This window comes from Dipodomys merriami, unplaced genomic scaffold, assembly GCF_024711535.1.
Source record: "Dipodomys merriami isolate MVZ:Mamm:240054 unplaced genomic scaffold, mDipMer1.0.p SCAF_4, whole genome shotgun sequence".
NCBI classification, from domain to species: domain Eukaryota; kingdom Metazoa; phylum Chordata; class Mammalia; order Rodentia; family Heteromyidae; genus Dipodomys; species Dipodomys merriami.
Window position 1 is genome coordinate 85,846,908 of NW_027205603.1, and position 144,179 is coordinate 85,991,086.

General features: G+C 44.5%; 2 protein-coding genes across 16 annotated transcripts in view; both read right to left on the bottom strand.

Moving 5' to 3' along the window:
- Positions 1–5,194: 5,194 nt before the first annotated feature.
- On the bottom strand, positions 5,195–118,382 carry Cyrib (CYFIP related Rac1 interactor B). Of its 8 annotated transcripts, none has more exons than XM_069991401.1 (13): positions 118,253–118,382; positions 93,293–93,345; positions 42,496–42,534; positions 30,140–30,222; positions 22,659–22,780; positions 17,215–17,320; positions 14,512–14,648; positions 13,553–13,630; positions 11,008–11,124; positions 10,180–10,259; positions 9,899–10,025; positions 8,425–8,495; positions 5,195–5,936 (listed from the first exon to the last, which is right to left on the bottom strand). In XM_069991401.1, the coding sequence occupies exons 4-13, from the start codon at positions 30,210–30,212 to the stop codon at positions 5,873–5,875; spliced, it is 975 nt and encodes a 324-aa protein (XP_069847502.1). In that variant the 5' UTR covers positions 30,213–30,222; positions 42,496–42,534; positions 93,293–93,345; positions 118,253–118,382; the 3' UTR covers positions 5,195–5,872. The 8 variants fall into 8 exon arrangements, with proteins under 8 accessions (XP_069847502.1, XP_069847499.1, XP_069847506.1 ...); XM_069991398.1 differs by lacking the exon at positions 30,140–30,222 and adding an exon at positions 29,176–29,258 and having other exon boundaries at positions 118,253–118,379; XM_069991405.1 differs by lacking the exon at positions 30,140–30,222 and adding an exon at positions 64,836–64,875 and having other exon boundaries at positions 118,253–118,351.
- A 7,611-nt stretch (positions 118,383–125,993) lies between these two features.
- The window catches only part of Asap1 (ArfGAP with SH3 domain, ankyrin repeat and PH domain 1), a 299,332-nt gene continuing 281,146 nt past the window's right edge, over positions 125,994–144,179 (bottom strand). For all 8 annotated transcript variants that reach the window (XM_069991415.1, XM_069991412.1, XM_069991407.1 and 5 more), the window contains 5 exons: positions 139,497–139,569; positions 137,326–137,384; positions 134,113–134,612; positions 132,033–132,155; positions 125,994–128,518 (listed from right to left, as the gene is read on the bottom strand). In XM_069991415.1, coding sequence (XP_069847516.1) covers positions 128,444–128,518; positions 132,033–132,155; positions 134,113–134,612; positions 137,326–137,384; positions 139,497–139,569 — 830 coding nt within the window. In that variant the 3' untranslated portion in view covers positions 125,994–128,443. The remainder of the gene's footprint in view (positions 128,519–132,032; positions 132,156–134,112; positions 134,613–137,325; positions 137,385–139,496; positions 139,570–144,179) is intronic.

The window sequence follows — 144,179 nt, forward strand, 5'->3', positions numbered from 1 at the left end:
GGCATGCGTGTCAGGGAATCAGGGCTAGGCGGTGTGCGTGTCAGGGAATCGATAGGCGGTATGCGTGTCAGTGAATCAGCGACAGGCGGTGTGCGTGTCAGGGAATCAGGGCTAGGCGGTACGCCTGTCAGTAAATCATGCTCTGCAAACCTGGATCTGCAAGTGTTCAGCAAGGGAATCTTGCCGCCCTTTTTACCACAGCCTGGAGAACTCGGCCGTGGAAAGAGAAGCACCACCACACTTGTACAGCACGTGAGCACCTTCCGGCTGGCTCAGCCTTGTGGGGTTTAAGGACACAGACTCGCTCACGCTCTGCTGTCTTCCTCGTGTGATGCATCCAGTCAATCAGGTCTGCTTTGTGCCTGGCTCATAGGCCCAGAGACCTCAGAGTGCAGTGCAGTGGGGCCACCCCCAGCAACTCAGAAGGAAGCCGTTGTTTACGCATGTCTTAAAGGTCATGAGAGCCACACATGACCTCCAGCCAGGTCAGGTTGTTGCCCTAAAGCATCCCCAGCACCCACCACCATCCTTCTAAAGTGAGGAGGCCTTGAGTCTGGCCAGCCCCTTCCCTCATCCTCCTTATTCTACTGTCCACTGAACTTTCTTAAAGTTCAGCAAGAATCTGTGAGAGAATGGACAAAGTGACCATGAAAGTCTTCTCCCCAGTGGTGCGGATGGTCTGTCTGTCATCTGAGATACTCAGGAGGCTCTGAGACCTGAAGGATTGTTGGTCATAGTTTAAAAACAGCTCAGGCAAAGTCTGCAAGATTCCATCTCCAATTAACCAGCAAAAATGTTGGCCTGGAGGCATGGCTTAAATGGTGGAGTACCAATGTAAGTTAGAAAGCCAAGCAAGAGCATAGCACCCTGAGTTCAAGCCATGGTACTGGCACACGCTCACATGCACGCGCACACACACACACACACACACACAGAGTGTTCTCTCTTGTGGTTTGGAAAACATATTAATAAAGTTCATCCAGTACAGTACATGTTGTCTATTTTTCAGTTCAACTTTTAAAAGTAACTTTTAGCTAAAATTAGAAGTGATCATAATTTTAACCAAAAATACACTAATAAGTCAACCTCATTCTCAGTTCATCATCACCTAAGGTGGAGGAAAATAATACAATATGGAACAAGGCTCAGAAGCCAATAGACAGGGGGGAGCCCTGGCTCTCTTAGCAGCTGTGTGACCTTAGGCATCTCCTACCCTCCCGAGCCTCTGATCTACAGAACAGGAACAATCTTACCTCCGTGTGTTTGAATGGCGAGCACAGGCGCCTCCTGCCTGTCCACGCTCAGGCAGGCCCAGCCTGCAGCTCTTGCCAGTGGGAGGAGTGGGGCCACTTTTAGAGACAGTAGGATGGGGCCTGGGGAACGCAGTCATCACGGGGGGGGGCTACAGCCAGCACACTGGTGTCCTTCCCCTGCACTGGCATCCCGGTTGCTGGTCCTCCATGCCCCTCTCCTGGCCTGGCAAGGGCTCACTGACCCACCCATGCCCCGAAGGGGGGCACCTCTGATCCTGGTAACCTCCCAGCCTTGGGAAGCTGCCTCATCCTTGCTTCCCATCACCTTCCACCTGCCCAGGAGCTCAGGCCAGAGCTAGGCCTAGACTCTGCCCCCGACACCCGCCTCCAATCAGTGGCCGGGAAGCCTGTAGGTCCTGCCTTCACAATACATCTCACGGCAGCCATGGCAACCACCTGTGGTCACCTCCTGCCTCCATGACAACTGCTTAACTGGCCTCCATTTGTCTTTCCAGTCTGTTCTGGGACGATTGCGTTCCTCCTTGGCTGAGCTCTAATGCCTTAGAGACAGCTGGTCCATCTCCACCTAGGGAAGAAGGCTGTGATCTGACCCGACCTCCTGTCCGCCGTGCCCCAACCAGCCTCCAGTGGCTCTGGTACAGTGCTCTCCATGCTGTGGGCTGCTTTCCCAGACTCCTCCCTGCCAACACCTGCGTCCCCTCCTTCCTGTCTTGGCTTGCACATTTTAACAAGATGGACACTTGTCCACCCTGTTAAACTCTCAGGCCACCTGAACTCCAGAGAACTCGAGAGTGGTACTAAGCAGTACAGCAAACAGATGACCCGGCTTCTTACTGGACCGCAATCTAGCAGGCAGGGGAAGCAAGTGCTAAATAAAAATCACACAAACACTCTGTCAATTCTAACTGTGATGGCTGTACTCAAGAGACAGCCTCAGGTCGGGAGCCTCAGCGCCTCATGCCCTAGGACTCTGCTGTTGTCCAGCAAACTGGTAAGACATGCCTCAAGCAGCAGTGTTGCCTAGGGGAAGCTCCAGGCCCTGAGTTCAAACCCCAGTACCACTTCCTCTACCCAAAACAGCAACAGATTGTGGTTGCTTTGTGCAACTTAAAATGCTTTGTGCAACTTAAAGAGCGCTGGTGGCTCTTATCATAATTCTGCTGATCCTCAGGAGGCTGAGGACTTCAGTTCAAAGCCAGCCCAGGGAAGAAAAGTCCCAGAGTCCCTATCTCCAATTAACTTATGAAAATGCTAGACTTGAAGGCGTAATGCAAGTGGTAGAGCACCAGCTGTGAGTGACCATGCTGGATGACAGCAGGACACCCTGAATTGAAGCCCCAAAACAAGCAAAAACAGGATACCTGCCATTACACAGACCGAACCAAGGTTAACGCTGCATGTGAAAACCCAACCACAGGACATGCCCTCCACAAGGCACTGCAATCTGAAGCCCGCTTGTCAGCAGCAGGGGCCAACCTCACAACCACGCCATTTTATAGAAGCAAAGCAAAGCTTTGGTGACACTGAGAGGCTTGCAGGAGCCATATGCTAGAGTGGGACCAACAATACTAGATTATCTGTTTCTACCCTTTGTTTTACTAAAGAAAGGAAAACAGAGTTCTAGACAAGTGGTGAGGCTTGGGTCTTGATTCTTCAACCACACAACTTTATGACTCATCTCAGCCTCTGGGACTGGAACCCATGTCTCGAGGTAGAGTGTCTGTCTAGCAAGCACAGGGCTGTAAGTTCAATGCCTGCCTCGTACCACCAAAAAGTATGAATTAAAAAATAGGGTCTGGAAGAGATTATTTTACTAGAAATTCTGGAAAAGAGATACACTGACTAGAGATGTTTCAAAAAAAAAAAAAAAAAAAAAAAGCCCCAAGGTGGTAAAAGGAAGTCATCCGGAGAAGGCAAAGCAGACAGTGTGCACTAACCCTGGCCCTTGTTTTGGATGAGCCTGTACTCAACCCTGCATGCCTTCACACAGAGAGAGGGCAGACACTGGAGCAGATCTGGGTCAGATCTGGCAGAAAACAGGTGTCTATTTGAATGGCAAACATTAGGCCTGAGGTGCAGCCTAGCTCCTATCCCAGCACTGTACGTCTACAACTGTAGGCCATATTGTCTCTGTCACAGCTAAACTCTACCACTAAATGAGAGTAGCCATAAATAATATAGAAACAAGTAAGGGTATGTGCAATAAAACTTTATTTATGAACACTGAAATTTGAATTTCATATACTTTTTTCATGCTGCAAAATATTTTCTCAACCTTTTTAAAAAACATTTGCTTTTTCTTTTGAATTTTTTTTCAACCTTTTAAAAATCATTCTTATAGTTCACAGGCTGCATAGAAACGAATGATGGTGATTGCCCACAGGCTGGTGTGCTGACCTCTGGGCTCTAATTAGCGATGAGATTCTCCATTTACTCTTCAACATGCAGAGCATGAACTGGTGTCACCTTGATAGGCCATGGCAGTATTTCTACATCTACTTCAGTAAAATTGCGTTGATTGGTATTCATTCACTCTACTCAATCACTCACTTGGCACCTATTCAGAGTTGGGTACTGTGCAAGGTCCTTCCTTGGGACACTGAAAACCAAGACCTGGCTCTACACTCAAGTTCTCACACAATCTCAGTATCTAGCATCAGGAAAGTGCAGTTAAACACCAGGGGTGCTTTATAAGACAGCTATATTAGATTCTTAGAGGTGCTGTAACAAAGTACCACAAACTAGGTGGCTAAAACAATGGAAATTTGTCAGCATCCTAGATGGTCAAAGTCTGAATGAAACATCAGCAGGGCTGGTTGTTCTGGAGGCAGCTGCTACAGCCCAGCAGTTTTTGATGACTCTTGGCATAGAAAATTACAAGCCTTTGCCTCCATCCTCTTGGGACCTCTGCTGTCTGTTTTTCCTTCTTTTTTCTTATAAAAACTTGGCATCCAAGATTTTGTCATCTCTAGTTCCTTAATTTCTCTTATGTAAGTCTTTTACCAAGGGAACTAATATTTACATGTGCCAGATAGATCTATCATCTTTTGGGGGCCACTATGCAGCTCACTACTTGCAGAAGACGCTTAGAAGACAGGACCAATGTTATCCAGAAAGCCGATCCTTGAAAGGTAAGAGGTGGTGTTGGTCAGATGGAGATGAGAGAGAAGGAGAAGTCAGGTTTAGGTTTAGCCAGACCACAGTTATGAGACGACACCACATGGAACAATCTGTAAACAGCAAGTAACTGAGCGTAGCTGGAGAACAGAGTGTGAAGTAGGAGAGCGAGCAGGAGGCCAGAGAAGTGAGCAGGGATTTGATGGTGAAGGACTGCTTGTGCCAGCTATGGCACCATTCATCCAGGTCTTGATGGAAGCTTCTGTGATTTTCTTTCATGCAAGCCACTTTAATTGTAACTCCAGTCACTAAACCACTGGCATGGTTGAGTTAGCTTCTCCTAACCATGAAATTGAGATTTCATGATTTAGTTTTTATGATCTTAAAACTAAAAACATCTTAGTTTTCTATGAGGAGCGAGATTATACCCTGGGAAGTCTCACAAGCACTCCCTCTTCTCCGAGGCCAAGGGCAGCTTTTCCTGCACATCATTTGCTTCACATTGCTGCCGCCTTTTCACTCTTGAATGAGAATCAAGCGGGTGTGGTTTTCCTTCTATTACTACTTCCATACAAGAATACATCAGAACAGGAGTCAAGTTCATAACACGATCACTGGTCTTACTACACAAAGCAAAGTATTAAAAGCAATTATGTACATAGACAAAGAAGAAATATACAACTGAAAAGACCCACCTATCCCCTAGAAGGAAAAAACATGTGATGTGTATTTGCATTCCGTAAAAATATACACGAGGAAAACTTCAGAAGCCTAAAACAAAACCTCAGTAAACCAAGCCACACTTAGAAAAAGGAAAGCTGATTTTTATTTTATCAACAGCCATTCTTTAAACATGAACATGCATACGTAATATTCTACGCACACATCACAGTTTTTAACGTTAGTTAATAAAGGTTAAACACACAACATACATCCTTACCAAAAAGTTAAAATGCAAACTTAAAACTTTAAACAAAAGTCTAATTTAAAAAAAGTTTGTGTTGGGTACCATTTGTACAACACAGTTAATTTAAACATTTTCATTTTGGCTGCACACATGGAAAAAGCGGCAGTAGAAAATAAAGTCATTGAGGGATTTTAAATAGCAGAATAGGCAGTTTTGCCATGCAGGAGAAGCAATATTAAATATTAGTTTTCAAAAAAAAAATCCACATTTAAAAATATTTAGTTCAAGTCACAGAATTTTTCTCAGTAGAGACCCCAATGCAATGCATAATTAGCTGCCTTAGATGGCCTGGTGAAGGGACGATGCCCTTCAGAGTATAACTTTACTGATTTTGGCACAGAAAAGAAGTTGTAAGAACAAGAACATGATTTTTAAAAAAGTGGGAGGAGGAACAGAGGAAAGAAATCAAAGCAAGAATAAATGAGATAGTAATTGCAATCACTAAAAAGCTGTGCATTCTCAGTCACTGCAGAGCACTGTCCTCCGTCTGCACCAGGTGCTCACTCCTGAACTGTTATTGCAGCATAGATTTAATTTGCTTGGAGGTAGTCTCATCATTTAAATGTTTTGTTGTGTACCTAAAGGGAAAAAAAAGATTCCTTTTAGGAAATTGAAACAGTCTGCATAGCATTTTATAGTGATGACAGGATGAGGCTGGGCAAATCTTCTCACCCCGTTATGCGTGGCTGAGGTTAAAGAGCCAGAAGAGCTGCCCTCTCCCACCTGCACTGCACAGCCTGTCATACCTCATGCCACACCCTGTTTGCTCTCACATAAACAATCAGCTATCTCTCATTCAAGAAAAATAGCTGTTCTGGGGCTGGGAAGTGGCTCAGTTGTAGAGCGCTTGCCCTTGCATGCATGAGGACCTGGGTTCGATCCCTCAGCACCCCATAAGCAAAAAGAAAAAGCTGGGAGTGGCGCAGTGGCTCAAGTGGTAGAGCGCTAGCCTTGAGCTGAAGAGCTGAGGGAGTTCAGGCCCTACAACCGGACCAAAAAAAAAAAAGAAAAAGAAAAGAAAAATAGCTGTTCTATCACAAAGGTGGGCAAGTTACAGTCACAGGGCAAATCCAACCCAACAGCTGATCTGTGAACTACACTTTTATACTTTGGATAACTGGGGGCAGGGGACAGAATCAAAATAATAGTAGTATTTGGTGATGAAATGGAAGTGAAAAGCTTTGTGTTTACACACAGAAGTGGTATGGAAACCTACAAAGCCACTCATTTGTGCATCCTTTATGTTTCTGCTGCTTGTTTCAACGGCAGTTAAGTCGCAGCATCCTCATGGAGTCACTAAGAATGAAGACAGCTCAAGACTTGTTAAAAACAAGTAAAACAGCAAGATTTTACTTTATAATTACCACCCTATATGTGGGAGAAAAAACATACTAAAACCAACAGGTGACTTTGCCTTGGTTGTGCTTTTCCTTCCTTTCCCTCAGCAAAGACTCCAGTGTAGCAGAGTTTACGCCGTCCTCCCCCTCTACCCCAGCCCTCCTTCGCTTTAATTAAAGAAAAAGGACAGAACAATCTTCAACACTAAAGAACAATACAATATTATAAGATCCTAAAGTAATTTTTTTTTTGGGGGGTCCGGTTGTGGGGCCTGAACTATGGGCCTGGGCGCTGGCCCTCAGCTCTTCAGCTCAAGGCTAGCGCTCTACCACTTGAGCCACAGCGCCACTTCCGGCTTTTTTCTTTTTGCTTATGTGGTGCTGAGGAATCGAACCCAGGGCCTCAGGCATGCAAGGCAAGCGCTCTACCACTAAGCCACCTTCCCAGCCCCCCTAAAGTAATTTTTGAGAATATCTCCCTCAAGGTAAACTGGAACTAAACCTGAAGTTCAGTTACCTCCACACTTAACAATACATTTGCTGCCACAGGCAGGCTTTGGAAAGTCTGACCCTTCGGGAAGAAGAGCACTTGGAAGAAAAATCTGGCTGATTGAGACACAAGGAATGTCCAGTAAACAATCAAAGAGAAAGTCTGATAATACCCTACTGGTAAAAGACAACACAGTTTGCACTGTAAAAATCACAAGAAGATAATTCTAAATACCAGGCTTATGGCTACAACAGACTATAAGCTAAGTTCATTTAATATCATTTGGATTTCCATCAAGGTGATGACTGATTATGCAGCACCTTTCATAATAAAGTATTTGAAGGTGCCACTTATGACATAAGATCACTATGTAAGCAAATACTTCTGTGCTCATACCATTTTTGTGTTTTAAGCCTCAAACAATCAGGAAAGCATGACCTTGCAGGTCATGAAAATTTTACTACCAAGTAAATTTCTGTGACAAGACATTTCAAAGTACTGAGACTTTTATTCAAAAACATTCCAGCATCTTCAGGACCCTTAGTAATTAAACCAAGTAAGACTAACCAAAAAAAGAAAAAAAAAAGAAAAAGAACAAAGTAAAAACAAAACAAATAATGAGTGATCAACTGACTTTCATTATATGAAATACACAAGTGCCACAGATTGGTATTGATACAAACAGAAATGTAGTAACAGTACAGTACAAGTTAGGAAACATTTTGTAAGATACTACTATAAAGAGCCACAACTATCTACATGTGTGAAGAGAAACTTCTAGCAGGCTGTACATCAAAATATTAATAGTCACTTATCTCAATAGAGTGAGATTACTTCCGTTTTTTTTTCCTTTAAATTCTCCAGCATTTTCTGAATTCTACTTACAATCAGTACCGGTTTGTTTTACTAAGACAAAGTATAAGCAATCCTTGCTTCAAAGGGGCAAAAAGAAAGCTTCAAAAACAAAACTTCATGTTCATAGTGTATATGCTGATCCTTAATTTTAAAAAAGGAAAGATAAAGTTGCTGTTCTCATATCCTCACTATAAAACACTATAGCAACTAACTGAAAGCCGTATTACCTTTATGTGAGCAAGCTGAAACCTTCCCAATTCAGCTCGAACATCTATCTTCATATTCTTGGGTGCTGCCACATTTTGAAACATTTTCTTCACACATACACACCATGTCTTTCCTTACCTATTTCTTTTATATGTAAGTACTTGTGCAGATACACACCTGAGAGCATTTAGAAGACCTTCTACACTATTAGGAGGTTGGTCCTTAAGAACTTTGATACAACCTTTCATCTAAGGAGAAAAGAAAACAGAAAAAGTAAAATACTTGCTTTTTATGTTTATTTTCTTTTCCTTTTTTGGGGATGGGGGACAGTACAAGGTTTGAAGTTGGGGCCCTACCCTTGCTAGGCAAACACTCTACCACTTAAGCCATGTCTAAATATTCCTTTTCAAAATAGGAAAACTTAAATCCGAACCACATTACAGAATTTGGGAGATTATATACTTCAATTGTCAAATTATTCATTCTTACATGAGGGAAATTTAAAAAAGAAGCACAAACCTACCAAGTGCTATTAGTTTCAGTCTATCAGTTAAGTCAAACTTTTGGAGAATCAGTCAACCAAAAGTATATCCCCACTGATGGAGAAAAAGGGGTTTGAGAAGTAAAAGGGAACATGGAAGGCCAGGATAATTATCTGGGGAGGCAGCAGTCCATGTGTCAGAAAAAGGGAAGAATGAGGGTAGGTTACTGTGAGAAAGCACAGCAGAGCAGAAAGAACAAAGGCTCTGGAAGCCAGAGACACATGGGTTAAACCTCCCATGGGACCACTCGTAAGTCTAACACTCAATTTTCCACGATGCAGATGTTCTGTTAGTGAAAGGTAGTGGTAGTATCAACACCCTAGCATTGCCACAGGAACCCTGGAGAACAAGATAATAATACAGTAAGTGTTAACTGTTCTTTTTGTGTAACACACATGCTCATGAAAGCACAAAGACTGACAAGAAATCTGTAATTGAGATGTAAAATGCTGAGGACTTACACTTTCAGGGATCATTTCTATTACTAGAGAAATCTTACTGATTGTGTAAAATGCCAAAATGCTAACAAGCCTGAAGGAGAACTGGAAGACAGTTCTCATCAAATACTAATTCGAATCTGAAATGTTGAATGTGAGAGGACGATGAGACAAACTACAAAATAGGAAATCCAGAAAGCTACGTCATTTCTAGTAGAAACTTCCAGAGAGACAAGTAAAAATCTGGTTATAGTCCCAAATTACTATGAGTTAGTAGGGCAGAGGAAATATGGAAGACTAGTACTGATATTTTGTATGTAACTTTAGAATAAACCTTTTCTTTGAAGTGGCACTGGCCAAAGGAATTAAAGAAATAAATAGACATTTTATTTCATTTATTTACATTGCCAAGCATGCAGAAATAGAAGGTTCTCACAATGAGGTGGTCTATGGACAGTACAGTTATCCCTCTATTACTTAACTTCACCCATACACTAGCCACCATTAACAAGACAGTAAAGAAGATGAAAATCTCCCACTATCACAGATGATACAGATCAGAGTTCTTGAGAATTCAGAGAATTCAGCCTACTATGTCTTTGACTAAAACAAAAGCCTACTGATTTTCATGTTAAGAAAATGGTTTGGAATTATGTAAAACATGTAACTTACATCAATTTTAGACGTTTTGGCAAATGCTCCCACGGGGTGTACATGGTCATAGAGTATGATGACACCGACCATTACCCTCAAGCAGAATGACACTGTCTCTTCATTTGTAAATCTGCTTCTGTATTCCCTGGAGGGCAAAAACATGTGGATGGATGAAGCACATCAAGGCTTTAATGAGCTGACTCCACTTTTCTGATACTGAGACATGTTCATAGCTGGGTATGCTTTTGTAATATTATCTCACCAGTACTGTGAGGTGAAAAAGATCAGCAAATACTCACGGTGTTTCCAGCATGACTCGACACACACTAGCCATGGTGCTCAAACAGTCTGTGGTATTTTCTATTGGTAAATTTTTATTCTGCAAGTATATGGAGAACAAAAAAGGAAAAATTATTTTAGAATAATTTAAACAAAAAATTACAACTTTATAATCTGTCTCTTCTAATTTCCCAAATATGCCCTAGATTTAGGCTTTGTTCTAAGCAAGCTCTGGAGATAAAGCCACCAGCTTGAGAGCGAGCACCATCATGCAGATACAGGTCACAGGTATGATGCCTCGATTTGGATTTCCCATAAGGGTACTGGAAAACTGCTAAAAACTTTTTAAACAGAAGATAGAACTTAACTGTGTCTTAAGACTACGTGGCTGCTCCATGGAGAGAAAGCCACAGTGGAGCAAGAGCGTAAGAGCCACCGGGGACACAAATACCCAGAAAAAGTGGTCATATCTCCATAGGCAGCAAAAGGAGTTAACTGTTCAGATCCATGGTCCCTTTCAGAGGGAGTCAATGAGACTTCAATAGAGTAGATTTAGGGAGTGAAGACAGAGTTTAAAATGATAACCTCTAAGTTTCTTGCTTGTACAGTGGTATTGCAAAGGACTGGAGAAAAAGGCAAGATGGAAAAGACAATCAATGGGGGCCACTTCATCACTATGGCACTGACAGTACCTCAGGGAGAGACAGCAAACAGGTGAACAGATGCACACATAGGGGTCTTGGAGAAAAACCAATATTCAGTTTGGATATGATATATATAGACAGATGTGCTGGACTCAGCAGTGGAAGAGTACCCATGCAAAGAATCACTTCCTAAGCAATACTTACCTCTGATACAAATTTTGTTGTAGCATCACTTAAAGTTTTCAGCATTGGGGTTGCCTCAGCATAAAACAAAGACATTCGATTTGCCAACTCATTATTTACTTCATTTTCTCCTTCTGCCTGTGCAGAAAGTAAGAGCATATGCTGTTAGCCCATGAATTATTAAATGTGGAAACATCTACAAAAGGACCAAGATAGAGAAAGAGCCTACCACACTAATGTTTATTTATCTAGAAAATACCCTTAAACAGACCCTTTATATGCACATAATACTAAAATATTCCTTAAAAACAAGCTTGCAAATGACAATAAGCAATTTTTAAAATTGGATTCACATGGAAATATTCAAATTGTATTAGGGAATTAAAATCTTGCTGGGTGCTGGTGGCTCACGCCTGTAATCCTAGCTACTCAGGAGGCTGAGATCTGAGATCTGAGGATCGAGGTTCAAAGCCAGCCTGGGCAGGAAAGTCTTGAGACTTATCTCCAATAAACCACTAGAAAACCAGAAGTGGCGCTGTGGCTCAAGCGGTAGAGCGCTCGCCTTGAGCTGAAGAGTGCAAGGACACCGCCCAAGCCCACAGTTCAAGCCCCAGGACCGACAAAATTAAAAAAAAAAAAAAAAATCTTGAGGGACTCTCACTGTATAAGAAATGGTTAGAACAGGAAGATACTTCTGAAACTACTTGTCCCTCATGATGAACACATAAGTATCCACATAATATTGCAATAAAATGCTAACAGATAATGGCAGAAAAAAAGGAATAAGGAAAATATTAAGCTAGACTGGAAGACACTAGGAGGACTATGGAAGAATTAGATTGGCATAGGCGATGATGACAGGTATTCCTACCTGGTGAGGTGGGAGGGAGGAGAGTCTCCTTCAAAAAACTTAGTACATTTCAGCATTTTCAGTGCAGTAAGGGTCATCAGCTTAAGTAGAAGCTGGAGTCAGATTGTAGAGCACCTTATATGCTAGCTTACATTCCTATTTTTCTTTCCAAATTTAATGTTGTAAGATAGGAACAGTGTGTCCTATTTCTAAAGAAAACAGATCCTGATAGTAGTTAGAAAATAAATGATGCTGCTTCAATGGCCAGAGGGATTGGGAATTGGGCTCTTTGCTGAAATAGAAACAGTGAGAGAGGAAAAGGAACACTGGAAAAAACTGTGAGAGAAACTTTACTTGAAGACCATTGGCTCTACCTTTAACTGTGAAGGATGAAGAATAGTACAAAGATATCCTTAATGTCCTTGGCCTCAGAGTGATGGTAAAAATGACTACAGAGTACAAGACTAGGTGTTCTATTTTAAATTTATATAATGGGCATTAAAGAGATAGACAATATGGTTCACTTCCACACTGGGAACTGGTCTAAATAAAGCCAAACTGATGTAAATAACTATTTCATAGAAATCTTTTATCTCCAATCCTGAGCCTGAAGCACAATCACTTCATAAGTATTTTTTAAATAAGTAAGTAAATGGTTTCTTGGGAATTTTTTAAATCTGTTGCTACTTATCACTCCTTTGCAAGTTCAAGTATTTCTCTAATAAACTATTTATTTGGAGCTTGGTTGATTTTTTAGGTTTCTCTATTTTTCGCACTAGTTAATACAATGCAGGCCCTCAAACCACACAGAGAAAACAGTATTTTCTTCATATCTAAGGTTTACTTATAGCATTTAATTCCTCAGAGGTAGGAAAATGTACTAAAAAGCTTAAGAAGAGGATGACAAATACAGATGTACTAACAATCCATGCCCTTCATCTTCCCTCTTGCCAACACTATACTTTATCTTATTCTAAGTCACTTTCTTTCCAGAATTTATTGGTTCTAAGAATGTGGGGACCAGGAAGTGGCACTGTTGCTCAAGTGATAGAGCACTAGCCTTGAGCTGAAGAACTGAGAGACATCAGTTCCAGAGTTCAAGCCCCACGACCAAAAAAAAAAAAAAAAAGATTATCTAATTTGGGGCTGGGAAGGTGGCTCAGTGGTAGAGTGCTTGCCTTACATGCATGAGGCCCTGGGTTCGATTCCTCAGCACCACATAAGCAAAAAGAAAAAAGCCGGGAGTGGCGCTGTGGCTCAAGTGGTAGAGCGCTAGCCTTGAGCTGAGGAGCTGAAGAGCTGAGGGACAGCGCCCAGGTCCAGAGTTCAGACCCCATGACCAACCAAAAAAAACCACAAAACAAAACAAAGAATGTGGAGACCAAAAAAACCCTTCATCATTAATCACTGTTCAAAAAATTCTGTATAGTGAAAATGAGAGAACACAAAGTAAGTTACAATATGTAATGTTGCACAGACAAAAAGCAATTTTATTGCAGTAATCATGGTAATTAAAGACTGAAAAGGAAAACAGACAAACACCCTCCTAGTTTACTACAGTTTGTGCTCCTGTCCCATAGCTGTCCCTGTTTATAATTATTACCTGTAACACTAACTTTAACATCTGAATAAATGGGGGGGAACGAAAGCAGGAAAGGAAGGAATATATTGACTCAAATTAGCCTTACCACCAAGTAATACAGAACATTAACTTACTGGAACATTATTAATCCTCATACGACTCAAAGTTCTTCTGTAGTAGCTGAAATCGTTCTGTATGGCAGGATTTGTCATCTAAAGAAGGTATTTAGAAAAGAATTTTATATACCAACTGCTAATGTAAAAAATTCAATGAAAAGCCTACTAGTTTCTCTTAGTAAGGAATATTTTGGATTCTGCAGTGTTGTTTTAAGAACTAAACTCCTATCACCCATGAAGGCCTACAACGCTGAACTCAAGTCCTTACTGAACATATTAAACTACACAGATTGTTTTTCAGTTGTGGGCAGTATTCTTCCTTCTTCTTTACAATAATTTCAGGACACAAACGAAATAGCTCATTTATCAAAAACAGAAAATCAAGATTATCAAACAAATCCAGGCAGGAATGTGGAGGCATTTGTTTTTAATAAATGTACATGTGGTCAATGGGGCAATCCTCAAGTATGCTAAGATTTTTTATATATAAATCATTTTTGCCCAAAGTATTAATACATAATGTGTAACAGTTGTCTGGGATATATTCATGAGAGGTCAGTTAGGAAATCCAGCGCATACATTTTATAGCAAAGGTACCCAAGGTCCTGAAATTGAGACCGCCCAAGGTCTCATAATTCATTACCGTGCCAGAGCATCAAACAATGAGAGAATAAAAAGAGAAAAGAGGAGAAAGTGGTAAAGGACGGGGAATCACAAAACACCTGAATAGAAAAGAATATTCCAAAAAAAGCTCAATATCTGTTTCAGTGATTTTAAAAATAAATACTGCATATTAGGTGATTTGCTATTTGCCATATGTCAGAGATGTGCCTGCCATCTTTCCAAATCTTTCCATTTTTATTGAAGTCCATGATACATCACCTAATCATATTTTCAGAAAGTCTACAGGCTTTTCCTGCTAATACTCCTTGAAAATCACTATTTTCCTAACAATTAGGGCCAACAGAAAATTGCACCTTGAGTTCATCAAAGCGGAGTGTGAAATGAAGAATCTCTGCAAACTGTTTGGCAAGAGCCTGCTCTCGCTCAAGATGCTGGGTAGGGGAATATGGTGTACTGGTCAGCGCTCCCAGAAGGCCTCGTAAGGCCGCTTCTAATAGGAAAAAGAGAAAAAGGATAAGTTGCTTGTATTTTGCTGGCATTTGTTTATTAAAACATGAATAATCCATACATGTTATAATTTTGGACCCCCGAAATTAAGGTCTCTTAATTCCATTTATAAATTGTAAATGCAGATTCACTAACAATGTAGAATGTAAATATGAATTAAGCACCAGGGCTAAAGGGTAAATGCAATTACTTCCATCATTTCATGTACTGAGAAATTTGGTTTAGTGAACTATATTTACTGCTAGTGACAGCTTCTTCAGGGGCATTGAGGCCACTTAGTCAAATATACTCAGGCTATGAGTGAATTACCAATTTTCATACTCTGAATATGCTATCTACTTACTGCTTTTTCTTAGCTATTAAGATGAATAAAATATATGATTTAGTAAGCTTTCTACCTATCTCAGAACCACAATAAAAACATTACTCAGGCAGGTAAGTTGCAATAACTCTACTATTAAAGTGCAAGATTAATAAATACTGTGCTCGAATGGAAATACTTATATTTCACTTAAAAATAGAACTATTTCAATTGTAAGCTACAAATAAGCAAATGGTAGATTCTAAGAGTTAGGCAGTGATGTGACATGAACAAATGCCTGATTAATAAATATTAATTGATAAATTAATTTCAGAGTCAACCTTGACTTAAAAAATAACAGCTACTTATGAAGACCATATGAGCCAATATTAGCTGTGCACTTAACAGTTTCTTATTTAACTTTCACTATCAAGTATGACCTGAGCATTACAGATAAACTAAATTCAAGAGGTAACAACTAGTACATGCCAGATGTCCTTTTTGGGGGAGGGGGGTGGGGGGGGAGGTCCGGTCATGGGCCTGAACTCTGGGCCTGGGCGCTGTCCCTCAGCTCTTCAGCTCAAGGCTAGAGCTCTACCACTTGAGCCACAGCACCACTTCCGGCTTTTTTTTTCTGCTTATGTGGTGCTGAGGAATCGAACCCAGGGCCTCATGCATACAAGGCAAGCGCTCTACCACTGAGCCACCTTCCCAGCCCCATGCCAGATGTTCTTGACTCTAAAGTCCACTTAAACACTTGTACCAAATAAAGCAACATTCTACCTAGCCTTCTGAAACCTTACAAAATATTACTACAGCAGGTATTTCTTACATATTTATGTGTTATGAACTAAGCTGGACACTCTGAAAACATTATTTCTCATCTACACAGTAAATTCAAGTGACAGATAGGGTCATTTTTTTCAGGAAATCAGAAAATTCGACTGTTTACTCTGGGTCAAGTACCAGGGAAACAAAGACACTGCCCACACAGAGCCTTCTTACAAAGAGGAAAAAAGACTATAAGTCTGGATACAATATTCAAACTCAGAACAGTTAAGTAAAGTGATCAAGACCACAGAGATAATCTGTAGCAAGCATGAGCCATTATATCTCCAAAGCCTCACATCTATTTATCATTAATGCTCTGGAATCCATACATAATATTCTGATCTAGCAGATTTGCTTATCAATTCTTAAATCACTAACTCAACAAACACTAAGTCTCTCTCATGTGAAGTAAAGAAATGTGTATCTGTTAACAAGTAAAACAATAAACATTATTAACCAGGTTACTGACCAAGAGATAAAGTTTACTCATAACTTTACAATCTGGAAGTTTCAAGGCTCCCAATGACAACAGGAAAATTGGTAGTGTTTTGCTGTATCTTGTTACCATACCCCTCTGGTGGAATGGAACAGCACAGCACTCCTGACGAAACATACTTCATTAGACTAATTCATTCCAACAGTTAAAAGATAGGAAGGTATTTAAGTCCAACCAGTTTAGTCTATTCTCCAGTTACTCTTCTTCCATTGAAATATGTTGTTTTAGTAGAAGCTGAGCCATCTAGAGAACGGTAACTTCAAATGCAGCTAGAAACTAACAGCACAAGAATCTAAATACACAATAGTCAAGATAACTGACCTTTGCTGACAAGCTAAAGAGAACTGCAAAACCAGACAACCAAAATACTTCATCAAAAGACAAACACTATAAAAGAACTAATTTTTATGCTTAGGAAAATAAAGCAACATTTGTTTGTAATAAGTAAGAGAGAATTCCAAAACTTCTAACTACTCTGTGCATGTAAATTGAATGACAGAGTGCTTGCCTACCATGTGCAAAAAAGCCCTGGGTTCGACTGCCAACACTCAAGACACAGGACTCCCCAACAGTCTGTCTGCAGGCCCTTGGCTTGTTTATTTAAATTTTGTCTAAGAAATCACACAGGAATGGACTTGTACACTTAAGAGACAAATTCTACCATTTGGTTTCTTATACTAATATCCTTTAGACATTTTCTATTGAAAATATAATTTGTTGAGGAAATCAGTCTAAGTAATCCAAAGCCTTGGGATAATGATCAGTAGATTACAATGTGGTCTTAGAACCTGTTTTAAGTATAGAAGACATACTCTATCAAATTCACTATTTGTATTGTGAACGTAAAATACTCTGGAAAGCCTCTGACTCTAATATACATGTTGTCACCATTAAGTCATAATTATAAAACTTCCCACTTACCTAACCTCTGAGAAAATTCATAAAATTTCTTTAATTTGCCTACTAATGGAACAACTGCACCCCATGCCTTCTCTTGCAACTTCTCATCTGCTGGATGCTGAATTGCCTTTAAATCCAAAAAATAAAAAAGTTTAAGACGAAAACAAAAAAATCACCACAGTGTCATTTTACACTACAATAAAGGCTTTAGCCAATGTCAGAAACTCTAGTAGAATGTGTAAAATATGCCGTAGTGGACTCAGGAATGCCAAGGGACCACCTTCACAACTCACAAATACTTTAAACTCTACAAAGTGTGTTTGTTAACTATATTACACCATGGTGTCTTTTAGATCTTCAAAAATACATTTTATATTGGTTCCAAAAATCACAGACAGTAAATACACTCAGCATTTCTTCAAAAAAGAAGCCAAACAAGGCAATATGCCAACTCTGGGAACAGGTTAAAAAATAATCTATAAAGCTCTTAGAAGCCTGGCAAATATTTAATAAACTTAAATTAACCTGAAAAAATGTGATTCAGAAATTGTCACATACAACCACTGCATATAACTAAATTCTATTCTGGATTTTAAGTTTCCTTGGGTTTTCCTGAATAAGATGAACAACTAGTTTAAAATCTGAAAGAAGCAGAAGCTAGAAACCCTAATATAAACATGCCTTTGTATACATTCCATCTTTTAGACCATAGGCAATCTTTTCTGACTATAAGGGGTTATTTACAAATAACCCTTTTGCCTACAGATGCTTTCTTAATCCTTTATAGAACTTAATGCTTTTTTTGAATAACCTGTTTTACTTTCTCTAACAACTTCAACCTAACCATATCATTGGAAAGCTGAAATTCAATTAACAAAGGGCTTACATATAAACACGAGCAAGTATTAGCATGCCTAGCTTTTCGTACTGTGATTCTTTTTGAATAAAAACAAAACTGAACCCAGATAGATTTTAAAGGACGCTGTGAGTAAATTAACTTTAAAATTGCTTAAGCAATTTATTCACTTTTAGGAATTTTCAAATTTTTAAGTATGAGTAAACTTCTTTTCTTTTTCTTTTGAAGACAGAACCTTGCCATTAGCTCAGATTGGCCTAGAACTTACAATTCTCCTCCTTCAGGCTCCCCAGTGGTGGGATTATGGGAATGTATCATCAAATTTTCTTGATAGTTTTCTATAAACTTCTTTACTTTATTCTTTTTTCTCTTTTTTGTGTCGGTCCTAAAGCTTGAACTCAGGGCCTGGCTACTGTCCCTGAGCTTTCTGGCTCAAGGCTAGCACTCTATCACTTGAGCCGTATCTTCACTTATAGCTTTTATGGTGGTTAACTGGAGATGAGTATTACGGACTTTCTTGTTGGGGTTAGCCTCTAACCATAATCCTCAGATCTCAGCCTCCTGAGTAGTTAGGATCAGAGGCATGAGCCAACCAGAGCAGCTGACTTTATAAAACATTTTTGAATGATGCTTATATACAATATGAACTCAATCTTAGGTTGATACATTGTGATGCTGAAAATCAAACATCACAATTTATAGTAATCCTAATTTCATATCATATTATGAATATTTTAGTTGCTGATACACCTGAAAAAAATCTTCAGATCCTCAAGCCCAAACACAGTATTTTATAATTAGTATAAATTTCTTTAACTGTTTGTAGGAAATAAAGATAAAAATTAAAATTTTATTTTCATCTCTTAATCAGTCCATCCAAGTTTTCCTGAAGGATTTTAGACGTGCTAAATAAAAGTCAATGCATTCTCACAATGTAAAAACACTGCAGCCAACATTCACTCTTGTGAGTAGGGCTCCCTATTTCCCTGGCTCTGTTTTGCCTAGATGTACAACACTAGGGATGTGTCATAACCAATATTAAATTTGTGGTTCTCCTCAAACATTTGGTGCCTGTTTCGTGGCTATTAGGTAAGGATTTTGATCAACACTCAATTATTTCCAACATGCAAAAGAACATTTAGTAAGTGTCCATGGTAGTCAAACTATTAAGGACATACCCTAACATTAATAGAAAGTTATTTCCCTCCTTTGAAGTTTGTTGGAGTATTTTATGTATGTATGTATGTATATATGTATGTATGTTTGTATATTTTATAGATTATATCTTCCATCCTATCTTATTCTATTTAAAAATATTATTTAGTATATATTTAATTCTGCATTATTAGCTTATCAGTAGGAAACTCAGTTTATATTAGTAACTGTTTACATGTATTATTTAACTTCGACATTCACAGCAACTAAGTTGCTTTCTCATTTTTTGCTACAGTGAATAGGGAGCTAGAAAAGATTTATACCTTCATACTTCCTCTTGAATTATAGTTGCTTAGAACACAATTTCCACGACACAAGAATATAGTCATTGTAGAGTCCTTATTCTCTATAACTAGGTATGCTGACCTCCAAAAAGACCACCAGCTAATAGTAGCATTTGCACTAACTGAGAGTATTTTTTCTCCATAAACCAATCAAATTTCTTGGATATGATTTATTTCTTATTGGTTGCTTTACTATGTATTAAAAATATTATAATCACCAATCTATGACAATTCTTTAAATATATACTTAAATATACTCAGCTTTTATTTGTATGCCCTTTTGAGATTGTTTTCTTGTATTTAGAAACTTTTCTAGCTGTATTATTTACACAACAATATATACATTTCCAAATCAAAATTTCTTCAGGTCCTAGAATAGTTTAAACATCTGACACCCAGCAAGAAATAGATATAGAATAAATTGCAGTTTGAATGTTTGAACTTATATACCTTCTTTTATTTACCTATGACTCATCTTTAATTCCTTTATCAAACAGTTTATAATGATGGCACCTTTGTAATAGGTCTCAGGGCCTGGCAAAATGAATCTATTAGCTCTTTCTTTTTTCTCTTCACTTTGATGTGTGTGTGTATATACACATCTTAAAAAAAAACAACATTTTGAAGTTGGGCACCTGTGGCTCACAATAATAATCCTAGCTTTGCAAAAGGCTGAGATCTGAACATCATGGTTCGAAGCAAGCTGGGGCAGGAAAGTCCATGAAACTCTTTATCTCCAATAAACTACTCAGAAAACTGGAAGTGGCACTATGGCTCAAGAGGTAGAATGCTAGCCTTGAGGAAAGGGGGGGGGGGGGGGGGAGAAGCTCAGAGACAGAGCCCAGGACCAAAATTCAAGTCCCAAGACCAGCAAAAAAGAAAGGAAGGGAAGGGAGGGGAGGACAGGAGGTGGGAGGAAGGGAGGGGAGGGGGGAGGGGAGGTGGGAGGAGGAGAGGGGAAAGTAGAAAGGGGAGGGGAGGAGGGGAGGGGAGGGGAGGGGAGGGGAGGGGAGGGGAGGGGAGGGGAGGGGAGGGGAGGGGAGAGGAGAGGAGAGGAGAGGAGGGAGGGGAAATTGCAGACATCTGAGGAGAGGCTAGGCATTCAACAGGAAATGAAAAATGAAAACTCCAAACAAAAACGAAGGGAGTAAGCATTGTAAGACATGCAGGGAATATCCAGTGTAGTACAGCACAGTACAGTATAGTGGTAAAAATGAATTTATAATTTCCCTCAGTAAAGTATATGGACAGATGCTAATCTCAACTAAAAACTCTCCCATTCATCCTTACATGAACACCTGCTGTGTTCACTGTCATTTTCTGTTGTTTTGTTTTGTTTTTTTAACCTCACCAAATGTCAGAAGAGAACTCAAGCTGGAAAGGGACTATAAACCTAAAAGATCCATACTTGATGACCTCTGCACTGTTTTGTTATCCAGAACAGCACAAGCAAAATGGAAAATAAAGTGAGGAGGCGAAGCATGGTGATACAAAAGCCTGTAATCCCAGCTATTAAAGAGGCTGGGACGGTAGGATGGTGGTTCTGAGGCCCTCCATGATAAAGGCTTTTTCAGAAAGTGAGATTCTATCTAAAAATCCAACTAAAAACAAAAGACATAGGGTGTAGATCAAGTGGTAGTGCTTCTCTAGCAAACTGGAGACTCTAAATTCAGCCCCCAGTAGCCTTCCCCACCAAAAAGAAATGTGGGAATAAGAAAAGGATTTTCAAGTCCAGAAGCTACATAGCTTCTTTGGGAGGAAGAAATCAGTACAAGGGGGCAGGGGGGTGGGGATAGGGGGTGTAGGAAGAGACTGAAGATGTAATTATGAGAAGGGATAAAGGAAAAGGTAATCTCCAAAACAGGATGCAGAACAAAGGTAATGAAGTTGGTCTGGTAGAGAAGCAGGGATGTAAGCACACTGTGAAAAACAGAAGGAATAAAAATGGAAAGGACTAGGAATCTGGCTAAGTTCAGAGGTTGGGAGAGGAAAGCTGAAGGGCACACTACACTCTACTTGGCATCAGGCATTAAAGAAAGGACGTAAGGAGGAGGCTGAAGGCGGTGACCTCACCACCTGGGGCTCCTAGAAAGCTTAGGAAAAGCAAAGCAAAGCAAGATGAGTATCCCAGGAAAACACAAATTTCATTTCAAATATGACTAGTGTAATCAAAGTAATAAAGCTTTAAATTGGTTTGGAAGAGAGAAGGAAGATAGGGAGTGACTGGTACATTGTATGCAAACATAGATATGTCAAAATGACACCCACTTGAACACTAATGATGCTAATAAAAATTTGTGTGTGGGGAGGGGAGGAAAACTGCATTGAGATATGCCACAGTTCCTGGGATGGCTATTATCAAAAAAAAAAAAAAAAAAAAAAGACTAATTGCTGGGAAAGACGTAAAGCAGTTGAACTCTGGCACATGGTGGGAACGTAAAATGCTGCAACCAATTTGGAACACAGCACAGAGGTTCCTCAAAAAAATAAAAATTGCCTGCTACCATTGTCTCACACCTATAATCCTACTTACTCAGGAGGCTGAGATCTGAGGATCATGGTTCAAATTCAGCCTGAGCAGGAAAGTCGGTGAAACTCTTAACTATATTAAACTACCCAAAAAAATCCAGAAGTAGAGCTGTAGCTCAAGGGGTAGAGCTCTACCCTTCAACAAAAGCAGCTCAGGGACAGAGCCCAGGCCCTGAGTTTAAGCCCCAGGACCAACACAAAAAGAAAAAAAAAAAATCTTGAACACAAAAGCTTTTGTGGCTCAGGTGGTAAGTGTTAGCCTTGAGCACAAAGAAGCTCAGGGATAGTGCCCAGGCCCTGAGTTCAAGCCCCAGGACCAACAAAAACAAATAAGTTAAAATTTAAAAAAAAAATTTTAAAGCTTTAACATGTATTAATAAGTACTGTTTTCCTTTACCCTCACATTTCATTGCAGTCACTTCTGAAAAGTAAGGCCAAATGGTCTTCCTTCAAATGTAGTATTTCATATGAAATATGAATAGTATTTCATCATATGCATAGTCTAAAGTTTAGAAAACAAATAGAAGTGAGAAGTGAGACAGAAAATTTTATTTACTAGACACCAAGAAGGTGGCTTTTACCTCTCGTATTTCATGGCCAGCTCCTCTGTATGATTGTAAGTCTTCCAAGATGCCTTCTGCATCTTTTAATACTACATTCACCTGATTATAAATTTCCTTCTCAGATTCTGTAGGCTGGGCATCTAAATAGCAGGAAAGCACAAGAAAATTTACAGTGACATGAATTTTTTTTAATACATGCATAACACTAAGAAATTAACAACCCAAATTTCCAAAAATGAGTTACATTTTAATGCAATAGAAATACAACTCTATAAAATTATCTCGCTCATCTATAAGACTGACACTACTTTAGTTTCCTATAAAGTTTATTTTACTCTTAACAACAGGTTTTGATGGAACACTGTAGGAGCTATTCAAAAAGTAGTTTTTACATGTTCCTTTTTTCTAGGGGTCATTTAAACTGTCTCAACAAATATGATCATATAGGGCAAACAAGGGAGAATATGTGTATTTAAGACTAAGCCCTTAACAGTATCATAGTATTTCTCTACTAATGAATACAAGGTCAGGATTCCTATGTAAAGGAGTTAAAATTACAAAATGCTTCAGAATTTCCAGGATGCTGAAAATGAGATACTTCAAACTATACTACAAGACTACTGCTTGAATTTTGAAATGCTAAAGTAAACCTAATTCCTAAATACCTCGTATTTATAGTGAGGGAACAAAAGAATTACAGTTACAAAAACTATCACTGGGGACACACATGGGCATTTCCACCATCAGTGGTATTAATGGTATTAATCATAGAGCATATGCTAATAGTAACTCAATCTGGGTTTCTCTCTGCTAGACTTTAGGTAACAGAGATTCTATTTTTAGTAACTTGGACATGTTACCTTTAAAGACAAATCTTAATACATTTGTCTTTCCTAAATCTTCCCAACAGAACCAAATCCAAAACTGCAGGTAAGGCATAAAGCTAAACTTAAGCTGGTGGGATTACTCCATGGTAAAATTTTTTTTATCTTATGAGAGGGAAAAGAGGCAACTTAAATTTGTAAGAATAGATTAAGAGCAGTTCTGAGAAATCTTTGTTTACCAACCATATAAAGCTAGTGCCTAGACTTTCTGAATTTTTCACCTTTCTAAGGTACACAATGATCTAATATTTACAACTTTACTTAGGAAAATTTTTCCAGGAAACTTACTCCTGGAAAATTTCTCTTAGGAAACTTATTCCACACATTAAATGAGGAGAAAAGATGCCTTAAACTGTAACTTGACTTTATACTCGGGGCAGGTTATAACTTGGTTCTACCTGTTAAATCTGACTATTAGTCCAAAGTACACAACATATTTTTTAAACAATTACAGCATTAAATTTGAAATCAACACATATAAAACAGTACAGCAACAATAAGAGAAACATTCATTCATATGCAAAGCCAAATATTTAAAATTGTGTTCGTATATCTATCTGTTTCCTTATTTTCCAAGTTTCTTTTCAGAAGTTACTTTCTTTGAATAAAAACACTCTGATAAGATAATTGCACAAGAGAAGTCAATTGGTAAACTAAAGCTATGTCCAAAGCTACAAAAGCTTACTGCAAATACCAGTGTTGCAGCTAAGTGACTACATGTTTTCAAACTCAGGGACTGTCATTTTAATAACATGTTTTCACATTCTGCCAGACTACATTTTCCAAAATAATAGACACATACTTGAATGAAGCAATCGCAAAACTTTATACTTACACCAGATGCGGCAGAGAAAAATACTTTCTACATGCAAAAATGACAGTTTTATACTTTCTCATATGGAATTGTGGAACTATAGACATAACATCAATAGTGGAAACATATTATAGTTTGAATTTATGAAGTGGGAATTCATGACAAAGGACAATATTTTAGCCATTATATATCAAAGGCATTTGTGTAAATAAAATATGTATTTTTGGTGTGGTGACTAGTTATTAACATAAAAATGTGACATTGAGACTTACATACAAACAAAACATTATCAACTAGAATTAAATAGACCTTGTAAGTAGTTCATGACTAGTAAATGTTTAATAAACACTAAGAAATTTATAAAATTTCCCAAGGGTGGGAAAAATACCCAGCACCACACTGATTAAGCCTTTTTAAGACTGTCACAGGAAAGTTACATTTATAATTTTGAAAGCTGCTGAAGACTGCTGTAGAAATGAAGACAAACAAATAGCAGACAGGTAAGCACTACTGTACTGAAAGCAAGTCATGCAAAAGGCTGAGATGCCAGGGAAGGAAAAAGATTTTCCCCCCCAAAAATGGCATTACATAATGCAACCAAGACTTGTCACTTTGATTTTTCATTGCAAATAATGGCTTCACTACCTGAAGAAAACGTATCATTAAGTCTATTAACAAAAGGATACTCAGCTGATTGCAAAATAATGCATCTACTATTGAGAGTAGACATAGATTTCTTATCAAACTTAAGTTTTAATAGCTTTTAAGGAGAAATTAGGCATGTTTTAATTGTTCTTACCAGTAAAATATTTTAATAAATACACACCAATTTCCTATAGGGACACAATCATTAAAATTAACCTAAAATTAAGGATATGTGATCAAAAAAGAATAAAAATTAGCTTTGAAAAAAATTTAAGCCAACATAAAAATCATAATTGTGGGACAGGCACTGATGGCTCACGCTGTAATTTCAGCTATTCAGAATGCTATGATTGGAGGACTGCGACTTGAATCCAGTCCAAGCAGGAAATAAATGTCTGGGATACTCTTATCTCCAATTAACCACCAAAAAGCCAAAAGTAGAGCTGTGAACTCAAGTGGTAGAGTGCCAGCTTTGAGCAAATCTCAGGGCAGCACTACCCCTCCCCCCCCAAACAATTGTAATTGTGTAAGAGAAGTTTCCTGCTTTAATCCTGTATTCATTCTCTCCATAACTATTTACAATCTATCTCCATTAAGTTTCATTAAGGCAGGGACCAAAATGAGTATTATATACTACTGGTATAGTATCCAAACTACATATGAGTAGTGGATTTTCTATAACATTATTTAATGAATGAGAAGGTATAGACATAAGTAAAGGAGGGCCCAAAGCATTTTAATCCCTGATCAATTTTGTTCACAGTTTTACATAAGGAAAATTACCTATGCTACCAGAATGAAGACATTTCAAGTATAGGACAAACGCAATTGAAAATATCAAAGAGATAAAATAGAAAAACTAAAGTTAGACTAAAGAGTGTGTGTCAATATTTTTAAATAATTGGGAGGGAGATGGGTAACACAAAGATGTTAAATAGGAGCAATGTATGACTAAATGGAAAAGGCAAAGCCGACAAAGAATCAGAGAGGAGACTCTATTCTCATTTATAAAGACCATTTCTCTATTTACTCTTCTATTCTGATCTACCTGGGTATAAGTAAAGCATATTTAACTATAAATACCGAACTTGTATCACTTATAAAGCACTCTGGTAAGGTTTGGAATGGGCACAAATCAAAGTCTCTCTTGTCCCATGAACTAGAATTAGTGAGCCTCTGGATAAAAGTATATTGTTCATTAGAATAAGTTACAAACTAACAATGTTTTCATATAGTAGAAAATTTCAAGAATTAGAAGAGGCTTTTCAGGCCTCATTTAGTGGTTTTTTTTCTTAATGTGCCATTAGATTCATAGCTACTATGTCTGATAGGACAATTTTGGGCTTATAACAACCATTATTTCATAAAATACAAATAAAATCTTATCACATGGGTAGAATTTAAGAAAAAAAATCCCTCTGTCTGAAAAAACCATTTCACTGAACATAGAATGACATTGCAAAATCTAAGATCTTTGTTCAAGTTCCTGTTTCCAGTGTTGCTCATCAAATTAGTCTGAAATATCTGAATTCATCCTCCAAAAAACTAGTGAAACATCACATCAGAAAAGCCTCTGTGCTGTTCACTCTACTCATAGCTAATCCCTTCTACTCTAACCTCTGAACGTAAACAATGTAAATAAAACTGAGCTCGTATGTCTATCTGTCCTGCTAGACTGAAAGTGTCCTCAAGGCAGATGTTAGCCAGTTACCTTTACATCCCCAGTACCGACTGGCTGGCATATAGTAGCCAAGCTATATTCACTGAACTTAGTGATTGGAAGGATGGAAAAAGAGGGAGAGTTAGAGAAGAAGTGACTTAATTTAAAAGTTCATTTTATACACTCTAACTAGAATTTTGTTTCATGGAATCCATGAAATCATGTTTCAAGTGCAAACAAATACTAAATTTGTATACAATCTGATCCAAGAATACAGCTATACAGACATATAAATCTATATTCCTCATTTGTGGAGATGGTGTACTCAGCTAAATTTAGCCACTTAGAGTGATGAAAATAGTGTAACTAATTTATTAACTACCTCATGTAGTTTTTAATAATGTGATTTTATTTAAATTAGCAAATAGATCGGGAAAGTTCGAATCTGGTATGAAATAATCTGAACTGACCCATCTAATTGGCCAAAATCACTATGACAATGTTCTCATTCACCAACTATTTTAAGATACGCAAACTGATAAGTGATTAAAACAAACACACAAAAAAGCGTCCAGCATTGTTAGAATCTAAGTATGAAGTAATGAGTCAACTCTTACCTGGCATATATATATATATATATATATATATATATATATATATATACACACACACACACACACACACACACACACACACGTATGTATGTATGTATGTATGAACATTTTCACTAAATTTCACTTGTAGAGTATCGGTGCCAACTGAAACTTCTGCACTGGCTGACAGAGGCAACAAGTATTTAAACATTTGTCTGCCTTTCAGAAGTTAACATTTTATGCCTAATTCTACATTATTAGTTATTAATGTTGTAATTTTGACCTTTTTCTGTCACTAAAGTAACTACTTAAATTTCAAGAACGATGGTGCAACCACCAAAAGACTGGAAAGTCAAGATCTTAAAAATCTTTCAAGTTTTTATATTTAAATTCATGCTTCCCACTTGACCACAACCTAATGCTAGTTTTATAAAAAGATCAAGTGCCAAGTCTTGAACAAGATCTTGACTGTATCAAAGCCAAGATTCTGCAAATGTAAAGAAATCTGGGACAAAGAAGAAAAAGAAGAAAGAATAGCAGAAAAATATAGAAGACCAAGATTGAAACAGATGCAAATAAGCTAAAGTACAGCTTTAATGTAAGTTGCCTCATCTGAAAGAATAATCTTCAAGTCAGCAATTTGCTCAACATCCCCAAGCTGATTAAAATTCATGCTAAACATGCACTTAAAAGAGCAGTGGTAAATTGTTGAGAAGGGTCAAGAAAACTAATAATCATTTAATAACATTTTTCTCAATTTAATATGGCTTGATACTAGCATTACTACTCCTTACTCGCCTGCACACAACCCCCAGATAATAAGCAATCATTTAGTCATGTAATACAAGAAGATAAACAGCAGCGATCATAAAATATTCTGTAAAATGGATCATGCCATAAACTGACAGTTTTATATAAAATGCCCTGGCTTAAAGATAAAAAAGTAAATGATTCATAGAATAAATTGTTCTTTTAAATCACAAAAATTGAATTAAAGGTGGTGGAAAAGATAATGCCTCTTGGCATTTAAGGGTTTTGCTTTTAAGATTAGAAAAAGACAAACTTTAAGCTTTTAAAAGTCTGTTGAAATGTTTTAACCAAAGAATGTGAGGGAGCACACAATTTAAAACCTAAAAGCTATCTCTTCACCCTTTCCTAACAATTTTCTAAAATCAGTTAAAATAGCAACATTCACTTAAAACACCAATATCTTTTTTTTTCCAATTTGACAACCAGACAAGCTAAAGCAATAACCAACAGCCAAAAAAAAGCAAAAGCTTTGCAGCATGCAGAGATCAATGACACTTACCTGCCACTCTTAGACCATACTACAATAGGTCATGCAACATAAACAAACAGAAGGCAAATTACTTAAAGGTCTGTGAACCTATTGTTTTGCTTTTTATTCATAAAAAGTAAATCCTTAAGTAATTTTTAACTTTCAAATTATCTGATGGTTTAATAATTTAGGTTCACACTTACCTTTTAATATTATGCCCAAATTACTGAGCTCTGAATGGCCTTCATAAACAGAATTTTACTTAAAGTACTTTAATATACACAAATTAACTGAAGCCTAATCAATTTTTGCAACTGCAAAGACTTTTCCCAAACAATGCTTTTATTAATGAATCTTGAGGTAGTATTTGTCTTTTTCATTAAGGTTCTTTTCATGAAAATGTTTTCATTAGAGCAGGTCTCAAATCATAAAATTTCCAATTTTAAGAGATATAAAATCTCATACAAAAATCTGTCATTTTATCATAATTAAATCTATAAAATAGGATTTCCAGTTCTAGAAGGCACAAGAATTCTATTCAGACAATTCATAGCTCAGTCATGCAAAGCGATTAAAGATGAAGTGGAAACATTCATTTAGTGCAAGACAAACGCAGTCTACCGCAGGCAAAGAGAAATAGATATAAAATCATCTTCTCACTTTCAAAATCAAGGAAAAAATTTGGCCCCTGTTCAAGGTCTGTGCATGTCAAAACTTTAAGAAGATTCCCCATGTTAAGGTACCTGTCAAGACAAGAATGAGAAAAGAGAAAATATCCCTTTATAAAAAAGAACATCTGAAATTTACTTAAAAAAAAAAAAAAAGTAACGGAAAACGTTCATTAGGCCATGAATTCATCCTTCAGGTTACCCAGACTGTGCTCTGGAGGCAGCATACAGTGTTCTCAAGATGTTGATATGTAGGACCTAGAGGTGAAATATGGTTTTTCCTGTACACAATGGCACAACTGTTGCTCTAATTCCTCTCAAAATTCTCCAAAGACAAGTTTCATTAATGGCCTTATAATGAAAAATTCTTTAAGTATTCCAATAGTGCTAGGATTCTGAAAAAGAAATTTCTGATCAAGAATTACATCTGATTTTGGTAACGTAGCAGTAAACAATATGTCAAAATCAAGTATTAAGAGGTTTGGCCAAAGCTCACCTTTGCATCTCATCTTAAATCAGCAGAATTATAAATAAAGCCTACTTCCTGAATGCTTTTAAATACAGCATGTGTTTCTAATCAAAATTGATTATTAGTAATATTTGTGAAAGTTAATGTATTGATTTGGATATGCAGCACAATTTTTATTTTTTAAAGATTACAAACTGGCATAGTCACTAAAGCATACTACTAAGAATATTCATCATAAGGCTACTTGCTTCATGGACTAATGAAAAGACATCACTGGCTACAGACTCAACATGATTTTAGCAAATGAGAAACTGAAGAATTATACATATGATGGTGATGTTTGCCTATGATTAAGGAAAAAATCATGCAAAATTTGATCCCCATGTTTAATTAACAAATTCTCTGACTGGCCTTCACTGTGGTGTGAATATAATTAATCTTTCACCTTTACCATAAGCACCAGCTGTGAAGGGCTAAAGAGACTTACTTTCAAAGTCCAAGAAAAAATGTGCTGCATTGTGGTCTATGTCCCTGGTTAGCACCTTAATGAGATTACCCATGCCAGCAAACCTAAAAATAAAAATGGCAACATCATTTAGTTCCAGTAAAAAATGTTAAGCAGAGGCCTGGGATTCGGCAAAGGCTGGCTTGCTCATAATTACCAACAGGTGCGGGTTTATATGCTCCTGGCAGTGAAAATTTGGAACAACAAAAGTGCATTTGGCTGACTTTATAGCTACTGTCTTGCCCCATATATCAAAAAAGTTACATTAATCAAACTGAGAAAAAAGGATTAATTTTTACATACAATTTGCAGAATTTACATTCTAGTATCTATGTTAATGTTGCTCCTTTAAAACCTGTGACAACCTAAAGTAACATCAGTACTCAATCTTTCAAGTAAGTAAATATTGAGACCTTCAGTTTAAAATAGGGGTATTTTCCTTCTTGCTGAAACAAATCCTATCGGTAATATAAAGAAAATAGTTTCCAAACTACATTTTAACCATTAGACTGAAGAAAGTTTACAATTAATGACCCATTTAAAAATTATCATACAAACACCAACATCTTTTAAATTGATCAAACTTTGCTTACCTCTTAGATTGAATATGCAACTATATATGGTATATAATTTAAAAGTTAGCACAAATAACACATAAGGAGCCAACAATTATAAAATTTAAAAGTTTGCAGAAGAAAAAAGTAACATAAGGCACTTTTGGCATAACTCTTGCCTAAGAACATGCCATTGTGCATTGAAGATAATAGGAACAGTATCAGGAACACTCAGGAAATCAGGCTCAAAGTTGGAAGTTGAAGACTACAGGAAAGGCGGGCCACGTAACAGAGATAGATGTTCATTCCCTCCCACCCTACCTCCAATTGCAGTACAGTTTCCTCCCAAAAACTGAACTGCAGACATATGTAAATGAAACAAAAACTTAAAAGCAACAATATGCTTATTAGCGAAAGAAGGGACTTTCTATTACCTCCATTTGAGATTTGAGCAGCACTATCATCTGTGGGTACCAGGGCTGCCTATCCACTCCTCCACTACTTCCTAACATTGGTTAATGTTCTTGTCAGTTTCCCGGAGGAAACAAATATGCAGGTATAACAGTAACTTGTTAGAAGTCAAAGTCTGAGAGACAAAACAAATTTCTCAGAATTTGTTTGATAAATGTGAAAGATACATACTAAGGGATCTTTTCAAATATGCACTCAAGATCTATCTTCTTATTTGATACTTTCATTGCATATTCCATGTTCTAACTGTATAATGTTTTACCTAAGTGGACTAGCTAAAGCTAGATTAGCTGAAAGAAATAAATTTTCATTTTATATATATATAATATATAAAGTTTTATGCAAAGTTTTCACATGTAAGAAAAGATAAGCCTTGGGGCTGGGAAGGTGGCTCAGTGGTAGAGCGCTTGCCTTGCAAGCATGAGGCCCTGGGTTCGATTCCTCAGCACCACATAAGCAAAACGAAAAAAGCCGGAAGTGGCGCTGTGGCTCAAGTGGTAGAGCACTAACCTTGAGCTGAAGAGCTGAGGGACAGTGCCCAGGCCCAGAGTTTAGGCCCCACGACCGGACCCAAAAAAAAAAAAAAAAAGAAAAGAAAAGATAAGCCTTTTCTCCTATATCATATCCAAATTACCTTGAACTCATTACTAAATTTTTATTCAATACATTTTTGAAATTTTGAAAATTCAGCATTCCACTGTTTTTATTTGTAAAAGCTTTCAAAGATATGTGTAATATTTTTTTCTAAATACAAATTTCCCAACAAAAACTGAAATCAGATATATATATATATATCAAACCTGTAGCTAAGCTGGGTGCTATAGATCACACTTGTAATCCTAGCTACTCAGAAGCCTGAGATGTGAGGATCGCGGTTCAGACAGCCCAAGAAGGAAAGCCCATGAGACTCTTATCTCCAATGAACTACCAAAAAGCTGAAGTGGAGGCTTTGGCTCAAGTGGCATGTCTGCAAAAGCACTGTTTGTTTTTGACAGGAAGAAAGTAGTACATCATTCAGTGTTGAGTTTAATCTATGGTATCAAATCAGATTCCAACTGTAGCTTACTAGCTGTTTTATTTCAAAGATGGTAGGCAGCTTCTTTGGGTTTCATTTTCAGACTGGTACAACAGAGATGATTACCTATCATTATCAATAGGTTACTGGGAGGCTTTGACAGATTAAGCATTGACCCTAAGTGTCAAACACACAGAAAGCTTTAACAAATAAATGGTAGCTATTTTCATATTGCAAATCAAAGATCATAAAGTCACTTCTAATTCTTAACAATAGCTCTACTCCTTTAATGCAAAACAGTCTTCAATTAGTCTCAAAATTCCAAATCATATCATTTGTGTCAAAAATACTCATGAAGCCGGGCGCTGGTGCTCACGCCTGTAATCCTAGCTACTCAGGAGGCTGAGATCTGAGGATCGCGGTTCAAAGCCAGCCCGGGCAGGAGAGACCATGAGACTCCTATCTCCAATAAACCACCAGAAAACTGGAAGTGGCGCTGTAGCTCAAGTGGTAGAGCACTCGCCTTGAGCTGAAGAGCTGAGGGACAGCGCCCAGGCCCAGACTTCAAGCCCCATGGCCGACCAAAAATAAATAAATAAATAGTTTAAAAAAAATAATACTCATGAAAACTGGTGACTCATACCTATAATCCTAACTACTCAGGAGGCTGAGATTTTAGAATTGTGGTTCAAAGACAGCTGGGGTAAGCAAGTTTGTGAGAGAGAATCTTATCTCTCCAATTAAACTACCCAAAAAGCCACAGTAGAGCACTGGAAAAGCTCAAGGACAGGACTCTCTCCCCCTCTCCCCCCTGCTCCTCTCCCCCAATTCAAGCCCCACCCAGGACTGGCACCAAAAAACAAAAAACAAAATTGCTGACATGCTGTCCTAAAATGAGTCCTCAGAACAGAAGACTATCAACAGGTATCAGAGGCAGAAAGGAGTGATTATGGAGTTCTTTATTATACATACCACCCACCCCTCAGAGAAAATGACCTGTTCCTACTCTAGTCTTTGATAATTTAGAGTTTCTTTTTGTTTTATCTCATATACCAACATTTAGATTGACAATGACTGTTTGTCTGGCATAGTGTTTGTCAGCCCTGGCACTATTTATGTTTTGGTCTGGATAATTCCTCTATTGTGGAGGTCTGCCTCACCCTGTAGAATACTTAGCAGCCTGCTGGGACTCTACCCACTAGATACAATCAAAAATGTCTTTGTTAGCCTGATAGAGTTAGTGGCTTGAGCCTGTTATCCTAGCCAGTTTGGAAGCAGAAATAGGGGAATGTGGTTCCAGGCTGGCCTGGGTATAACTGTTCATGTGTCTCCATCTCACTCAATGGCTGCATGCAGTATTTGTCTATCATCCTCAGGAATATGGGGAAGCACAAGTAACAGCATACCTTTGAAAGTGATTTATTTTCTACCTCACCACCTACCTTACCCTTCTGACATACTTCTGAATACTGTTTAGTGTCATTTTTCCTTTTGTCCAGCCTACTACCATCACAGCTACAATTATCATGTGCATCCTACCATGTGCTCACTACCACTACACAGCTACTACGACATGCCCTGTATCATCACACTGCTATATGTCTACTACATACCTACTATCTACTATGTGCCTACTACCTCCCACCTCCCACCATCCACAGCGACTATGTGCCTACTACCTCACACCTCCCACCATCACACAACTACGATGTGCCTACTACCTCACACCTCCCACTATCACACAGCTACCTCCTAATACCATTCACCTTCTCCCACTACATGCATACCGCCACACAGCTACCATTTCCATGTGCCTACCTCCACAGCTACCACTACCACGCAATTACTCCCATGTGCCTCCTACTTGCGCCTACCACCATCACACTGTTATCACCACACACCTACTATCTACTACCCTCACATGGCTACCACCACATGGTTACAGCACACAGCTACGACCACCATTGTGCTTACTACCATCACACGGTTACCACCACACACCTTCTAGCGTCACAGCTATTGCCACCACATGGCTACTACCACCAGCACACTGCCACCACCTCATGACTACTATGTATCTACTACCACACACCTACTCTCATGTGCCTACAACCTCGTGCCTACTTCCATGCACCTACACCCACAGAGCTATCACCCTGTACCTACTACCACTTCACTGTTTTTCCTGTCCCCACAATAGTAAGACTGGCAAATGACTGTCATTACTGCTTTCTACATTTTCAATTCCAATTCTCCTAACTCATTCCTGTCTGTCTTTTATGCATACCACAACTACGCAGGTATCTCTGTAAGGTCACTGAAACTTGCATCTATCTCAACTCAAAGGGCAGTTTTCAGAAAATCAATAGCTTTGCATTCAATTCATACTCCTTCCCAAGATACCTTCTTTATTTGACATTCTCCAAAAATCTCCTCAGTTTCAAATCTACTTCACAGTTTTTCTTTTCCAGTCTCCTCCTCTTTGAACTATATACATTTATTCCTCCTATGTTAAAATTAAAACATATCTTGATTCTCTTTTCCCCTCCAGCACCTTCCCCAATCCATTACTTTTCTTTGCAAGCAAAATTCCTTTAAAAAGGTCACTGGTGTATCTTAATGGTTTCTCTTATTTGCAATATCTAGTGTATGTCTGAGTCAAGCAGAAAAGGTCAGATAAGTTGATGTTAGGGGAATGAACCCCAAGATAAGTATTCAAATGGTTTTTTTTTCTTTCATGCAATTGTTTCTAGCATATTTATAAGATGATTTCTATGTTGCTTTGTATGTCCCTCCCCCATGGTATAACCCCTGCTTTCACTGTATTTGATGTCGGTATAATTTGTGGAGGGGAAGGGCAAAAACAAATTGTCTAAATAGGGATACAGGTGGACCCACTGCAACAATGAGATGTACAAGTCATTAATTTGAAAACAAACTTTACAACGTTGGTGCGGGGGGGGGGGGCCGCGCAGAGGATTGGGTGGGGGGGTGGGGGGGCGCGCAGAGGATTGGGTGGGGGGAGGATGGAAAGGGATGGGAAGGTGAAACAAAGGAGAAGGCTACAATGCTTGATAAGAAATGTACTCATTATCTTGCCCATGTAATTGTAACCCCTCTGTACAGTAATTTCACAATAAAAACATTTAAAAAAATAAAAATTAAAAAAAAATTAAAAAAAGTTCACTGGTGTTCATTGGCTTTTCTTCTCCTTCACTATCTCTTGGCTTTTGCCCCAACCCCACATTACTGAAATCACTGGGCAAGTACCCGGCATGCTCTTAGCAACATTCCAATGATCAGTTCCTACATCTTCATCTCACCACCTACCTGTCAAGATCATCAGCCTAATAGCCACTGCCTCCTTAACACAGGTTTGCCATTATGTCTAAGGAAGCTGTGGCTTCTCTGTTCCACCACCCTGGTCTGTGACACTATTGCTTCTTGCCAGGACTACCTCACCTCTTACCCTATACAGATTCTTACAGAAAAACAAAGTAATCTTGTAAAAATATAAATGGTACCACATTTTTGACCAGTTCAAACCTATGCAATGGTTGTTAGACACAGAATAAAATCCAAATTTTTACCAATTCCTATAATACCCTACATCTCTCAGTGACTTACTCTGTCCTCATCTCCTGTCACTGTGCAGTATTCATGTCTGTCTAACCACAATGACCTGCTTGTAACTTCTTCTAGACCATGGCCAAGGTTCCCTTTCTCTTTGGACCCTTTGTATCTGCTTTTCTGCACACTTCAATGGAATTCTTTCCACAGACCTTCCAAAGAGAAGCACTTCACCAAGTACCTGTTGGCACCTGCTCAACCAGCCAGATCAACGGCGTTTCTAAATGCATTAACAGAACTAGATGCTTAAAACATTTTTCTGAACAATTTATGCAGAGAAAACTAATTAAACTAGAAAGACAGGTCAAAATTAATTATGATTTGCTACACTGAAGGTATTTTAAAGACTAGGATAACAGGCCACAAACAGTACATATAGTAAGCTATGAAATCAAAACATGGAAGTAAACCACAACAACTGTATTACATTGCTATGGCATCTGAGTTTGATTTAAAGATTACTGGTACTCTCCAAGACCTCCAGTCATTAAAGGTCAGGCCACCAATGCAAATTATGGTCGGAGCTGTACACTGGGTGTACAATGAAGGGTGTAGGAAGGACTGGTGAAAGTCCATCAGTGAATAACATGGGAGTATTCAGAATGGTACAAGATGGGAATGTTTAAAGAATAAGGGAAACTACATGCATATATTCAGTATAGATACAACTACTATCCTGAATACTTTCATCAATACTAGTTGAATATGCAGAAGTGGAACATGTGGACAGACTGCTGACTGAATTTTTTTCACATGGCCTCTCTTCTTCTGTTTGGTTAACCTCTCAAAACCCCCAACCAATTTCTCTTCCTGTCACCTCTCCTAAAATAACTAGTACCTGAAAAGCATGTTTCCTTACCAACAATTAAGTTGTTTTTTTACTGTAAAGATACGTATTCTTGCCAGGTACCAGTGGCTCATGCCTATAATCCTAGCTTCTCAAGAGGCTGAGATCTGAGAATCATGGTTCAAAGCCAGCCCAGGCAGGAACATCCATGAGACTCTTATCTCCAATTAACCACTAGAAAATTGGAAGTGGTGCTGTGGCTCAAATGGCAGAGCATTGACCTTGAGCTGAAGAGCCCCAGGCTGAGTTCAAGCCCCACACCGACCAAAATAAATAAATAAATAAATAAATAAATAAATAAATAAATAAATAAATAAGATATCCATTCTTTTGAGTTTCTTTCTAGTTGATATTTTTACTTGCATTTTCAGTAAAATGAATGCATTTTTCTGTTACGTGTATATTAATTTTGTTTGTCTCCAGTGCTAATTGTTATTCTATTTTCTTTCAACCCCATATCTGCCTTTTCAGAGAAGGGGGGCTGTACTGCTAATACTCTGTATTGCTGGAATTGATAAGCTGTAAGTGATACTTCCCAGACATCCTTGCCAGCTGAGCGCTGTTAGGTTGTGTTATAGGAGGGACTGGCAGGTAGAGAAAGCCGGTTGGGAGATGTTAGAAGTTATTCAAGTAGTACGAATAGGATAATGCCAGTATCCAATGCCCTGATTAGAGGCAGGTAGAGCCTAGGGTTCCAGCATGGTAATAGTGAGAGCTCATCTCTCTCATTATTGTTTTCAATGTTTTCTATCTCTTCTTCACTTTACTCTTCCAGCCTACTATCTTTGTAATCAATCCTCTTTATAAAATTCTGTTTAAAATTCCTAAGTGGTACATTTTCCGAACTTGACTTTTAGAAATGATATACTACCATTCATCTTCCCAAGAGTTTAAGAAATTCTGAACAGAAATTCTGGACTAGCAATTCTGATGCTTATATACAAGGGAAAAACTTCCTTCTCTTGGTCTCTAACATATCTAACATTCTCTTGATGGTACTATTTGTGGTAATAGTACAATTCTCATCTTTGTGGCTGAGCTATAAATGAAGTAATAATTTTTCATAATTGTCTTAGCTATTCTTGGCCTTTTATTCTTCATGTAATTGTGAAATTACAACAAAAATTATTGAAAACATTTTGATTTTACATAAAATGGATCTACTATTCTGAAGCAAACTGCTATCATTATAATAACTGTCATGTTGCCACTTACTCTATACTCTATGGGAAGCAACCACGAACTTATTTTCTAAGGTTACACCATCCTTTCATTTTGAGGATCATCTATTTGGTCATTTTATTTATTTAAATTATTATTTACTTTATTGTTATTACAAAGGTGATTACAGGGATTACCATTATATAAGGCAAGTAATGAGAATGTTTCCTTTTGTATAGTGTCTTCCCTTCCCTTACTCTTCCAGTCCCTCCCTCACGTCTTTACCCACAAGTTACACATATAGTTCACTTTCATCAGTATCCAGTGAGCTACACTGCTGTACTTTTTACCCTTTTTCCCTTGTTTCATTTTATTTATGTATGCACACATATACACTTATTCCTAAATTTGGTTTACTTAGCTGTTTCCTTCTTTTTTTGTCTATTCACTTTTAGAACATGGGTCTTCCTATGTCACCCAGGTAGGCCTCAAACTTGTAACCCTCTTGCTTGAGCCTTTGGAAGACCAAGATTACAAACATGCATCACCAGGCCCCAGTCCTATGTTTGGCTTTCTAATATTCCACTTTCAATTATACTGTAACAATGGTCTATATCTTTTCTCTCTGTACTGGAATAGTTTTGCTTTCAAATCTACTTTTTACATAAGTTCCTTCTATTCCTTGGTACTGTTTACTAATAATAGAACATGTTAGTTTTTCAATGAGTTTTATAGGAAAGTTGATCCAAACACTGAAAGAGTCTAAATCTTCTTCATATTTGGAACTCAAGTCTCTAGCATTCTGTCACACAACCAGTTTCAATGTACTTTTTCTTGCATGTTTAACTTTTCTTATTTGATACACTTTTAATTTTTTTGTCAAAGTGATGTACAGAGGGGTTACAGTTACATGTATAAGGTAGTGAGTACATTTCTTGTTGAACTTGTTACTCCCCTTCCCTCATTTTTTTTCCCACTTTCCCTCCCCCCTCAATATAATGTTGTTTTGTTTTGTTTTGCCAGTCCTGAGCAGGACTCAGGACCTGGGCATTGTCCCTGACCTTCTTTTTTGCTCAAGGCTAGCACTCACTCTACCAATTGAGCCACAATGCCACTTCCCGCTTTTTCTGTTTATGTGGTACTGAGGAATTGAACCCAGGGCTTCATGCATGCTAGGCAAGCACTCTACCACTAAGCTACATTCTCAGCCCTTTAAAAAAAACAAACAAAAAACCATGGTAATTAATGAATGAGCAACTCAAGTACAAAAGCTTAGGCATCAAAAGAGAATACTTAATACAATGGCATTCATAAAAGAAGTTATCTCTTGGTCAAATGAAATGGAATGTGTTAGTTACCTATAAAGGTATTCTTCAAATATAAACTCCCCAATGCTTAAGAAAAACCAAGAGCAAGATTAGCAAGCAAATGTTTGTTGCTAAGATATTAAAGCAATATTTAGACAGCAATATTTCCCTCACTATCTTCCCTTAACTATCTTTGAATTTATTTTCAATAGTTGTTCTTAAGCATTATGGCAATAATAGCCAGAATAGATCCCTAAGACCAACAGTCATCCTCATAAAAAAGCAAGTCACTAAGGGTTACAGAAGCACTCCTACCTGCTACAAACAAATATTCTATAACACGGCGTTCCCTGCCTTCTTAGGACAAACGGAGTGAATTCAAGAAGGAATCTGCCAAACAGGAGTAAAGCTCCATCCCTTACTGAAATGCATAAATTCTTCTCTCATAATCTGAGCTGGAAGGTTAAGGTTTTCTGAAGTGAAGTACCCTTAATTTTCTGCATGAACCAAGGGCTCTTATTTTAATGTCCATCTAAGAAGATGTCAGGTAGAATGGCTTAATGTCATCACTAGCAAATAATAGAATCTTTAATCAAGAATGGACCATCTACACCAAAGGAAGACTCAAGCACAACCATTTTAGTTTAGTGTCAATTTATTCTAAAATATTTACACCAAGCAAGCATCTAGCCACTGATTAAATACTTCAATTAACTTTTGGGGAAAAGTAATTACAAACTTTAACTAATGGCTGATGAACAATGATTATCAAATAATCCTGTCCTTAAGAAGGACAAATACTGTTAAGTATGGTGGCTCATGTCTGTAATCCCAACCATTCAAGAGACAAAAATCAGGAGGAGAGCTGAGAATGTGGCTTAAAGGTAGAGTGCTTGCCAATTATGCATGACGCCCTGGGTTTGATTCCTCAGTACCACATAAACAGAAAAAAGCCAGAAGTGGTGCTGTGCTTCAAGTGGTAGAGCGCTAACCTTGAACACAGTGAGTCTAATACCCTCCAATGGCCCCTTTCAAATCAATATTAGTGCTATTTATTCTATCAACCAAACCTCACTAGAGAACCTGCCATTCCCTAATCCCCAGTCTGCCACCAGGAGCTTGACAGGCTCAGCATATCAATGTTCCAGGCCCTCCCTGCTGTAGGCTGGCAATAGTAACCTTGCACGTGATTCTGACTACTGAAGGCACTGCAAAGTATTGGTGGGCTACCTGAAACCTGTTAGCATTTTTGCGTTTCTAGATCGTAAACATCAGTGTATGTAATATCACATTCCTTCAACAGCATTTATGACAATTCTCTCTTTAAAAACTCTGCCTCTGGAAGTAGAGCTGTGGCTCAAGTGGTAGAGCGCTAGCCTTGAACTGAAGAGCTGAGGGACAGCACTGACAAAAAACAAAAACAAAAACAAAAAAACTCGGTATCTCACAAATATATAGACAGCTAAATACATACATACATTCATGTTTACATATTGACTTCGTGTTCCTTCAAGCCAACATGCAAGCTCTATTATAGGCAGGGAACTCCAGAGTTTAACATCTACTTTCAATTCTCTTTTGCAGTAAACAATGTTGTTTTTTCCTGCTATTATTGGCAACAAAAGATTGTTCAAAGCTATTTCACAAACTTCTTACTTTAAAAATGAGGATCATTAGGATATGTTTAGAGAAAGGATATATAGCTTCACTTTTTTTTTTTTCTTCTGAGACCAGTTCTCAGTGTAACCCAGACTGGCCATGAACTCCTTCCTCCTGCCCCAAACTCCTAGGTGCTGGGGATTAGAGGCATGCACAACCACAACCAGTGTATTTATTCTTCTTTAAATAAGTTGTATATAACACAAAAAAACCATTTACTCAACTATGATGGTAAAAATAAGATTAATCTGACTTTTCATTAACTTTTCTCTATCTGGAGCGTCCACAGAAAGAATGTAATATTCTATTATTCTCAGTAGGAAATTTCTTACTAACTTCTATATGAAAATGTGTAATTCTATCAAGATTAGTCAACAAACCACTGAATTTGTCATTGATAGAAAATACTTATATTTTCATATTACAGCTGTTGTAGACTCATCATTAATTAAAATTCATGAGTAGAACTATTCGTATAGCTAATATTCTATTTCTTTTATTTTATTTTTTTGTTGGTCATAGGGCCTGAACTCTGGGCCTGGGAGCTGTCCCTCAGCTCTTCAGCTGTAGACTAGCGCTCTACCACTTGAGCCTCAGCCCCACTTCCTGCTTTTACTTATGTGGTGCTAAGGAATCGAACTGAGGGCCTCATGCATGCAAGGCAAGCACTCTACCACTGAGCCATCTTCCCAGCCTCTCCTATAGCTAATATTCTAATGTAAAACATTACTCTGTCATGATATATTTTTTTGTATTTGGTAACTGCTTTAGTCTAACAGGCTTCCTTCTTAATTCCAGGTATTTGATTTTAGTCAATTATGAATCATTACAACAATCCTTTCACTGAGGTAGGATTCATAGGCATCACTGATTACCCAACAAGCTCTCTGTATACAAACTGTTAAGGACCAATAAGTAACACAAAATAGGTAAGTTGTGACAACTCTGAAGGACTGTAGGGAAAATTTATCGCATCAGCTCTAATGACAGGCTGATTCTGAAATTTAATGCATCTTGTTTATGACTTGGTCAAACACAGAAAGACATTTAGAATTGATCATTTTTTAATTGGAAAACAATGTATATCTATTAAAAATACATGTTTTACTATCTATTAATTTGTTACAAGGTAATTATAAGCAATAAGTAGTAATTTATTACAAATGTAATCAGGATCTTATAATAACAACTATATATTTGACTAAGTATTCTTTACTTCCAAGGTGTTTTTTAAAAAAAGGACCAAGCCCAGAAATATGTGGAATTCCTACTTAAGATAATGTATAAAAAGTATGTTTTGTATGCAAGCTAAGAGAAGATATTATATACATACATATATACGTACCCATATAAACATATATTCATGCACTCATTTTTTTAAACTACTAAAATTATAACTTAGTCCTTCACCAATCAACAAATAGTGATAACTAAAATGACTTAGAAAGGGATCCAAAGAAAATCACTCACCTCTCATACTGAAAGAGAGCTGTAAAGGAAAGTTCTAATTAACTTATACTTTTCCCACTACTTCCTATTCTAAACCAGAAACTAGACAATATTTTCTACAGACATTTTTAGAATAGCAAAACATACAATATTTTCCTTAAAGCACATATAGCCAATCTGGATTTTTATTTAAGTAATGACTTTCCATTTATATTTGAATAATCATTTCCCAAAGACATATTTACCTTCAGCCAGTGCTTGTGATTCTGTCCTTGTCCTTCTATCTGTTTAAAGAAAGAAAAAAAGGAAGATAGTCTAAAACATTATTTTATTTTTAAACAAGTTATTATAGTTAACTTTAAAAATAAAATCCAAGCCGGGCGCTGGTGGCTCATGCCTATAATCCTAGCTACTCAGGATGCTAAATCTGAGGATTGTGGTTAGAAACCAGCCCAGGCAGGAAAGTCCGTGAGACTTATCCTCAATTAACCACCAAAAATCTGGAAGTGGAACTGTTGCTAAAGTGGTAGAGAGCTAGCCTTGAGCAAAAAAGCTCAGGAACAGCACCCGGGCTGAATTCAAGCCCCAAGACTGGCACCCAAAAATCAAAACAATACAGAAATAAATAAAGCCCAGAAGTGCTATTATACTCATTAACTCCATCGTTTAAGGAGAGAAACAATGGTAGGTAACAAGGCAAGGGAGACAACGGAAATTGGCAATTTTTCTATATTCCTATAAGAGAGTCCTAAAATTATCACAGGCATGTTCATACATTCTTACCAGTTTTATTACACATACACTACAATGATTTTAGGTAAAATATTTATAATGAGTTAATTCAAATTTTGCAACTAAAAGCAAATATAGCCACTGTACGTAGGATAGTTATTCAAGGAAGGAAACATTTGACTAAGGTTTCTAGGCATCTTTATGTGAATGTGTTTCCCTAAGTGTTTATATTCTTTAACTCAAGAGTCCTGGTAAGCCAGTAACCCTGTGAGGAGGCGAAATCTAAGGGTCATAGTTCAAAGCCATCCTGGGCAATTAACCACCAGAAAACCAGAAGTGGAACAGTGGCTCAAAGTGGTAAGAGTGCTAGCCTTGAGCAAAAGAGCTCAGGGACAGAGTCAGGCCACTGAGTTCAAGCTCCACAACAACAAAATAAAAAAATAAATAAAATAAAGGTCCTGATTAACACACAATTTCTATTTACAAAATTACTGGTCAGCACCTTTAAGGGATAGAAAATAATTGTACACTGTCTTCTATAGGCTGTATAGCTAGTAAGATCAATAGAAAGCCCACAGATTAGAAGATCTTCACTAGCTATACAACAGACAAGGGCCTCATATATAAAGTATACTTAGAACTCAAAAAATTAAATCCTCCAAAAACAAATCCTCAAAGAAACAATCGCCCCATTAATAAGTGGGCTAAAGACTTAAAAGATAGACTTCTCTAAAGAAGAAATAAGAATGGCCAATAGACACATGAAGAAATGCTCAACTTCTCTGGCCATAAAAGAAATGCAAATCAAAACAACAATTAAGATTCCACCTCACCCCAGTTAGAATGGCTATACTTCACTGTTGGTGGGAGTGTAAACTTGTTCAACCACTCTGGAAAGCAGTATGGAGGTTCCTCAAAAGACTATACACATGCAGCTCCATGTTTATTGCAGCACTGTTCACAACAGCCAGGATATGGAAACAACCTAGATGTCCCACCACAGATTAATGGATCCAAAAATTGTGGTATCTATATACAATGGAGTATTATGCAGCCATTAGAAAGGACAAAATAATGGCGTTCGCAAGGAAATGGATGGAACTAGAAGAAATCATGTTGAATGAGGTAAGCCAAGAGCAGACAATGGCACATGGTCTCCCTGATAAGAGGATATTAAATCCAAAATGTAAGGTGATATGACAAAGTAAATAAGACTCAAGAAACAAAGGACCTCCACTCATCTGGTTGAATCATTACTAAATGACCCCATGCTGCTGATCACATATATGGTATATATGTGCACATCGGAGGGAAACTAGGAGGAGGACACAGAACTAGAGGGAAACGGGAAAACATACAACAGTGGGACCCATCAGCCGCACTGGACATTGACCAAAACGAACCAAGCAATGGCAGCAATGGGAGAGAGGGAATGACTGGGAATGAGGTAACAGCTGATACTATGCAAAAGGAAAGGAATGTACATATCACCTGATGTGGAAGAAATAACTGTATATAGTCAAAGCCCATAGAACTCATAAACTTTATAGACCACAATAGACAATTTGCCCCATGAAGGTTAGAATGTGTTTGTGACTTTAAGCATCATTTATCTCACAATACTTTGAAATTTGTGATATTATATAATCATTTAATCACAATAAAAAATTTGCAAAAAAAAAAAAAAAAAAAGACTATACACATAGAGCTCGCCTATGAACCAGTAATCCCACTTCTGGGCATTTACACAAACAAGACCATACCAAAGCACAACTATGTTTATCGCAGCATTACTCACCATAGCTAAGATATGGAACTAACCCAGATGCCCTTCAGTAGATGAATGAATCAAGAAAATGTGATGTATATATAATATATGCATATTGTATCATATATTATATGTGTAAAATATATGTGATTTTTTTGTTTCCTGTGTATGGTCTTCCCCCTATGGTATATCCCGTTGTCACTGTACTTGATTTTGGTACCCTGCATCTTCAATATACATTTATCTAATTTGGGGAAGAGGAATAACAAAACGCTGAAACAAGCGTTTCAGTTTGACCCATTGTGACAATGATACTCATAAGACACTATGTTGGGAATGAACTTTACAACTTTGGGAGGGTGGGAAGGATAAGGAGGTAGGGAAGGGATGGTGGGAGAATGCAGGGAGCCGGGGCGAACGCCATTACAAGGCGCCGCCCACTCCCTTGCAGCTTTGAGGTCCATATTAGACAGTGCTTGGTGGGACGGTGGGTCCTGGGCTTTGCGCATGCGCGAGCCACGTAGAGTCCCCAGCCAATCCCGTGGCACCTGGTGACGGTGAAAGGCAGACGACCAATGATAGAACGACACATGTCCCTATTCCCTATATAAGCGGCCATGTTTTGGGTGCACGCTCTCTCGCGCTCAAGCTCTCCTACAAGTAAAAAGGCTCTCCAATAAAGTGTGATCTGAGAAGACTCCTGGTGTGGTGGTCGTTCTTCCTCGCTGGTCGAGAAGGCGTTCGCCGCAGGAGAACAACAAAGGAGGGGTAACAATGCTGGACAAAAAATGTACTCATTACCTTACTCATGTACCCCCCCCTCTGTACAGCATCTTTTCAATAAAATAACATTTAAAAAATAATTGTACACTATCTTCTATAGACTGAAATGTGTGCTGTTGTGTCTGGCAAATATTTAAAAAAAAATAAACCAACAAGGCAGGCACTTGAAATCTTAGCTACTCAGGACACCTCTGAGCTACCTCACATTTTCACTCCTGTACAGTCATCTGCCCTTGGTCGATCGCTAGTTCACTGGGTGCTGGGGGACTCTTAAGAGATGCCATCTAATCACACACAAACCTGAAGTTAGGAAAAATGTTAGCAGAATGGGAAACCCTTTATCTGTGGGGAATAGAGCCTGGTAAATCAATAGTCCCTCTGCTTTGCACAATCTTGTCTTCGCAAGACTTCCTTGAGTTGCTCAAGGGAGTAATGAGCTCCATAAAAGTTTTGCTTCCCCTAGACTCCCAGATTCCTTTTCATATCAACAAATCCCCAAATAAGTCATCTGCAAGAAAGCTCCTTTCTCAGGCTCTGCTATAGTGAAACTAGATTACACTAGATTACATCTTCCAGGATGCCACGCACACTTTTTTTTTTCACGTTTTCACTGCATGTTCTTCCCATCTCCTTTAACTCCTTCTTGTCTTTCAAACTCCCTTCCAAGGCTCCCTTTATGATCCCATTTGTCTTACAGCTTTTGTACCAGTTACAAACCTCAAGTTTTCTTGTCCAGTCATTTCTCTCCCACTTCACTCACACAGTATCTCCAATAGTATGTCTAAAAGTGAACTCTTCCATCCTCCCTCCCCAAATGTGATCTGCCTGCAGCTTCCCCCATCTCAGGGGATAACTCTATTCCCTTTACTCACATTCAAACCTCTTCCATTACTCTTTCTCACACACTCTGTGTTCTGCCCAAGCTAAACTAAATCCTCATGGTCACAATCTCCTATTAAAAGCTGAATGGTTACCTGCACCACAGCAGTATTAAACTTATTATTTCTTCTCTATCGAAGAGGTTCCAGAACATAGGTTGCAAAGATAAATGGTAAGAGGTTGGCTGGGACCATCTAAGTAGAAGTACTAACATTCATCCAAACTGTGCCTTTGCTATTAACATACCATGTTATAAATAGACAGGTAATCAGTGCTAGGTATTCATATCAAAGAGATTTTCATTGTAACTGAATATGATGAGGTAAGTTTAAGAAATATTCAGCAGGCCAAACAAAAGAGCTGGAAGGATGCATGTGCTAACTACCGCAGAGTATAACTTGTGCTCGAGCACTTCATGCTATCTATGTGGTGGAGCACCACTCACTCTTGTTCAGCACACGAAAGGAAGCTATTTATGTTGAAAGTCAGACTACTGTGGTTTTTCTCAAAACTTTCCCCTGAATAATATCTTTACAAATGGACATGAACAAATACTTTCTGCTTGTTTTTGCTAAAGGCAGAATGTCTCCCCTGAAAGCCCAGTATAGCCACCTAGAAAGAAGTAGCTATCCAACGCAAAAGCCCAGTATAGCCACCTAGAAAGAAGTAGCTATCCGACGCTCAAGTATATACCCAAAGAAACAGACATTTGTATATAAATACAATGAAAGTGATGGGGGCTGGGAAGGTGGCTCAGTGGTAGAGCGCTTGCCTTGCATGCATTAGGCCCTGGGTTCGATTCCTCGGCACCACATAAGCAAAAAGAAAAAAAAGCCAGAAGTGGTGCTGTGGCTCAAGTAGTAGAGTGCTAGCTTTGAGCTGAAGAGCTGAGGGACAGCGCCCAGGCCCAGAGTTCAGGCCCCACGACCGCCCCCCCCCCCCAAAAAAAAAGAAAGAAAGAAAGAAAGAAAGAAAAACTGATGGATCCTATAATTCCTTGAGTTAAGGGAATCTGCTCTACCCTCTTTTGTTCTTTATTTTTGGTCCTGGGGCTCAAACTCAGGGCCTGGGCACTGTCCCTGAGCTCTTTTAGCTCAAGGCTAGTACTCTACCATTTTGAGCCACAACACTACTTCCAGTTTTCTGGTGGTTAGGGGGTAAGAGTCTCACAGACTTTCCTGTCTAGGCTGGCTCTGAACCACAATCCTCATATCTAAGCCTCCTGAGTAGCTAGGATTACAGGCATGAGCTACTTGTGTCAGCTCTGCTCTACTTCAAATTTCAAATGTTGCCTAAATATACCACCAGTAGCTTTTGAAATAAACTTCATCCTTCCCTAAGTATTATAATTAAGAATAGAAGTTGTTTTTCATAATCAGAACCATCAATTAATTGAATTAAATTGCTGAAATATTAACAACACACATAAATATACACACCTGAGTATTCACAAGTTCCTGCTTTTAGTAAAAACATCCAGAGTATAGCTGGACTATTTATATCCAAACTGGCCCATCACATTTACAAAAATTATTAGAAAAAAACTGCTAGAAAAATCAAAATTGTAAAAAGCTTACAAATTCCAACTTCCTGTTTACAGCCAACCATCAGGTTACAAAGTAGTGCTGGCTTACCAAATATACTTTGAGTATTTCTGGAACCATGCTGTCAGGCACTACCTTGGTCTAACATTTAGCCTCTACAAACTTGAGGACAGCATTAATATCTACCTTGCCTGAGTTATAATGAGGATTAAATTAGTTGAAAGCTGATCCAAACAGAAGACGAACTATTTGGCCAAGGCCTAGAAATGCTAACTCCACATCAAGAAAGCAATTATTGCCAAGCACTAGTGGCTCATGCCTGTAATCCTAGCTATTTAGGAGGCTGAGATCTGAGGATTGGGGTTCAAAGCCAGCCCAGGGCAGGAAAAGTCTGTGAGTCTATTATTTCCATCTAACTACCAGAAAACAAAAAACAAAGCAAAGCAAAAACCAATCAGAAGTGACACTGTGGCTCAAATTGGTAGTGTAGCCTTGAGTGAAAAAACTCAGGGACAACACCCAGGCTCTGAGTTCAAGCCCCATGACTGACACCCCCCCCCAAAAGCAAGCAAGCAAGCATTCTGGAAGAGAGCGAGAAAAGTGGTGACACTGTCCAAAAAGAAAATTACTTCACTTGACTTATGTAACTGTAACCCCTCTGTACATCACTTATGTAACTGTAACCCCTCTGTACAGTATTTTTATAATAAAAATATATACAATAAAAATATATCTACAAAAAAAAAAACCCACAATCTCAGATCTCAGACTCCTGAGTAGCTAGGATATACAGGTGTAAGACACTTGTGCCTGGCCTGTACATCACTTTTATAATAACAATTTTAAAAAGTGAAACAAAAAAATTGTCCAAGCTATTCCTATTGTCTTTTTTTTGATCCGGTTGTGGGGCCTGAACTCTGGGCCTGGGAGCTGTCCCTCAGCTCTTCAGCTCAAGGCTAGCGCTCTACCACTTTGAGCCACAATACCACTTCTGGCTTTTTTTTTTTCTTTTTGCTTATGTGGTGCCGAGGAATCGAACCCAGGGCTTCATGCATGCAAGGCAAGCGCTATACCACTGAGCCACCTTCCCAGCCCCTTCCTATTGTCTTTGAATAAAAAAATGACACATTAAATTCTCAATGTTTAAATTACACTGTACTCAGTAAATTTTAATTTTTCTACCTCATTCATTTCCTTATGCATTTATAATTAATAATTATGCTTTTGACAAATTATACAGTATACAGTACAAAGTGAGAACTACCTTAAGAATTTTACACCTGTAATCCTAGCTATTCTGGAGGCTGAGATCTGAGGAGGCTGTTTGAAGCCAGCCTGGAAAGACAAATTCAAGAGATGTTTATCTTCAGGAAACGAAGGAGTGAGTTTCACAGTTTCATTCCACAAGAAAAGGAACAACTTCCTTTTGTCCTCATATATACATAAATCTCAAATTTCATTAGGCTGAAAGAAAGGAAGATAATTTTAGTGTATATTATAAGTTCTCATGTAAACTTCTATAGGAGATACCATTTTACTAATGACAGGACAGGTGGCTGTCCAGAGTCTAAGGACAGATCTCAAAGGGATGGTGAAAACATCATTTCATGAATGATGACTTATAGCAAAGTCCATCAAATTCTATGTTTTAAATATGTGCTATTTGGTTTGGCACTAGACACTAATAAAAGCTATTTTTAGAGGATGACTCACAAACCCTCCATATCTGAACCTGCTATATATAAATGTAGATTCTGAGTTGCTGCAATTGACTAAATTCTGGGGGTTAAGAATCTGCAATGTGGGGCTGGGAAGGTGGCTCAGCGGTAGAGTGCTTGGCTTGCATGCCGGAGGCTCCAGGTTCAATTCCTCAGCACCACATTAAGTAAAAAGAAAAAAGCCGGAAATGGCTCTGTGGCCCAAGTGGTAGAGTGCTAGCCTTGAGCTGCAGAGCTGAGGAACAGCGCCCAGGTCCAGAGTTCAGGCCCCACGACCGGACCCCCCACCACCAAAAAAAAAAAGAATCTGCAATGTCTAAGATCCAGGTGACTAAAATGTGTACTAGTATCTCCTCTATAATCCAGATGATCTAATGTCTACAGTCTCTCAAAGGTTACCACTCCACATTCTTCAAAAGTATGCCTAAGACTTCAGTCCATCAAATTTTGTATAGCACAAGCATTCATTTAATTAGTATGACATTTCTTATTTAACATGTAGGCCAATATGGTCCTAGATGAAATATTTATAGTATAGGAAGGCTCTAATTTCAGAGCTTTTGAACTTAAAAGACATCTTGACTCATATTCGTATTTATAGCTTAATTTTGAAACCTGGTCTATGAGTATTTCCCCTATAAGCACTCACTAAAAGAAAAGCCCACAGAATCCAAGTATTTTAAAAGCTAAAAATAAAGCTTTGGAAAACATATCCTATTCCAACTTCATTTCACAAATGAGAAAGATGAAACCCAGGAAAATTAAGTTTAGGCAGTTGGCATAAAATGCTTATCTTTTACTTCACCTTTTATTGAAGTATATCTTCTCCATGAGAAGCACTAATTTTATCTGATCACTGCCGTATTTGAAAAACTTCTGTCCCCAATACCTTTCAGGATATATTCTCTAACTGACATATTTAGGAACCCTCATTCTGGTTCCTGGCTCAATCCACAACACATCCTGCTAGAGTGGCTTGAGCAGAGCCTCCGAATAGAGTAGGCCCATTCCAGTCCTAAAATCCATTTTCCTTCTGGAAAGGAACTCCTTTCCTTCTTGCTAAAATGTAAAATGCCCTTATCCTTCAAAGTCCAGTTTAAAGCTACTTCCACTTTTACCCTCCTTTCTCTAGTACTCCACTCCATTCAACACTGGAGCATTGCATCTATGCAATTCTAAAGCAGTTTCACCTGTGAGTGCTCTGCTACTAACATTTCATCTTAGCAGGATATGGCATACACCTGTAATCTTAGCACTTGAGAAGCTGAAGTAGAAGGACCTCAAGTTCCAGACCAGTGTAGAGAATAGTGCAAGGCCCTGTCTCTAAATAAATAAATAAATAAAATGAACAAGCCAGGCACTGGTGGCTCACATCTGTAATCCTAGCTACTCAGAAGGCTGAAATCTGAGGATCCCGTGAAACCCAACCGAACTTAAAAGTCTGTGAGACTCTCTCTCTATTAAAACTACCAAAATAGCCAGAATTAGAGCTGTGTCTCAAGTGGTAGGGTGTTAGCCTTGAGACAAGGAAGCTCAGGGACAGCGCCCAGGCCGAGTTAAAAAATGATAATAAAACCAAATCTCTAGCTCTATTTTTCTTAGGAAATCCACTAGTATTACTTCCATCTGTATAGAATACTAGCAACCATTGCCCAGCATTATTAGCAAAAATAGCTGCTCAGCACAGTCATCTATGAACTGCTGGCACTTTTTTTTTTTAACTACACAAGCCAAAGAGCAAGCAGACACTGGTTCACCAGGCATTTGTCTTTTTAAGATGCCACATATCATTATTATACTATAAGGATTGTCTAACCCTAGGTTGAGAAATACATTTTATGTAAAAGTGAGCAACTCCAGATATGGGAATGTTATGTCTACAATACCAGGGTTTGCAAACCATATAATATAAAGGCCAAACCTAACCCCACAACCTTGTTTTTAGTCTGCCTGCAAACAAAGAATGATTCTTGCATTTGTAAAATGAGTCGAAATAAGAAAATAACAACAAAACCTCCACAAAAACTATTCTATGCCCTTAAAAAGGAAGGCAATACCCAAGTCATAAGATTTGGGGGGGAGGGGAGTCAGTTCGGGGCTTGGGTGCTGTCCCTCAGCTCTTCAGCTCAAGGCTAGCCCTCTACCACTGGAACCACAATACCACTTCCAGTTTTTCAGTGGTTAATTGGAGATAAGAGTCTCACGAACTTTCTGGCCTGGGCTGGGTTTGAACCATGATCGTCAGATCTCAGCCTCCTGAGTAGCTAGGATTATAGTTGTGAGCCACCGGTGCCAGGCTCAGTCATAAGATTAGTGAGGCCAGGCACAAGTGACTCACATTGATTACCCTAGATTCTCAGGAGGCTGAGACCTAAGGATTATGTTGAAAGCCAGCCCAAGCAGATGAGACTCATCTCCAATGAATCAGTAAAAAGCCAGAAATCGAAGTATGGGTCAAGTCAAAGCACCAACCTTGAGGAAAAAAGCTAAGCAAGAGCATAAGCCTCAGAACTTGCCTGTGTACACGTACACATGCACACATACTCTCAATCTTTCACCTGTCATGTTGGGAACAACAGTAACTCCTCTGTATAGGCCCTATTATTATTACCATCTTTGTACACATCATGACCCAATTTAAATAGTACCAGAGTGTCAAGGATTTACCAATTCAACACTCATGATTACAATCTCTGTTGTGTGTCTAGTATCACTTGAGAGACAAAGAGATAAGATATTTATCCTAAAAGAGGGTATTGACTTCCTGTGGAAACAACACTTAAATATAAGAATGAGTTTATAATGACCTATCAACACTAGATCGCTACAGCCTACAATTATAATAGAAATTTAGAGAAGAAGATAGTGGCAGAGGAGTGAATTCCAAGCTTTCCATTATGGACCTCAGAAGATATTACATCACTCACTGAAATGTCAGTCCTTTCCTATGAATGACAGTCAAATCACGGCACTTATTGGTACTGTTCTCCTCAGAAATAAACACAGTATCTGACATATCATAGTTCTCTCTCTCTGTCTTTCTCTTTGTCTCTCTCTCTCTACCAATCTATCTACTAAATGAGTAAATAAGCAGACATCTTTAAAGATAGGAAACAGACAAATGCATCTACAGTTAAAAAGGATTTGTGGGGGAGGGGGGAGGAATATTGGGTGGGGGTAAGGGGGGGAAATGGGAAGGGATGGGAAGGGTAAACAAAGGAGGAGGCTGCAATGCTTCTAAGAAATGTACTCATTATCTTGCCCATGTAATTGTAACCCCTCTGTACAGTATTTTCACAATAAAAAGAAAAGGATTTGTTTGGGAAAATGAGGTAAGATGAAATCAATCCAGGACAACAGGTAACTTCTACTGAAAATTAATGTAATCAAGCTAGGTACCAGTGGCTCATGTCTATACTCCTAGCTACTAAGGAGGTAGAGATAGGGAAGAATGTGGTTTGAGACCATCTTAGCCACCTCAGAAATCATATGTAAAAGGATCAAAGTCCAGGCCAGCCCCAGGAAAAATTGAGAACCTATCTCAAAAGTAATTGAGCAAAAAAGGGGTGGACGGATGGCTTAAGCAGTAAAGCACCTAACAAGCAAAAAGCCCTGAGTTTGAACCCCAGTGCAACCAAAATGACAACAATAATAATAATAATTTAAGAGAGATCTTAAAATGTGCATTATAATAATTTAAGAGAGATCTTATAATGTGCTAAAGGGTCCATGATAATCAAACTTCTGGGCTGGCAAAATAACAACTTCAACAGGAAGCACAGATTATTATATATTGTATATTTAATAGTGTGTTGGGAGCAATCAAAGTATTGTATATTTAACTGTGTGTTAGGAGCAATCAAAATAGTAAGTTTTCCTGATTAAACGGTTTTTCGTATAATCTAAAATAATATTCCAAAAGGCCAGATTTTATATGCAAGGCAGAGTACGAAGTGCAGAGTGAAACAAGACCTGCCCTCGAGATGCTCATAGTCTAGGAGATGACATGTAAACAAATCACTACAATCCATGATAATTAAATAAGATGCTATTTCAGAATTCTGTGGTTAAGCTGCTATGGGAAACAGATGAGGGAATAATTTAATTCCAGAAGAGTGTCAGAGAAAGCTAGAGAGTGATGGTGTTGGAGTTTGTCTCCTACTTTAAAAAGCACCACTGGCACTAACTTCCAAAGAACATTTTCATATGCTTTGATCTAAGTAAAAGAACTTTTTAAAGATTTAATATTAACATACCCACTGAACTGGAAAAGGAGAATATTTTCTTCTAAAAGAGGCAAGAGAAAAAAATACCATTTGATTTTAATGAAGATACATCATAAAACTGAAGTCCTTAAGGCTTTATTTCGGTCGGCCGTGGGGCTTGAACTCTGGGTCTGAGCGCTGGCCCTCAGCTCTTCAGCTCAAAGTGAGTGCTCTACCACTTGAGCTATAGCACCACTTCCGATTTTCTGGAGGTTTACTGGAGGTAAGAGTTTCACAGACTTTCCTACCTGGGCTGGCTTTAAACGGCAATCCTCAGATCTCAGCCTCCTGAGTAGCTAGGATTACAGGCATGAGCCACCGGCACCCAGCAGAAAAAGGTATTTTTATCTCTACTGCAAACTGCATAGTGATATGGAATGGAGGCTTCTTTTTTTTTTTTTTTTTTGGGGGGGGGTCCGATCGTGGGGCCTAAACTCTGGGCCTGGGCGCTGTCCCTCAGCTCTTCAGCTCAAGGCTAGCGCTCTACTACTTGAGCCACAGTGCCACTTCCTGCTTTTTTCTTTTTGCTTATGCTCAGGCATGCAAGGCAAGCGTTCTACCACTGAGCCACCTTCCCAGCCCTGAGAGGCTATTTTTATGTCAGTAATTTCTCATATTTAAATATCACACCCTCAGTAACCTTCATGAATCAAGCCTAGTAAAATGTTTTTATTTTAAATAATTGTTTTTATAAGTTACTTTCATAGAGTTGACAATGCAATAAACCTAAGTTAAAACTTAAAAAAAAAAAAGAAAAAGGCTTTGTTCAACTAAGACTGAAACAACACAGAATTCACCAGAACAACGTCCTTCTGAATGTTCATTGTTAGTCCCCAAATTCTCAATGGCCCATGTGCTCAATGTCCATAAGTAAGCACCTCAGAGAAGCTTTACTCCCAAAAATCCGTACGCTTTCTAATTTCTCCTTTTCTCTTTCATCTGAATTCTATCAGATGTAAAAGTACCTAGACTTTCTTTCATTATATAGTTCATGGTTTTCATTTGTACCTGTCAGGTATTTATTCAAGCTGGAGAGAAAAAGCTCTTGAAACAAAAAACAAATTTTCAATCACTTGAGAACTAGACTATGCTTTCTCAAATTGAGAAAATATTTTTATCTTATTTAAAAAGAGGTTACAATGTACAAATGTACAATGTACAATTTCATAAGTCAGGTTGTAAGTACAATGCATGTTGATCTATGTCAACTTTTCCATTGTTCTCTCCATTATAAGAGGAAAAATATTTTAAAGATGCCAGTAAAACTATAAAAATGTAGATACTTACACTGTAAATATGGAAAAAATGTTGACCATTATGCTAATGAAAGCAAGGGGAAATTACTGATCACTGTTAAACAGATCATCAGTCTTTTTTAGCCAGTACTTCCAACCTTCTTCCTAATGTCCGTTTTTTTCATACATAGGTCACATAGTAAAAAAAACAACTGTATATTAACTGCTAACTTTGCATTCCAAATTAAGGGGTTGTTAATGTTGATTGAATATGCTTTTCATTATTTCAGATTTATGTTGACTTATTTGCTTATCTTTTCTCCCATGCTAAAAAAACTAAAACATTAGAAGTTCTATCTTTTTAATTTCCTGATAACTGCCTACTAGTCAGGTGTGTGTGTGTGTGTGTTTGCATTTTCCTATACTAGGCTCATGTTGGGTAACTTCAGGGGGAATTAGACATCACACAGTCTGATAGCATTACCATTGAATGAGGAATCAAACTTACCACCACCAAAACTACATATAACCGACAGGGCCTTCTCATGAGATGTAGTATGAAGTACTCAACAGTAGCATACTATAGTAACTATTAAGTACATATAACCTATGAGGAAAATGCCAAAATAACAAATCTGCATTATAGAATATCCTACAAAATATCTACAATATGTTTGTCTGATTGAGAAGGAGCAGGTGTGGGATTTGAAAAGGAGCAGGAGTCCAGTTTTGGACATGTTTGAGAAGGCGATAAAACACCAACTGCAGATGCTGAAAAGGTGAAAGACACAGGAATGTAGAGTTCATAAGAGAGGTCAGACCAAAACACTGAGGCAATTTATCTTGACAGAATGGCCCAAAAACCAGGGAGACCTGGAAAACGATTCACAGTGGCAGCAATAGACCAGTGGCTACACTGCCCAGCCAGGCTCCTTTGGTTACTGCTCACTCAGTGAACCTAGATTCCTAATCTTTCCACCATTCTATGAGGCATCTGAAATTGTCCCAATAAATTCCTTTATCTATCCAAATTACAGTTTCTGACACTTTCAACCAAAAACGCATGAATTGAAAAAATATTCTGAATGGAGGGAAGTGAAGGCTAACACTGTCCAAAAAGAGAAATGTACTCAGGTAACCCATCTGTATAACACCTTAATAACAGCATTAAAATTATATTTAGAAAGCACATAAATAAAAATGAAATATTCTGCAAGGTTATGGATTCAATCCCCAGCACAAGGAAGGAAAGAAAGGAGGCAGAAGGAGAAAGAAAGAAGAAAAGAGGAAAAAACCAAAATTCTAGTCTCAATTTCCTAATTTAAAATTATTTTTCTATAACTAAGCAGATCTTAGCTATGTTATAAATCTAAGTCTGTAGTACAGATATAAACAATAAAGATAGAAGCTAAACATGGTATGAATCAAATCATTTATGTACCTAGCTCATATAAAGGAAAATTAATTTCAAAGTCTCAAATCTGAATGTTAAATAGAAAATGACAACACCAAGATCATTTTTAAAGTATTAGTAAAAACTTTCTAGATAAAGTACACTGTAAAAATGATAGTGTTTGTTATAAAGTCTTCTCTCCACCACCAGTTTCTTTTGTTTCATGTAGATTACTCCAAGAATAATGTGGGATTTTCCACTTGGGCACATGACTCCATTTCCTAATTCACATGCTTCCTTATACACATCAGTAAAACCAAATTCTATTCTGAAAACCTTCTATGTTTCAACTCAAGAGTAGAACTTGGACTTCACTGAAAACCAACATTTCTCCTATCCTAGCTAGTAACTACACCCTATATTCATACCAAATCCTCTACTTGTACTTAGAATTCAAAGAAATGTATAAGCAAAACATATGTTAAGAAAAGCAATGGAAAAGAGTAATAATTTACGTGTATACGATACATTTTATTACAGACCATAATTTTTATTTTGTAAAGCACTAAAATACAGGTGATGTTCCCTTTTTAAAAAGTAAATGAAGGGGCTGGGAAGATGGTTCAGTGGTAGAGCGCTTGCCTTGCATGTCTAAGGCCCTGGGTTCAATTCCTCAGCACCACATAAGCAAAAAGAAAAAAAAGCCGGAAGTGGTGCTGTGGCTCAAGTGGCAGAGCACTAGCCTTGAGCTGAAGAGGTGAGGGACAGCGCCCAGGCCCACAGTTCAGGCCCCACAACCGGACCCAAAAAGAAAAAAGTAAATGAAGCAAATCTCAAAAATTAGATGGACAAGTGTGGTGATACAAACGTAGAATCCCAGGTTGAGTTCAGCCAGTTTGAGGCTAGCCAAGGCTAGCCACAAACAAGCTCAGCATGGTCATGCAGCTAGTGATCCTAGCTACACTCTAGGCCATACTTAGGAGGACTGTACTCTAGGCCACTGTAGGCAAATATATGAGCTACTGTCTGAAAAACAAAACACAAGCATAAAATAGAGAAATGGCTCAAATGGTAGGGCATCTTAGCAAGCATGAGGCCTTGAATGCAAACCCCAGTACTGCAGAAACAAATAAACTAACAAATAAATTTACTTACCTTATGTTAGTAACCGTAAGAGGAGAATGAGACTCCAGAACAAAACTGACAGTCTCAAAGTCAGTCATTTTACTCACCAAAAAATGCATCAATGGGAATACTCTTCTCCTGAAAATTCTTTTTATTTTTCATATTAAAAAAGCATCTAGGGGCTGGGAAGTGGCTCAATGGTAGAGCGCTTGTCTTGCATGCATAAGGCCCTGGGTTCGATTCCTCAGCACCACATAAGCAGAAAACAAAAAGCTGGAAGTGGCGCTGTGGCTCAAGTGGTAGAGCACTAGCCTTGAGCTGAAGAGCTGAGGGACAGTGCCCAGGTCCAGAGTTCAGGCCCCACAACCGGCCCCCCCCCCAAAAAAAATAAAAATAAAAAAGCAACTGTAACTATTACATGGAGCTTACAGTTTTGTTTGTTCCACCACTGTCCTTTCAAATTTATTCTGTGGCAATAGCTAATGTCACTAAACTTTTATTTATTAACCATCTTCAGATTTTCCACCCAAACTGTCAGAATTTCCATTCAAAGTCAGTTTCCTGCTGGGAGCCAGTGGCTCATGCCTGTAATCTTAGCTACTCTGGAGACTGAGATCTGAGGATCATGGTTCAAACCCAGCCTGGGCAGGAAAGTCTGTGAAACTGTTACTGCCAATTAACCACCAGAAAACTGGAAGTGGCGCTGTGTGGCTCAAGTGATAGAGCGCTCACCTTGAGCCTGAAGAGCCTAGGGATAGTACCCAGACCCAGAGTTCAAGCCCCACAATCGACCCAAAAAAAAGTCAGTTTCCTCATCTTCCCAGCTGTGCCTGTGCTGCTCAGCCCTATGCAGCACTCAGAAAAACTGTTAAAAGCTGCCACAGAATGCTTCCTTAAGTTCCTTGGAAGTTCTGACCCACCCAAGCCCTGGGGATCTCTTATCCCAACTCCACAGATTAAGGACAAGACATCTCTGAGAATTCATCCTCTACCCCAACTTCTAGCATCCTCAGATGAGCTTCATTAGCTGCCAGCATAACACACATGCCTTGTTCAAAACAGCTCTGGGGGTATGAGTAGCAACCCTGCGCTCCTCTGCTGCTAAAATTTCAGACAAGAGTAGATATCAATATAGTGTCCCCACAAATTGCTCCTGAAGTGTTCACCATAAACCCTTTTATTTCATAGAACATTCCTATTTCTTCCACAAAGATAGAGCTTGGGATAAGAGAGATTCCTAGTACACCATCAACTCAATTCAAATACTCTACCACTTAATTTCTAACAACTTGGTCAAAAACTCTTCTAATTTCCAAGTTTCTAATATTTTTTAAGTCAACGGATAGGGCAGATATTCAAAGTAACAAGAATTTCTTGGCATTTCTTTTACAGTGCTTTCATTCTAACAACTTGCTTTAACCTACTATAATGGCACACTCCCATAATCCAAATTACTTAGGAGGTAGAGGCAGAATTCTGAATTGAGATCCTAGGCTCAAGACTCTTGGAAAAACAAACTAAAAGCAAAGGTACTGAGGCATGGCTCTCAAGCGGCAGAGCTCTTGTCTAGCAAGCTGAATGCCCTGAGCTTAAGCCCCAGTATGACACAGGGCCAAACTCAATACAAATTTCATTTTAGCACTTTGTCACATAATGTATGTTATACTTTCCTAATTTTAAATAAAAAGGAGGAAGAAAATAAAAATCCCTAATTCCACCAGAGTTAGACCACTTCACTTTCTACAAATTTGTCATCTGAATTTTTTCTTAGTTTAAAAACGTTGAAATCTCACAGGCTGAACATGTACCCTAGTGCTGGAGCATTTGCCTACCATGTACATTCAGCTCCAATCCTAGCTTCACAAATTAAATACAAACATGCCTACTGTGTACAAAAATATCTCATTTCTGTCATTTCATTGAGCAATTCAATTTCCCAAGTAATGTAAAACACATTTTCTTTAAACACTATCTCTACTGTATTGGCACCTACCCTTAACTCCATCATTTCCAAGGAAACCCTTTAACAGTCACCCCTTCCAGAGATTAAACTTTTAAACTTCTTTTTTTTTAACATTCAGCATAATCTATACAGTCTCTTATAGCTGTTACTTCACTAAAGGTGATTTTCAACCATGTATTCAACATATAAAACCCTACTACAATAGAAATATGAATGTCAAGGGAATTTCTGATAATAGAATTCACCCTTCAGTGGCTGATGAGACAAATTTCAGGTCACCAAAGTTCCATGATGGCTGCTAAACCTATCTCAGGCTCCATCAAGGTTACAGGATTAATTCACAAAGTGCAAAAGAGCAAAGGCTAGCCGGGCGCTGGTGGCTCACGCCTGTAATCCTAGCTACTCAGGAGGCTGAGATCTGAGGATCGCGGTTCAAAGCCAGCCCGGGCAGGAGAGACCAAGAGACTCCTATCTCCAATAAAACCACCAGAAAACCGGAAGTGGCGCTGTAGCTCAAGTGGTAGAGCGCTCGCCTTGAGCTGAAGAGCTGAGGGACAACGCCCAGGCCCAGAGTTCAAGCCCCATGACCGACAAAAAAAAAAAAAAAAAGAGCAAAGGCTGACATTTCTTCATTAGTATTGTAAACAGCTTGTGGTGGATATTAGTTCTCCTATGATTGCAAATAAAAGTCTGTATCACTATGTATATATACTTTCTGGTTCCACACTTGTCAACTACCAAATCTAGTTTTTTTCTTTCTTTTTTTTTTTTTTTTGGTCAGTTGTGGGGCTTGAATTCTGGGCTTGGGCCCTGTCCCTGTGCTCTTCAGCTTAAGGCAAGCACTCTGCAGCTTGAGCCACAGTGCCACTTCCGGTTTTCTAGTGGTTCACTGGAGATAAGAGTCTCACGAACCTGGGGCTGGGAAGTTGACTCAGTGGTAGAGCGCTTGCCTTGCATGCCTGAGGCCCTGGATTCGATTCCTCAGCACCACAGAAGCAAAAAGAAAAAAGCCAGAAGTGGCGCTGTGGCTCAAGTGGTAGAGCGCTAGCCTTGAGCTGAAGAACTGAGGGACAGTGACCAGGCCCAGAGTTCAGGCCCCATGACCGGACCCCCCCCCCCCAAAAAAAAGTCTCACGGACTTTCCTGCCCAGGCTGGCTTTGAACCATGACCCTCAGATCTCAGCCTCCTGAATAGCTAGAATTACAGGCATGAGTCACCAGCACCTGGCCCAAATCTACAGGCCCAGAGTTCAAGCCCCACGACCAACAACAACAAAAAAAAGAATATATACTCTTGGGGCTGGGAAGGTGGCCCAGTGGTAGAGTGCTTGCATTGCATGCATGAGGCCCTGGGTTTGATTCCTCAGCACCACATAAGCAGAAAAATACATATATACTCTTAAATATTTAAGAAAATCTTAAATGCTTAAAACAACATGGGGGAGGGAATGGGAAGATGGCTCAATGGTAGAGTGCTTGCCTTCCATGCATGAGGCCCTGGGTTCAGCATCACATAAGCAGAAAAACCCACAAGTGGCGCTCTGGCTCAAGTGGTAGAGCACTAGCCTTGAGCTGAAGATCTGAGAGACAGTGCCCAGGCCCAGAGTTCAGGACCCACGACCGATTAAAAAAAATAAAAATAAAAAACTGGACATGGGTATTCATTTTGTTCAATCATACATGATTTGTCATTACCCATTTGTTTTAAAGTCATCTTTCCAAAGATAAAATGAGAAGTAAATTCCATTTAAACATGCTACCAAGAAAAAGGCACTCATAGTTCTTAGTCCAAAAAAAGTCAAGTCTCAGAAGTTTATGTCAGTAAAAATTCAGAGAATTACAAAAGCGCCTGCAGAAAAATAATCAGTTCTCTCAAAGTTGACAATAAATGTATTCATTGGAAAAGCACACAAGACCTATGTGTGTGTGTGGGGGGGGGGCAAATAATGATGTTTCTTTATGTATAAATGGGATGTGTGTATGTGCATATACATACTCAAGTAAAATGACCGTATGTTAAAGATGCATGGAAAGGTGTTTACTCAAACTGAGACGATCTAGTAATGACTTGCTTTGTTCATCTGCTTCTCTATCACTTCAGTTCTTCACAAATTTCAGCATATATCTTGGTAAAAAAGATAACATAATATGCAAAGCTAGAAGTTATTAAGCCATATGGGCCTAGAAAAAAGACAAGACACACTGAGCAATTAAAAACTAAAAGTAAACTAAAAGTCCTAATAAGCCTATTCACCTGCAATCAACTATTGACAACTATGCCAAGGCAGTTCAATGGGCTCAAGGAGTCTTTTCTGAATAGGGCTGATACAACTAGAGATCCACATGAAAAAAGATGAACTCAAAAACTTACCTCAGACAGAAAGTTAACTAAGACTGGATTGTATAACTAAATTTTTCTTGGTGTCAGTACTAGGTCTTGCTCTAGGGCCTGGGCAATATCATTCCTTAGTTTTTTTTTTTTTGCTAAAAGCTTATGCTCTAGCACATGAGCCACAACTCCACTTCTGAGTTTTTGCTGAGCCACCAGCAACTGAGGAGGAGGAGGAGGGGGAGGGGGAGGGGGAGGGGGAGGGGGAGGGGGAGGGGGAGGGGGAGGGGGGAGGAGGAGGGGAGGGGGGGAGGGGGAGGATGAGGGGGGGAGGAGGAAGAGAAAGAAATCTCATACACTATAATATAGAAGGCCCTGGTGGTTCACGCCTGTAGTCAGGAGGCCAAGATCTGAGGATCTCGATTCAAAGTCAGCCCCAGGCTCTTATTTCCAATAAAATTACCAAAACAGCCAGAAAATGGCACTGTGGCTCAAAGTGGTACAACACTAGCCTTAAGCGCAAAAGCTAAGAGACAGTACCCATACCCCAAGTTCAAGCACCAGGACGCCCCAACTTCAAGCACCAGGACAGGAAAAAAAAACAATTCTGAGGGCTGGGAAGGTGGCTCAGTGGTAGAGCGCTTGCCTTGCATGCCTGAGGCCCTGGGTTGGATTCCTCAGCACCAAAGAAGCAAAAAGAAAAAAGCCGGAAGTGGCGCTGTGGCTCGGTGGTGGAGCACTAGCGTTGAGCTGAAGAACTGAGGGACAGCGCCCAGGCCCAGAGTTCAGGCCCCATGACCGGACCAAAAAAAAAAAAAAAAAAGAAATTCTGAAATACATTTTGAAAGAGGATGACTATGGCTAAAATTGAATTTTTACAACTATGAAAACTGAGCCAAAAAGCTTGTTGAAATTGTCTGGGGAAAAGGGAAAGGGAGGGCAGAGGAGATAGTAACAGAGAGAGAAGTATGACTGATAGGAATACACATAAATGTGGAAGTTGCATAACTTGTGTAAGTTTATAAAAATAAAAACACAAGAAAGAATATAGCCAATCAGCTAAGAAAAAGTTCTTAAAAGATACAAAAGATAATACGCTCACTAACAGATACCAAGAAGGGTCAGTGCCTCAGAACAAAGACAGACACTGGCCAGCTGTCCCCATCACACATACCACAGTGGAACTTTGGCACACCCATTCCAAAGGGTTGTCAACCCTAGGCTACATATTTTGACTTGCTTTAATACTGTTCTATAAATAAAAAGAGAGAGCTTTAACTACATTCACATTTTAGTATAGAAGATTATTTCCAAAATACTTCCATCCATGATTTGTAGTCAGCAATCCAAAGCGGGGTTCTGCCATCACGAGATTGTGTTACATTTCCAAGTCTATAAACTCATGTGCAGTTTGACTCAAATGAATGGAATTAATGAAAATGACTCATCTGCACTTTTAAAATTAGCTTGATAAGTATATTTATGAAACACCATTAAAATATTAAGTATGGCCATCCATTGTGGTTCATGGCTGTAATCCTAACTACTCAGGAGGCTGAGATCTCAGGCTTAGGATTTGAAGCCAGCCAGGAAAGAAAAGTCCATAGGACTTTTACCTCCAATTAAGTACCAAAAAAGTTGGAAGTGGAGCTGTGACTCAAGTGGTAGTAGCCTCCCTGAGTTCAACCTCAAGACCACATACACACATGCAATGAAGACATTAAATAATATTTAACACAAAATAAAAACTCCAATCATATTTTAAATACTTGTTTAAAGATATGACTGGGAGGATAGATTTTTAAAAAATAAAATGTAGCCCTAAGCTGAGAAAGAGAGCAAGCAAAAGAAAGACAAGATTCCTCCTCTCTATCACTATTAGGTCTTACAATTCTGAATCTGTACTGTCTCTCAACAGAAAAAGCAGCCTCCCTTAAAATGTACTTAATTACCATCATTTGTTAGAACTTGTAAGGATTTTAAGTTGATAACGGTAGTTTGATATAATAAAAGCAAAGTTATCTCGTATCCTGGCAGTTGTTTTTTTCATTTCACTTTAATGCTCTTAAAATTCTTGAAGAACACATATAGATCTCTTCCAAACAGAAAGATGTCTAAATGTGCTAGTCACTACTTTCTGGTGCTATCTCCACTTACCTTAAAGAAATTTAATCAAACTTCTACCATGGTCATTACTTACATGTTACTACAAAAAACAGATGAAGAAATAAACATCAATCATATGTACTATCATCTTCTTACTATATGCAAGGAACCCTTTTTAAGATCAGATTTTTTTTTGAGAACCAATTTACATCTGTGGGTAAACAATACTCCACAGATATTTTGCATGTGTTGTAAGTACCAACTGCTCTTTGCTCTAGACAACCTTTCCAGGATTTCTTGCACTGTGGACAATTGTGAAAATTGTTTAAAAAGCTTCTTTACAGAGCAAAGGACAAGCATGCATCTTGCTTACTGTAAAAGATTTAGGTTCCCTAATTTCAGCGCTTCATTCCAAAAACATGTGTACAAGTACTCCTTGACCCTCACCAAGTCACTGTAGAATGAGGCTCAGAAAGACAGTGCAAACGCTGATACTCTGCCTGCTGCTACTACAGAAAAGAACTTGCCAGGAAGGTGGCTCAGTGGTAGAGTGCTTGCATGCAATGCACGAGGCCCTGGGTTCCATTCCTCAGCACCACATAAGCAGAAAATGCTGGCAGTGGCTCTGTGGCTCAAGTGGCAGAGTAAGTGCTCAGCCTTGAGCTGAGGGACAGCGCCCAGGCCCAGAGTTCAGGTCCTATGACTGGAAAAAAAAAAAAAAAAAAAAAAAAAAGAACTTGCCTACCTTCCATCTCTGAACAAGTTTCATGTCTTCTACCAGATCCCTAAGAATGGGAAAGGGTAACGCATTAGATTGCAATAGAAAACAGCCTCAAACTGTTCTGCCTCTTACCAGTTTGGGCATTCGGATTAGGATGCAGAGCCATGACATTCTAAGAGAAAAGATAGAGGTCACACTGACTGAGTTCTGGAAATCAGAAGATTGCTGGGATCTATGTATGAATGACCCTAGAAGACGGTAAGGTGGGACTAAGGACCTATCTCCCTTCTACCCTTCTACTGTCCTACCTCCCTCCACCCACCCTCCCAGAAGTGAAACTGAAATTAGCAGCCTCAATGGTAGACTGGTTGATCACTCTCCTTTAGGCTAGAAAGGGATGCACGGTGACAATGGGCCAAGCCCAGGTAAAGGAACTAGGCTGCTGAACTAAGGAATCCCCTAATTAAATTGGTGGTTTAAGTAATCATGGCCTTGCTGACAAATGCAGAGCTTCAGGTGTAAGTGAAGCATCAGAAGCTTCTTTGTGAACTGAGAGAGAATGATCAGGAGTGAATTCAAAGCTCTGATTGCTATCATAGTTCCTCTCCTTCCTTACCCTAATATTACTCTGCTGGCAAACTCAAATTCTTTTGTTATAAAGTTAAAAATTGATTAGTGACTGGGCTGAGGTCTCCCTGATCTCTATGAGGGACTAATCCATCTGCGACTGCCCAGAAAACTAAAGAAGAACTCAAATGCTTATGGTTCTTCTGGATACAGGCAACCTGGGACACTCAGATTCATCTCATAGGATTTGGGCAGGGTTTCCAATGGGCTAGGGAAGCAAATGTGACTTATATATGAAGTACTTCAGGCCAATTCAATTCACTATAACACTACATCTTGGTGAACTGCAGGACCTGACGATGCCTGTACTTCTCCACCCTGTGTTGGACAGTTTTTCCAATCAGGAAGAGGTATATGTACAAAAGTGCTATTTTGGAGACTTCACATCCTAAGGCTCTGTGATTCATGTTTTACCAACTGTACTCAAGCTCAGCATCACCTAAAGGTGAAATCTGAAAGTTCTGACTCATTGCCTACCTATTCAACTATCAGGTGTATTTCTTTTGAAAGGCATCTATTTGTCAGCTTCTTGGTTCTGTGCAAACTGAATGACTCAGGGAAGCATGGACCACTTCTGGGTGCTTGGCCTGGCATTCTTATTTTGGGGTGGGTCAGCTCAAACCCAGTGACTAACAACACAGTAAGTCAACTGAAAATGCTCACTTGAAAACACATCTGGCTTAGCCTTAGCCCAAGGCAGCAGCATCTCAACTGCTGTGAGATTTTATTTCCCTGCTTTTCTAAGCAAAGTTACAGGCTCTATGGAGACCACATCCAACAAATCAATAAATCTTATACATTGCATCATACAAATTTAAGCATTTTTTTCATGAGCTTTCAATTTTCTTTCACTGTCAACCCACGCCCTAAAAGCAGACAAAACAGACCGGATGTGGTAGTGCCTAACTGTAATTCTAATACTTCAGGGGCCAAAAAACTTTAGTTGGGCCAGCCTGGGCCCCACAGTGAGTTTGAGGACAGACTGGACTATATGGCAATTCCCTACCCCAAAAATAAAATAAATAGTTAAATTTTTATTTAAAAATTTTAATTTAAAAATTAGAAAAAAGCAGCCAGAACAATCTTCCTCTCCTTGACATCTGTACGTGGAACCCAAGGCCCTAGCAAAATGCATGTCAAGCAAATGCTCTACCAATGAGCCACACACACACCCAGCCCTCAGAACAACAAGAAAACTTGAACTTGAGTATTTTAGTCTCTCCATTAAAATCCTATACAGGTTTCCCCACTGCCTCTGGCCCAAATGAACTGAATGCCTTTTCTTGACATTGACTTGGGTAGATGGCCTAGGGTTATTTCGCTTCCTCTTTCCCACTTCTCCTTTACCAGCATTACAGCCCAACAGGGGTATTATCTCTGTAATACATTACAAGCCCTCCTCAACCTTCAAGGTTTTTGCCTTTCTTTCTCTACTCACCCATGCATTCTTCCTTGGGAGTGATGGGTCAGTCTACGCCACATGCCCTGATTTACAAGACATTCAAACAAGAGGGTTTATCTTAAGCTAAGATAGGTTATCCCTATACCACTTAAGTCACACTATTTTTCTTTATCTTCTATTCTAAAGAGGGACTATGAATGTTTTGCTCATTAATATATAACTCTGCTTTTATGTACTCAGTAACTATTCGAGTAATTAAGGCAATTATATCCTGCCTTCCTTATATATTGCAGTATAATACAAAAAATTTCCAATAATAGGGTGTAGAGGCTCACATCTGCAATCTCAGCACTAGGGCCACTGGGGCAGAAAGCTTACAAGTTCAAGGCTAGCCTAAACTACATGGCAAGACCCTGTCTTTAAAAGAAAAGAGACAAAAATTCCAAGTGTTATGAGGCTTGTAACAGTTGTTCCCGTTTTGTAAGAGGATCTTTTATATTATCAGACAAGCGCATACCAGAAAGTCAAGGCAATGTTTTCGTATAATACTTCAATGAGAAGAATCTCTAAATAATTAGAGTACAAGTTAAACTGCAGAAGTATACTTCAAGAGGTTTAATCCTCAGCCACTACCAAGAGTTTGCTTTAAGACCCACTTAAATTTCAGATTTCATTTAGTGTATTCCGTTCTCTTTTCTCCACACCAAGGACAGAGACATGGCATAAATAATCCTCCAGTTACAGCATCTGGGAATATGTCATCAAGTGTTTTCTAAAAATCTTCAATCTACACTAGCATTCCAACTGTTGAACAGAAGTATTCCAGGGGTAGTGAAAAGCTTGTTTCAGCCCAGGATTTCATAAAAACCATACATAATGCACTAAATAAATATATCAAGTAGAGAATACTGCAGGACAGAAAATAACTGTACAGGATTCAAAGCTTCAGTGCCCCATATAAAACAATAATGTACCTCTACCTTGAAGAATATGTACCTTTACCATTTCAAAACAAATAGCTTCAAGACTATATCTTTATGTCATGTATCATTTCAAATTACCCAATAGTACATCTTTGAGAAGTTATTCTCACCTACAGTCACATTTTGAAGAATCAAAATGTTGGGAATAATTTCCTTGTTTAAAGAGTTTTACAGATGCCACTCCTTTTCCTTACATGAGTGGAAACAGAGCTATGACTTATAATACTGTACAAACTCACAGAAGAGTTCAGAACAAGTGAACATTATCCTTTCTGTGTGGTAGCTGAAAAAGTTCTGAGACTCTCTGTCTTAAATATACCTGCTACATACAAATTAGTAACTTGAAATACAATTTTAATAAAGATGAGCCACAGGCCTGAGTTCAAATAACAGTCTTCCACATTTCACTTGAGTGTATCTGAACAACTTACATAAGTTCTCCAAGCTCCTAGTGTTATTCAGGAATTAACTAGAAATACATTTAATTGTCAAAAACTTGTGGTCAAAAACTAACAGTACATATAAAGATCTGAGGTCAAGTGTCCAATATCACACAACAATAAGAGCCAAGTCTCAGATCTACCATTTACTAGCTATGTTGCTAAAGTTATTTAACCTGTTTCCTCATCTGTTAGACAAGGATATTAATGCTAGCCAGGCAGTGAGAATGGCAGTTCAAAGCCAGTCAGGGCAGAAAAGTCCATGAGACTCTTATCTCCAAGTGCTCAAGTAATAGAGCACTAGCTTTGAGCAAAAATAGCCACGTGAGTGTGAGGCCCTGAGTTCAAGCCCTAGTACAGAAACTGGCACACACAAAAGATTAAAACAGGTCTCAGAACACTGCCTGACCAGTAGCGGTCACTTTGCCAACTACTGTTATCATCAGCACCACCAGTAAAACAGTTAAGTCACCATTAACATTACACTGTGTATTAAAAAACTTCCACTATTCCAAAAAAAAAAAATGCTTGAAATGTTACACTTATTTAGTGAACTGGTTATAATATAGGATGAGCTCACACAGCAAAGTATTTTATGCTGACTTTAAAATTTTTTCAAATGGGAAGTGGTGCTGTGGCTCAAGTGGTTGAGCGCCCGCTTTGAGCTGAAAAGCTCAGGGACAGGAGGAGCCTAGGCTGAGTTCAAGCCCCACAACCGACCCCCTCCATAAAAAAATGTTTCAAATGTGTAATTCCATAAATTGAGTATTGTTCATAAATGTTGACAAGATACTTACATAATATACTTACATGTATCAGATACCTATTCTAAGTAAACAGACAAAAATTAACACGAGTATTATACTTTCTCAAGACCATTTAAGTAACCTAATCCAGCATACTCAAAATATGCAAAATACTTGAGAATAACGAAGCTCAGAGCAATCAATCTTTCTCTAAAACTTCTGCCACATAATTACAAAACACTATTACTGTCCAAGACTCTTTGACCTTGGTGTTCACTCAACATTTCAAAATATTAACTGAGTATCCACCAGCATCAGGCAGGAACTGTGCTAACTTCTATGTGTTATCAGAAAAGTAGGAATAAAAAACAAAAAGATACACAACCAACACCATAATTAAATACCACCAAGTGACAGTCTTGCTTTCCTTAACCAGCCAAAGAAAAAATTATAGGGTCTGACAGCTGAATGCATCAACACTTAGTAAGAGTGAAGCAATCTCAAGTGATAATCCAGTACTTTCCCCAAGGAGACTAGGAGTAAAATGAAATAAGCATCTTTCTTTACTTCTTGATCAACTGTTATTGGCTAACTAAAGATACATAACCACTTCAAAAACAAGTCATAATTTGAAGAGTGGCACCATTTAATTGTTTTTATTTGGGAAAAGTTTAAAGAAACTAGTTTTAAGTCCCACTAAATATCACCTTAACCTACCAAAAATAAACTGCCCTCACTTAGCTTTAGTTGGCACCTGAAATAATATTTTTGCTGGAGCAACTAGAATCCATTTTAATCACATCTCCCTTTGACCAATTAACCACTTTCTTTAGAAAGAAAAATCTAGCCTCAGCAGGTAGTTAGCCAGACCTGATTTCAAAAGAACAAGCTTGATGTCCATGGCTCATGCCTGTAATTCTAACTACTCAGGAGGCTGAGATCTGATGACCACGGTTGGAACCCAGCTCTGACAGTAAAGTCTCATCTCCAATTAACTACCAAAAACCTCAGAGTGGAGCAGTAGCTCAGGGACAGAGCCTCGCCCTGAGTTCAAGCCCCAGGACTGGCACCAAAAAAAAAAAAAATTAAAGAAAGCAGCTGAGGACATATAGATCAAGTGAAAGAGCACTTGCCCAGAGTTCATTTCCCAGTATCACAAGCAAGCAAACAACCAACAAAAACCCATCCTCGGCTGGGAAGGTGGCTCAGTGGTAGAGTGCTTGCCTTGCATGCATGAGGCCCTGGGTTCCAATCCTCAGCACCACATAAACAGAAAAAAAAAGTGGTGCTGTGGCTCAAGTGGTAGAGCGCTAGCCTTGAGCTGAAGAGCTGAGGGACAGCGCCCAGGCCCAGAGTTCCGGCCCCATGACCAACCAAACAAAACAAAGCCATCCTCTACACCATTACATATAAAGTGTATACTATATATCCAACATCTCAAAAAGCCAAGGTTTTCCTCAAAGGCAATTACTGTTTAAAACACAGCGCCTGTCATCTACTATCAGAAAACACAATGCCTGTAATACTAGCTTCTTAGGAAGCTGAGATCTGAGGATCACCTTGGAAGCCAGACAGGCAAAAAAGTCCTTGAGACTCTTAACTTCAATTAGCAAAAAAGCCGGAAGTGGAACTGTGGCTCATGTGGTAGTAGTGTCAGCCTTAAGTGAAAAAGCTAAGGGGCAGAGCCCAGGCCCTGAGTTCAAGCCCCAGGACCAGCATAAAAAAAGAAAGAGAAATGAAAGAAACAAAAAGAATCATAGATATCCCACAGGCAACAGGCGTGCTTTAGAACCTCCTCTGAGGTGGTCGTGATGCCTGTGAAAATCCCGTGGGAGGCAGCTCACACCTGTAATTCTAGGTACTTAGGAGGCTGAGATATGAAAAGCCCAGCACGCAGCCAGCCTAGACAAGAAAGGTTGATTTTGGTGGGAATAGCCAGCAAAAGGCCATCCCGGTAAATCCCGGTCAACTCTGAGCAGGAAAAAGCTAAGGGGCAGCGCCCAGGCCCCGAGTTCAAGCCCCCACTATCGGTGCACATGCGCATACACCAAGTCAAAGGGGGGAAAAAGTCCCGGTCATGTCCCCTACGGACACCGACCGGTCAGTTTCAGTTCACTGCCACAACCTCAGACAGACTCCCAACTAAGCTCCAATCACCAAGTCATGCTGAGACTCAGAGCTCCCGTCTCTGCGATTAAACACAACTCAAGAACTAAAAGGATCGGAGTGCGTCTATTCTTGAGAGACCCTGTCTAAAGATGTGCCGTGAGCAACCAAACACGGAAGTGATCGAAACTCCTCCCGACACAGAGGGAAACTCCGGTGGAAGGAACCTCGGTCTGCAGAAAGAACCCGAAACCGCTGGACGCAAGGCCCACACGTGTGGAGTTGGGCTGCGCCAAGCCCGGCACGCTCGCCCGGGGCGGGGGGACGTTGGAGCCACCCCTCCCTCCGGTGCCTCGTCCAGAAGGGCATCCCGCGGCGCCGCGCACCGGCCGGGCCGCACGCCGGCCGAGCCGCGCACCGGCCGCGCTCAGTCCACGCCGGCACCGCAGAGACGCGACGCGAGCGGGTCCCGCGGCCGCCCGGGAGGCGGCGGGGGATAACCGCCTCGGGTCAAAGGTTTTAGGCTAGGGGAACCACCACCAGAAACTGGACGTCCCCCCGGGCCCCGAGGTGCAGCCACTGCCCGGGGTGCGGCCCCCCCCGGTTTGGGAAAGGCCAGAGGAGGAAGCGTGCCCCGGACACGCGCTCAGGCCGCGCCCGGGGGCGAGGCGGGGAAAGGTCCCCGCGAGTCGGCGGGGCGGGGCGGGGCGGGCCGCACAGGTGACGGGAGCCATGAAGGACACGCAACTTGGGACGCGGGCGACCCGGCGGGCCGGGGCCCGGGGGCAGGAGGGCTGCGGGGAGGCTGCGGCGGGCGGCCCGGGCGCGAGGACGGGGCGGGCGGGCGGCAGGAAGGCAGCCGGGAATGAATGAGCGCCGGGCCGGGCAGGCCGGGCCGCGGCCGGGCGGGCGGGCGGGCGCCGGGGCCCGGGCCGCCGCCGCCGCGTCCAGGCACCAGGAAACCCTCCGCGGCCGGCGCAGGGCCCCGCCGCGCCCGCCTGGCCGCCAAGATGGGGTCGCGCGGCCGCGGCACGCGAGGGGCGCGGGAGGGGACGGCCGAACCCCATCACTCACCCGCCCTCGCGCCTCGAGGCTCTCAGCCCCGCTCCTCCGCCCTCCTCGAGCGGCGGCGGCGGCTCCTCGGCGGCGCTAGGGGGAGCCCCGGGCCCGGAGAGGGGGAGCAGCGGCGGCCGGACCGGGAGCCCCCTCCGCACCTGCCCCTGAGGCGGAGCCGCGACGAACCCGGCGACGGCGGCGGCGGCAACGGAGGCGGCAGCGGCGACTCCGAGCGGAGGGCAAGTGACCCGGATGTACAGGGTAACGGCGAGAGGGGGAGGGGGAATGCCAGGAAGTGAGGGCGCCGCGGACCTGTCCGGCCCTGCGCATGCGCCGCGCGCCCGCCCCGCAAGGTAAACCCTCAAGCCCTCCTTCCCCGCCCCCTCCTCCCCCGCCCCTCCGGAAAGGGGCGTGGCTAGGCCGGAGACAGGTGGTCCGGCGGCTCGCAGAGTGAGGGGGCGCGGCCAGCCCGTCCGCTCCCCGCCCCCCTTAAAGGGACAGCACCTTCTCGCCCAGACAGCTTCGGGTGGTTAGGGTCTTCAATGGAAGCCAAGCTCAAGAGGTGCGGGTGACCAGCCTCGGGTCGGAACTCTGGTTTGCAGACCACGGCCCGGGGCTGAGGCCCCCATCCCCACCCTGAGACGCCACGTTGCAGCACCCCACACCTGGGGCGGCTCGCTGGGCCGCAGGCAGCACGCCCTTCGCCCTCGGGCCAGGCACCGAGCCTCCCTCGCGCTACCCGGAGCGGCAGGAGAGCTTGGCCGGCTCCCCAGAGCCCGGAGAGCCCCGTTAGCGCCCGAGATGGTATCTGGGAGACGCCCTGGGGAGGTGGGAGCAGACGCGGGGTTCCACCGCCGCTCCCCGGCCGCCTGGGGCCCACTGGGGAGGGCCCACTGGGGAGGGCCCACTGGGGAGGGCCCACTGGGGAGGGTCCACTGGGGAGGGCTCGTGGCCAGCGCGCAGCCCCTTCCCCACCTCCCAACCCCCCAGCCCCCACCCCCACCCCACCCCCCCACCCCGTCCCTGCTCTTCACACTCAAGAGAATCCTGGTGTAAAACGCCTAGATTGTTTTCACTAACGAAGTACGAAAAGATTAGCATGATTACTGCCCCCAGATCCGATCACCAGTTTCGTGGGCAGATCCTTGTGATGGTTGTAAATGCCCAGCTGAAAGGAGAAGAAGAAGAAAAAAAAAATCTCATAAAAGTATGGGCCTTTCTCCCCCGCCAGGAAAGTGTATGGAGGAATTCAAATTTGCATATGATCTCAGAAGATCGTATGACTTATGAACCCAGACTATGTATAAAGCCCTAATTCATGAATTAACCGCTCTAGTCAATCAGACTACATCACATGGCCTTAGCCTATGTGGCCAATAAAATCACTTCATACCCCAAATACTTTGGAGTTAGGAGGAAGCCAAATGGTATGCAATAAGGTACCTACCACATTGTATACAAACATGTTAGGAGAGTCATGGTGAGACTGGGTAGCTTTTTCAGGGCACATAGAAAGCAAAGAGTCTTGGTCCTCAGAGCTTTCTTTTCCTTAATCATAATATTTTGGAAAGACTCAGGATCCCATACATTTTTTTTAAATGTTAGTCATGGATAGGGCTTGAACTCAGGGCCTGGGCTCAGGCTCTTTTTGCTCAAGGCTAGAGCTCTACCACTTTGAGTCACAGCTCCACTTATGGTTTTCTGGTGGCTAAATACAGAGAAGAGTCTCACGTACTTCAAACCTCTATTCTCAGATGTGTCTCCTACCAGCACCTGGCAGATTCCACTTTACTATTCCCAGATACCAGCTCCCACACTTCTGTTGCTCATCTGAGATGAAGCTAGTACCAATAGAGGCTCGTTTTTTGCATGATGAAGAAAAAAAAAAGAGGTTCTCATAGAAAAAGCTAACATGTACAGTTAGGAGCAGTCTGTAATGGAAAATACTTGAGCTAAACTGGAAGTTCAGGTGCTGAAGGATACTGTAGGAGAGATTTCTGCTTTTGCAGGGTACATTGGATTGGAGATGTGTGGTTGCTCAGAGCTCATATCAGAGGCACTGGACAGGTATATGAGGATGCTAGGTACACACAAACTAGGAAATTAAGTACCAAAAAAGGCAGAGGTGGAACTGTGGTTCAAGTGGTAGAGCACTAGCCTTGAACCAGAAAAGTTCAGGGATAGCACCCAGGCCCTCAGTTTAAGCCCTAGGAGAAACACACACACACACACACACACACACACACACACACACACACACCACACACACACACACACACACACACACACACACACACACACACACACACCTACTGTGCAGAACTTGGCGTGCCTCTGTTCCTTTCTCCTCATTAATTTGATATCCACCCCTAACTGAGACCTACAGGTAAATACCACTCCCCACGTAGAGGTAAGGAAACTGGCTCAGAAATGAGACACTACAAGAAGTGCTGAACTCGCTCTTCATGAATCTTTCATCAGTCTGCATGAGTATTATCAAATTTCAGCTGAGGCTGAAACTTCACAAATTTTAGATTACAAAACCAAGCAGAAGGACACCAAAAAGATGTTCACAAAGGCCTCAGCAGCTCGGTGACAATGTGATCTTTGTACTGTACTTAGCCCAATAACTGCATGTCCTCCTTGGCCTGCCACAGACACTTCCCATGTCCGTCTTAGACAGGAAGCATGGGGCTCAGCTGACAGGCCAGGATTGAAACCCAATCTGATGTTTGGAGGTGTGGCTCAGGTGGTAGCGTGCCAGCCAGTGAGCAAGTTCAAGTCCCAGTCTTGGACGAAAAAAGGAAATCAGCAACTCAATCTGTCTACTCACTCCATAGTTCCTTGTTTCTCCATGTTTTACTTCGCTGCCTCTACTTGTCTTCATTTCAAAAGATCCTGTTGCTTTCTTTTAAGTGCTGTTTTCTTTGCAAATTTATTGACTAATAAATTGGTCTAATAAGACCAATTTTAGCTCATGCCTGTTACCCTCTTTATAACTCAGGAGGCTGAGATCTGAAGACCCAATACCCAAAGCCAGTCCAGGCATATAAATCCAAGAGACCCTTAACCTCCAATTAACCAACCAAAAGTCCAGAAGTAGAGCTATGCCTCAAGTGGTAGAGGACCAGCCTTGAGTAAAAAAAACAAGTAAGAATGCAAGAGCCTGAGTTCAAGCTCTAGTACCAGCGTGTGCACACACACACACACACATCCACACAATTAAAACATCATAAAGAATACTATTTCACGTGACCATTTATTCATTCAATCAACACATATTTTTGCCACGTATGGTGCCCTGTTTTGGCACAACGCTGAGGGTCTCTGGTGGAGGGCAGCAGGATGAGGTCTCTGCTCTAGAGGGGCAGTAACCTCAGAATTATAACAGCATGAATTGTGGTACTTTAGGAGAGCGGAGAAACCAACTTTCCCTAGGACAGTTGTGAAGACTTCAGGGGTTAGTTAGAACCTTTGAACCATGGTCTAGAGGAGATTGGAGAAGGAGGAAACAAAATAATAATAATAAAATACTGGGCAGAGGCGGTAAGATATGTTATGAACGTATCTTACACGTTTTGGCTCCTCAATGCAGTTGTAAGTAAACAGAAGCTTGTAACCATGGGGGAAACAGAAGCAAGTCAGGCCTTGGTGGCTCACGCCTGTAATGCTAGCTATTCAGGAAGCTAAGATCTGAGGATCGCAGATGGAAGCCGGGCAGAGAAGGAAAGTGTGTGAGATTTGTATCTCCAATTAACCACCAAAAAAGCCAGAAATAGAGCTGTGGCTCAAGTGATAGAGTGCTAGCCCTGAGCAAAAAAGCTCAAGGACAAAGCCCAGGCCCTGAGTTCAAGCCCCAGGACTGGCACAAAAAATAAAGAAAAAAAAGTAGCCAAATCAGATATGTTTCCTATCAAAACCACTTTGGGCCAGGGCCCTGGTGTCTCATGCCTTTAATCCTAGCTACCCAGGATGGTGAGATCAAGTATCATCGTTTCAAAGCTAACCAGAGCTTTAGAGTCCCAGAGGCTCTGATCTTCAACTCATAGTGGAGGTGTGGCTTCAGTGATAGTGCCAGTCTTTAAAGGGGGGGGGGGGGGGTGGAGGGAAAGGGGGAAGAAGCTAACTGAGAGTGTGAAAGCTGAGTTTAAGCCTCAGTACTGGCAAGACAAAAAGAAAAGGCAACCTAAACCTCACTGAACCACAGAGTACCATGTGGACCCCAGTGAGGACCCCAGAGAGAGAACGGAGATCTAGGAGTCTTAAGACACTATAGAGGTGTAGCTTGGTGGAAGAGTGCTGGTTTTAGGCCCTGGGGCTAGCACTGCCCCCCAAAAGTCTGTTAGTAGAAATGAAGATTAAGCATTAGAAGTAAGATACTGAGTTTGTGACTGGATGAAAAAGGACCAGGAAACACAGGGTAGAGCAAGTGGATGAGATCCAATCCGAAGACCTTTACGCAATTTTCTTTCCTGTCCTCTTTTGACTTTTATCCAAATAAACGCCCACTGCCTTAGCCGACATCTTCAGATACATGCAACTGTTTCCCGCCTTTCCATATTTCTACACCGTACCGTATGTTCAGCATTATTTTCATAGCTGTAGAATATTTCATCATGTGGAGATAGCACAACTTCCTTCAGTTGCTGAAGTCCACACCCTCTGTGTCTGGCTTAACCTTGCTTTACTCTGCAATGGGTGTTTTGCAAGAGATGTGCTGAGCCAGGAAAGAATCTTTATTTAGGCAAAGGTTTTGGGAAAAATGTGGCCTCCAGGGCAGCAGAGCGCCATCCTGGAAGTGGCTTAGGCAACTAACGATTGCACATGGAAGCTACAGACCTTCAAGGAAGAGCCAGTCACCCAGGGGACCAGGCTGCCTAATTCTCTATGGAAGCTGCTTCTCCAATCCATTCACCTACTCATCCATCCATTCATTCATTTGCTCATCCACTCACTCCTCTGCCATGAAAAGTTGCCAAGCACAGTAACATAGAGCCAGAAGCCACCTTAAAGCTCAGGATGGAACCCAATCACGGTCTAAAACCTGCTTCACAACTTACACCAGTTATCTAACCTCTCCAAATCTGTTTCCCAACACAAGGTCTTTCCTGCACGGGCTGGCTTCAAACTGCCATCTTTAGATCTTGGCCTCCGGAGTAGCTAGGATTACAGGCATGAGCCACTACCTCCAGGCTATCATGGATTTTGACATTTGCGGTACCGGACATAGTAGTATTGGGTTATGAACTAGGTTTTACACTCAGTACCTTGTGCTTTCTAGGTAGGCACTCTACCATTGAGCCATGCTTTTGGCTTTATGTTATTCTTTTGAATATAGTCTCACTTTTTGTTAAGCCAGACTACTCCACAAACATCCTATTTACACTTTCTACATAACTGGGATGAAAAACATACATCATCAAGCTCAGGGTTTTTCTTTAATTGTTTGGGTTTTTTGGTTGTTGTTGTTTATTTGGAGTTTGGGGACCATAATCTTTTCAATCTCGGCCTCTTGAGTAACTCAGATTACAGGTGTAAGCCAGTCTGCCCAGCAGACACTTGCAATTTAACATTTAAATTTGGAAGGTTGTAGATCAGAGGTTGAAAGTCAGACTTGGCTAAGCCTGGATTTCATGGGAATCCATTTATAGTCTCATCTACAAAGAGAAAAAAGAAATGACACTGCTGTCACAAGGGAATTATTTTATGAAAAGCACTTAGCATATGCTAGTGCACTGGAAATGTAAATGCTCCTCACTAGAAACCTTTCTACTTCATTAAGAATGTATGTTATAAAGATACTCATTACTCATTTCACCATTACAGTGATGATTTTGGCAGTATTGGGGTTTGAATTCAGGGGCTTACACTTGTTCAACTTGCTTGGTTTAGCTGGCACACTACCAGTTAAGCCATGCTTCCAGCCTTGAGTTTTGGTGGTTATTTTGGGGATGAAGTCATATAGATCTTTTTGATTTGGCTGGCTTTGAGCCATGACCCTCCAAATCTCAGCCTCCTGAATAACTAGGATAATAGGCATAAGCCACCAGTGCCTGGCATGCGACATCCTTTATAATAAAAATCAGAAACAAAGCTGGGCACCAGTAGCTCACACCCATAATCCTAACTATTTAGGAGGCTGTATTCTGAGAACTGCAGCTGAAAGCCAGCCCAAGCAGGGAAGTCTGTGAGACTCTTGTCTCCAATTAACCATCTAAAAATCAGAAGTGGAGCTGTGGCTCAAAGTCGTAGAGTGCTAGCATTGTGCAAAAAAGCTCCGGGACAGCACCCCAGGCTCTGAGTTCAAGCCCTGTAACCAACAACAACAACAAAAATCAGAACCAACTAAAATTTTCTACAGTAGACAAACAGCATCACAGGGATCTGAAAGAATTGTTTACACAATGAATTAAAAATCATTTTCAGTGTCTGCTCTGCTACTCAGGAGCTGTAAAATCTTAAGCACATCTCTTCTTTTCTGTGGACCTGTTTCCACACTTCAGAATAGAGGGTTTGTGCTCAGTCATCCCCAAGTTTTCTCCAGATGTAAAGTTGTAGATAGTTCAAAGGTTCTAAATAAATTGTAATCCATTGACATCAAGATAATATATAGTTACTAGATACCACAGAAAAATGCAAGAAACACTGAAAGTATAATGCTTTAAAAGTCAGTATTTGCAATCGTCTTTAATTCTACTGTTTTCTCTATAAGCGAACACCTTCCTCCTTAGTTTGTATAATGTTGGTTGTCTCTCGACTCTCCATGACAGACAATCAGGGACTTATGTCTGTCTGGTTTGTTCAGATATATTTCCAAACCCCTAAAACAATGCCTCACTCCTAGAAGTCATCTAAGAATTAAAATTTTGTGACTATCGATTTGTATGAACAAAGTAGCAGTCTGTCTATGTACTGATGGCTGTTCTTATAAAATAGGGACTCCTGTAGAGAAATGGTTAAAAAAAAAAGTCCAGACAAGTTAAAAGTCAATGATAACAGGATGAAAATAGAGATGAAACAATATTTTTCTTATATAACATGAACAATCTTGTTTCAAAAGCCTAGCAATTGAAATGGGAAAAGGTACTTCAGAAAAGGCAGCCGCTGTGGCCGAGAACCGTGCAATCAATACACAGGATGGAGAATAGGAAGGACCAGAGGGAGGTGAGAACAGGAAGGACTGGAGGGAGGTGCCAAAGCTGGGAGACCCCTCTCTTCACAGAGACGAAGCCAGGCACCACGAAGCTGACCAAGCAAAGCCAATTCACCTTGAACTTTTAATTATAAGCTCACATCTACTAAATTATCCCTAGGTGGGTAGATTCCCCCCACTAATTACCCAGCTGGAAAGAAGCTCTGGAAAGTTTTAGCACAAGCAGACACGTGGGGCTGTCACATGTCAACTGTTCTCACCAAGATAGGAGAGAAGTCAGTTCCACACCGAATGCCTACTGATGAACCACCTTAACCAAGGGCAACCATTCCAGCCTCAGCCATATACCAGGGATGAAAGGTACAACTACCTTACTCTAAAACACTGCACAGGTTGGCGATATAACTACCAAACTTATCCCGTAAACCTAACAGGTACGAATTCTTCCTTCTGGCTTTGGGAAGGCAGAGGAGGGGCAGAGATGCCAGGCCTTGTTCTGCGCTTCGTCAGGGGCCCTCATACCGTCTGTGGGAGGGTGTAGGGAGCCTGGGGAAGGGGAGGGGACTCTTCACCTTGTCCAGCAATTTGCTACTTGCAGCAAACCAGGTGAGCTGCTCGGCTGTCCAAACTCCCAGAGCCCTGTGTTTCTTATGCAGGACACATGCCACCAGGAGAACTGCATGGTTATTTGTGCCATTCCTTGAACTCTGTGAGCTCTGTACAGGCAAAGGCTAAGCTGTTTTGTCACTCCTTAACTCCCAGGGCCAGCACTGAGCCTAGTACAGTACTTGACACAAAGTATGTGCTCACTTCACACTTCACAGCTGTAGCCAGTCCAAGACCTGACATTGTTGTAGGCTAGACAAGAAGCAGCACTTAACCCAAGGGGTGACAGATCAGGATTTAGCCACTCAGATAAGCAGCCCAGGAAGGTAAACTTGAACACCCCTCAGCATTAGCCTAGATGACCAAGTCCCTAGCTAGGGGACCTAGTATATGGGATCTGAGCTTCAGATGGAGCAGTGGGGATAGTTAAGTGAACTAAAAAAGTATTTTTTAAAAAAAGCTTAGTGTGCACAGTTACTCTTTGAACTTCACAGAAGGGAGATATTGCATAAGGCTTTACAAAAAATAAAAATAAAAAAAAATAAAAAAAGAACTAACATGGCCCAAGTCCTGAAGTTTAACTGGCATAGCTAGCTTCCTCTCTAACATCTTGGTGTCCACTTCATGTTAGAACACAGGCTTCAAAAGAATGCAACCCTCTGCCCACTTGTAATGTTCAGGGAAGGCAAAGAGGAGAATGCTACCTCGTCTAACTTGTGGTCTTCCCTCAACTCATAGACTTGGAGTAAATCTCTGTCACATCCAGTTCCATGTTTTCATTTTAATGTAATAGGTTACCTGTTATTTATGAGCACCTGCATCAGAGTTTCTGATGGATTCACCCAATTCTAAAAGTGCAAGAAACCCAAATCTTTTCACTTACAAAAATACAGCCAGGTGCCTGTGGCACTCAGGATCATGGTTTGAAGCAAGAACGCAAATGAGACGTGTATCTCCAATTAACCACCAAAAAAAGCCAGAAGTGGAGGTCTGGCTAAGTGGTAGAGTGCTAACCTTGAACAAAAAAGCTCAGGGACAGCACCAAGGACCTCAGTACCTGCACAAAAAATGAAAATAAAAGAAAATGGAAGTCATTAAGGAATTTGTCCAAGAGCTCAGGAGTGTAATCAGTCTGGACTCTAGCAAGGTGAAGGTCACCGGTTTATAGCTACCGCTGGAAACCCACATTTCCAAACGTCAGTCTGGGTCACTGAGGCATGGACAAAGTCCTGCTTGAAAAAATAAAAATCTAGCCCGGTGCCGGTGGCTCACATCTGTAATCCTAGCTACTCACGAGGCTGAGATATGAGGGTCACAGTTCAAAGCCAGCCCAGGCAGGAAAGTCCATGAGACTCATCGCCAACTAACCACCAGAAAACCAGAAGTGATGGCTTAAGAGGTAGAGTATTCACCTTTGAGCTGAAGAGCTGAGGGACAGTGCCCAGGCCCAGAGTTTAAGCCCCACAATGGACAAAAAAAAAAAAAAATCTCTACTAATAAATGCTGTGTGAATTTTGGCATGTTGTCTGGTGTGTACAAGGGGTCGGTTAAATTAGCATTTATGTCAGCCTCCCATTATACCCAGATCTCTTCTATCACTGAAAACTGTGTAGGACGTGTATGTGCTACATGATAAAAACAGAAGAGACACAGAGGTGTGCTAGGATTTCCCGGCCACGCGCAGTAGTGGGGAGTGGTAGTATCACTAAACTGCTTACAAGGTCCCAGTGAATGCTGGGTCCTGCAGGCTTCCATGCCTTTGTCAGCGCTCTTTTTTCCCCCTGGGAATGCCTTCTCAGAGCTCTCATAGGTCCTAGCTGACCTCCTACAAATGCATCAAAGATCCAGTCAGAAATCTCTGCACGCTGGGTAAGTATTTCAGCACAACACAGCTCCCTCTTTTTCCCTTACAGTAACCCACAAACCTCGTAATCCTTAAGGTGTCAAATGTACACAATGGGGTGAGTAGTTGGACAAGTACTACTGGGTACTCTACCAAGAAATGTTTTATTAATTTATTTAACCTGGTTCCTTGAGACACATACAGAGTGGTTTTCATGGGCAAATCAAGATTAACCCAAGATTAATAGCCTAGTTTTACTGCCCTCTTTCCGTTTCCCAAGCCGCAAGTAGAAATGAATCCACCCTCAATTTACAACTGTATAAAATGTGCTTTTCATTCAACGCTGATGCCTGAATCTGCCGTGGGTTAATGAAAGTGATGGCTAGATCCAGCTGGATGGGCTAGGTTATGCTGTCATTAACAAAAACAAAATCTCAGCCTAAGGAAGGCCACTGCGGTCCCTCTGGGGTCAACATAAGCCCAGAAAACCACTTTTTTTGTTTTTCTGGTCTGTAGCTGATGGTCTGTCAGGCAGCCAACTCTTGGCTGGCATTAGCTGGACAGGTAAGACCCCTCTCTTTCCTTGTCCAACCTCCCAGAGCTCTTCATGCAGAGCACAGTAAGGACTAGCACTGAGAATGTCTGTAACACACGCCACAGTGTGGTACTGCCTGGAAGGGAGGTCCTCAAATCTCAGCCCTGAGACAATCACAGTGGTCACCTTCTAGGGTCAGCAACTCTGTTTGTCTTTTTTCTTTTTCTTTTTCTTTTGTGCCAGAAGTAGGGCTTAAGTAGGCCTAGGTGCTACCCCTTGGCTTTTTTGCTCAAATCTGGTGCTGTACCATTTGAACCACACCTCCACTTGTGGCTGTTTGCTGATTCATTGGAGATAAGAGCCTCAGACTTCTCTGCTGGGCTGGCTTTGAACCCGGTTCTCAGATCGCAGCTTCCTGAGCAGCTAGGATGACGGGAGTGATGCACACAGGCCCCGCCTGGTTTTTCAATCTTTAACTGACTTGTTAAATCTAAGCCTTTTACCCTCCAGTCTCAGTCTTATCCTATTTACTTTTATTTTATACTTCTTCAGGATCCATTTGAAGAACTTTGCCAGGCTCCACATAAATCGAGACCACAATTATCTGATGTAAACAGATAGAGGAGGGTTTTTGTTTTTTTTTTACAGCTGTGAGTAAGGAAAACTGTTTCAATCCACTCCCTGCACAAGAACCATGACATAGTAGACAACATCACAGAAATTCAGATAGGCAAATTGATTATCATCAGTAATAATATGAAGGGAAATGGAGAAGAAACACAAGAACTCCAAAAGCAGAACACCGATTCGAAAATCTTATTTGCTAACTGATTACCAAATACCATTTGGATCTCCCATTTGTGTTTAAGTTCTCCCAGGATGAAATTATGTTTACTGGAGTAGAAGTAACTGAGGTCAGGAGACCTTTGAACCAACGAATGCCCTTTCCTCAGTCATCAAATACAGGTCACACACAATGGGGACAGGGAACACTGCATGAACACAAATGCCACCAACACACAAATGATTTCCAGCAAATCACTGTTCTGCCCTGTCTCTGCTTGTTATGTCTGGAGAAGACCAGAAAAGTAGCGTCTTTGCCCTTGTTTGGGCAATTTAATTCAGGAATCATACTAATTTTACGTAAATTCTCTGCCAAAATAAAAGGTAGTCTGTATTTTGAAGACTCAGAGTAACTTGGGCCCAAGGAATAAAATGTAGCTAAGGGCAGCCTTGGGCAGGAAAGTCAAAACGAGTGAGAAACCACCTTTTCTAAGCACTGTTAGTTGACAATAGTTCTGCTTTGCTCAGAAGCTCATTCAATTATCTCTTGCTTACCTGAATTTTCTGCAGGAATTCGCTTCCCATTGATAGTTGGTTAAAGAAAAAAGGCAAGCACGGGGCTGGGAAGGTGGCTCAGTGGTAGAGCGCTTGCCTTGCATGCATGAGGCCCTGGGTTCGATTCCTTAGCACCACATAAGCAAAAAGAAAAAAGCCGGAAGTGGCACTGTGGCTCAAGGGGTAGAGCGCTAGCCTTGAACTGAAGAGCTGAGGGACAGCGCCCAGGCCCAGTGTTCTGGCCCCACGACCGGACCCCAAAAAAAAAAAAGAAAAGAAAAAAGGCAGGCAGGATTTCCCCTAATGAAAGTTTCAAATGAAAAGAAAGCCGTAACTATCCCTGGACCTTGCTTGTGGAGAGGAATTATTAGACAATCCTTTTGAAGGCCTCTATTAACAATCTCTTTTTGTCTACAACCATTACAACAGGGAGAGGAAATGGCGAGTGGAATCCACAACCGCAGGCAGATCCCACTGGCTTCCTAGGGTGTGAGTACCAGCAGTGACCGAAACTCTCTGAGCTGGTGTTCACACCTGAAAAGTGGAAATAATGACCTACTTGACAACAGCAACTGAAAAAATATATAAAGTACTTAGCATTCAAGAAATGCGTGTGCACATTTGCTTGAAGAAGAGCTTCTTCAGAGATTATGCCTTCCTAACTCAACTCTGCCCATGCAGAGATGGGCATTATCTCTTCATAACATTCTATTCTACTCCTCCCCACCATGAAGCAACCCTCAGTCATACCTCTTCTCCCATTCCAAGGGGGTCATGAATGGTCTAGGCCAATCAGTGCCATGCTATATCTACTCCACTACCATGATTGGTTGGGCAATGGTCCAATCAGAGGGAAACTCAGAAATGTTGATTAATAGTTCTGGGGAGAGAGGGTAGCTCTTTCCTCTATGCTTCTGTGGGCCTGAGAACAAAGCCAGTGGAAGTGCAGAACTCAAGAGAATTACAATGAGATGAAGCCAAAGCCCTGATCAAAGTATGCCTGAAACCTATCATTCCTCTCTACTCTTTGGTTATGTGAATCACTTAACTGCTTCTATCCACTATTCCATATGAACTGGGAGCTCAGTCATTTGCAACTGAAACATCCTGGTCTATAGCTTAATGAAATCGCTGAAAAGAAAGGGCCGGACACAGCTGGGCGCTGGTGGCTCACACCTATAATCCTAACCACTCAGGAGGCTGAGATCTGAGGATCGTGGTTCAAAGCCAGCCCGGGCAGGAAAATCTGTGAGGTTCTTATCTCCAATAAGCCACTAGAAAACCGGAAGTGGTGCTGTGGCTCAAGCGGTAGAGCGCTCACGCTGAGCTGAAGAGCTGAGGGACAGTGCCCAGGCCCAGAGTTCAAGCCCCACGACCGACAAAAAAGAAAAAAGAAAGGGCCGGACAGAAACATCATCTTCACCCTGGCAATGATTTAAGTGAGGCTTCAAGTTAGAAACAGGAGCCCTTGGAGACTTTGGTCACCCTAGATCCCAGGACCTGGCAGTTTCTGTACAGAGACCATCAGCAAATACTTTTGTAAGGTTACAGATGCCTTTCTTGTCACTGTTGTTGATCTTGAGGTTTGAACTTAGTGCCTAGGCGCTGAGCTCTTTCACTCAAAGCTAGCATTCGACCATTTTGAGCCACAGAGCCACTTCCGGCTTTCTGGTAGTTAATTGGAGACTAAGGGTCTCACAGACTTTCCTGCCCAGGGTGGCTTTGAACTGTGATCCTCAGATCTCCACCTCCTGAATAGCTAGGATTACAGGCATGAGCCACCAGTGCCTGGCTTCTAGATGCTTTTAAAGCCCAGACTCCAGACCACAGATGCATTTGAAGCAAAGGAACAACAAGAGGAAGTTCATGATTTCTGACAACCTAATAGAAGGCTGGGTCCAAACCAAGGCCCCCACCAAATCTCAGCTTCCTCTCCTGCAAAATGGAGGTAACACCTCTCTCCTTGGGCTAAGGGAAATGTGTCATAGCACATCTGGTAGGTCACAATCACAAATTAAGTGTTTTCTTCTTTCTGTCCAGCTAACCTTGCTGTGTACCATGGACTCTGCTCTGGGGTTAAGAAACCAAGGCCACCATATATATGCAGTGGGGAACGCAGGGTCCGGGAAAGTGGGAGCAGGCAGCCACACCAGGAGCCTCCCCAGCTTCACCTACACTCATTACCCCTAGGAGCACCACCCAGCAGGAGGGCACAGCGGTGAGGGACAGATAGGTACAGGGAGACAAAATGGCGGACTTGAGACCTGGCCAATCACATGTGACCCATCATGATGCTTCTTGTTCCCATAGTGCCTCTGATTTCTGCTCAAACATTTCTTCCCATAATGCCCTGGGTGCCCATTCAACCAATGAACACAGAAAGGGCAGCACATATACAAGCCATGAAGGAATCAGGGAAGAGCCAGACAAGGTGTGCCATACCATAAAAAACCACTCTCTGAGAGAACTCCATCAGACCCCTCTGGATCCTCTCACACTTTCCCCACAGTCTCACTACTTTCCTTTCACTGCTTCTCTTTCACTTTCAAATATACTTGTCACTTGTGCCGTCACCTCCCATCCCCCCAACCTACTTCCTCCCCCACCCCCCTCTGCTTTAAACACTTTCTGTTCTTTAGGAGAAAATGAATCCATACCCTTAAACAGAATTGCAGGAAGCAGGCCACCCAGCTGTTTGGCTTCGTTGCTTGCTTACAGGTAAATGTATGGGCCTGGTGAAGAAGGCAGTATCACAGCCCTGCACACCTAATTCACACTTAAATGAGGTAGAATTCAATAGCTAAGCTCTGAGGAGCCAAGGGTTCGCCTCTGTTCACTGGACTATCCCAGGTATCCCAGCCAATGACATTGTTTCTGAGGACATGAACAGAAATGAGTGGGTGGACATGCACACAGTGATTAAGTGATGATTCTCAGAACTACAGTGAAAGCTCCACTGTGTAGCACCACTGGATATACAGCAGCCACATCAATGATCTAGAATGTAAGAGAGGATGGCTGGCCCTGGCAGAACCGGGATGAACTCTGATCTCATAAAGGCCTAAGCCTTGGACCTAAGACAAGTTCCTAATTTCCTTTTCTTTTCTCTTTTCGGTGAATATGCCAATAGTGGAGCTTGAACTCAGGGCCCGGTTGCTGTCCCTAAACTTTTTTGCTCAAGGCTGTCACTTTACCTCTTGACCCATCCAGCTTTTCGCTGGTTGAATGGAGGTAGGAGTCTTTCTGATTTGTCTGCCCAGGCTGGCTTTGAACCTTAATCCTCAGGTCTCCGCCTCCTGAGTACCCAGGATTACAGGCATGAGCCACAAACTCGGGGCTTAAATTCCTAAGGTTTTTGAGTCACCGTTTCTTTAGCTGACAAACTTAATTCTCAAGATTAAGAATGTTCTGAAATGCAAGCAGAGAGAGAACTGATCAAAGGCCATGTGCCAAAATATTAACTGTGATTAGCCCTAGATGGTTATTATGAAGATGTTCGTTTTTCTTTTTTTGTGTGGAGTTTTGGATTGTGTATGATCAACATAAATTAGCTAATAAAAATAAAAGTGAGGTGATAAAAAAAATTTATTAGCCATGTGCTGAGGATATAACGTAGGGTCCTAAAGCACTCTTCCCTGTGGGTGCCCTTCAGACATTTGCAAACAGCTATCATGTGTCTCACCCGTCTCCTATTACTTGTTAAATATTTCAGCTAATTGAATGATTTGATTTCAAGGCTCTCTTTTATCCCTCTTCTCTGCACAGGCTCCATCTGTTAAAACCTCCACTCCAAGTATTGTATAACCAGCTCGCAGAATGAGCAGCATGAGCTCGTTTGCTCATTCATCTGTTAATTCACTCATTGAGTAAACACTGATTAAAAAGCTACTATATTGGACATTCTTTGCTTCTGTCTACCCACCGTTCACAAATGGTTCCCAGACTTCCTTGGGGAAGGACCATCTTCCCTTACTCTCAATCCTTCTGCAATGGGAGATACAGGACCCATTCTAGCTTCTTCAAGGGGTGGGTATCTCATCCAAGATGGCCAGTTTGAGCCTCAAATTCACCGGGCCGCAGGGATTGGTTCAGAAATGTGTATGTTACTCAGAAAAAGCCAATCAGAGAGTGAGACCCAATTCAAAGACTTTTGTTGAATTACTGGCCTTCTTTGACTTCCAGCTGGGAGTGCTAAAAACCATCTTGTACCACAATCTGAAAAGGAAATAAATTTAGGCAGCACTAAGAGAAAGTTAAAAAAAAAAAAAGTGTGAAACTTGGTCACATTTGTTTAAACCTTGGAAGCCTTGGATTCTCCATGCCTTAATTCCTTCCATAGACTTTTCAAATACATCAAGCAATCAATGTTCTGTCTACAGAAGCCAGTTCAAGGTGGGGCTCTGTTTGGAATTGAGAAGAGTTCTGACTGTAGAAGTCTGAAGGGCTGTGGTATATTGGATGCTGCATGCTGAGGTAAGATGACCCACACCACCTTTCCCGTTGGAGGCAGAGATGGCCACGTACAACTACAATTATGTAGCGCCAAGAAGATAACTGGCCTACTCCAATTCTACACTGTGCAATATGATCGCAGGAAAGGACACCAGGAAAGGCATGCTGGCCACAGCCACAGCCTTCACGTCTCCTCTCCGTCTCTCATTCAGTTTCTATGCCCCTTTGGATTACTGTTGATGCAATCATCGAAGCATCATTAAAAAAAAACAAAATCAGAAAAGCAAAAGCAAAGAAAAAAGCCCTTTCAAGATGAATAACCCACATTCAGAATTCATTTCCAAGTTATCACAAAAGAAAGGAAGACAGGAGGCTTCACATTCTATAGAACGGTTCACGACTGGGCAAGATACAGGGCTGACTGTAGAAATCAACAAGAACAACAATAAGCCTTCCTCTGGAAACATCTATTCTGCTAAGAAAGGCCCCACAGGTGGCAATTTTCCAGAGAGCAGAAGCTAGTGTGTCTGGAGCCTTTGATAATGCACCCTTCCTCCCTGGTCAGCTTGAGAAGAAACTCAGCAAAGGAGGGCACCACAGGACACAACTCTGCCGCCTTGATGTTTTCTAAACACATCAGAAATGTATTTGGTCCAGGAACACAGCGCCAACTTTGCAGAGCAAAAGAATCTTACAGTTGGGACAAGTCACTCTCTGAAGTCCCCAGGGAGGCTCCGGGGATGAGTGGCAGGAGAGAGAGAGCAGCTAAAATACCTTTGTTTCTAAACCCCGCCTGACCGCTGCCAGCTTCCACCCCTTCGTTTTGAAAACAGATGAACATTTCTCACCCACTTCCTGGGCAGCTCTGGGGTCCACACGGGGCCGAGCAATGGAGAGCCCTACGTAACAGCGTCACCGGTGTGGTAGCGCGGAACAGAGGAGCAGGGCAGCTTGGCCTTAGAGATGAGCTTAGTAAGTGATGGTTTCCATTTCTGCCACGAGTATCAACAACCCTAACAGAGACAGAAGCTGACACTGCTAAACTGGCAGGGTTCCATGCTGAGAGCTCCTTAAGCTATGTTTTCACCCATTTCCGAGTCCGTATACTCAAGCATGGTACTGGAGTTTAAACTTACTAGAGACAGGGACTCTACCACCTGAGCCACAACCCAGTGCTTTTTTTGTTTGCTTTTGTCTTTCAGATAGAGTCTAACTCCGCCTGGGCTCAAACCTCTCATCTTGTCTCCGCTTCCCTCCTAGCTGGGAAGTCATGAGTACATTTCTTTTGGGATGATGCCACTCGATGTCTGCGCCCTACTTTACCCCTCTCAAAGACAGACAAATGAAAACAGGAAAAAGAAGAAAGAAAAATCCTCTTGTTCCATTTCATGGAGTGACAAAGGGTGAGCAAATGCAGCAGTGATTTCTCACTAGACACCATGTTGAAAATGAACGCTACAACTTGTGGACAGGGGCAGGAGGGAAAAACTGGGAGAGAGCAAGGGAAGGGGTGACATCGCCCCAAAAGAAATGGACTCGTGACTCCCGAAATGGCCACCCATCTCTACATCCCCTGTCTAATAACAATAAAAATGTTTAATTAAAAATGATTAAAACAAGGTGGATATGGTGTGGGGCATACGAGGGAAGTGGAGCTACGAGGGAAGTGGAGATAAGAGGAGAGGTTTGAGGCTAACCCAGAAAGGCTTAGACTCTCTCTGAAAAACAAACACACACACACAAAACCACTGGGTTGTGGCTCAGGTGGCAGACACAAGTAGTTCCATTTATACCTTCTTACTATTGGTTCATACTTCCATCTCTCTTACTGTCATTTTTCTGAGGGTAGTAATTAGAAACAGACTCTACACTAGCCATTCTCGAATCAAATCCCAGCTCTAGTGCTATCTTGGGCAAGAGGAAGAATGTGAGCAAGTGGTTTAAACTGCTGAGGATGAAAGTAACACCACCTCGTAATTTCATTCTGAGTCAGTGCAACACACTTAACCAATGTTAACTCATCTTCCAGTTCACTAACTCTCTCTTCAGCCTCATCTATTTTTCACTTAACCCTTTCGTTAGACTCTTAAACATAATGGCTACTGTTCATTTTAGCCCACTTGCTTTCCAAGTATCCTTATTCCTTTGCCATCTTTCTTGACCTTTTTGAGTTTTGTCAGTTCTCAATCATTTTAAGTATACCATTTCATAGTCTCGTCTACAGACTACATTACTCCCAGCTGGAGTGATTGGAGGTTTTTCATTGTGGGCTCATCTTCGGAACCCATCTTTAGAAAATGTGGGACTCTCTGGGAGCTGCGTTAGGTATACGCTGCTGAGCAGTGACAGTGTTTGTGGCGGGGGCTTCACTGCTATCAGTTTTTATGTGAAGGTTGAGGAGTGCCGTACTTCATATATAGCAAAATACATCTGCATTCTGCAACTATAGATGGTACTGTGACAGATCTGAAACTTCGTGCTGGTAACATTTTCTGAATCAGTGTAAACTTCTAAACTGTGGAGTTTTTCTAGGCCTTTTTTTTTGTCAGTCGTGGGGCCTGAACTCTGGGCCTGGGCATTGTCCCTCACCTCTTCAGCTCACGGCTAGTGCTCTACCACTTGAGCCACAGTGCCAATTCTGGCCTTTTCTGCTTATGTGGTGCTGAGGAATCAAACCCAGGGCCTCATGCATGCAAGGCAAGCACTCTACCACTGAGCCACCTTCCCAGCTTACTCCCCCCCACCCTTTTTTTAGTTAAAATTTAAAGTACCGGCTAGGCATCGGTGGCTGTAATCCTAGCTACAAAGGAGGCTGAGATCTGAGGATCACAGTTCAAAGCCAGTCCAGGCAAAAAAAAAAAGTCCATGAGACTCTTCTCTCCAATTAACCATCAGAAAAAAACAGAAATGGCATTGTGGCTCAAGTGGTAGAGCACTAGCTTTGAGCTGAAGAGCTGAAGGATAGTGCCTAAGCCTAGAGTTCAAGACCCACGACCAACCAAAAAAAAAAAAAAAAAAGAATCCTTAAGTAGCTATACAAAGAGGTTTCAATTTAACATTAGCAATTTATGAGTACAAACTAGTTTTCTTAAAGATAGACACTCAAGGCTTCAGGGCCTTTGATTCTACCTTGAACCTAAGCCTCATTTCTAGACTCGCTGAGATATTAAAAAACCTTAGCACCCCAGACTCCTGGTTGTACCGTCTGGCTACAAAATTCCATGCAAGGCTGGCTTACATTGCTCTCTTCACCTCTGACACTGGTGGGTTACCTTTTCATAATGACTTTCCTCCACACAACTCTTCTATTTCCATCAGTTCCTACCAGGAAGGACTCAAGCAAATCAGCTCAGTCTACCCAACTTGCCCAAGTGTTCTAGCTCACCAAATCCAGGGGAACCACACACCCATGCTCGACTTCTGTCTGCATCACAACTGTGTTCTTACTCAAGGGTTGGTGTCTATGGTCAGCAAGTCATGTGAAAACTGGAGAGTCCAAATTCCTGCCAGATTCCTACGCCAGGCTCTCACATTGGAAACTGCCAGATCTTGTGCAATGTCCAGTGTAGCCAGTCCTTCCTTCAGTACCGGATGGGGTTTCTTAAGCTGAGCACCGTAAGAAATAAATGGTATGGATCTAGGGACCATGTTGTGTGCTACTTACAGACTATATATATGGGGACTACTGCACGGCACAAGGTGCTCATGCTCTAAAAGGCCATGGGAACAAAAACTAACAGAATCGGCAGATCTGGGCCTCCTGTTCACATGCATTCTGAGAGAGATGCATGCTGGGTAGAAGTGGATGCAACCACCCATGCTATTTAGAGAGCTTTTATCTCTACTTTGGTTTTTGTTGAGCAAGTATGTGCAGATGCGGAAAATTAGAAGCACAAAAATCTATGATGATAAAAGTCAACTAGTGGTTTATCCCTCAGGATCTATTAACTTAAAAGAGGAAAACTGAATATTCTGATTTAGGGGTGGTATTAAAAATTCATCCAGCTGGATAATTAAGATTGTGCATTTAATAGTAAGTATAGTTCCATTAAAATAAAGTAAAAACAGTGCCTTAACAAAGGCTGTTGTGGGCATTATACTAACAGGCTCCCTCCCCAACTCCCCCCCCAGCTCCCTCCCCCTTGGTACCACTACTGGGGCTTAAATTCAGGCTCTCATACTGTTGCTTAGCTTTGTCCACTCAAGGCTGGTGACCTCTACCACTTAGGCCACACCTTCTGTGTCTGGCTTTTTGCTAGCTAACTGGAGATAAGAGTCCAAACTTGGAGTCTCAGATCTCAACCTCCTGAGTAGTTAGGATTACAGGCATGAGCCACCAGTGCCCCGCCTGGTTCTTTTCTATGGACAATGTTCACCAGAGGCTGGAAGAGCCGGAAGCACCTGTCAGCCAGAGGAATCCAGGCTCCAAGAGCAGCTGGGTCTCTCTGGGGATACAACTCCTAGAGGCAAGGAGAAGTAGCCTCCAGGCCCCACTACAGGGATGTGAATGTTGACGCCATTCAGAGCTGGATCTCGGGCAAGAAGCTTCCCGCCTTTGAACTTCACCTTGGCAGTGTGCTGCCAGACTGGATCAATGACAGAGCTCAGCACACGGTCTGCACAGAGCAAATATTCCAGAAATACTTCCTCTTATTGTTCCTGATGACAGGAATGGCATCTTCAAAATTATCCTTACTTACATGAATAATTCGACCCGGTGACCTTGTAGATTCTTCAGGAATATTTACAGAGTGAAGGAAAGAACGTTAAATGTGCTTGGAATTGAATGAGACATGAAGCCTTACTTCTGCTGAGCTAAAGTGCGTCTCCTGGCTGTTATGCACCCACCCCACACACCCTGTGGGATTTTTCTTTGCTTCCTGTTTCTGTTCCCATAAGTGGGACCTCATGCTCTTGATTAGCTTTTTCACTCAAGGCTGGCACTCTACCACCTGAGCCATGCCTCCACTTCCAGATTTGGGCAGGCTAGTTGAGGATAAGAGTTTCTCTGATTTGTCTGCCTGATCTGGCTCCAGTCTGGGATCCTCGGATCTCAGCCTTCTAAGAAAGCAGGATGACAGGCGTGAGCGGCCAGCACCCAGTCCCCGCACTCTCAGACAGTCCTCAGTGAAACATGATGCGTCCAGGGTCTGGAGCCAGAAGGCCTCGGTGACCGCCCCGCTCCCTTACTTACCAACTTGGTAACCTTGAACGAATGATTCAAACTCCACCTCTCAGTTTCTTCTCCTGGAAAAAGAGTTACGGCCAGTTAACCAAGTTATAGGCAAAGCTCTCTGTTAAATCCTAGCCACCATTTCCCCCCATTCCCCTGGAAATACCAAATAACATTTTTACAGCCCATTGTAGTTTACAGGGTTGTTTGACAAACACTTTTCTCCTTTGATGCTCAGAACAATCCAGGCATTCCAAAGAAAGAAGTAGTGAATCCGCGATGTGAAGTAACTTGCTGATGACTGCACAGCAACAGCAGAGCCCCAAACCTAACTCCTTAACCTAAGGGACAGTGGGCCAGGCTGTCCTTCAAGATTCCAAATTCTAGGGCAGGGAATATGGCTTAATGGAAGAGTGCTTGCCTAGCATGCATGAAGCCCTAGGTTTGATTCCTCATTACCACATGCACAGAAAAAGCCAGAAGTGGTGCTGTGGCTCAAGTGGTAGAATGCTAGCCTTGAACACAGAGAAGTTCAGGGACAGAGCCCAGGCTCTGAGTTCAAGCCCCAGAACTGGCACAAAAAAAAAAAAGGAAGGAAGGAGGGAAGGAAGGAAGGAAGGAAGGAAGGAAGGAAGGAAGGAAGGAAGGAAGGAAGGAAGGAGGGAAGGAAGGAAGAAGGGAGGGAGGGAGGGAGGGAGGGAAGGAAGGAAGGAGGGAGGGAGGGAGGGAGGGAGGGAGGGAGGGAGGGAGGGAGGGAGGGAGGAAGTTAGTTTCCAAATTCTAAATGGAAGCTGGACACTCTGGGCTACAGCAAGTCATGGTCCCAGCAAAATGCTCAGCTCAGACTAGAAGCCTGGCTCAAGTGACAAAGCAAGACAGTGACTTCAAACCCAGTACCGCAAAGATAAGAACAGAAAAACAAGTCTTGGCTCAACTTGCCTTTGAACTGGGCTTTGTCATTCCGCCCCCCCCCCCCCCCCCCCCCCCGCCCCGAATCATTTCCTGGTTTAGATTTCCACTTTGTGGAGAAAAGAAAGCAAACATGCACACATGCGCCAGCCAGCTTTGTCACCCTCAAAAATCGCTTCCAGCCACAAGAGCTTGGGAATCAAAGAGAAGTCACAGAGTTGTTCGATGCCACCCCATCTAATGTGACTGCCACATTAGACGGGCGCAAGCTGCAGCAGCCTGACGCCCGCATACCAAGGTGCAAGTGGACAGGACACCCCTCTCTGCCCTTGACTTTGGTCACACCTCCAGATGGTCACACAGCACCCAGAAACCTCGGGAAGCCCCTTAGCCAGCCTCACTGGAGGGAGCCCCTATCTGCTGATCATCTCCCCTGCTTCTGTTCCCCGCAGTGCCCCCTTTCTGTCCTCAGTGCAGGGTTCCTTCCTTTATTCTCGTTGCTAGTGTGGGGTTTAACAATCTTGATTTTGTGGTGGTTTTGTTTTGTGTTTTTGTGCTGGTCCTGGGGCTTGAACTCAGCCGCTCACTCGTGGTGATCCCTGAGCTTTTCCCCTCAAGGTTGGTACTTTACTACTTGAGCCACAGGCTTACGCTTCTGGCTTTTTGCTGGTTAAATGGAGATGAAGGGTGTCACAGACTTTTCTGCCCCTTGGCTGGCTTCAAGTGTGATCCTCAGGATCTCAGTCTCCTGGGTAGCTACAATTACAGGCCTGAGCCACTCTGACACAAGCTTTGTTTTGGAAACAGAGTCTCCCTAACTAGCTCAGGCAGGCCTCCTACTCCTTCTGCTCTTCCTTTCTCCACAGAACAAATGTGCTTTAGTTTGTTTTCCCTGGGTGCTGGGGATGGAACCCAGGACCTTGCCCTTGTAAGTCCCACCACTGAGCTGCACACCTGCCCTAGAAGTTCCTCTTTAAAAACAAGCCACAGGATGGCCGTGCCTAGGGAAGGAGAGAACGCAACTGGAGGACAGCCTAAAGCAAGTTCACACGCTGTGTCCTCAAATGTGTGCATGGACAGAGCACACGCACATGCATGCACACGCACGTACACACAGAACACACAGATAAAGCACACTGAACAGACCCCCTCCACACTTGTCTACATGTTCCACACAACACACACATGTACATTACACAACATGCACCCACACTGAACACGGATGACACATATACCACACAATGTACACGTGTGTCACACCATAAGCACCACACACACTGTATGAGCAGTCCCCGTACATAACCACATCCAGCCTGTACGTTCAAAAACATGCACATTCACACCGGACACACGTGTCACACCCGCACACCATGAACATACCACACATGCACAGACTCTCTCTCTCTCTCTCTCTCTCACACACACACACACACACACACACACACACACACACACACGTCCAGTCTTCCTGGCCCTGTCTTTTGTTTACCTGCTACAGCTAGGGTGGCTTCTCCTGTCTGAGTCTTTGATCAGACTTCCAAAGCAGAAAATGGGGACAGTGGTTCACTTGGGAAATATTTCAGAGCCTTGGGCAAAGTCCTAAAAATGAGAAGAGCATGCAAACTCGCTCCCACAAAAGTCGGGCTTGCTTTGTTTTGAAGAACACACAGCAAGCGTCAGCTGCATGGCTTGGAGACAAAGGGGGGTTGGTTAGACTGAGGCAGGAGAAAGATAACACTGAAACGAGGACGACTGCATCCTTCAGCCCGAGAGAGGCCCAGAGAGAACTGGCCTGTCGCCCCGACGCCTCCTGCCTCTCGAGGTGGCACTGTGGGCTCCTGAGCCAGCCCACCTGGAGCAGGTCACCTGCCCTCAGCTCCTCCAGCCTCCGCTGTGCAGAGAGGGCCGGGTTTCATTCCACACACAGCTCCCAGCACTGGGTGCCAGGCACCACCGGCTAGGGTGCGTGAACTCAGACTCTCCAGCCACACAGGGCCTCCGATCGGAGGGAACAATTCCAGGCAGACAAGGTCTCACCGGTGTGAGCAGCTGAGATTACAGGCATGAGCGCTGGCACCCAGCCATCTGTTTTTAAAAGGAGCACGAGCATGTCTAAACGCCAGGCTCTCGGGGCACTCTGCCCAGAAATCCTGCCCATTGCAGGAGAAAACTCCTGATGTTGGCAAGTAGAGGAAAAGCTCTCTGCCTGGCCCGGTGGCCTCACACTGCCGCCTTTTCTCGTGGTTCTAGGCAGATCTAAAAGTGCCCACAGGAAGTGGTGCTGTGGCTTAAGTGGTGGGAGCGCTCGCCTTCAGCTGAAGAGCTGAGGGACAGCGCCCAGGCCCAGAGTTCAGGCCCCACGATCGAGAAAAATAAACAAATAAATAAAAGTGTGGGCACAGCAGTAAACGTATCTGTGAAACTAGCAGGAATCTTTTAGAGATTGCCTATGTTTTTGAGGATATATAATTCTTCAAGCAAATTCCCTACTATGTGACCTAAGGCTGTAATAATTATTTAAAAGAAGCTCAATTTTCCCAAATCACTTAATCTGTGTCTTTTAAAGTTTATTATGAAGCAATTTAACTCTAACAGCAGAGTCAATATTATGTTTCTGCTGGGCACCATTGGTTCATGCCTGTAATCCTAGCCACTCAGGAGGCTGAGATCTAAGGACTGAAGTTCAAATACAGCCCAGGCAGAAAAGCCTGTGAGACTCTTATCTCCAACTAACTACCAAAAAGCCAGAAGTAGAGCTCTGGCTCAAGAAGTAGAGCACCAGCCTTGAGTGTAAAAAGTTCAGGTCCTGAGTTCAAAACCTAGTACTGGCACACACACACACACACACACACACACACACACACACACACACACACACACACACACACACACACACACACACAAAAGAAAACAGGTTGCAGGTATGGACAGATTATTCCACTGGGCATAGAAAACAAGTTCACAAGAGTTGCTCATAGCCACATTGAAGTGGAAACTTTTTGTTTTGTGCAAGTAAAATGACATCTGTGGTTCTTCAGGATTTTAGTGCCAGCCTTGCACAGTAGGCAGGTCGGATCCCAGCACAGCTGTGCCCAGCTAGCCAGGTAATTCTCCTGAGGGATGGCATCGGCTAAGAAAAGCCAGGCCAGGATAACTCATTAGTCAAAAGGAACCCCTGGGAAATCTGATCCGCAAGCAGAGAAGTCTCCGTAATTAAATAAAACAGCAGATGTAAAAGTACCCAATGGTGCCTATTACCCAGAAGACAATAAATGTTAATTAAACAAGAAAGTATCATTCAAATAATTACTCCTACCTCTCTGTGAATTCATCTTGTAATTTTACTGGCTAGTTACTTGTTATTTTTTTTATTTACCATGATTCATTCTATCCCAGTTAAGAAAATTATAAACTTACACCCATAATCCTGTTCATTTACAAGAGCAACAACCCTTACTCATTTTATTTAATAAAACCTTCCCCAGAGCAGTAACCAATAGTAAATACGTGTATTTATGACTATTCAAATTTATTTTAATGTAGGATTCATGGTCCTTTTTCTCAACGTGCCTGAATTATACTTATTTCATATTCTTAGGAGGACTTAGCAATAAAGCACAAAATAGTAAAAACAGTGTTTAAACCAACATGTAACTGGCCTTTTGGGCAAATCACAAATGTACGGAAATTTATAAATTTATGGAAAACTAACGAACACCATCCTTGAAGAGAAGTTAACTTATCTATATGTGTAAGCCCAAACATTTGCGTCAAGAATGCTCAGATCATCCTCAAAGGAATTAGTTATACTCTGCCTCTCACTCCAGCTTCTCCTACAATGGCCCTCCCTGGACACGAGTCAGGAAAATGAGTCCTATAAATGTTCACACCATCCCTCAGTTCTAAAACCCAAGGAAGAAATCATGGAGGCATGGGGGAAGGGAGGAGGAGGAGGCAGGGCCAACTACCCAGGAGATACTTAACACTGATAAATACTCAAAGATTTTCAAGCCAGTAATCCTAGCTACTTCATAGGCACAGACTGAGGGAACGAGGTTCAAGGCCAGCCCGGGTATAAAAGTTCACGACTCCATCTCAACCAGTGGCTGAGCATGGCAGCATATGCCTGTCATCCCAAACTATGGGGGATAGCACATATCTGTCATCCCAGTGACAAAGGGAAGCAGAAATAGAAGGATTGTAGTCCGGGCTGGCCCAGGCATACAGTGAGACCGTACCTTGAAAACCAACACAATAAGGAACTGGCAGAGAGGCTCCAGTGACAAGTGCCCGCTTAGCAGGTGTGAGGGCCCGAGTTCAAATCCCTGTGCAGCAAAAAGAAAAGCTAAATATGATCGTTATCATCAACTGTGCATCCTTCTTACTCTTCTCACCTACACTTGACTCTTAGCCACACACCATTGTATTTCATCCCCTCACATCTGTCTTCGCGATCCCAATATTCTAAAAGTAACTTCAGGGCAGGTACTGCATTAGCAGCCACAAAAGTATTCAGTTTAGTTGTGATATTATTATTAGTATGCTATATGGCTAGTCTCCCGGATTGCCTGAACATTAAAACTTCCCTTTCTGACTCATGTCTCATTAATATTCTGGTCAACTGGGCACTGTGGCGCATGCCTGTCATCCCAGCTACTCAGCAGGAGGAGACTGGGAAGACTTCAGCTTGAAGCCAGCTCAGGTAAATGGTCTGTAGCTCAATGGCTCTCAAGATGGGACTGTGGCACATGCCTGGGATCCCACCTACGGAGACAGAGGGATCCTAAGTCTGAGCAAAAACTGAAGATCAGACTTGAGCAAAACTAAAGGGGAGATGAAAGGTTCCAGTGGTACAGCATCTGCCTAGCAAACACAGGCCCTGAGTTCAAATCCCAGTAGCAACCAAAAAATTAAATTCAGGTCAGGCAAGCACTGACTTCCTAGTGTGAGATACGGGGTGTAGGAGGACACCCCTCACACAAGTGATTGTTAATGTCTTGATTGATTTGAATTTGCCAGGGAAACTGTGAATATCCCCATCCGAAGGCTCCAGGGACCCCTAGAGTCTGGGCCTGAGAGGCTGTGGGCACCATCTCCCCTGGCACATTCAAGGCCCACAGAGATCAAAGAAGCAGACTAAAAAATAAGTAGGTTGGAAGGGCACCAGTGACTTACACTTGTAATTCTAAATCCTCGGGGCGATGAGATCTGAGAATCACAGTTCAAAGCCAGCCCAGGCTTCATGAAACTTAACTCCAACTAACCACCAAAAAGCCAGAAGTGGAGAGGTATGGCTCAAGTGGTAGAACACCAGCGGTCAGTGGAAAAAGCTAAGGGACAGCTCCCAGGTCCTGAGTTGAAGTACTAGCACTAGCACGTACGCACGCTCTCTCTCTCTCTCTCTTTCTCTCTCTCTCTCACACACACACACACACATACACACACACAAACACACATACACACACACACACAACTAGGGATCCATCTAAATCACTAAGAATAAGAATGCATTTCTAACATAAGGGATTCCAATGCACTCCTGAACACATGCATTATAAAAACCCTATCATCATCTAGTATACAGAAAACATATACATATATGATGGAATATATATACTAATATATAGAAATAGAATTTCAGACCTTCAATACATGTGCGTCCTCCGTATACCAGCCCCACACACTTTGCGTTTGTGTTGATGGTTTTTGAGATAGAATATCTGACTCTGGGATCCATCCCACATTTGTAAACATTGTCTGCTGCCTTTATTTCCCCAGGTGACCAGGGTTGGTGTGACATGTTTTGCTACGCTGAGTGGTAGAAACAAAACCCACTAGGGCTGCTGTTAGTCACAGGCTGCCTTGTGGGAGACTGTAAGCTTTCGATCAGACCATGCACGGAGCCTCCGCTGGAGCTCAGGACTGAGCCTGGTGCCCCGGGGGGAGACGATGCCAACTCCCTGCCCCATTCTCAACCAAAGATAAGGCACAGCACCAGGGCCTCCTGGAACTCCAAATCTCTTCTAGAATCAAATGCTGATGCGTGATAAAAATAAATACACGGTGCTACATTTCCCCCAAGCACTCTTCGGCTACATGACTGCGCTCGTGTTCTCCTCCCTAGCTTCAGCTACTGCTTTCATACTTTTCAATGTTTCTAGCTGGCGCTGGTGGCTCACGGCTGTAAGCTTAGCTATTCAGGAGGGTGAGATCTGAGGATCGTGGTTCAAAGCCAGCCCTGGCAGGCAAATCAGACTCCTGCCTCCAAAAAGCTGGAAGCAGTGGTTTAGCTCACAGGGTAGAGCAACAGCCTGGCGAGAGCCTGAGGTCCTGTGTTCAAGCCCCAGTCCCAGGGCCAAAAAAGTAAAGTGGATAAAGCAGGGACAAGCAAGAGAACCGAGGCTTCTAAGCAGGTAACCGGTTGGTTGTCAGGCACTTTGGCGGAGCGCGGAGTTGCTGTCTTTAGAGAGCTAGAGGATATTCTTTCTGGGGATCTGATCACACTCTGACTGTGTGGGTGAGGAACACGGCAGGTCAGAGGGGACCGCTGAGCTGGCATTCACCTGCCACCTTGCCTGGCTTCGCTCCAGGGCGTAAGACACTCGGGGCTTGTGGGCTCGGTTAAGGATTTGCCCTGCGGTTGATTGCTCACTCACAGTGCTCCTCACGCTGCATCTGAAGAACCGCAGGGCCAGCGTGGAGTAACTGCAGTCTGCATTCCTCTTTGGGCCCCGGGTACTGAGGTGAGCACACAGTGGCCTCCAGGAGGAGGCTGTGCGTGGTGACTGACAGACCAACTTGTCCTCATTTTCCAGCGTTGCTTCAGTGGGGAAAGCGGCCCACAATGCCCTACTCTCTCTGTGGGCGTGGCTGCTCAAGGTCAAGGGCTTGCTGTCCAAGAGAACTTCCTGTGCTGACCCAGATCTGCACCGTCCAGCCCCGGCCACGCAGTCCCCCCCCCCCGCGACGCCAGCTCTGCCTAGCACTTCAGAGCACCCACATTCTCAATTCTATTTCTTTCCTTTTTTTTTTTTTTGTTTCAGGTGTTCGCAGTCCTGGGGTTTGAACTCAAGGCCTTGTGACTGACCACTGTGCCATGCCTCCGGCCCTCTTTTGTACTGGTTATTTTTGAGAGAAAGCCTCACTTCCTGTCTCCATCACACCTATTTTAGGTGCTGGGACGACAGGCACATGCCGCTCACCCCAGCGTCTTCTGTTCAGATGCAGTCACGGGGACCATTCTGCCCGGGCTGGCCTGGGACCGCCCTCCCCCCCACACTCAGGCCTCTCCTGTGGCTAGGATGACAGATGTAACTGGTGCTGAGAGAAGGTCTCACTTTCCTGCCTGGGTTGGCCTCACACTGCAATCCTCTGGACCTCAGCCTTCCAAATGACTAAGATTACGTTTATTTTAATCAACATAAACAGCCCTGAGTAGCCATTGGCTGCATTGTGGAACTGCTGGACTTCCAGGAGTGTTTGGAATGACAGTTTTAAGTGATCACTCTTCAAAGACGGGGAGGAGCTCAGGGGTCAGGGGTTAGTGGTTGGGGTCAGGCAGACCGTGGTCTAGATTCTGACTCAATCGCTCACGAGCAAGACCCAGGGCTCCTCAGGGAAGTGTACTTCTTCATCTGTAGCCCTTCAGACTTATGATCTCTGTTCAGAAAGTGGCTAGCCTACAGGTAGAACTTCCAGAAATAAGAATTCTGTACACACAGCCAAACTAAAATTACATAAAAACATTAGAAAAATCTGCTGCTGGACTCAAAAGTGACGACGTAAGCATCCCTGGGCCAGCACAATCTCGGCCTATTTTAAATTCCACCCCCTGCCCCTCCCACCTCCCGCCAGGCTCACCACACCACCTTGGTTCTTGCCATTGGAAGTCCCCAGGTCTGCTGCTGGCTGTCACCCAGACCCAGGTCACTACCATCTAGAGAAATAAAACACACACACATGTCCAGTAGGGCACGGGAGCTCATGCCTCTAATCCCAGCTACAAAAGAGCGAGGCAGAGAGAACTGCCACTTCTAGGTCAGTTCAAGCAAAGTCATCAAGGCTCTGCAAAAACAAGCCGAGTGCCAGTGGCTCACGCCTGTCATTCTAGCTACTCAGGAGGTTGAGAACTGAGGATCTCGGTTCAAAGCCAGCCTGGGCAGGAAAGTAGTAGTCCTTGAGACTCTTATCTCCAATTAACCACCTGAAAATCAGAAGTGGCGCTGTGGCTCGAGTGGTAGAGCGATCACCTGGAGCTGGGATAGCATCCAGGCCCAGAGTTCAAGCCCCACAACTGACACACACACACACACACACACACACACACACACACACACACACACACACACACACACACACACACACACACACACACACACACACACACACACACCAAAGGAAAAAAAAAAACCTGTCCCAAATCATCAAAATGTATACGTTAATTCTGTGCAATTTTTATGTTATGTATGCCTTCGTAAAGCCACACTGACTTAGTTGATACAAAGGAAATGCATTTAAGAGGGCACCTCACAGGAACAGTGGGGGAGTTTCTGGTCCAGGCCCCACAAAGCCCCGGGAGGACCCAGGTAGGAATGGGGCAGGGAGGGGCAGAGGGCCCCAGGCTCAGCCTGCTCTCCACCCAGGCCCTGCAGGAACTGAGGGAGAGAGAGGCTGTCTGCAGAGGACACAGCCCACCCCGGCCTGTGCTGAGATGGGCTGAGGAACAAATGACCAGGCATCTGTGTGCCCCAGAACCGCCCCCTGGGTCCTAAGGCCCCTCCCTTTGGCAGGAATGGGTGGCAGGTCCCACTGCTGCCATCACTCAGGGAGCTTTTTACAAAGCACTGTGCCCCAGAACTGGGAATCGGGGCTTGCAGACAGCTCCAGGGTGACAGTGCCAGTGCCGGTGACGGTGGCAGATGGATACAGAGATGGACTTCCGGCAGAGAAGCGCCATTTAGGGCAGTGGCAAGGAGCCCATGGTTTCAGGTCCTCCCAGAGTGGGGCACAAGCTGTCTTCCCGCCTCCCACCTTCCAGTGCCCACTGGTCCGGGGCCGTCGGGACAGGGGTAACGGGAGCCCCTCTCTTCCATGGCTGCAGTCAGTGCTAGGACTGTGGCTGCCCCACACCTGTCACGGAGCCAGAAGCCAGCCGGAAAGATGGTGTGACTCGGGATGGGATGCTGAGGCTGGGTGAGGCTGGACCCCAGGCCCTGGGTCCACTCTCCCCCCCCCACGCTGCCCACTGGTGTCCCCGCTGGCCCCTACCCCTTTGTCTTCTCCTTCTTGAAGCCAAGAGGCAGGCTCCCTCAGGCAGGATAAAAATGCCATTGCATATTCCAAGTCTCTCATTTATTAGGACAAGCTTGTCTCCCTCTAACTAGTACTGTCAAGGGGAGAAGGCAGCAGGCTTGGGTTCTGTTTGCCTGCATGCTTTTGGAGAGGCAGTACTAGGGTTGGAACTCAGGGCTTTGTGCTTGCTAGGCTGGTGCTCTACTACTTGAGTCACACCTCCAGCCCTCTCTGCTCTAGTTACTTTTTTTTTTTTGGTCGGTCGTGGGGCCTGAACTCTGGGCCTGGGAGCTGCTGTCCCTCAGCTCTTCAGCTCAAGGCTAACACCCTACCACTTGAGCCACAGCGCCACTTCTGGCTTTTCTTTTCTTTTTTTGCTTATGTGGTGCTGAGGAATCGAACCCAGGGCCTCATGCATGCAAGGCAAGCGCTCTACCACTGAGCCACCTTCCCAGCCCTGCTCTAGTTACTTTCGAGAAAGTCTTGCTTATTGCCTGGACTGGTCTGGAACGGACTATAGTCTTTTTCTTTTTACTTGCACTACAACAGGTGGAATGAAACACATATACTACCATGTCTACTTCTTTCTGTTAAGATGGGATTTCGCATTTTAATGTTAATTGGGGGGGGTGGAGGAGGGCACAGGCTGCCTGGAACCACAATCCTCTCTCTCCCAGTCCCCTGAACACAGGTATGAGCTCCGTGCCTAGGCTAAGACAAGGTTCCCACCCGCTCTGGACAGTTAAGGTAAAATGGGGATAGTAACACCACTGAACGTTTCCTAGGATTACGTGAGATCATTCGAAGGACGAGGATTAGCGCCTAGGCCAGAGCAGCAAGTCACTAACAGGTGGCAGGTGTGATGGGGAGGGGGGGGACACACACACTCCCTGACCCCAGGGCATGCTGAAACCTCCCACAGGACGGAATCCTACGCGCACCCTGACTTTTCCCAGACATCCCTGCCCACCGATGGCCAAGCTTCATTCATAAGTGAGGCACAGAAAGCGGTTAGCCTTAGATCAACATATTGTAAAGAGAATTGTGCGAGTATGATCTCCCCCTACCCTGGAGTTATGCAACTAGGACCCCGCCCCCAGGCCCTCTCTCTCCCACCCCGCCCCTGCGCTCTCCACACTCACTCCCTCAGAGGGGGCGTGGACACGCTGGACACGGCACTGGACTCGGGACGGCGTGGGCCATGGGCTTCGTTTCCCCCACTCCCCAGAGCACGATGCGATGTCCAATCGATGAACGATTTCTGAAATCCCCCAGGAGGATTTTCAAACAAGGACCGGCACGAGGCTGACGGTGCCCTCGCTGTGGTTTTGCTATGTGAGATGGCTATCGGGGGGGCGGGAGGGCGTCCGTCGCCTTCTCCACACCGCGGCTTCTGGCCAGGCCAGCGAGGTGCTCACCCCTGCCTCCACCGGCTCTTCTCCTCCCTGACTCCCGGGGCCAGTGGAGCCCGTCTACCTCGCCTGACCTCTCATCTCTGGTCCGCCCTGGTGGCTGTGATGGCCATATGGTCAGAGGCACCCCATGTCCCCTTGCCAATCAGAATATATAATATAATAAATATAAACCACAGGTAATCTCCACTCCCCACCCCTACTCTTATTTGAAATCAAATATTTACACTCTCCCAGGCTCATAAATGAGTACATGAATGAGTGAATGAATACATGACAGATGTGGGTCTGTAACAAGTGAGTTGCTCAAGACATGACTTCTGCTGCCTCAAGCACATGGTCTGGGTGCTGGACACAGTCTTCATCTGGGCCACTGGATTATCCACTGGGGGAAGGGGGGTGCTGTCCTCTGTCCTCTGTCCTATTTCCTCTCAGCATCTGCAGCTTAAGTGACACAGATGGAGCCTCCTTTTTTTGTTTTTGGCCCTTCCTGGCTTCCTCATTCAAGTCTAGCTTCCTAATTTGTGTTTACTCAGGGTCCATAAACACAGCTCGCCCAAAACAAAGTGTTGAAGAGAAAGCAGATGACGTGTGGGTAAGGAGCAGCTAATAAAACCCGGGCAGATGCTCTGACTCTCAGTCAGGGCTGCAATGAAACATTACTAGCCAGAGGAGGCTTTGCCAGCCAGGGCAGCAAAAACACACAGGGCTGGAGTTGCCAGTGTGGATCGGATCATAAACCCTAACTTCCAGCACAGTGGATTGCTTGGCCTCAGGAGATGCTTGCAAAGATCCTCTGTTCAGGGCCAGAGAATCCCAGGGCAGCGAATGTGGCTTCCCTTCTTCCTCCATCACCAAGTAGTCACCCAGCCCCAGCCAGCCAGCGTTTAAATACCACCAGGTAGCTTGTGCAGGTTCCACCAGGAACAGCTTCCCAAGGACCTGTGCAAGGATTCCAAAGAGGTATGAGAAGCTAGGACTGGTAAGCACTCCTGTAATCCTGGCTACATGGAAGGCAGACAAAAGGAGCTATGCGTTCGAGGCTAGCCTGAGCTACACAAAGGAGACCCAATCTCAAACACGTGTGAGTCCAGACTGCACTGAATGTCCAAGAACAAAGGAGGCCAAAGGATTCCCCAAGGAAGGAAGTGGGTGGCTTCCCAGAGATCAAAGGGGCTTGGGAGGGGACTCCCAGGGCGGGCCTTAATGAAAAACCAATGAACACATCCCCACAATAAAGACAACAATACAATGGATGCCTTTGATTGGACCGTGGTGAACTCCCCGCCTCGCCCCCAGGGCTTGCATCTGGCTCCCCAGGGTGTTTCCCCCGGCTTTCCAATGTTTTCAAAGCAAACAGTCTTGACTGTACACCATCGCCCCCCCCACTCCACCCTCCCCACGGCCCCCTCTGGCCAGGACAGCCCCAGGGCAGGGAGCAGTGGCCCAGACGGTCTCCCGTCACACCCTGGCAACCCCAAATCCTCTGCCTCCCTCTGCGTTCTCAGCAGCTGTTTCCCAGCTCTCTCACCAGTCAGTTCACTAAAGACTCTAGACCTGGTCATTCTCCTTCGCCTGGATCCCATCTCTCCTCATGCCGCGACCTAAAACAACTCAGGAGTGCTCTCTGCCCACGCCCGGATACTGGCAGTTCCTGAATCACTGGAAGCCAGCCAGGCTTCTGCGCCATCCTGGGGTCAGAGGTCCCGTGGAAAGCAGGCAGGGGAAGGGATATTCCAAAGCTGGGGTGGTCCCCCCCCTTGATATACCGGTGGTTCGTGTCCTACCTGCCTGTTCACGCGTGCTGTTCCCTCTGACCGCAGTGCTGTCGCCAGCACTGGCCACCAGAACTCAGCTCACACCGCTGCTTCCCAGCCCCCAGGCACGGCTCAGCGAGCTGGCCCGCAGACTGCCCTTGCAGAAGACAGATACCAGATTCCGCGTGGAGCCCCTCCCAGGTTAGAGTTTCAAAACATCCCCCTGCTCACTATTCTATTCTAATGTTTTTACTGAGCTGCCACTGGTGGTTCAGGCCTGTAATCCCAGCCACTGGAGGCTGCGATCTGAGGATCATGATTCAAAGCCAGCCTGTGAGACTTAGTTCCAATTAACCACCACAAAGCTGGAAGTGGAGGTGGTGAGGGTCCACACACGGAGGAGGCGCCAGCCCAGCGGACCCCACCGGGCCTCAGTGAGGGCTCTGCTCTTGGTCAGACACAAAGCAAGCTGTGTGCCACAGTTCAATTCTCCGCCCACCCAACAGGCCTTAATGGAGTTTTGTTTGTGTGTGTACCAGTAGGGGCTTGAAGTCAGTGCCTCAAACTCTCTCCCTTTGGCTTTTCAAGGCTGATGGCTCTACCACTTGAGCCACAGCTTCACTTCTGGCTTTTTTGTCAGTCAACTGAAGTTAAGAGTCTCATGGATGTGTCTTCTCAGGCTGGCTTCAAACAGTAAGCTTCAGATCTCACTCTCCTGAGTAGTTAGGATGACAGGCATGAGTCGCAGACTCCCTGCTGAGTGGAGTCTTTTAACTGGACTTCGGGGCTGAGAAAATCAGTTCCAACTTTGGTCCTGACCAGCTGTGCAGCCTTGGGCAAATCTCTCAACTTCTGGCACTAATGGTCTCCAAAATCAGTGCATAGACTCACTCTACAAAACAGGTTTGGAGCAAGGATTTCCTTTCCATGAGCCTGGTCTATAGATCTAACCAGCAAAAGCCTGGTGCTGGGCTGAGGAGGGCTCAGGACAAGGCTAGAACAGAAACACAAGCCCCACTGATGCAAACTGCTCTCATGGACCTCGCTTGCTACCCTATAACCCCTTGCCGACTTTCTCCCTTTAAAAAAAAAATTGAGTTAGTAGTGGGGCTTGAACTCAAGACTTCACACTCTAGCTTGGCTATTTTGCTCTACCACTTGAGCCACATCTCCCAGTTATGGCTTTTTGCTGGTTATTTGGAGATAAGAGTCTCACAAACTTTTTTTTGCCCAGCTGGCTTTGAACCATGATCCTCAAATCTCAGCCTTTTGATGCTAGGATTACTGGTATGAACCACCAGTGCCTGTGTGTGTGTGTGTGTGTGTGTGTGTGTGTGTGTGTGTGTGTGTGTGGTGTGCCACTTGAGCCATTGCTCTATTTATGGCTTTGGGGTTGTGAATTGGACATACGAATCTTACAGACTTTCCTGCGTAGGCTGGCTTTGAACTATGATCTGCAGATCTCAGCCACCTGAGTAACTGGTGTGAGCCACCAGCACTAGGCTTGCTTTTCTATTATTATTATTATTATTATTATTATTACTAATGTTATGCAGGTTCCTCAAAAGAGTCCACATAGAGCTCCCCTATGACCCAGCAATCCTACTTCTGGGCATTTACCCGAATGATTACAAACAAGACCACACTAAAGCTACCAGCACAACTATGTCTAGAGCAGTGTTATTTGCCATAGCTAAGATATGGAACCAACCCAGATGCCCCTCAGTAGATGAAGGGATCAAGAAAATGTGGTATTATATAAACAATGGAATTCTATGCCTCCATCAGAAAGAATGACATTGCCCCATTTGTTAGGAAATGGAAAGACTTGGAAAAAATTATATTAAGTGAAGTAAGCTAGGTGCAAAGAAACATAGGTCCCATGGTTTCCCTTATTTGCAATAACTAGTATATGTCTGAGACAAGCAGAAACTGTCAGACAAGTTGATATTAGGCGAAATGAACCCCAAGATAAGGACTCAAATTGTTTTCCTTGCTTGCTATTGTTTCTAACATATTTACATATTCTTTGTTGCTTTGTATGTCCCTCCCCCATGGTATAACCCCTGTTTTCACTGTATTTGATATTGGTATAATTTGGGGAGGGGAAGGGAATAAAACAAATGGTTTAAATAGGGATACAGGTGGACCCATTGCAACAATGAGATATACAAGATGTTATGTCGAAAAAAAACTTTACAACTTTGGTGGGGGTGGAGGGGTGAGGGAGATGGGAGGGCAGGGATGGGAAGGGGAAACAAAAGAGGAGGCAATAATGCTTGATAAGAAATGTACTCATGGCCGGGCGCTGGTGGCTCACGCCTGTAATCCTAGCTACTCAGGAGGCTGAGATCTGAGGATCACGGTTCAAAGCCAGCCCGGGCAGGAGAGACCGTGAGACTCCTATCTCCAATAAACCACCAGAAAACCGGAAGTGGCGCTGTAGCTCAAGTGGTAGAGCGCTCGCCTTGAGCTGAAGAGCTGAGGGACAGCGCCCAGGCCCAGAGTTCAAGCCCCACGACCGACAAAAAAAAAAAAAAAAAAAAGAAATGTACTCATTACCTTGCTCATTACGGTACTTTCACAATTAAAAAAAAAACAAAACTAAAAAAAAAAGTGTCTCCCACTTTTCCTGCCGGGACTGGCTTCTAACTGGGATCCTCACATCTTAGGCTTCTGAGTAGCTAAGATGACAGGTATGAGCAACACCCAGACTTGTAAAAAAGTGTTTTGTTGGTGTGTGTGTGTGTGTGTGTGTGTGTGTGTGTCTGTGTGTGTGTCTGTGTGTGTGTGTCTGTGTGCGTGTGTGTCTGTGTGTGTGTGTGTGTTTCTACTATGTAAGTCAAGTTGGCCTTGCATTCGTTTTGGTCCTGGGGTTTGAACTCACAGCTTATCTCTTGCTAGGCAGGCAATCTGCCCCTCGAGCCTGTGGACTGGAGGTCTAGCTATTGGAAAGAAAGCACTAGCGAACATTCCCGATGCCTTAGGTTCCCTTGTCAGCACCACAAAATAAACACAAACAGAAATCAGTTAATAAACAGATGGATCGATTACATGAGTAGTGTTCAGGAGCCGTATGCATTTCTATTCATCTCTTTTTCCTCCGGTGCCACTTCTGCCTGAATGCCCTGGGTGCTGTTCCCTGGGGACTCTGGGCGCGCATGCTCTGTTGCACACAGAAGCCCACGCAGCCACGGACATGGAAGCCCCCTCAGGAAGGGGAGCAGGGGGAACGTTTCTGCCCTGGATTTCTGCCAGTGTGGCCAACTCTGTGAACTTGAAGATGTCCTTCGGTCTGTCCTGTTTCCTCTCTGGGAAAACAGAGAAGGCGCTGTCAGCCAGAGACGCGCAGCCCAGCGTGTGTGAAACCTGAACAGGAAACGAGAATGTGCAGGCCCGGGGGTGCTGGGCAGGGCCCGGCCCCACGGCAGCTGGCCAGGACAGGCTCTCTGGGGAGGTCAGAGAGGGGGGCGTCGGGTGCACCCCGCGCTGGCCCCGGGGCCCTGTGGAGGTGGACTTTCAATTCCTGTAGGATCCTGTGCTGCTCAGCCTCACCTCTCTGGGCCTCCCTCATTGTCAGAAAAGGAGGCTGAGTCCCCCAAGCGAGACCTGAACACGAGCTGCGAGAGACACTGGCCTTGGGAGCGCTTCCTCTTTCACTCTGGGGGGGGGGGGTGTCCCCGGCCCAAGTCTTACACATTCCATTTCCTCTGTGGGCCGCGGGCGGGGCGCCGCTGGGAGGCTCCAAGGCCTCGCGGGGTTCCTGTCGCACGCAGAGCCCCTATCCCACGCCCAGCCAGAGCAGATGGCCCGTGGACAACGGGTGTGCCCCTAATCAGGGGATGGGGGGACCAGAGCCCCAGTGCCCCTTCACTGTGCTCATCCCAAAGGGGATTCCTGACCCCCACCCCCCTCCGGCCAGCCTAACCCACTGCAGAGGAACGAGAAGCATAGCATGGAATGTTCTAGCAAATCCATAGACTGAGAACGGGCAAGAGGTGCAGCCACATTGTGGCATCAATTTCCTGTCCAGTTCAACCCCCCCTCCACCCCCAAAACACGAGGCCTGGGCCCCTCCTCCCCCCAGCCTCCATGCCCCCTTCCCCTGTGGTGTGGGCGGATCTCCCAGCACGAAGGGCAGACCACGCGACCACGCCACCCGCCACAGACCCACCTGGAGAGAAGCATCTTTAGTCTGGGTCAGTGTCATGTGTCTGCAGCAGGGGTCTGGACCCCGCACGCTGCCCACCGCAGTGTCCACCTGCCCTGAACACTGGGGCAGGGGTGGAGGTGGGGGGAGGTCCCCAGCAGGCCCCCTGGGAACACCCACCCTCCCACTGGGTCGGCTGAGATGGCTTCTGCTCCTGGAAGGAGACTCCGCTCGATGTTCAAGGCTCACTGGGCGGAGGGCGGTAGGGTGCAGGAGACTGGAGCTCTCAGCCCGCTGGCCAGCATCACAGACCGCCAAGACTGAAGGGGGAGCGGGAGGACCGACAGCAAAGATGCAAAGCAGCCAGCGGCCTGGCGACTCACGCCTGCAATCCTAGCTACTTAGGAGGCTGAGATGGGAGGATCACCATCCAAGGCCAGACCAGGAAGACACAGCCCCGAACAGCTTACCTCCACTTCACCACCAACCACAAAGCTGGAACTGGGAGTGCGGCTCCTGTGGGAGAGCACCAGCCAGGAGTGACAGAGCCAAGCGAGAGCACAAGGCCCTGAGTTCAAGTCTCAGTGCCGACACGCAGTCCTGGGACACCCGCTCCCCTCCTCCATCAGAGGAAGTTGTTATTCTGCGCAGGACGGGACACCCTGCGATGTTTACGGCTGGCCAGCTTGTTGGGGGACGGGGGTACACAGGGCCTGGGAACACTGCCTCCCTCCCCACTGCTACTCACTCCTGGTCAAGCCGAGGGTCTGACTTTGGGGAAGCCCTTCCCTTCCCTAGTGGGGAGAATGGCAGAGAGGGACGGGGGGGGTGGGGTCAGCAGAGGTGGGGGACAAGCTCCCTCCTGCTCCCCTGCTCAGGCCCTGGGCTGGGTGGGTGTGGTAGCGCTGGCACACAGTATTTATTCCCCACATGGGTCTATCAAGTGCCTGGCACACAGTAGCTACTCACTTAATTATTGGTCAGTAAAGGTCGCACCTCCATCATGAGCTAAGACCTTTGTGAGCTGGGCCAGCATGCTCAGGAATGACTCGAAAGTACCACTTTGCAGAAGAACCGAGAACTTTCCATTTGGCATTTCCTTCACAGGCCCATATGACCTGCAGGTACTGTGTGTACACCACACCAGAGGTCAGGGCTGCAGAGCTGACATGTGAGGCTGACACTATCCGAATTTCACTTCTGCTATCTTCAGCCTCCTACCTCAGCTCTGGTTTGGAGCAAAGCTGGGCTGGTTCTGAGACTCACAGTTTCCTGTGTGGACCAGGAAACTCCAGTACTAACCAGCCACCAGATGCCAGACTGAGCCAGGCATGTGCAGAGATTTCTAACCAAGAAGCCACAACTAGCCAGAACCCAGGTACTGCTGAGGGTGGGGGGGGGGGTGGCAGGGGGCTAGGGGGTAAGGATGGAGTGCTGTCAACAAGCCATAGAATACTTCACAGTTAGGGGGTCAGGGTTGAACTCAACATCTTGGCTCCAGGGACTATACTTTTCATCTGCTATTGTCCCCTTTCAAAAGTGCCAATCATATGCACATAGCTAGCTATTGAGCTATTGTGATCCTCTGCTAGGACTATCCTAGACATACACTAATTATTACAAATGAGGGAAACCATGGAGCCTGTGTTTCTTTGGATCTGGCTTATTTTACTTAATATGCTTTTTTCCAAGTCTTTCCATTTCCTTATGAATGGGGCAATGTCATTCTTTCTGATGGAGGCAAAGAATTCTACTGTGTATATATACCACATTTTCTTGATCCATTCATCTACTGAGGGGCATCTGGATTGGTTCCATATCTTAGCTATGGTCAATAATGCTGTGATAAACATGGTTGTGCTGGGAGCTTTAATAGGGTCTTGTTTGTGATCGTTTGGGTCAATGCCCAAAACTGGGATTGCTGGGTCACAGGGGACTTCTGGTTAGTCTTTTGAGGAACCTCCATACTGCTTTCCAGAGTGGTTGAGCAAGTTCACACTCCCGCCAACAGTGCAGTAGCACTCCCTTCGGCCACATCCCCTCCAGCATCTGTTGTTATGAGATTTCTTGATAATGGCCATTCTAACCAGGTGAATAGCTCAATAGCTATATACATATAGGATGACCATATAAGATGATGCCAAGCAAAATGACCTCCAAGATGTGGAAACAGAGGTTTTTCTTTGTTGTTTTAATGATTTCTTTTTTCTTTTGTGTGTGTTTTTCCTACGGTTTATCCCCTGTTGTCTCCCTTTTTGATTGTGGTATCCTGGGTATTGTATATCTGAATTAGGAAAGGGAGACAAAGGACAAAGGGTGAACCAATGCACCGGCGATACTCACAAATGTGGTCCTTAGAATCACATTCTAAAATGCAGCTTATCATTAGCCAAAAGGAATTTGCCTTAGGAACCTTCTAGAAGCCTGCCACTCACTGGCACAGCGGGACGTGGACCACGTAGCCCCAGTGGACCTGCAGACAGGTGTTAGTTACTGTGTGTCTGAGCCTCCCAACATCTTGAGGAAACCCAGGTAGAAAAGTTCATCACACCCATTCTCAAAACTGGGTACCACACTGCATGTCTGCCATGTTCCAGCTAGGGCAGAGGCTGACATGGGCAGGATCTGGGTTCGAAGGCCGGCCTTGGCAGAAATGTCTATGAGGCTCCATCTCCACAAAGGGAAGCTGAACATGATGGTACACTGTACCCCAGGCAGCTGTATAGGAGTCGATAAAGTTAGTGTATCACAGTCCAGGTGTGGAAGCCAGAAGAAAATGAAATCCTATTATCAAATATGCCAGAAGGCTGGAAGCATGGCTCAATGGTAAAAATAAAAAAGCCTGCCTAGCAGAACAAGGCCTTGAGTTCAAATCTCAGTACTGCCCCTCTTCAACCATGGTCCAGTAAATGCAGCACTTCCCTCTCCCACCACGAAGCGAGGAAAGATGCCCACAGGAGACGGCGAAGACCACGAGTGTAGCTGCCACAAACTCCCTGCCCTCCGGCTGCTGGCCCAGGCTCACTCAACACAGAGAAGAAGAGCCTTTCCAAAGCACGCTTTCCGTTGGCTTGTCTGTCTGTCTGTCTGTCTGTGTTCTGAATAAACCTTGTAAATCTTTCATGGCTTCAGAGTTGTCTTCCATATTTAGTTTTTTTAAACAAAATCTCTCTCAGCCACACTACTTTAAGCAAAACCTCCTCTTCGACTTCGATTATTTATATATTTACCAACGCGATGTTGGAGGAGCAGATGGCAGCGAGTAAGTCTTGGAAAAGGGGGGGCGGGGAGGGGAAATCCAGGGGAGGGACTGGAAACGGGTGAGTCCCGTCCGCCTCCCTGCCGGCCGTTCAGTGCAGGCCCGGCCAGCAGCTGGGCGATGAGCACCTGAAAATAGCACACTTGGACTGGGAAAAGCGTGGATATCCCAGTTTCCATCTAGGAACAGCCTGCAGGCCAAGGGTCAGCTCCCGAGGGAGCTGCTGGAGGAGGGGCAGGAGGGCGGGGCCGGGGCCAGGGAGAAGCTAGAGCCCGTGGCTCTCCCCTGTCATCCTAGCTACTCCAGAGGCTGAGATCTGAGGATCATGGTTCAAAGCCAGCCCAGGCAGGAAAGTCCTTGAGCCTCTCATCTCCAATAAACCATCAGAAACTGGAAGTGGCGCTGTGGCTCAAAGCAGTAGAGAGACAGCTCTCGGCTCCTGAGTTCAAGTCTCGTTAACAAAAAACAACAAAGAAAAGAAAAGCCCAAGTTGTACATCCAGTGCACTGCGCAACCTCCCAGATGATCCCATCTACACCTCCACGAGGCCTTGATGACGCCTCACATGACAGACTGAAGGACAAAGAAGGGTCCTGTCCTGGGTCACTAGGCTGAAAAGCAGCAAAGCCAGTGTGGACCACAGCAGCCTTCACCCACAGTCATACTCTTATGCCTCCAGAAACAGAGAAACAGAGAAGACTGGTGGTGGGGCGGGGGGGGGGGGGGGGATTATTTGGAGTTTTGTGCTGGTACTAGGGCTTGAACTCAGGGCCTGGGCACTGTCCCTGAGCTTTTTTGCTCAAGTCTAGCTCTCTACCAATTGAGCCACAGCACCACTTCCAGCTTTCTGGTGATTAGCTGGAGATAAGAGTGTCACAGACTTTCCTGTCCAGGCTGGCATTGAACCTTGATCCTCAGATCTCAGCCTCCTAAGTAGCTGGGATGACAGGCATGAGCTACTAAACACCTGGCAAAATAACTGTTTATAACCTCCTGCAGCCGCGGCTACCCTGGACCTGTCACCTTTCCATCCGTAAGCCAATCACTCCTTTATGACTACCAATGACTGGCTCTCCCCTCAGCTCTGCCTAATCAACAAGAATCTTTGTCCAGTGGAGAGCCTGGGGGAGCCGAGTCTCACCAGTGAGGAAGAAGTAGATGTGAAGAAACAAAGAGAGTGCCACGGGCACATCAAGGATTGGCTGTATGATAGACAGACAGATGGACACAGGAGAGCAGAAATGTCCCTCTGGGAAGAGGGGACGTCATAAACTGACATGCTGAATCCAAACTCCTTTGCACAACTACTTAAAAACAAAAGGCTTAAAGAGCTTCAGCCCTGAGATCTGGGCAAAAAATAAGACCCCATCAAGTCTGTCCACAGGGGTTTCTCAAATGTTCCTGGTCGGGAGGGGTCCTCCCTCTGCCCCAATCCGCTCCTGTAGGGAAGCTGGATTCTAGGTAAAACCACCATGATTAGAGAGGCTGCTCTCTGCACGGTCGCGGGAGCGGCTGCTTAGGCTGTGCTCAGAGGATGCGGGTGGGTATTGCTGCTGGTTTGAGACGGGCTCTCACTGAATAATCCAGGCTAGCTTCGAAGTCACAATGGAGCTAGGCTGGCCTCCAACCTTCGCTCTCTTGGCTTCAGTCTCACGTGCTGGGACTCCAGAAAGCCCAGCAGCATACGTGGTTCAAGAGCACGGACCCTGACCGTGCCTTTTGGCCAGCACAGCACAACCTCAGAGTTTCTCTGGAGACAGCCACGTCCCAGACCGCCAAAGACACAGGAATGGTGGGCTCTTCAATCAAAGACACAGTAACCACACCGAGTGTGACGACACAGCCCCCTGGCACGGCGTCCCTCGGGAATCCTCCCCGGGCACCAGTCTCCGCATTCTGGCTTGAGAGCTGCCAGTGACTGCACAGACCAAGAGAACCATTTCAAGGTCACACCTAGGCCAGGGTGCTAACCTTGAGATGCAGATAGCATGTGCTTCCTAAAGCGCAAAGCAAAGACCATGGCTCTTGTACTTGCTGCCAGGCCAGGCTGCTTGTCAGGTGCCAGGAGACACAAGGATGTTCAGAAAGCCTCAGGGCCACAAGAACACCACCACAAAGGGTGAACCAATGCAGCAGTGATACTCGCTAGTCACTACTGGATGACAAGAATGAACTCTACAGCGCGTGGGAACAGGAGGGAAAAACTGAGACAGAGAGAGAATGGATGACTTTGTCCAAAAAGAAATGTACTCGCCACCTGACTTATGTAACTGCAATCCCTTTGTCCATCACCTTTACAATAGCAATTGCATTTTTTTAATTAAAAAAAACAAAGATCAAACAACAGCTTTACAACCCCATGACGGGCAGACCCAGGGTCCCAGCCAGGCTGAGGAAAGTGAGATCATCTCCACAGGCAGGAGCCCGGATTGCAGCCAGAGCTGCACCAACATGCTTGTTCTTGCCTCTTAAGATGAACAGTAAGACTCATATGCCCTGCGTGTGTGTGTGTGTGTGTGTGTGTGTGTGTGTGTGTAAATCCAGCCTGGTGAAGGTCTTAAGATTTCTTTAAAATTTCCTGAAGTGCAGAAACACAAGCTAGTCCTTTATCAGCAAGCCATTTCCAAGTTTGTTTCTGACCTCCTTACACACACACACACACACACACACACACACACACACACACACACACACACACCTCCCCTCCCCCCTCCCCTCCCCCAGCAAAGGCCCGAGGACAGGCAAATGACAACAAGCCTCTCCTGGAAGAAAGCTCAAGCCAGCTGACCACTTCTGCACGCCAGGGGAGACCAGGGGAGAAAACCCACCTCTGCCCAGCCGCCCACAGTTTCAAGAAGCCCCAGGCCTGAGAAACGGCCCCAGCTGGCAGCCCTGGCAGCGCCTAGGCGGGTCATCCGGCAATGGCAATCAAAATGACACTTTCTGTTTATTCCCACTGAATGTGATCCTCAAGAATGTTAGAGTGTCAGCGCCGGGCTGAAGCTCCTGTATTTCCCTGACAACCCTCCACCAGGCCTGCGAGACTACCCCGGTGGCACCTAGGGCGCTGCGGGAGGGAGGGGATTATGGGCTGGAATGGGGAACCACAGCGGGTGGATCACTTCTCCAAAGTCACCAGCACCATTCCTTTGACAGCTCCAGGGACTGCCTGTCTCCCCCCCTCCCCCACAGCACCCCAGCAGACACCAAGGCCGACCACAGAGAAACCTCCCATCACAGCCTGAGACTCAGAGAGGGTGGGTCACCAGCCCAAGGTGGCAGCGCTATTCAGAGTCCGGCCAGAAAGGAAACCTAGACGCCAAGTCCACGGGAGGAGGGTGGCCCGTAGCGCCTGCTCCCCATTCAATCCCCCGCACCCCTCTATTCCTGGCAGCAGCGTGGGGGAGCAAAGACACCCCCCCCCCCGGGATGGGGCTCTTCTCGCAGGGGAAGTGCAGGTTCCTCTTCCCCGACGCCTCTTTCCCTTCCAGACCACACAGACCGGTTCATGCCCAACTTCACTCGAAACAAAAATGAAAAGATAAAGGGCAAAGAGGAAGCACGCCTTCACACAGGCCGCGGCCACCCCAGGAGGAAGTGGGGGGCGGGGGGCAGCCCTGGAGACTGCGCACCCGCTAGTTCCTCAATTCTCCACCGCAGCCCTCCCCACCCCGGTGAGGCGGAAATGGCACTGCACCCAGGGTCAGGCCCTCACCTGGGGGTGCGGTATGGGGGTGCACCCTGCTTGGGGCGGTGGGTAGGGGGCTGGGGGTGCGGCCTGCCTAGGGAGTGCAGTGGGGGGGATCTCGTGTGGCTGGTGGAATGAGGGTGCATCCTTCCTGGGGGGTACTGTGGGGGATGGGGATGCGAGGGGGTGCGCCCTGCCAACGGGGGTGCGGTGGGGGATGGGGGGCGGTGGGGGGCGCCCCGCCAGGGGGTGGGGGGCGCGGTGGCGCGCGCTCCCCTCCCCGCAGACTCCGCCGGCGACCCCGCCGCGCGCGTCCCCCCGCCCCGCCGGCCTGGCGCCCCCGCCGCCCCGCGGCGCCCTCCCCACCCCACCCCCCAGTCTCTCCCCGCAGCGGCGCCCGACCCCGATCGCACCCCGCACCCCACTCCGTGCCGAGGCCTCCCCCCACCCCGAGCCCTGCGCGCGGGGGTCGGGGGGGGGCTTCGGGGCGGCGGCGCCGGGAGCCCCGCACGTACCTGGCGGCCCGGGGCGGGCGAGGGGGACGCGGGCCGGAGCGAGCAGCCTCGGAGCGTCCGGTGCCGCCGCGCCGCCGCCGTTTCCGGGTTGGCGGGGCTCACGTCACCGCCGCAGGTTCGCGGGCGGCCTCGGCGCGGCGGCAGCGCGAGCGGCGGCCCGGAGCGGCGAGAAATAACTATAAAAGGAAGCGGCGCCGCGCGGAGGAAGAGGAAGCCGTGCCCGCGAGCTCCGGCGCCCGCACAAAGGAGCACGCCCGCCCCGCCCGCACCCCGAAACCGCCGCGGACGCCCGGCCTCCACCCCGGCCCGCGCGGCGGGGCCCCGCGGCGTGACCTTGGGCGAGTCGCCGCCGGCCCGGCGGGAGGGCGGGTCTCCGTCCTGGGTGGGCCTGGACACTCGGCCGCGGCCCCAGGGTGGGGGGCTGCCCCCAGACTGCGCCCCTCGCCCGGGCTGGACGTCACCCCAGACTGCTGCGCCCCTCGCCCGGGCTGGACGTCACCCCAGACTGCTGCGCCCCTCGCCCGGGCTGGACAGTCACCCCAGACTGCTGCGCCCCTCGCCCGCACTGGACGGAGACCCCAGACTGCTGCGCCCCTCGCCCGCGCTGGACAGTCACCCCAGACTGCTGCGCCCCTCGCCCGGGCTGGACAGTCACCCCAGACTGCTGCGCCCCTCGCCCGGGCTGGACAGTCACCCCAGACTGCTGAGCCCCTCGCCCGCACAGGACGGTCACCCCAGACTGCTGCGCCCCTCGCCCGCACAGGACGGTCACCCCAGACTGCTGCGCCCCTCGCCCGCACAGGACGGAGACCCAGACTGCTGCGCCCCTCGCCCGGACAGGACAGCGATCCCAGACTGCTGCGCCCCTCGCCCGGACAGGACAGCGATCCCAGACTGCGCCTCACCCTCGCCAGGACTAAGGAAACTGCCCGTCCGCTCGACCCTTGGTCCACTCCCGGATGCGCGCAGCGCTGCCAGCCTCCGAGTGTATTTGTTGAAGGCCACCAAGTGCCAGGCCTGTTCCAGTCCCCAGGGCTATGCTGGAACCCCCACTCCCCGGCAACCTCCCCCCAAAAACCCCACCGCAGGGGTCCAGTGATTCCCCAGCTGAACACAGGGGCAGAGTGGGCGCTATCCGAAATGCCTTTCCAAAGACTTGTCACTTAGCGCAGAAAATTCTAGATCGAAAGGTCCCCCCTTCCTCCCTTGTAGTTGTGGCCTCCTCGTGGGACACCCCAGCCCTTCCTTGGTCTGCAAGGATGAATGCAGTGTTCTCTCCACTTAAAGGGGTGATGAGGGAGCATCTGCTTTGCTCCCCAGCTCTCCAGCTCACACCCCGTCTTTATCTGTGCCATCGGCGGGTGATCTGGGGAATAGGGACGGTATTCCAGAAATGTCTTTCCCCTGACAGTCAGCATGGCACCAAAAGAATCCCATTCGCCACGTGCTGGTGGCTCACACCTGTCATCCTAGCTACTCAGGAGGCTGAGAGCTGAGGATCTCAGTTCGAAGCCAGCCCAAGCAGGAAAGTCGTGAGACCCTTATCTCCAATAAACCACTCAGAAAACCAGAAGTGGCGCTGTGGCTCAAGGGGTAGAGTGCTTGCTTTGAGCTGAAGAGCCAAGGGACAGTGCCCAGGCCCAGAGTTCAAGGCCCACCACTGACAAAATACAAAAAGCTTTTCTTGTCTTCTATTCTTCCCACCTCCACCTCCAGCTATCCTGGGGGTGCTGGGGTGGGCGCCCCCACACCACAGTGGTTTCCAGCATCCTGTAGCGAGCTGTGTTGCAGCAGCTGGGAAAGCCGTGCAGCCCCGACAGACCCCTGCACCTCTGACTCCAGTGTCCTCATCTGTGAAGTGGAAATGAATAGTGAATAAACAACAACAACAATGCCGTCTTATGGTGTTGAGAGGCCACAGGAGGTCACGAATTTCCAGTGCTTTGTCAACGGCATTACGTTTCCGTATTTGCATCTGGGTTGCTCATCACACAAGGCCCCCACATTTTCCAAGCAAAACCAGGAGATGTCCCCCAGGCACCTGTAATCCTAACTGCTCAGGGGCTGAGAGCTCAAAGCCAGCCCAGGCAGGAGAGTCCATGCGACTCTTCTCTTCAATTAAACAGCCAAAAGCCAGCATTGGAGGTGTAGCTCAGAGGTCCAGTGCCAGTCTTGGGCACAAAAGCTAAGGGAGGAGAGCTGTGGGTCCTTGGGCATTCACCATTGTCTGTGGGGCAGCTGCACTGCATCACCTGGGGACTGTTTAGGGGAGCAGAACTTCTAGTGAGGGGACCCTCTGGTGATTGTTCAACTGCTGAAGGTTGAGCCCCATGTGCAGTGAGCCAGGCTGCTCAGCCCTGCCTGCATATACTAGAACCTCTTGGGAACTTGTCATCTCTGGAACACCTGAACCTCAACCCAAGATTCTGAGTCAGGTGATGCGGGTGGGGCTGGGGCTTCGGAAAGTCCTGCAAGTGCTTTGCAGGTCATCTAGGACTGAGAAGCCTGGCCTGGCGCCGGGGTCCCAGTTAGGTCTCTTGGACTGTGGGTACCTTTCCCACTACAGAGTGTGAGAACACAGGAGGATAATCAATCACACTGATTTTTCTTCAATGATCAAATCTTGAATGCAGATAAAGAAATGGAGAGATTAGCATGACAAAGAACCGGACCCAATACCACCCCTCTCCAGTCTTGTTAGGGACTGGATTGTGTCCCCCTGAATTCTTCTACTGGAGTGCTGATCTCCCAGCCCCACCGAGTGTCTGCGCTTGTTTCTTCAGAGGACGGTGTGTGGCAGGCACATCGCAAGTGGCCCTCAAGTTTGTTTCATAGTTTTATATTGAGCGAGGTGTGTAATCCCAGCACTCAGGAGGCTGAGCGGCAGGAGGATGGTGGTTCGAGGCCCATCTGTGCTACATAGGGAAGCCCTATTGCAAAAGAACATATATTACATATACACACATCAAATACCATTTTCTTGGTCTCTTCCTTATACTGGGGCTTGAAGTCAGCCTCAGGCTTTGTTGAGTAGGTGCTTTACCACTTGAGCCAATGCCTCCAGCCCTTGCCTTAGTTATTTTTGGAATAATTATGTGCCTTAATTTAAGATCCCCCCCAAGGTCATCTGACAGCACAGCCTTTTCTTGCACACAAAGACATCCAGGTTTCTAGGATGTGGTGCTAGTTAGGCCGAGCACAGAATGGAGCAGACATCACCAGAGCCCTGGGGGCAGTCTTTTGGGGGTAGTCTTGGGCATTGCTTTCCGACAGGGGTGGATCTATCCGCCGTCTTACAGCTGGCACAGGCAGCCATAGAACTTGTTCTCTGTGCCCGCCACAGTGCCCTGCGAAGATGGCACAGCACAGGAGAGAACTCTGGACACCAACGTCCTGGTCCCACCCTGGCATTACAGCCCGTGCTCTACAGGACAGAGCTGACACTTCTTACCAACCTCTGTGACTTGAGAAAGGTCAAGCGGATTCAGGTGAGGCTGGGCACGGTGTGGACAGCACCGCAAGAAGGCCATGCTGCCTCAAGCTGATGTCTGGGCAAAACAAAGGCATTTGGTCTTTTATTTGGTTAAAGTTAGGAATCTTGGCACAGAAATAGAAAGCTCGCCATCTGTTCAGCCCCTCCTCCCTCCTGCGAGGCTCATTCTTCTTCTTGCTACCAAAACTGGCACCTGATGCCCGACCCAACCAAGTGCAGTCGATATTCCCACACATCCCGCATACAGAGCCTGCCCTCCTTCCTTTCCTTTTTCTTTTCCCTTTCTCTCTTTCCCATCCTCTTCCTTCTTTTACTGAAGCTAATGCTAGGTGTCCCAGACCGGCCTTGAACGCAGAATTCTCCTGCCTCAGCATCCCAAGGGCAGGGATTACAGGCATGTGCCAACATGCATGGCTTGACTTTTGGATAGCTGTTCACCGGTGTAGACCACCTGCCTTCCTGCTCATCCTGGAGGGAGTTCCTGGGCTGAGTTTGGGTATAAACCTGACAAGGGCAGAGCCCATAGCAAATCCTGGCTGCCTGAGTGGGTGTAAGACAACTATGTGAGCCCTGAGGGAGATCTCGCAGCACAGGCTCCACTCAGGGCGAGGGGGGGAGCCCTCAGGAGACACCCGCTCAAGGACGTCCACTCGCCTCTGTGACTTAGGGTAAGTTAGGTCTGGGCATAGAAGATGGTCCAGGAATTGTGGGTCCCGTGAAATCACTGGGATCTCTAGAAAGGAGTGTCAAGAAGGTCACCGTCAGAAAGGGCTGCAGAGGAAGTGAACAAATGTAGAGGTTGAAAGGCGCTTTGAAGATGGAAGGGACAGCAAGCCAAGGAATGCACAGCACCCTGGCCCAGCGTGACTCGGGCCAGCGAGGTGCCTCACACTCAGGGACTCGGAACTGAGACGTACAACCTGCGGAGCGGTTTCGTTTTTATTTCTAAGCTCACGCTCGCACTTCAAGGGCGTGCTGTGTGCCTGCACAGGGCTGTTCCCACAGGAAGTGGGGTTCTGAGCCTTCAGACACGCTGCTCAGGGCCCAGGCCCCCTGCCCTGCTCCCGCTGAGGCCCACGGTCACTTCCCTGGAAAGGAGAGCCAGATGATGGTGCTCTTCCACTTGGTCCACAGCTCTATATCTGCCTTTATTGCTGGTTAATTGGCCTTTCATCAACTTTTCTGCCCAGGCTGGCTTCAAGCCATTATCTCCTGATCTTAGCCTCCTGAGTAGCTAGGATTACAGGCATGAGCCACTAGTGCCTGGCAGTTCTGGACATTCTTGAAGGATGAGTGGTGATCTTGATTACTGTTTGCTCCAGGGTCAAGATTAAGTGAAGCCCCTGGCATGCACCACCTCATTATTTCATTTATGTCACACAGTCTGACGCTCAGCCACTTTCCCACTTAGGCAAAGAAAGGGACCAAAGTTTGAGGCGATGAAGGCTCAGTGCCTGTGCTTCTCTGATTTCAAAGCTTAATCTTGCCATTTTTAGGACTGCACCTCCTGATCCAGCTGGATCTGGCCATGGCTGGCCCAGCCAGGCCACCAAACTGCCACTCAGGACCTGGCAGAAGATGTGCTGCAGGTGATCAGAGATGTGATCAGACGTGCTGCAGGGCTGTGTCCTGGCGTGTGTAAGACTGAAGAAGCTAGTGGCTAAATCTGGGGAGTTTGGCTCTGCGGCTTCTTAGGGACCTGCACCCTCCCCTCCCCCATCATCACTGGGGCTGAGGGCCGAACTCAACACCTTGCACAAGCGCTACCAATGAGCTCCATCTTCAACCCAGGGAAAGCTGATTGTGCAGGGATGCTTTCTGGTTCACAAAGTCACCTTGAGGGTGGAAATCACTAAGGAGTAGCATGGTAGAAAGACCTTAAGAGGACTAGCATGATGAACTGCACGGGGGGGGGGGGGGGAGAGGAGGGGGACAGGACACAGAGCCAGTGGGTCACCAGAGCGGTGGCACTTTGAGCTCACCTTTGAGCGTGTAAGTCTCAGGCATAGATCATGATCACATGGCCATTTGCCAAGTGGCAGAGGCTAGGGTGAAAAAGGGCACCTGAATTCCCATCTGTGCCCTTTGCTTGAAGCTTAGGATGGCATCTGTGCTGTGCTGGAGACAGGTTTCCGAGGCTTGGCCCTGCCTGTCCGAGCAGCAGGCCCTAAAGCTGACCACAACCAACCTGATCTGAACCGAGGTCTCAGGAGGACTGGGAAAGGGGAAGTGAGCACCCTTCATTTCCTGAATGAGGATGCGCTGCTCAGATGCTGAACTGTAATGTGCCAAAGTCTAGCCTCTTGTGATGGTGGAAGCTAAATCTGAACCCTGACATGGCCTAGTGCTGCCCCGGTCATGACCTTTTGTGAAGAGAAACTGAGTCAAAGCTGGCCTTCCTCAAGCCTCTGCCAGCAGGTCAGCCATGCAGGAAGAATACACCAGGAAATGAAATGTCCAGTTCAGCGAAGTGACAGTCCTGGCCCGAGGGGTCCCGCAGCGGGCACTTCGTGGGCCTGCACTAGGGAGCCTGATGTGGGGGGTCCTGATGTGCTCAGACACAGGGCAGCGGCGAGGGTCTGTGAGGACAGCGGCCTGTATACAGAGCAGGTAAGCTCCTGAACCCAAGAATTGAAGCTCAGATAAACACAGCTGTGCTGCAAACATTACCCACACAGCGGAGACTGGGGCTGCCCCCCCCCCCCACGCCCATCAGAGGCTCAGGAGGCCCAAACTGACATGCAAAACCACCATGAGAAGAAGCCTTGGGCTTCGCTCTTCTGCAGGTCCAACTCAGTTCAGCAGATAGCTTCAAGCGGATCTGAGACCAAGAGGCAGCCCACATGTCACCTGCGCCCATGCTTGGAGATACCCTAGGGCCAAGTTTTCAGAGTTTGGTTAAGTTCACCCAAACCCCTCAGTATTAAAAACCTGGTCAGAGTTCCTGGAGATTGAGTCCCAGGAAGGTCCCAGGAGTCTGCCTTAAACACAGGCTGAGGAAAATCCTGTGCACAGCCAGGCCTGTTACACCTGGACCACTCAGCTCAGCCCCTTAAGCCTGGAATTGCCACCAAATGGGATACCCCAGATCTTGGTGCTCCATACAAGAACAGGGACTCTCAATGTGGGCTCAGTCCTTAGGAACTGCCCTTGGCACTATACTGTCATCCTAAAGTGATCCACTCACTCAGAAAGCCCATGTATTGCCAAGTTGGGACAAGAACAGATTTAGATTCATGATGGATGGAACTACCTGGGAAATGAAGCAACAGAGGCTGAGTTATACTAACAAATGTGACTGTACCCTACTCCTGCCCGGAGAGTGATTAGAACTAGAGATATAAACGGGGCTGGATGCTAGCTCAGGCCTATAATCTTAGCTACTCAGTAGACTGAGAGCTGAAGATCATGTTTGGGAGACTGTGGCTCATGTGGTAAGAGTGCTAACCTTGAGCACAAAAGCTCAGGGGCAGAGTCCAGGCCCAGTTCAAGCCCCAAGACTGGCACTTGTGCATGTGCATGTACACACACACACACACACACACTCTCTCTCTCTCTCTCTCTCTCTCTCTCTCTGGGGAGGGAAAAAGCAGGGGTAGGGAGGGACAGAGCTATCATTGGAGTCAATGTAAGTGGCCCCAAGCAGATCACTGAGGCTTTGTGGGTGCATTTCTTCAAAGTGGCTGATACTTTTGCCTTCAGAGAGGACAGAGCAGGTGTGAAGGCACAAGTCTCCTCTACAGTAAGTGTTCCATGCAGTGTGGGGTCACCCCCACTTTCTACCATTGCACTTCTTTGGCAGTCTCCCATTTGTGGACATCTCAAGACCCTCCCGGCACAGAGTCCTGAGAGAGGTTTTCTGGTTGTGAATCTCCATTAAGCGCAGGGATCTGCATCTCACCTCTGCACTGGCCCAGTGAGGGGGGTTCAGTGAGATGCGGCAGGCAGGGCACCTGTGTGGTCCCCACTGCCTGGCAGAACGCATCCACCTGATGGGCAACGTGGCACTGGCCTGCTGCTGGCGCATTTAGCACAGGCACCTGGCACCAGGACTGGGAGCAGAAGCAGGTGCAGCGGAGGGAGAGGGGACTCAAGTTCCAAGGCGTGTCCTGGGCAGGCTGGGGGAGGGCTTCTGCCACGCCAGGCTCACTCGTGTTATCCAACCCCCCAAAGCAAAGCCAATGAAGTCTTGGTTTATCTTCCAGTCAGAAGAGGAGTGGATAACTCACAAAATGGCCTGATTTCAGATGTTTGGGATCAACTGAGAGTATGTTTATTTAAAAGCAATTTTAAATATTAAAAAAGTAGAAATTAACACATACAGTACTGAAAAACTGTCACATTAAATACATGTGAAATGAAAAAGGTACTGATGCTTGATGAATTCAACTAGCTATGGAGTTCTATACAACATGGTGAAGTTCTAGGCAATAAAAAAATAAATAGCAATTGTTGTTCAACAGGAAAATAAGACACACACTATTTGCCAAACATAACTTTTCATTTCTAGGGGGAGGGGGAGAACTAATTGGCTATTTTTTTTTCGTAAGGTTCCATACCTTCAAAATACTATATCATGTACAAAACTGCAGATAGTGGCTCACTGAGTTAAAGAACAGGATCAGATTCAGACTCAACAAGATCGCCAAAGGCCTATGTTCCTATGTTCCACAGTAAGCTGGATTAGAGACAGAAAGAAAAAGACATAATTCTTGATGCAAAACACACACCGAAGCAGAAAAAAAAGGCATGAAAGTTGCATCTGTGTGACTGGGGTAACAGGGGACAAGAACCGAGGTCGCGCATGGAATTTGGGATCTGATGTTTTCTTTAAACCCATGCTATTTCCACATCAGTTGAAAAGAGTCTAGGCCACAAAAAAGAATGGCCTTTGATCGAAAATTTAAAAACACTGGAATGAATCTGCTGGGCCACTGGGCAAAGTGGACGCAACCTCCTGTCTGCACCCTAGTGTGGTTCCAACCCCGAGGCGGCTGGTGCTCGGCTCTGGCTTCGTTGCAGCATGCTCACATGCACTGACGCCAGCGCTGATGGAATAGGCCCATCACGCAAGCTGTATTTTTTTATCTGGCTGCTCAGTTTTTGGAGAGGCCACACGAAGCAGAACTAGATTAATACCTGCCGAGTGCTCGTGACTGGGGAGGAAGCTTCTGCCTGGGTCCTGTTGGCAACTGTGCTTCTGTGAAATGAACATTTCTCCTTCATTGTCTAGATTCTCTGCTTAAAAAGACTCGTCTTCTGTGCTGTTGCCACCACCAGTCTATGCAAATGCAAGACCCAAGAAACACAGGAGCCCTTGAGTCACCAAAGCGCCACTGGCTGAGGGGCACAAGGACTGCATTTCTCCAACATTCAGACTCACGTAAAAGATGGACATTGCAATGTTCTTAATGCTCTGATGAGTATGGCGGGCATGAAAAAACACAGAAGCAAAAACCTAACCTGACACACCACACACACACATCCCACACACTCCTTGTAGGGAGACATCTTTTTCACAGTGCAATTCATAGCAGCGTTCCAAATCCTGGTTATATGAATGGACTAGAAGCGGGCGAGCCCACCGGCTAGCGCTTTAAGGTAGGAAGAGCATCACTAACGGGGGTTAAGGAAGAAAATGGAGAAACAAACGCTTGGTTTCAGCACCTGGATTCTATGCTGGAAGGGTTGGCTTTTGAACTTCTTCATACAATCGTTTAAGTTTACATTTATCCAAGAACAAAAACCATTTAAGAGCGACCACTTCAGATGCTTGAACACCTTTTCGGGCTGCTGACTTGAAGGCCAACATGTAAGCCGGACAAGGCCAAATGACTGACTGGAAACAAAATTGTGGCAACCTTAGAATTTCTGCTTTAATGGCAATCAGGTTTAAAAAATGTACAGTTCATCTTATCCATACTGTTTATTCCTTTATAAAAGGCAGAATCTCAGGAAAGCTTCTAGATGCATGCATAATGTAGAGGCTAATGTTTTCTGACAGTCCTTGGTTCCTGAAAGTTGAACTTCATCAGACGTGGTTTTAAACTTCTGTCCAAATAGTCGTGAAGGGTATGTTTTTGCATCATGAGGTATTATCCCAGGGTGGGCACTCATCACCGGGAGACCACGGAAATCCACTTGGGCGAAGTGGCACGAGGAGCGTGGGTCAGTGGGTATTTTGCTGAAGGAATAACACTTACACTTAACGAAGGGCTTCTCTGTAATAAATACCAGCGTGGGTTTGGTAGCTGTAAACGGTGCACAGCGATGACTACAGGCTGGACACCAGAACCCACCTCTACGAGCACTGTCTATTCAGTAACAGCATGGAGAATACTGCATTGTCAGGACCCTCAACAGTTGCTGGAGACCACGTGCACGCGCGAAGCCAGCGCACATTCCTGCTTTCTTTCTTTCTTTGCTTGTAGAATGGCATAGAGAGAGAAAGATGTAAGTGCTAGATGCCAAGGATGGCTTTGGCAAACCAGTAAGGCGTGCCGGTCCCGAGGCTACCCTAATACTGGTGAAGGCAGGGACCACAGGATATTTACAACTCACACTATGTTCCCTCCTGAGTGGCCCTCCCACAAGCTTCCTATTCTGTAACAGCAGCTATATACACATTGTGCACAGGACTACATGGAAGCAGAGGTCTGCATGAAGGACGTGGATCATCTTCAGGTTCTGCTTTTTTGCTAGTCAGACAGGATGTGAACGAAGGACACCGGAAAGACTCCCTTCCTCTCAGGCTGTCCTTCGATGTGCCCGATCTGCAGGGAGAAAAGAGACTGGTCAGGCTGGAGGCAGCAGGCTGCTGCCCTGGACAAGTGCAGTGAGGGACAGCCTGGCCCAACCTCGGTCCAGAGCCCAGGCTCACTTCTGCTCACAGAGCTCACAGATCAGACAATGCTTTAACAGAGCAACAAGTACAAAGTAGCCAGGCAGAGTTTACAAAGATGCTCAGCACTTGAGCACGGACCCCACTGCACCTGCGCTGCAGCCCAGAGAGGTAGGAGAACCTGCCCCGGGTGCCTGGGCTTCAGGTTCCTCAGTCTGGGCTAGGCTGCCTTTCCAGCAGGGTGACTTCTAACAAATGATGCTAAGTCTCTCATTTGTGAAATAGGTTTTAAAAAACTCCAACTCTCCTGGTGCCAGTGGCTTACTACCTGTAATCCTAGCTTCTCAGGAGGCTGAAGTATGAGGATCGTGGGCCAAAGCCAACCGGGGTAGCCATGTCCGTGAGACTCGTCTCCAGTTAATCACAGAAAACCATTAGTGGAGTGGTGGTAGCTCAAGTGATAGAGTGCTAGCCTTGAGCAAAAGGAGCTCAGGAACAGTGATAGAGGCCCTGAGTTTAAGCCCCAGGACTAGCAAAACGAAATGAAACAAAAAGCAAACAAAAAACCCCAACTCTCTCAAGGCTTATGTGATTCGATTAAAACAGAAGAAATGAATACATGGAAGGGACCATTTTGTACATTTTACTCTTCTGGATACGGAGTGAAAGGCTGTTGGGACTCTTTTGAGTCTTATGGTGGCTTGTAGCCTCAAAGCCTCAAATTTTTTTTTTGGCTCCTGACTGGTGTGCTACCTCTATCTAATCCTTGTATAGGAAGCTGAACACAGGGTCTTGCATTTGCTAGGCTGGCGCTCTACCACTTAAGCCATGCCTCCAGCCAAGATTTTTCTTTAAGTTTTAAAAAACCATGTCTACCTCAATTAAATTAGTATCAATTGCATTAAAAAGAATCACACGAGACAGGAACCTTCAACTGAAGGAATAAGAGAATCACGTGCATTGGCTTCAAAGGCCAAATACCCAGAGGAGGTGACTTCAGAGCAGGGCAACTCCTCCTCCCCCCACAAAGTAGCAAAGGGAACAGGAGCTGTGTCTAGCCTAGTGCTGTGCTCATGAGAGCCACCCACACTCATGGTTTCCTAGGTAGGAAGTAGAGCTAGTGCCAGGGCCTGGTCTAGCCATCTTGTGAGGTCATCGTTGGCATCATGCAGTGACACATCAATGTTACCATGATGACAATTTCTGTCATGCTGGGCCTGCAGAACTCTCCCAGGGATTGATACTACAGATTCCTGGGAAATGCTCTTCTCCCCGATGTCTTAGCTGTAACCACTGGTTTCTCTGTAACAAAAATCACTGGCTGAGCGTAATGACGTCAGCCATGCACCACACTGCGCACGATGCCATCCATGGGGGCTGTCTCAGGTGTTCCTCAGGAACGGCTTACAGAGGGACATGCTGTACCAAGGCCACAGAGTGAGTAATGGATGTCACTGGGAAGTGCCTCTTGTCCAGCCTCTTGTCACTGTCCTAAGCAGGCTCGCTGGCAGGTGCTTGCAGGAAGCAGCTCAACTCTGCTGGCAGAAGCCAGAGAGACTATTGCCCGCCTGAGCACACTGCCCAATGGAGAAGAGCTGGCCAGGGCTGGGAAGGTGGCTCAGTGGTAGAGTGCTTGCCTTGCATGCATAAAGCCCTGGGCTGGATTCCTCAGTACCACATACACAGAAAAAAAACGAAGTAGTGCCATGGCTCGAGTGGTAGATGTGGGCCTTGAACAAAAATGAAGCCTAGGGATGGTACCCAGGCCATGAGTTCAAACCCCAGGACTGGCAAAAAAGAAAAAGAAAAAAAGAAAAAAGGAAGTGCTGGCCAGCTCTGCCCTTGCAGCCCTGGTTCTCAACCTTGGAACTACTGACAGTTTGTGGTGGGGCTCCCCTTGACACGGCATGGTGAGAGCTGCACCCCAGCTTCTACCCACTAGAGGCCAAAGGCCTCACTTTTCCCAAGTCCTGAGAGTAAAAGTATCTCCAGGTACCGCTATTAGTCCTGGGAGAGAAGTTCCCCTTGGAGGAGCAGTGAGCAAATCCCACTAAACCGCAGGCCTGAAGGAAGAAAGCCTTTTGCAAGTGGACATATGCTTCTGCTCGACACTGGCCTGCGGACAGCACTGACCTCTCTTGGGACAAGGGGACTCAGGCTGGCACCACACAGAACTCCATGCTAACGCTGGGAAAGGTGCTCTGGCTGCCGGGCAGCTCCCATGGGGAAGCGTTCCCGCCTCGGCAGCTGGTCTCCTGGCTGCCCTGTGGAGAGACAGCAAGGCCGTCCCTTCCTCACATCTGGCTGGCAGATTTGAACATAAAAGGAGATGTGAAGATATTTTCACTTAATCTTGTAAAATCACGTGAGGAAGGCATCAGGGCCACACTCGGCATTGCTCAGCAGCTGAGCCTCCATGGCCGACTCTGGCCTGAACGAGCAGAGCACTGTGGAAAGAGTGGAGCACACAGGTCTTCAGGCCAGGATCCACTCAAGAGTCTCCACTTTGCATGCTTATTAACTTCACGGCCATAGACAATGTGCTCAAGAAAAGGGAGTTTTGGCTGGGAAGGTGGCTCAGTGGTAGAGCGCTTGCCTAGCATGCATGAGGCCCTGGGCTCGATTCCTCAGCACCACATAAACAGAAAAGCCGCAAGTGGCACTGTGGCTCAAGTGGTAGAGTACTAGCCTTGAGCTGAAGAGCTGGGGGATAGCGCCCAGGCCCAGAGTTCAGGCCCCACAACTGACAAAAAGAAAAAGAAAAAAGGAAAAGAAAAGTGAGTTTTACATCTTAAAAATTAGGTAACACCTTCAACATATGAAATTATGATAGGCTACCATGGGGAAAAAAACACATGTACATGTTAATTCTCAGCCAGGCATGCACGGTAGATCATGCCTGTAATCTTAACCACTCAAGAAACTGAGATTGGGATGATTGTGGTTTGAGGCTAGTCCGGGCAAAAAGAATTGTGAGATCCCTATCTCAACGAACAATTGGGTGTGGTAGTGTGTGCCTTATCATTCTAGCTATATGGAAGCAGAAATAGTAGGACTGCAGTCTAGGCCAGCCTGGACAAAACAGCAAGACCCTAAAATGAGCAAAAAGGGCTGGTGATGTGGTTCAAATGGTAGGGTGCCTGTCTAGTAAGCAAAGCTCCTGAGCTCCAACTCTGATACCACCAAAACTAAAGAAAGTCAACTCCCTTGGCTATGTGCAAGAAATAGATGCGTTTTTCTAGCACATACCAGAGACAGAAAAGGACAAACTCCTAGGTAAGTGACGCAGCTGGCAGGATCTAAGCCTGAAAGGACTCTCTTCCCCATGGTATCGAGGAGGTACCAGGGCGTGTGGAAAGGCTGGCAGGATGGATGAACGGGTGGTGAGAACCCAGGGCGCATGGAAAAGCTGGCTGGCTGGACGGATGGGCCAGTGCCGTACATACCCACCACTCCTGGTCCTCTTCCCCTGTGACAACAATCACTTCCCCCTCGATGAACGTGAGCTCGTCGTCGTTGTCTGCCTGGCAGTCGTAAATGGTCTTCACACGCCTCACTTTACTTTTCCCCTTCAACAAGAACAACAGCAAAAACCTGGATTTCAGCAGGGAGAACAGACTGATAGAGAAAAGACCTAAACACTCTATATGGTGGGTGACCTTGGGCAGGCGACGGCAATTTGCTGAGCCCCGATTTCCTCGACTGCAAGTGTGGGGAGGATGTTTGACAGCCTCTTCCCCCCGGCATCCGCTGGTGCCTGTGCTGCTCGCTTGCTCCAGAGCAGCCAGTGCGGGTGGCAATCACAACTCAGATTTGTCCCCCTCCAGGGGACAGCCCTTCCCCCCGTCCCCCCATCCCTCCAGCCTCAGCTTGTACATATGACAGCAGAGTCTAAAAATGGTTTTAGGAAACATGATGTAAAAGCAAAATGTGCAGCCTGTGCATGTTGAATGTGCAGCATAAACAGATTTCTCTGTTCCCTCATGCAAAACAGCAGGTCAGGATGCGTTGGAGGACCAGAAGGTCCTGCACGATTCCCAAAACAGTTGTAATTTGTGACCAGTTTTTATTGGCTGGACTTCCAGTTCTTGGAAGACAAGGAGATGCTCACAGAGACAGTGCCTTCTTAGGAATACCAGCTAACAAAATCATGTTCTGTCCCTTTTTGTCCCTAGTTTCTCCTGGCTGATCTCAGCTCCTGAGTTCCCGGGGGGAGCCCGTGGGGTCTGGGAAACCCAGAAGAACTGTGGCAGCAGCAGATTTTCATCTCCTGCTGACTCGGATGTGTTCATTTACAATGGTGGGCTTAGATAAGAAAATAGGAGTAGAATGCACACAGCATGAGCTGCAATTGTGCGGACACAAAAAGGCTGGGTGCCTGTGCGGCGAGGGAGGATCTCCTGAGAACAGCATCACTGGATTAGCACTAGCCGTGGTGGTCTCTAGTGCACAAGAGGACAGGGTTTACTGTGTTTATCTTTCTTTGGTTTTGATGTGATACACTTCTGTTGTAGCCATGTTTTCTAATAAGAGTTAGAGCTGTCCTGTGTAACAGGACTTCTGGCTTGCCCCCTCATTGTGCTCTTAACTTGGGGTGTTCCTGCCTCATGGGGTGCAGCCATGTCTGGGGCCTGTAGACATTCTTGCTCTGCCTGATACTTGAAGAAACTGAGGCTGGAGGATGGCTAGTGTTCCATTTCTGTGGAACATCATGTTTCTAAAAATGGTTGTCAGGAAAAAAGGCTCAAAAAAAAAAGCACTTGTACATGAAGATAAAGGGGAGGCACTGGAGGATGTGGAGAGTCTCAGGACAGTGATGGGATGTGGAGACTTTTTACAGAATTCCATCTGTGGAGGTCTCTGGGATTTCCCCCTGGTTCCTTCAGGAAGGTTCAGTGAGAAGGAGAGTGAGAAACAACTCAGAGCTGGAAAACTGCTTTCTTAGGATCCCAGAAAATGAAGATGTTTCTTCCCCAAGGTCTTGCCTTTTATCCTTTGTAAGTCTGGTAGTCTATCTGCTTCTCTGACTATGAGTCACAGACACAGAGGTGAGTGCAATGCACATGTGTGCAATCTATGAGGCCCTGAACCAGGTCTGAGGCCTGCTGGAGTGCAAAGTCTGCATCACTAACCCCTAGGCTGCGTCCCACCCTTGTCTTGAAGCAGAGCATGGATGTGCAGCCAGATGGGTGAGGGAGTGCCCATTTCCTCATGTAAATTGGAGCAAGTGGCCTTCTGCCAATGTTCAAACTGCAGCAGAGCCTAGAGAGGCAGCTTAGTGGTAGAGCTTACCTAGGACACACAGGCTCTAGGTTTGACCCCCAGTGCTGCAAAAGAAACGAAACTGTGTAGACAGGAAGTGGAACTGTGGCTCGTGTGGTAGAGCACTAACTTTGAATAAAGCTCAGGGACAGCACACAGGCTGTGAGTTCAAGTACCATGACTGGCACACAAGAAAGAAAGTGAAGAGAAGAAAAGAAAATGTACAGACAGGGGTCAGAGTGCCTGAGCCCTGGTGCCACCCACCGTGTTGATCTTTCTGGGCAGTGGTACCGGCGTCTCTGGCAGAGTGGGTGTGAGGTCGTTGGAGTCTTCAGATGCTTGTTTCTGAATGGCGTCCCGGGACTGCACATGCGGGGACAGATCCCCTGGGTGTGACTTCTGAGTGACATCCGAGGGCTGCTGTGTCTTGGGGGAGACGTCACCTGGCTGTGACTTGGCCAGCAGGTCTCCCAGCTGTGGTTTGGGGGGCAGGTCCTTCATCTGTGGTTTGGGAGGTAAGTCTGAGAGCTGGGGCTTCGGTGGAAGGTCGCCCAGCTGTGGCTTGGGAGGCAGTTCTCCGGGCTTAGGTGGCAAATCTCCAATTTGGGGCTTGGGAGCCAGTTCTGTGGGCTTCGGGGGCAGGTCTGCAGGTGGTGGCTTCTGTGGTAACTCTGCCAACTGTGATGACTTCTGAAAAATTTCAGGTGGGACATTGGCTTTGTCCAGGGAGAGATGATGGCTCGTTTCTGTTTTCCTTAGTGCCACTGTGGGAGACAATGGGGTGGGGGGTGGGGGGCGGTCAGGGAACTGTAAAGTACACTAACGAAGCTTTCCCATAAGCCTGTCGCCTCTGTGTAACCTTTTAAACCACCTTTGTGTTTCATTCTTGATTTTCCTACAGATACATTTCTGTTCTACAAATTGGTTTAGCAAAAGCATCTGCCATGCTTTAAAATTCCTTATCAGAAGAAGAGATGCTCTGAAGGGGGCGTCTAGCCAGTTTTACAGCTGTACCATAATGTATTTCCCATTTTATATGATCCACGCAGCAAGAAATAACTACCTTCTTCCAACACCCCCTGCAGTGATATGCACCCACCTCGCAGTTATATGCACATGCCGATGAGACCAATGCAGACACTGGCCATCTGAAGGCTTGTGTTCTCTGCTTAAGATGTCCATTAAGTCCTGTCATTCTCTCTACCAGCTGCATCTAGCCCAGAGTGTAGGCAACACTACAGTGCCAAAGTTGAACCATTTTTACAGTTTTCACTGCTCTTTGTATATAGCTCTGGAGAGGAACACTTTAGATACTCAGGACAACACCAGTTTAGGTCAACCTCTTATTAGCTGTATGACTGTTGGGCATGTTATACACCCTTTTCTGTGCCTCTTCATCTCTAAGACTCTCCTTGAATGGCTGTCATGAGAATTACGTGAAGTAAGCTATGTAAAGAATTCACTGACAGGACCTGGCAGGCTGCAAGCATTCTCTAAGAGCACAGTTATCATTATTATTAAACAGGGTTCCTTGAGCCAAGATTCCTTATTTCAGAATTCTTGTTCTGGGTACAGAGGTCAAGCACTTAGTTTACACTCAGGGAGGAAATGGCCATACAAGGGGTACTGAGTGAATCAAAGAACTTCACCTTTAAAACAGAACACACTTAGAAAACAATCTGTAGAAGACAGAGGAGACAAGAAGGAGAAGAAACCCTAAAGTTGTAAGTTGTCAGGGAGGTGCAGCAGAGCTATTTTTGCTGGTGGCTCATACCTATAATCCTAGCTACTCAGGAGGCTGAGATCTAAGGATTGCAGTTTGAAGCCAACTCAGGCAGCAAAATCAGTGAGACTCATCTCCAATTAACCACTAAAAAGCCAGAAGTGGAGCTGTGGCAAAAGTGGTAGAGTCCTTGAGCAAAAGCAGCTCAGGGACAGAGCCTAGGCCCTGAGTTCCAGCCACAGGACCAGCGTGCGTGCGCGCGCGCGCGCGCGCACACACACACACACACACACACACACACACACACACACACACACACGCACACACGTAAAGCCCCAAACAAAAGAACAATCCACACACACACACACACACACACACACGCATGCACACACATAAAGCCCCAAACAAAAGAACACACACACACACACACACACACACACACACACACACACATGCACACACGTAAAGCCCCAAACAAAAGAACAATCAAAAACTACCACCAACAAAACACAGCCCTATAGACTCAGCAGTCAAGGGTTGTGGGTCAACCTTGTGGCTTCCGCTATGTCACCTAAGACTTCTGAGGTAACACCTGACCTAAGAGTTTGGAGAAGGGTGAACTTCAACTAAGAGGGCTTGCTGCTGATGGCACTGCCCACCCTGCTACCCTGCCACTCTGCACGTCCGTTGAGATCTTACACAGGACTGAGTGAAACAGGCGTCTCTGAAGGGAACCTGTGTCTCCAAAGGTAAGCAGGCTACGCGATCACTTACATTGTAACAAGGAGGGTAAAATTTTAGGAGGCTGAACAGTATTGGAAGGATTATGGAAGACAAATGACCTGCTCAAAGTGGAATGCCTGCCTGGGAAGCAGTCTATAGACAAGCTCTCATGTGCTTGGCAGAGCTCGGCATCCCCACTCTGCATGGCAGATGCCACCCTCTTACCCTCTTGCTAGGGGTTTGCTGAGGCACACTTTCACTCTGCTTACAGAGCCTGATGGGGCCAGCAGGATTTCCCACTTCTCAGCTGGGGAATCGGGTCTCTTGCCCCAAATCACAGTAAGTGAGTCCAAGAGCTCAGACTGGCTCCTAATCTCTGATCAAAACTAAGAAAGGGGAACGAATGGTCCCTGGGGGTCATAATAATATGTCTTACAACTCACAGATGTTTGAGTTTATAAATGCAATAGGCCCACGGTATCTAGGACTCTATGGTCCCAAGGAGACAGCTGCTAAGGAAAAATTATGCATCAGGAGGCAGAGTTCAGTGCTGTACTTCAGATGCTTGACTCATTTTCCCCTAGCATCACTTCTGCTAAAAGACATCCTGCCTTTCAAAAAATCCCTCAGATTTTTATTTTATCACTTAAACATGTTAACATGTTTTTACCTTGCTTTTGGGACACTGTCTAATTTTTGGAAGACGTATTTCACCCCAAAATTTAAACACAACTGAAATAATGTGGGGCCAGGAGCTTTGCTGCATCATTGTAGCCCTACTGCCAGTGTGTATGTGAATTTAAAGTTTCCTTTGATTTAAAAGACATTGTTTTTAACCATGCTTGGTCAAAACCACATGTAAGCAATCTGTAAACAGGGTGGCTGTCTGCTACTTCCTGGGCCTCTACCACACGCCACATGCCTGGCAGTCCTCTAGACATTTGGAAGATGAGTGAACAACAGAGATCCCTGTCCCCAGCAGATATGGTCACAATTTAGATACCTGTGAACATGAACAAGATCAATCTTACCTTTCTGAGGTAGTTTGGGAAGAACTCTGGGGCCAAGGGCCGTCTTTGCAGAACTGGTGCTAATTAATAAACAACAGTAGTTAGGATCTAAGTGGACTACAATACCAACAGAGATTATGTAAACTAACCCAAAGGCATTGATAGAATTACATAAAGACTCCTCTCAGTTTTTTTTTTAAACAAAAGATCACTGTCTACTTTTTGTATTTCAGTTTTCACTGCTGGTGAAATGCAGGGAAAGGGTGTAGAAAAAAAGTTCCCATTAACAATAAAGCCAAGCCTTCCACACCATGGTCCTTCCAGAGGTGAAAATGTACACACAGCACACTGTGGCTCCTATGTAGGGTAGAATACTCCCTCCCTCCACAAAGCAGCCCTCAAGCCCCATTTCAGACAGGGAAACTGAGGTGTGTGGAGTATCGCTGGCCAGCAGGGGTCTCCAGGCTGCTCAGTGGTGGAAGTGAAATCAAGCTGTGTGGGTCCCTGAGTGCTTCCTTCCTCCTCACCTTACAGCTTGCTTTCACAAGCCTCCAGGCTTGCTCTTGGCCAGGGCCTCCTTGTGGAGGACATGTAAATAAGTAGGGGAAAAAAATGCCCAAGCCGCTGGCACAGAAGTGCGTACCATGCTTCCTGAACAATCAAACTCGGCATCAACTAGCTAGAAGTCATGCCGTCCCGTTAATGAGGCCGGGAGAGCACTCAGAGGCCCCAGGCTGTGCACACAAGGAACACAAGCAGCAAGTGGCCATGCCGTGATCTAGGGCCTCTGGTGTTCTGAAAGATGGCACTTGTTCTTTATGCTAACTGCATTTGAGTGGGAAAGAGCAATCCAAACCACCCAATCAACCAACCCACAAGAGTTCAGGGGAGATGAGACTCATGTGTGCTTGTGTTCTGCTTGGCTCTGGGATGCCTGGCTCTGCCTGCTTTCCCCCAGCTTCTGATGTCCTTAACGCTGCTGAGGTGAAGCCACAGTGCAAGAGAAGGTGTGCACATGACAGGTTGGAAGACTGAGAACAAACTCAGGCTGAGTATATGAAGGAGCCTGGGACATGGAGTGTGGAGGAAGGGAGAGAGAACTCTGACAGCCATGCTGCCACTGAACCATTTGGGGGGTTAGTTTTCTCACTTGTGAAACTGAAGACCATGGTAGTTTGATGTATCTCTACACAGATCAAAATAGTGGCATTAAAAAAAAGGTGGGGGGAGAGGTTTAGATGTGGTACACATCTCCAACCCCAGCTATGGGGAGGTAGAAATGAAAGAACCATAACATGAGGCCAACTTGGGAAAAAAAGTGAGAACCTATCTCATAAAACAAGCTAGAAATACGATTCATGCCTACAATCCCTGCTATACAGGAAGAGGAGAAAGGAGGATTTAAGAAACAAAAACACAAGACCCTACCTGGAAAATAAATGAAAAGAAAAAGGGCTGGCTCAAGTGGTAGAACACCTGCCTAATATAAGGGCAAGGCCCCAAACCTTAGTACTATCAAAAAAAATTTCTTTTCACATCTTCAATGGATTGTACAAATCAGCTTCTGACCCTGCCCACAGCTGAAATTTCTTATCTAGACGTGGCTCTGGGTCCGGATCTCAGCTCACTTCTACAGGAAGCCATCTGGGAGGGGGCTCTGTGAACACTGCTCCAGGAAGGTCTACCAAGGCACCCCATTTCAGTGAAAGGACGGGAGAAAACAGTACTGTTCCGCCCAGCCACAAACGTCTTGCAAACTGGGAACCCAGGAAGAACCTCCCATGTCTCTTTGGAGATCTCCAGGGCACTGGATTGTCTCAAGGAGTACCTTTTCATTTTCACTCTTTCAAAGGGCCAAGAAGAAAGAACAGTTACTTCATTACAGCACCAAATAAACTTTGAGGGCCCAATGAGAGTTTGGTCCAGACCTCTGTAGGCCTGACTGGACAGCAGGGAATGGAGGCTCTGCTGCCAGTCACTGTGTGGACAAGGCGGGGCCACGGCTGACCTATGCCAGGCTAGGGCGCTCTATTACAGCCCAGGAGCCCAATGCCACCCCAGTGAGCATTCAGATTCCGTAACCTGTGCTGCCAGCTCACCACATTTCAAATATTGCTGGGAAAACAACTAAAAGCCACTTCTAGAACTTAGTCCACTGCAACTATGAGCTAGTAGCGCTTGGGGCAGCTTACCTTGACTGCTGAGACAGCCCCTCAAACTTGTTCGCAGCTTTACTTGAAGATGACGCTGGACCCACATCATTACCTGCAAGGAGAATGCAAAGTTGAAAGTGGCACCTGAGACACGGTCGGGCAACATGGGGGAGGGGTGCGGAGGGACGGATGTGGTACTGGCAGCCCTTACACCCACTTTTTTACACTCACTTTTAAAGCTTTTAAAGTCAGAACAGTAAACAAAACAAAACAAAGCGTTACTGGGCTTCTTTTTTTTTTTTTTTTTTAATTGCAGGCAGAGGAGACTGTCAACGAGGTGAGCAGCCTTCCCCTTGGCCATGCCTCTCAGATCACGGGGATTTGATGATGTCCCAGTAGCTCAGTGTCCAGGGCTTGGCCTGGTCTCAGCGGAGACTGGCAGGCTGAGACTCACCTCTAGTAGCCAATCAGATGACAGGCCTAGCTCCCAAGTATGGGCATGTGTGTGGTTAGTTTCAGCCAGTCTTCACCTCAGCCACTTGCCAACTCACCTTTCAGCAGAATGTTAACACTCATTAAGCACCTACTATGTGCCAAGTATGAATGCCAAGTGGCACACATAAAAGAAGGTAAAATGTCCCTACATTCAAAGAGCTTAGCATCTGGCTTGAGAGACTTACGCACAGAAAGCATGTAATCGTGTGGAATGAAAAGAGCACTGAGTTGGGTTGTCCTCTGGGAAAATGCCAAGGATATAGTGTTAAAGTCTAGCCAGTGGGGGGGGGGGGGGCTATCCTTGGAGGACACTGCACCTCCACAGTGGCAAAACCAGAGACACACAGGTAGACAGAAGTGCGCTGAGCCCAGGAGGACAAAGGATGAACTGGAATAAACGTGGGCTTTTCTGTGACCATTCCAGAGTGGAAGGGCAGAGCGGGGACAGGACTGAGGCCCCCAGCTGCCAGGTACCTGGAGGAAGCTGGACGAGGGAAGCTGACCATCGGCTGGCTGCCCTCAAAATACTTTCTCATCTGTCCTGCCATTCTTCCCCACAGCACGAGAAACTGGCATGGCATTCCGCTTTTTAAAGGTAAGGAAATGAGGCCAAATGTCCACGTGGCTGCAAGCATCGTGAGCCCTGACCTTGTCTATGTGCTCTTCACACCCCATTGTGATACTCCAATAGTCACATTAGTAACAGCAGCTATCATTTACTGAGTGCTTACTATACCTTACAAGGTATTATGCCAAGTACCTCCAAGTAACTTCGCTCATGAGATAGTCACCTCTTCCATTTCATACATGGATAAACATATAGAGAGGGAGAATAAAGTGTTCAAGGGTTAGTGCTGGGACACAGAGCTTTGAACTCCCTGCTGAAGCTTGACCAAAGCCACTCAATGGGAGAGGCTGGCAGTGCTGAGACAAGTGCCTGAGGGGCTGTGTTGTCGACTACAGGATATGGAGAGGAAAGGAGACAAAACTGGCAGTACCAGCACCAAAGACCTTTAAACCTGATTCCTGCTTCATTTGAGTAAGATCCTCCTCCTAACCGTGCCCGGGCCTGATAGTCAGGACTTGTTTGGGTCTTTCAGGAGCCAGGGAAAGGCAGGCATCTCTGGCCCTGTGCTCCACGCTGGATCCACATAGCCGGGTCCCAAACCACATGCTTCAGACTGGAAGGAGCCCTCGCAGTGAATGTCTGGGGAATACGCAGCTCCTTTTCATGCAGGAGGCATTTCCAAGTGATGCTTAACATACGTGTGTACTCCCTGACCACTTACAGTGGCTTTCCAGACAAGATTTTTATGCCTGTGTAACTCTGCCACTCTTACTTCTTCCCTTCCCCAGGGCCTGTCCTGGTTCACTCTTGTTGAATTCCCACAGACTATTCAAAGAATGCATCATAGGCAGAGAACTGTCCCAGGCCAGCCTGATAACACCCTCTTGGGGAGAGGTTACAGATAAGGCTCTGGAGGCCAACACAGGGTTTTGCTTCCAGAGGAGCCACTGACACAGGAAGTGTGACATGGGAGGACATGTTCTAGTTAGCCTCCATTTCAACTTTACAGCAGGAATGATAACTGGACCACTACACTAGGTGGTTGTGAGCATGGAGGTGGACTGGGGTTGCAGGGCCGGAAGCACTAGGGAAGTGTGACGTCAATTCTTCTCCACAGCTCTTTGGTAGAACTTAACAGAAATGACACTGACACATTCAGCAGGTGAGCACCTCCAAGACAGTGAGTTCTTCATGTGTAATCTCATTTTCTAGCATAATGTCTACCGGTCATCAACCGGCTCCTGTTGCAAAAAGATGGGACTCAGTTTCTCCCACACCTGGGTGGGAAGCCACCTGTAATGGACTGACAATAATGCTGTTTTTCTCATAGTGAGGCAAAGGCTACCTGTTGTGCTGGGGGAGAAAAGCTTGTCTAGAAAAAATTTAGAAAATTCGATGGTGCTGATAAAGAGGAGAATGAAGAGCAAATATAAGGAAGCAGTGAAATGCATTTGTGTCTTTGCTGTATGCAATTTGGAAAGGTCCTTGGTATGTCATACAGATTTGTGAGAGCTGGATACAGATATTGGGCAGCAAAGGAAAGAACCTGTGGGCATGACTCTTGGCCACTTATGTAGCTCATAAGGTGCAGGCTGAGTTGATGGAGAAGGCAAGAGCATCAGCTCAGTAAGACAGCAAACAGACCCCAGAAGCTTTTGGAACAGCAGCGTAGTTATGTGCTGTGGAATCAGAGTCAAATCTCTGTTCTGAAGTCACTCAGTTTGTGCTAGTAAGCACATCATTTGTCTTCTACTTGCACCAATCCTCATCTGTAAGCTGGGGACAATGACAGTTGTTATGTTTAAGGATGGCTATGAGGGCCCAACACAAACGTGTGAGGAAACTATACCTGCTCTATCTCCATGAAAAATGTATCTATGTCTGTGTCTACAGTTTTACAGGCCAGTGATCACTTACACAGGGATTGGTAGAACATGGGCCAGAACTCAGGCTTCTGGAATGCTCACCCAGTGGACACATGGTCTCCCATAATGTGCGCTGCAGGAATGCCTGTCAGTGCGGAAGGATGAAAATCCCTGGGGGAACTGCTGTCTGGTATTCACTCCAAGCATCTCAGGTGCAAGAACAGGATTCATTTTAGGCCTACCATGAACAAGCTGAGTGGCTGTGCTTCCTTCTTTGCTTTTTCCTGCGAGCCTCTTGCACTGTCCTATCCAAAGTCCATGTCCAGCCACAGCATCTGATCTGATTATGAATGCTGAGATCACAATCCCAGACTTCATCTTACTTTGCTATCTTTACTCTACTCTTGGTGTTCATTTCCTTATTATTTAAGCTGTGTTCAAATGTGTCATCTGCCTTAAAAAGGAGGTTTAATGAAATGCTGCTATCCTCATAAAACTCAAGATCGTCCATTGGCCTGTCTCCTTACCAAAAGCCTGCCTGCCTTAAAGGTTTCCTGAGAGGCTGAGGCTTTCCAGGAGAGGCACCCAGCAGAGGACTTCAGTATGCGAGGCTTGGGCCATTCTGGGTGCTGTAGGTCTGGCAGGAAAAAGACCTTGATGTGACCATCCCTGCCTGAACCAGATGGAGCCGCACACCAAGTGGAGTGCCTTCCCCCGTCCTAGCTTCACAGGAAGAGAAACAACTGAGGACAGGTGGGACAGGAAGTGGACTGGGTCATCTACTTTGTCAGGCCCAGAGCTATCACATGAAATGGAAGACAGCCAGTGGACAGGGGGAGGAGTGTGGGCTTTTGGCCATACAAGAAACAAATCCTGGGTCTGGGAAGGTGGCTCATGGTAGAGCGCTTGCCTTGCATGCCTGAGGCCCTGGGTTCGATTCCTCAGCACCACATAAGCAAAAAGAAAAAAGCCGGAAGTGGTGCTGTGGCTCAAGTGGTAGAGCGCTAGCCTTGAGCTGAAGAGCTGAGGGACAGCACCCAGGCCCAACGACCGGAACCCCCCCCCCCAAAAAAAAGAAACAAATCCTAGACTCAAATGCCAGCTGAGAGAACAGTAGTAAGTTATTTAACCTGAGCCTAGTGTCCTTAAGGCTGAGGGAATGGCATGTCATATTGTATGGATGTGGTCATGGAGAAGTTAATATATGCAAACCATTTAATTCACTGCTTGGTACTCTGTGAGGATGCTTACAAGGGTTAACCTTATAGGAGCTAGGTGTCAGTATAATCCTAGCTGCTCAGGAGATTGAGATTTGAGGATTGTGGTTCAAAGACAACCTGGGCAGGAAACTGCATGAGAGTCTCAATTTTAATTAAACATTGGAAGTAGCTCAGATAGTAGAATACTAGCTTTGAGTGAAAAAGCTAAGGGACAGTGCCCAGCCCTGAGTTCCAGCACCAGTACTGGTTGAAGGCAGGCAGGTAGGAAGCAGGCAGGCAAGTAGGTAGGTTGGCTTTTACTTAAAGGTTCTTTTTTTTTTTTATAATTTTTTTTTTTTTGGTCAGTTGTGGGCCTTGAACTCTGGACCTGGGTGCTATCCCTCAGCTTTTTAGCTCAAGGCCAGCGCTTTTTTTTTTTGGTCCAGTCGTGGGGCCTGAACTCTGTCCCTCAGCTCTTCAGCTCAGGGCTAGCGCTCTACCACTTGAGCCACAGTGCCACTTCTGGCTTTTTTCTTTTTGCTTATGTGGTACTGAAGAATCGAACCCAGGGCCTCATGCATGCAAGGCAAGCACT

Excerpts from the sequence above, each read along its gene's own strand:
- Cyrib (XM_069991401.1), bottom strand. The coding sequence starts at position 30,212 with ATGGGTAATCTCATTAAGGTGCTAACCAGGGACATAGACCACAATGCA. Across the intron at positions 22,781-30,139 it reads TTTTTTCTTGGACTTTGAAA|ATGCCCAGCCTACAGAATCT; the intron begins GTAAGTCTCTTT and ends CCTGCTATTTAG. Across the intron at positions 8,496-9,898 it reads CCAAAACGTCTAAAATTGAT|ATGAAAGGTTGTATCAAAGT; the intron begins GTAAGTTACATG and ends TTTTCTCCTTAG.